This window comes from Anser brachyrhynchus (assembly GCF_964034855.1).
Source record: "Anser brachyrhynchus genome assembly, chromosome: 26".
NCBI classification, from domain to species: domain Eukaryota; kingdom Metazoa; phylum Chordata; class Aves; order Anseriformes; family Anatidae; genus Anser; species Anser brachyrhynchus.
Window position 1 is genome coordinate 1,836,840 of NC_137719.1, and position 144,179 is coordinate 1,981,018.

At 46.3% G+C, this 144,179-nt stretch overlaps 3 protein-coding genes across 17 annotated transcripts in view; all 3 read right to left on the bottom strand.

Moving 5' to 3' along the window:
• The window catches only part of GFPT1 (glutamine--fructose-6-phosphate transaminase 1), a 43,448-nt gene extending 37,628 nt beyond the window's left edge, over positions 1–5,820 (bottom strand). For all 4 annotated transcript variants that reach the window (XM_080568387.1, XM_080568385.1, XM_080568386.1 and 1 more), the window contains exon 1: positions 5,716–5,820. In XM_080568387.1, the coding sequence (XP_080424513.1) occupies positions 5,716–5,722 (7 nt within the window). In that variant the 5' untranslated portion in view covers positions 5,723–5,820. The remainder of the gene's footprint in view (positions 1–5,715) is intronic.
• A 3,832-nt stretch (positions 5,821–9,652) lies between these two features.
• On the bottom strand, positions 9,653–24,872 carry NFU1 (NFU1 iron-sulfur cluster scaffold). Of its 3 annotated transcripts, XM_080568543.1 has the most exons (9): positions 24,722–24,872; positions 22,410–22,516; positions 19,258–19,393; positions 16,591–16,657; positions 15,657–15,771; positions 14,455–14,518; positions 12,167–12,341; positions 11,256–11,344; positions 9,653–10,512 (listed from the first exon to the last, which is right to left on the bottom strand). In XM_080568543.1, exons 1-8 carry the CDS (start codon positions 24,766–24,768, stop codon positions 11,297–11,299), a joined length of 759 nt encoding a protein of 252 aa, XP_080424669.1. In that variant the 5' UTR covers positions 24,769–24,872; the 3' UTR covers positions 9,653–10,512; positions 11,256–11,296. The 3 variants fall into 3 exon arrangements, with proteins under 3 accessions (XP_080424669.1, XP_080424668.1, XP_080424670.1); XM_080568542.1 differs by having other exon boundaries at positions 9,653–11,344; XM_080568544.1 differs by lacking the exon at positions 24,722–24,872 and adding an exon at positions 22,877–23,036 and having other exon boundaries at positions 9,653–11,344.
• A 1,105-nt stretch (positions 24,873–25,977) lies between these two features.
• Positions 25,978–116,050, bottom strand: AAK1 (AP2 associated kinase 1). 10 transcript variants are annotated; one of them, XM_080568532.1, is made up of 22 exons: positions 115,833–116,050; positions 115,387–115,715; positions 88,145–88,263; positions 86,060–86,168; positions 80,337–80,479; positions 74,569–74,690; positions 73,054–73,135; positions 70,481–70,613; positions 69,388–69,491; positions 68,418–68,497; positions 66,775–66,929; positions 66,404–66,678; positions 65,339–65,554; positions 63,122–63,351; positions 62,329–62,486; positions 61,834–61,953; positions 60,204–60,299; positions 48,204–48,305; positions 46,471–46,572; positions 45,576–45,686; positions 41,992–42,096; positions 25,978–32,216 (listed from the first exon to the last, which is right to left on the bottom strand). In XM_080568532.1, exons 2-22 carry the CDS (start codon positions 115,547–115,549, stop codon positions 31,063–31,065), a joined length of 3,879 nt encoding a protein of 1,292 aa, XP_080424658.1. In that variant the 5' UTR covers positions 115,550–115,715; positions 115,833–116,050; the 3' UTR covers positions 25,978–31,062. The 10 variants fall into 10 exon arrangements, with proteins under 10 accessions (XP_080424658.1, XP_080424662.1, XP_080424660.1 ...); XM_080568536.1 differs by lacking the exon at positions 115,833–116,050 and adding an exon at positions 93,858–102,879 and having other exon boundaries at positions 115,387–115,506; XM_080568541.1 differs by lacking the exon at positions 25,978–32,216 and adding an exon at positions 33,377–40,481 and having other exon boundaries at positions 115,833–116,049.
• Positions 116,051–144,179: the final 28,129 nt, after the last annotated feature.

Here is a 144,179-nt window from a genome sequence, read left to right on the forward strand (position 1 = left end):
TTTTACAAATGAGAAGGCAAGTAAGATAAGCAGGTTTAAAACTCACAGAAAACATTTTTAAAAATGAACTAAAATAAACAGAATAATATCTAAAATGATACATAACTAATGTAAAAAAAAAGGGACAATAGGCAAGTGAAAATAAATGCAAGACTGACTAATCAGCAAGTTGAAACATTTGAAGGCTTATCACCCATTTATGACATGATGAATTATGCATAAATAACAGTTTCATATACTGGAAATATTTTCAAATGCATTTCATTTTCACCTTCTCAAACATCCCACAATGAGATGATCCTCAGTCCTCCTAACGAGCTGGAGAAAGCTTCGATAATCTACATTTTAAGAACAGCGTTTTCACTGGCTCTACTCTCAATATTGGATTATTCAGGAATATGAGCAATCACATCTTGAAATCACTTCCATTTTTAAACACAATTCCACTGCCCTTGACAGATGAGAAAAAAGACCCAAGGCATTAAATGCTTGCCATGCTCCACTGAGTTAAGAGTACTCTTGAAAAACGTCCACTTCTCTTGGCAGCCAGCAAGAGGCGTTCTGCAGACAAGGTTTTGCTCCTGAGTTGCACCCCAAGCTGTCGATCACATCTGTGTGAGCCAAAGGGTGCTCAGGTGATGCTGATGTCCCAGCATGACGCAAAGCGCTGGCTGCTCAGAAAAGAACCTCTTTTTACTTGCAAGCTGAACAAAGATGACTTTATCCAGCTACAAAATGCAGCCTTCTCCGAGGTGGGACGTGGCAGATGCAGGACGGCACAGAGCAACCCTACCTTGTGCTTTATAGACTATAAAAGACATTCCTCGCCATGCAATACAGGGATGTTTTCCTCCAAATCACAACGCCTTATTAAATCTTTGCTCTCTCCCTCTTCATGCTTATATTCAAATCAACACACGTGACTCAAAAGATGAAAAGATAAGAACTGCACAGATCTTCGTAGCTGCTTGAAGGCTTCCGGCAGAGCACTCTGCCACAAAGTGCCAATTTTTCTGTCAAAGTGACAACTCATTTAAGTTACAACAGCCAATAGAAACGTGTTGGTTTTGATGAAATTACAGTGCAGTCCAAATCCAGCAAATTTCCATCGTGGTCTCACCATCAGCCTCTCCCCACCTTGCCAGCCTACATCCCAGGTGCTGAACATGAAGAATTTGGGAAATGCAAGCAGAACCTTCTGAAACCAACCCACCATAATTTCAGGTCTCTAGCAGACCTGAAAACAGGAGTTTCACTTCCAGCTCAACTTACATACTTAGCCCCAAATCAACACAACTACTTTTTAGTAACAATGCCACACCTGCACTCTAGCTTGGGCTCTGGAACAAGCCAGAAGGAGGAAGTATTACAGAAAATCAGGCAATATGAACGGCATTTAATTACACTACTTTGACAAGTCTTGAGTTGCCATTATATAAGGAGAAATACATGTCACATGAACCTCCCAAGCCCCCCTGTGAACTTCATTCTAGCCTAGAACTGTATATAATTGTGGATTCCCAGCTAGAAGAAGACTAGCAGCAAACGTCCTACAGAAATTTGTACCTGATAGGCTCAGAAAACACAATAGCTTTGTCTGGAATACACTAATATACCTCAAGTCTTGACATTAATATACTTCAGGATTAGAACAGCAGTCACTCTTTACGACAGAATAAAACATTTCAACTTGTAACTTGACACGGGACTTCACACATAGGGACTGAAAAGACTTGTTCACAATAAGACCTGCCATAGCGAGAAGTCCCATATGTACTTCTCAAGTGAAATACATTGAACAACATAGTTTTGAACATAAAACATTGTCTCTTATGGATGTGCTTTAACATCCCCAGCAGAACAGGTATTCAGGTGCTTGTGGAATTCATCTCTCTCTTAGATCCAATTTTTAATAATCAAACACTAAAACTAAGCATTCTCAATGATCAATGACAGCTACATAAAGATTGAAGGTGAGATTGGATGGGGGGTTGGAACTAGATGATCTTTAAGGTCCCTTCCAAACCAAACCATTCTATGATTCCCCTAAAAACGGTTGACAGTTTTTGTCAAATTCATTATTTCTATTGTTGACAGTCACTAAACAACTCTTCCTGAGAACATTATTTTCCTGTGACCTTTCTGGTTTTCATGTTCCTTTATTTCATGATAAGCACACAGGAAAATGAAATGAATCACCACTTCCAGGTAAGAATAAATTATCTTCTCCAGCATCTTGAATACATGAAGTTACTCAGGAATAGCTTCTCCTAATCCTTTTCTCAATCCCTTCTGAAAGCAGAAAAGCCTTCAGGCTAGATTTACTGTCAGATTTACAAATATCTTTATACCGTACTGTATACTGTTAAAATAACTTCAATAGATGATATTATCAGTACATCCACTTGGCAATTCTGAAGAATCCTTTGTCCTGGTGATGATTATCAGGCCTCTGGTCTTCAATAAATTAGATGCAGGTTGCTAAATATCACATGCATAATGTGCGTGACAGACTGGGAAAAAGGAAGAAAAAATCTTTCTTCAAATTATAGTAGGGGAGAAACAAAGCCGTAACAAGTACTAACACAGATATACGAGCAGCCCAGAACAAAATACCAGAACCACATGGCTTTTGGCCCTCTCGCTTTCTGTGTTCCCTAAGACGATGCTCAAAGGCTGCTGGAGCAGGCTCCTGTTATTTGCTGCTCGGTGGGTCGGCAAGGGGAACGCCATGCCAGCTGCCGCATGGAGGAAAAACGCTAACTCCACGTGACTTGAATGAGCGCAAGGTCAGAAACAAGCAGACTATGTTACCATGTTTGCTAGCTGTAGGTGGGAGACTTCATGTTCAATTCACCAAATCTGTGCTGGAAAGAAAGCAAAGCAGAAAAAAAATCCACTGGATGAAGAACCATATTTGTCCACTGGATACTTTTACCACCTGCGCACACACCTCTTTCTTCAGATAAAAAAAGACAGATTTCTCCCACCTAGAGCGACCAACCAGAGCACCAACTCTAAGGACACATTCCGGGCAAGAGCCACCGCTCTGCGCTTCACAGCAAGGCATGGACCTAGGCGTACAAACAGTATTGTGGAATGTGGGAGGGCAATTCCCACTGACATGCAACCCTAAAGCTTGGAACTCAAGTCTTTCTTAAGCCCATTCTTATCTCCAGTTATCACAGCACCGGACCTAAATTCTTAAATCCCTTTTTGTTGTTTGTTTTAAAGCAGTTGTGGCAGATGATAGGTTTACTTATTTACAGAACAGTCCATCAGGCCTGGCTACCTTGAAAAACCTGTTTTCCAAACTATTTCATAGATGCCATTGAACTGGTTTAGTGCATTCAGACCAAAGCACAACCAATTTATACCTCATTAAGTCTTTAAACAAGTAAAGCATACTAAGAACAAAATCTATCCTCCTGCAACACTGTTAAAACCAAAGAGAACAGCACATCTACGCACCAAACCTGTCACTTATTTTAGACACCAAAGAAGCAAACTTTGAGGATGCTTTACCTGTCAAGTGGTACAAGCACATCAGTTCAGAGGACTTCATGAGGTCACACGCACGCACGTAAACCTGAACATCAGGTTATCAACGCACTGAAAACATTGTGTTGGTATCCTGTCTTGAGCCGTCATACGGACAACTCAGATAACAATAGCAGCATTCTCACTTTCTCTTTTTAAGCTCAGTAACTAACCTTCTATCTGAGTCAAATCAGATAAAAATCTGAATGTGGACTGTGTACCCTATGGACAGCACTGTAAGATAAAGCAGCATGTATCCTGACACAGCTATATGCCATAAACACTGCCAAGGGTTCTTACAGCCAACCTGCAGGAGGAATCAGGAGGAAGCCTCTACCTCAAGATAAGGACTTCTGTCACTTCAGCTAAGAGACCATCGGGACGTCAGTATATGGTCGGAGGAGCTCCCAGCCATTCTGTCTGTTTATATTTACAAGACGGAGAAGGCATCACCTCCATTTGATTGCCTTGTTCCTTTGCTGGAGGGTACTGCTGCTGTGCAAAAGGAAGCCCAAACCACCACCACAATTAACATTTCATAACGTGAGCCCAGACCACAGTCAACTTCGTCTTGTACTCACCAGCTGTGCTGCGAATGGCGGCAGCAGAGACTGCGCCCCTTCATCTCTGCCTGCGGGGCTGAGCCCCCATCCACAAGAGCTCATGTGGCAGCACCCTCAGACCCCAAACAGTTCTCCTCTCGTTCCCTACGAAAACCTTAGCTGTCTTCGCACGCTTCCTGCATTGAGAAGCTCTTTGGCTTCCAAGACTTTTTCTTATTCCATAAGTCTCTTCAGAGAAACATGCTCAGTCAATGCTCTCTTCTCATTTTTCACTGCAGGATGTATCTATCTCTGGCTCCCAGAAAAAGACTCAACAACATAACCAATAATCCTTGTTGCTCTCCTTACTGTTCCATAATACAGCTCAATATCTAAGAACAACCTTGCTTATATCAAAAGGGGAAGAAATATGTCAGATCTTGAGTGCAACTGAATAACTACCCACAGATTTTTCAGTGCTTATCACAGTTAAGATGATGAAGACCAGAACGTTAACAGTACACGTTTCAAAGGTTGGACCTCAAAAAAGGCAAGCACAAGGCACAAAAACCATGCCTGTTCTCGCAGCCAACTATTTATAATAATAATTATCCCTTCTATTCTTAGCTTTGCTCTACTTTGTACTTCTAACACAAATTAACATAGTGATAAATGTAAGCTGAAGTATGAATTTCTGAGTGCCTCCAAGTCCACAGACTTGACAGTTTGAAGGTGATAGCGTTTCACCCCGGCTCAATCTCACAGAATCGACGAAAGAAATGGCAACTTGCAAATCAAACATATAAAACAAAATCTTGCTCAGAGCAACAATTCTAATCTTACGTGTAAAAATGGGGGGGGGGGGAGAAGCAAAGAAGAAAACATTGAAAGAAGACCATTTTCATGGAAGAACACAAAGCCAATGTGATAAAAAGGGGAGAGGAAGAGGATGGATAAGCGTTATTTCTATGTCCAAAAGTTAAGGTGGAAGAACTCTACTAGATAGGCAAAGAGGAGCGTAAGGAGGCCCCTGGAAAGCCCCCCAGCCTCGCTGGCTCCTGCTCTTGCCCATCAGAGGAGTGTGCTTGGCACGAGCGGGCCGAGACAAGCTGGCGTCGTGACCCCCGCCATGGATGCTTCTCCTCCACGCCTCGGCCAGCTGAGCTGCCTCGCCTCACGGCCCCACGCCGAGCACAGCGTGACAGCCCCCTCGTCACGAGTTGCAACGCCTCAAACAACGGCAAGGCGCCGGGCTTCCCACCTGGAGATGGGAGCGGCCAGCGCGACACGGCCCGGAGCGCGCTCCCAGCGCCGCCACCGAGAGCCGCCGCCTCTTCCCGCGCCGCGCGTCCGCTGACAGGGGCTGGGGCTGCCCCGGGGCCCCGGCACGGCGGGCTCCGTGCTGCCGCCGGCCCTTTGTGCGCCCCGCCGGCACCGGCCGGTAATTCCGCGAATAAAGCCGTCCTTTCGGGCTAACCGGCCGGGAGCCGCCTCCCCGGGAGGCCCGCGCGGCGCGGTGACACCTCGCCGTGACGGGGCCAGGGCTCCTTCCCGTCCCCGGCGCCCGGCTCGGGGGCTGCAGCCGGGGCCGGCTCCCCCGGCTCGCCCCGCCGCCGCCGCCGGCCGCCCTTACCGCACATGCTGCTCCCCCGCCGCCGGCCGCGCTGCCTCTGCCAGCCGGAGCCGCCCCGCCCGGCCCCCCCGCCGCGGGAGCCCAGGGCGCAGGCCCGCCGCCCGCCCCGCCATTGGGCTCCGCGCCCGCCCCGCCCCGGCCCCGGCCCGGCCCCCGGGACGTGGCGACCGGAGCCGCGGCCGTCGCCGCCCGCAGGCGGGGCGCTGCCCCCCGGGACGTGGCAGCCGGAGCTGGAGGCGCGGGCAGGCGGGCGGGAGGGGGCGCGGCCCGGGAAGGTCCAGCTCGGGGGCGGGTGCTGCCCCCCGAGCCCGGGGGAGGGTACCGGCACCGCCGGGCGGGCGCGCGCAGAGGACCGGCGGCGGCCAGTTGCGGGTCCTGGCCCTCAGAGCGCTCCCGGAGGCCCGTGGAGGAAGGGAGCGGCGCCGGCAGCTGTGCGAGAGGCACCCCGTGTGCCCGGCGCCCAGCCCCGCGTGGCCTGGCTTCTGGTTTCCTGCCCTACCAGCCCCATAATGGCACCTATTCAGAAGCGAGATAAAGAAACCATTAAGCTGGATCCGCAAAGCGAAGCGGGATGGGCGTGACCGCCGGCGGAGGGAGAGGCTTGTTCGTACAGCCGGGTTACACCATCTACGTGCAACTGCCGCTGTCAAGTTCTGTTTGGAAAAAAATAAATTAAAAGCCTGAGGATACAAAACGATAGCAAAATCCCTCCTTAGGAAAAATGGTCACTTTATCTTGACACTGAAGAAGTCAATACAGTAAGATTTCCTTACAAAGTCGAGAGAGAAACCAAAAACATCAGTATACATAAAACAGGACAGTGAGGGGTTTTGACCCTTCTGCTAGAAAAAACCTGGCAAAACACAAACAGAAGGAGGTCACCAATCTAAGAAATGTTAAAAGTGAGCAGCCAGCACACACAGCCATCTCTGTGCTTTTGTTCAGCAGCAAAGGCATTACAGTAATAAACTGAAGCAATGAGACAGTTCCTATGACTTGATCGTGTAGGGCAGTAATTGGGAATCAAGCTGCTTAGCCCTCTATTTTCCCTTTGACCATTGTGAAGGTGGAGAAAGGCTGACTTAAAATTCTGATCTTTCCTCACTTGTGCTTGCACAGAGAGTCCACGTCCACATCTTCCAGGGTGTGGAAGCTCCAACTCATAGAAGCCGTGGAGCGTGTCCAGAAAAGGGCTACAAAGCTGGTGAAGGGCCTGGAACACAAGTCCTATGCGGAGAGGCTGAGTGAATGGGAATTGTTTGGTCTGGAGATGAGGAGGCTCAGGGGAGACCTTAATGCTCTCTACAAATACCTGAAAGGAAGGTGTGGGGACCTGGGGGTCGGCCTCTTTTTGCAGATAACTCATGATAATACTAGAGGGAATGGCCTCAAGTTGCAGCAGGGGAGGTTCAGGTTGCAAATGAGGAGACATTTCTTCTCAGAGAGTGGTCAGGCATTGGGATGGGTTGCCCAGGGAGGTGGTGGCATCACCATCCCTGGGGGTGTTCAAGGAAAGCTTGGACGTGGTGCTTAGGGACATGGTTTAGTGGGTGACAGTGGTGGTAGGGAGATGGTTGGACAGATGATCTTGGAGGTCTCTTCCAACCTTAATGATTCTGTAATGATTCTTTCACTAGGAAGATGGATACCTTGCAACAGTGGACACAGATTTCCTAGATGAGAAAGGAACTACTAACCCACTCTAACTGTGACCAACAGAAATATGCACAATATATGTTCAAATACTGCTCTCACCAGGTTCATCCACTATTCAAACTACCTTTTTTACTGACCTACTAGAGATACTGGTTTGTCTGCTGCTTTATTTCTATGTTATGGGTTTCTGTGCTGTCCTGTAGTAGGTCCTGCTTCACAACTTCACTGGCGGAATTTCTCCATAGATTCACTACAAATCTAAAATGTACATACAGCATTATGTGAAGAGAAATTGAAGGATATGACCCTACTTATAACGAAGGATCCACCAGACCTGAAAAAGCATGGACAGGCCTTACAAACACTCCAAAAATACATAGTTCATGTCTGCAGCACAACAAATCCTGAACCTTATGACTTAAATCTATGCAATACTTGACAATGCTATAAAAATACTTCAGACTAAGGCTATATGTACTAATAATCCTGATGCAAATTCCTCAGAATTTTACACAGAGAGAAATCTAGCTCCATGTGTTTATTCTCGAAGTGGCTATTTCATATTTTCCCCATAAAAAACTAGATTTATCCCCTACGTAACTTGCTAAGTTATTCTGAGTCTTGCTGAATGTGGCTTTACACCATAAAATAATTCATACCAATGCAGATGTGCAACTTAGTACCAAAGGAAGAAATGTGATGACAGTTTCCCAAACTATCTCTCTCACACAACCCTTTTAAGATAAACAGTGTGGGCCACAGTCAGGAAGAAGTACCCTCTTTCCTCCCGCAGCCTCAATGTACTTCAATTGAAATAGAAGTTCTGGCCACAGTCCTGAATTCTGGATGGACTGCATCTATCACCTCCTGGAAAAATGCGTATTTTGTGATTACTAATATGACGCATATTGAATATTAACATCAGGTAATGTCAGCTGTTTCTTCCTGGTATGTTGACAGCACCTGCTCCATAAATCCTGTCAGCGAAGGCTGTGGCTGTTGATAGCCTCATACCATATAAAATAGTGTTATCAGAAGACTGCCTAAAAGACAAACAGGCTACTTTCTCCTTGAAGCATGGAATGAATCACATCCTGATCAAAAGCACATCTCCACCTGTAAACAGTTTCAAGACAGAAAGAGTATAGATGGCTATAATCAACTTCTATAACAGAGAGCACTAGAGTAGCTTGGGAAACATGAATGATTTTTTGTTTTCTCTACCTGAAAGTGGTGAAAAAAATCACTGAATGACAGACTAATTTTACACAGCAAAGATACCAACATACTTTTTCTCTTCTTTAAAAAAAAATAACAGAATATGAAGTCATTTCTATTTTAAATGTAATGACTGGCTGCAATTTTTAGAAAAACTGAACAGTCAAAACCAACTTGCTGACCTGAATGTTACAGCACAGTAGTTTCCCAGCTCCCCTAACTAAAGAGCCCTCTTTAAAAAAAGAAAAAAAAAAGAAAAAAAAAAGCACTGACAGAACACCATACACTGTACTGCCACAGAGGACACTGGCCACCTCATTAACTCGTAGGCTGAGCATTGAACAGCCATTGCTATATTCCCCTTTCTTCCTCTGTCTGTGAATGCAAAAGGTTTTTGGGTGGGTGGAGGAGGCGGGACACCCCTCACCATCGGGGCTTCTTTCCATTAACTAAGCTTTTCCATTGAGATTGGAAGGTTCGCACGATCTCCTAACAATATGATGTTTTTACCCTATTGGGCTGTCATAATAGCAGAATTTATGGTTATTGCTAATGCTGTAGATAGAGTTGAACTTTGTCTCATCCCCCTGAACCAGTCCTCTCCCGTGTCACTGAGAAATGGATCTCAGCGGTTACAGCAGTACTGAACGCAAGGGCTGGTCCTACAAAGTACAAACTGGCACTCAGCCCCCTCCCTCTTTATGCAGAGCTAGAGAGCCCCTCCATCACTTCATGCAGGACAACCACTGATCTAGAAAGCTTACTTTGCTGTGGGACAGAACAGATAGAGGGGGATGGGGTGCAGGCCTTAACCTCTCCCCACAACAGCTTGAAAAACGTGGTTGAGGACACACAGGGCATGTGCTGGACATGCAGTCTTTTCAGTCACAAGATCACAAGGTGCTTAATCTTCATCCTCAGTACATGCAGGCTTAATTTGGTCCTATTTGTACAAATCTAAACCCCATTAAAAACAAGACCAGAAACAGACAACAGCAGAACTGGATCCTTACTGTACCTGAAAGAAATTAGTACTGCTTAATTGAAGAATAAAGACCACATCTGAAGAGAGATGTTTTTATTTAAACACACAGATCAGCTACTTTGCGCTCACGTTCTGACATATACAATGCATTGAATTGACAAATTAGACCTAAAAAAGCTCTGTTTTTTGAGAAACGAGAAACATTACTTGCCGTTCTGTGCTTTGCTGATGAACATGGTGATAAAGTTTGCATAAGCTCTCTTGGATAGTATGAGCCTACCTCAAGGGGAATTTTGTCACCGATATAACTTGTAAGATCAGGCACTGTGTACTTTGTAGTGGAGTTGAAGAAAACATGGTAATTTCAAACAAATTTCTAAATCCGGAGTGGGTAATTTAAATGACAGTAGGTCATTACTCTACATGAAAGCTAAAGAAATATTTTGCTAAAATATTTATTTTCAAATTTCCAACAAGTAATATGAAGTTTATTGTTACCACATGCTGATCTGGCTTGCTATATAAGATTCTCCACTGACTTAATTGATCCCATTTAAGGGACTCAGTGGAATTACACTGGCAAGGAGGGGAACAGGAAATATACCAGAGGCTGTCAAATCCTTGCACGCAGGGAACACTACTACAACCATAAGCCAAATAATGACCGCAAACTCAGCTCAACTGTGGCAGCACAAAGAAGAAATACTATCTCCATTAGGCAAGCCATCTGCTAACGCTAGGCACCAGGAAGAAATTAAGTCCTACACGCACAAGAAATAAACAGAAGTACTTGCAAAGCCTGATTTACGTATTTCAATTTCAGAACAATAAATATTTCTCTTCCCATAGTCTCTAAACTGGAGCGTGTTCTGCTCTGCCACGTCCTCCCCGCACTCAGCCAGGGCAGCCAAGTTACACATAAGCTGCACTCTTTGGCACTGTAGAAGGAACAGGATATTGCATAGGTAAACACATTCATTTTCTTTGCTATCCTGCAAATGTAATTTGTGCCCTTAAGCATTGCACATTCATCTTGATGTAGGAGTATTATGTAGAGAGATCATCTTTTGCAAGTTTAAACAGACCACTAATGGTGGCTGAACAATTTTACTTCTAAGTAAGCTAATTAGTCTTGCTACTTACTGAAGTTGATAAGGATCATTTTTTAACATTTATTTAAAAATATATGTTTTTTAAAACAAACAATTCACTTTGTTTCTGTTGCTATTACTTGTGCAGTGGTAGCAAACAAGTAGATAACTTTCACAAATGATGGCAATATTGCACCCTCTAAAATTAACAGTTGAAGTTATGGGTTACTTTTCACACAAAACTGACATAAATAAAAAGCATTTTATTAAGACTTGATAAAATTAACATTCCTGAATCTCCCATTTATACAGCAGTGGAAAAAAAAAAATGTAATATTTCTATTGCATAAAAAAAGTCAAGAAACTTTACTTCTGCCCCCTCTTTTTTTTAATCTTGAATTTTTTGTACGGAAGAACAATGAAGAGACATCACCAATTTTAGAAGCCTGCCATTTCAATGCAGGGCATTTAATAAATTAGTGGATAAGCTGCTTAAACTGAGGAGACATTTTCACAGACAGAAGTACAACGATTTTTCTGGCAAGAAAGTCAAATCTGGTTGTTTCTCAGCACAAGGCTGATTTACATACCACGAGAAATAAATACTTATTTGGCCATAGATGATGCTAGTTTAAGTAGAATTTGCTTCTTTCTCCGCGTCATCATCATCATCAACAACCTGAAATCAAATCCAGAAGTAGCTTAGGTAAACAATGTAAACTCTCACTCCTGTGCCATTGCCTAGAGAATTTATTGCATTAAATCCTTGCTGGACTCAAGGGGAAGAGTAGCTGTTCTACGTCACTGAATGACAACGGTGACATGAAAAACGTAAAAAAAACTTTCAACCAAAAATACCATCTGGAAATACGGCTGAAATAACAGGAGCTGGTCACATTACTACAGAGGCCACTAGAATCACTGCAGCATATCAAATTTTTAATGAAAAAGCAAAAGAATCTACATTGGAAGGGACAAGAGCTTGTCCTTTACTACCACAAAAAATCACTAAAGCACAAAGGTAGCAATCACTGGCTAACACAGTTCTGGGCTCCTCAACAAAGAAGGAGATTCACATGCTGGAGAGAACCCAATGAGGGATCACCTCCTTCAGCCTGCTGGCACCGCTCGGGGACACTGTTGGTCGTCTTTGCACATCGCTGGCTTATGCTCAACTTGGTGTCCACCAGAAGCCCCGAGTCCTTTGCAGCCACGCTGCTTCCCAGACAGGCAGCCCCCAGCACATCCTGGTGCGAGGGGCTGTCCTTCCCCACGTGCAGGACTTCACTAAGTGCCAAATCTTTTGCTAAAGCACAGCTCCTGGCTTACAAAAACTGCACCTATATATCCCGTACTTTTGCTTAAACTGCCAGCCTGGCATGCTGGAAAGGCAGAAAGACCCCGCCTTTTTTTTTTTCTTTTCTTTTTTTTCTTAACACCCCCTCCCCTCTCCCTCCCCCCCAATTTAAACAAAAGCAGCTATTATCTCACACCAACCCACCTGTTCCACGCCTTCTACTTCGGGGATGTAGAACTGGAGCATGTTCTGTATCCCATTCTTGAGGGTGATGATGGAACTGGGACAGCTGGTGCACGAACCCTGCAACTTCAGCTGCACAATCCCATCTTCAAAGCCTTTATAAATAACATCGCCACCATCTTCTTGCACTGTTGGCCTGATGGAACACGATACTCAATTTAAAATAAGTGTAGCTTTCTTCTAGGAATCTTAAGAAGAGTTCAATTTAACATACACGAAGAACTGGCATGCTAGAGTAACTAGAGCAACCCTCTTTCTCTACAACCACCTGATTAAAATTTCCAACAATTCATAATTTGCTGGACTCTCACATTCATGGCTACTGTCTTTTTATTGGATATTAAGCAAAACATATTTGCAATGAATGCAGTAACATGCAAAGAAATAGTTGAAATTCTAGGGGTAAGCACCTTAGAGCAGAGTTTGATCCAGCCTGCAAAGCCCTCTCCACATGTGATGATGCTTGCCTCAATTATGCACCAAAATCCAGGCAACGTCCATCATATAATAGGTGTATGTCCACCATATGATGCACGTGCATCTGTTACATGACTAGGGACAGGGATAAACAGCCCTTACATCCTTCCATAAATAAATACACAGTTTACTGTAGTTTACATAGAACACTAAAAAACACCAACTATATAAAAGCTTAATTCTGCAAGTGGTTGAAGAAACCAGCATCTGTTAAGATTATATCCCAGTACTCATGGCATTTCTGCAGCCTGGTCTCCTTTTGCAAACAACAAATGACCAGCCTTGTAACTGCATCCCCATAGCAACGTTTTTCCAGACCAAACTAAAACCATCCCATTACTCTAAAAGAAGCTTTTATACTGATTTCCAAAATAACTCTTTTTAAGAGCTACACTCCTAACAGAATAACCTATGAATCTGACACATTTATTAACAGCTCACCATAGCTAATTATCTCCATTCCAGAAAGTCAAAGAACATGAATAAAAATTCCTTTTTTTTTTTTAAACTTTAAATTAACTTTTTAAAACACCCTGCAGAAACTTTCAGATCCCCATTCCTTCCGTCCTGCACCTTCTTACAACATTTTTGCACATATTTTTGATTCACCAAACAATAAGGCTCTGTATGTACCACTGGCTTGTATATAGTTTCCATCAGCTATCCTGCTGTATAATGAAGTAAGATGTACTGCTGCTGATATTCTCATCAACAGCTTCTTGCTCCACCAGGGAGGAGAAGAAAGAAAGAAAAAGGCGGAAAGAACCAGTGATTTTGACAGAAATCCTGTGAATTTTAAGAAGGGCTGCTGGTAACTCAAGGACAAAAATACCATACAGATTTTAAATGACCACATGCCGAGCCCAGCCAGACTTACTGAATGCTACTTTCTGTCATGGTTTTACGCAAAAGTGTATTTCAGTAACGTTTCAACACTTACTGCACACATCAATACACTTTGGAAAAAACGTTCCATCTTATTTCTGCTTTTCTCCCTCTTTCCTTCCAGAGAAACCAACCAGTGTTAGACTAAACACTGCACCTAAAATGTCAAGTTGCTTATTCCTTTCAGGTCCCTTCAGTAAGCAATTAATGAACATAAAAATATTCTCCAGGTAAACAACACAATCCGAAGCCACTCTTGAGACTTCATTAGTTACAACCAGACTCTAAATTCAAACCATGCTAAAATACCGATAAAACTGCAGCAGAATATATAAAAAAAATAAAAATAATAAAAATAATAATATAAAAATAATATAAAAATCCAATGAAGACCAGACAGCAAGGGAATTCTGCTAGTAAATTTTTCTTACAGTATGACACAGGAAAGAATATAGCCTACTTTGGAATACTTGGAAGGGAAGGACCAGTATAAGACAGAGATGAATGTAACAAGAGGAAAAATGAAAGATGTCACTGTAAAAATGAAGATTATTTGTGTTGTTTTCATTATTTAGAAATAACCAGGTTAAACACAATGCTTAAAAGCTGCTTAAATGCACTCCAGAGGGTAAAACTCTACACTATTCTGAAATCACTCAGTAATATGGACTCTGTTCAGTACATAGTTTGCTTTAACAGGAAAACTAGATAGAAAGTTTTCAGTTAGAGGAAACTGCATTCACAACTCTGGCCAGTTCTGCATTTAAACCCCCACGCTAGATACTGAACTGTGAAATCACATATACCCAGAGAAAAATGGACCATTCTCTAAATAAATCCAAACCAAGCCTATCTCAATCCATCTAGCAGCAACGTTCCTGGTTTACCTTATTCTTGTATCCAGCAGTTCTTTAATCATTAATACTACTTCATCATCTTCTTCTGATGGAGCTTTGGAAAAGAAAAAAATGCAAATCAGAACATGGCGAGAAGTTTGTTATGATTACTAACACTGCATAACTATAACAGCAGAGTGAAATAGCATAAAACCATTGCTGAGATGACTGAAACCAAAGGTGGACATCTAATTCAGTGTATGTATCTTTATCCGCATCATCCACATTCACATTCCAGGCAGTGACTGACATAAAACAACGTTGGCTCATAAGCACCAAGCGAAGGCCTTAACAGCAGTGCCACCTTTTATAACAGCGAAGACAGCACACAAAAAGAAGAGAAAGAAAAGGAAGCAACAACTACCATTCATGGGTTGGAAGTGTGGGTTAAGGCAAGGTCCTCAGAAGATTCATTCTTTCTGCTAAGGCCGGCACAATTTCGGGCTCCATGTTAGTCTCACAAAAGCATTTTTGAAATAACTTTTTCAACTAAAATAAAGCCTATCTTAATATTGAAATGAAATCCAGACAGAGAAGAGCAGAGGGGAATTATAGTCATCATCTGCCTTAAAACACTAGGGGAGGAAAAACTGTACAAGCTGGTAAGTTGCAAACATAAAAATACAAGACAAAATACCGTCCTTGCCTCAAAATATAAGTTAGTCTCAATTATTTTCTATTACAGCTTGGAAAGGACTTCTAAGCACTTCTTGTTCATGTAAGACCATAAATCTATCATTAACAAACGGACGTTAAGCCAGGACACTCCCTTCTGATTTAAGAGGGGAAATGAAAACCCTTGTAGGTGCCCACGTGGAAAGGATGTGCAGCAACACCCAATAGCTTTCTAAACACAGCCTCAACACTTGCATAAATATTTCATGCACACAAAGTACAGCAGAACGTGGGCCATGCTGCCAAAACACATAGCTCAGCATAGCTCCTGTGAAGGCACACTCATACTCCAGCAGATAAAAATCAGGCTTCATACTTAGAGTTAAGCAACTCTTTTAGACAGTTCAGCATTTCTTCTGCTAGGACATGTGTGTTCTGAAAATTTTTTCCTGTGTTAAGCTTTAGCAGCTCTCACTTTAAATTCTGTTGCATGCTTTTCTGAGGGATAAATGGAAGCTCAGATATTGCACAGACTAAACCCAGCAGCTGTTGGCCGCTTCCTTAAGCATTTGAGTTACCTGTATCTGTCCTAGGCGCCTCTTCAGTAACTACAGGTAAACCAGAGGCAAAGAAATCCATTATAGTTGCATAAATATCTGGTTTCAGCAAGTTCCAATCCAGGTCCTCACTCTCCTATGAGAATCAGAAGAAAAGCGATTAAACAGAAAATCTGCTTCCTAAAAATAATAAAATTAGATAGGGATTCCTCTTATGTTAACATCATAAAGGTTCTCAGGTTTCATGCACAAGTCCAGCTTTGCCAAAAATGTTTAAGACTCAAAATAATCAACAGAAAGTTTTCCTTGCTTGCAAGCCAAGTGCTGTTAGAATATTAGCTAAAAAGTGAAAAATAAAGTTTCCTAAATACATTACTTGCCACTTCTTTTTTTTTTAACCTAACCAAACCATACCAAAGACTCAAGTTTGTTATGGTTCCATTTGATTTTGAGCCAAAGTATAATTCACTGAATTGTCCGGGGCTCCCCATGCAGCAGGAGTGTAACTGCGCAGTTACTACACATCACCTTATCTCTGCTGACACTGAGTGCCACACCTTCAGTAAACACAACGCTGCCCGCAGCGCACCTCGTTCCGGTCACGCAGTCGCCTCACGGGAGGTGTTCTCGGGAGGTCACCAAACCCAACCGCCCGTTCGAAGCAGAGCCAGCTTCCAACCTGACCAGGCTGCTCAAAGCTTCCTCCAGCCCAACGCTGACCATTTCCAAGGACAAGATACCTACAGCTTCTCCAGGAAACCTATTCCAGTGCTTATCCACATGGTGAATTTTATTTTATTTTTAAATATTACCTGCATTTCCCTTAACGCCCTTGTGACTATTGCCTCTGGTACTTTTGTTACTTATCACCCAACAAGAGTCTGACTGTGGCCATTGACTTGGCAGGTGAATCTCAGGTCGTGTTTCAGCACATGTGAACCTACGTTGTGCTTACCTTGGTGATTGTGATGAAGTCTGGCCCAAAGAAAACACTTTTAACTCCTTCAATTCTGAATAACTGCCTGTTAAGAAAACAAACAAAAAATACAAACGTTTCAGCCAAACTCCTAACAATTTATTTATTTATTCACAGAAAAAAAAAAAAGAAGTTCTAGAATACATTTCCAGACAGAAACAAGCACAAAGAGTGGAAACATTATGAGAAACTGGCATCTAATTCACCTACAGCACAGCCAGGAGCTCCTGCTGTGAAACAGCGTGGGTAGTCAAAGTGCACATCTTTCAGGACTTTTCCACAAGCTATGTGAAGAGAGTTACTCTCTCTCCAAATCTTATTTGGAGGCAAAATGATATTCTATGTATAAAAATATATTTGATCAGCATCAAAACCACTTGGTACCTATGGTTTCAGGTAGGATGAGTGCAGATACACGGAAAAGTTCCTTAGATTAAAGCAAGCTATTTAAAGTAATTGAGCTCAATATAAACTGCCTTCAATTTCACTGGAAAAAATGACAACCATTGCCATTCACTAAAAAGATTAGTGCCAAATGGTCCGCAAGGCTTTAACACACCAATTCGCATTGTGAGCAATCTTGTATATTTTAGCCATTTTTACAGTATATAAAAAACTTGGACATTTAACATTCATTCTGAATTGCTTGAGATGGCCCCATGCAGCACCCAGCACCAGGTGGTACACTAGCACACATCCAAACCAACACAAAAAATGTAGATGATAGGAAAGAGCACCCTTCTGAAAATATTTTAAGTATAAAAAGCAGAATGAGTCTAAAGACCCTTTTCCACAAACACTTCATTAAAACCCAACAAATTAATCTACAGAGTAAGTGTATAATGCTACTTGTGAGAGTTTAACAAAAAAATCAAAAAAACACGTTCTAAATAAGAAGCATTGAGAGTTAAACCTGTCAAAAGGCTGTAAGCTTTTTTTATTTTTTTTTTGCATAGTTGAGAGAAGAAAAGGTACTCTCTCAAAAGACTGGAAAACATCAAAAACCACAATGAATGCAGGAAACAGAAATCTTATCACAAAGGTATTTGCAATGAAAAAAATGACAGAAGAGATTTCATAATACCCGTCTGAATTTCCACATGCAAAAGTTATGCATGCAGTGTGTTTTTACAACATTAAATCAACTGGATTTTAAAGTTACTGAAACAACAAAATTAAAAGTGCACCAAAATATCTAAGATCAATGAAATACTTTCACTCCTCTCTCACCTTCTAAAAACTTTTATTACTTCTTTGGAAAATATTTCATTTTAAAATAAATGATTACTCTGTTTACAAAAAATGTGGTTCATCAATACATACAGACTTTTTTTCCATTAACCCCCACAACACACATAAGCTGCCCTGCCACAGTCCACACTCTAGCACATACATCGTCTTTGATGAAAATGTCTGTTTGCAGATGTATGACAACACAAAGGCACTTTCCGGCAGCCGTTTGCGCTCTGCAACCTGATGTACTTTAGCATAATCAGATCCTACTGTTTCAGCATTGTAGTAACGCATTGTGATGTCCTGGAAAACATTTCACATTGTATTTGTTACTTTAAGTCACAGAGCTTTCCTTGTAAAGATCCTGTTTGCTCTCAAACAATGCTACCAGAGACCTTTGGCAGCACTGAGCTGTGCATCTGATAACCCTACACCTCCTGGACAGATCACATCAAGTAGCTTCTACTTGCATACAGTTCTTCCGGTATACACAAAGACGACTTAATTTAGGACCTCTGGACGGAACTTATTGCAGCCTTTCTGGACCTTATTCTCCAAGTGCAGCCTTTACACCCATGTAACAGATAAAGGAAAGTTTATATTCAGAGGCTAATGGCAAAGAAGAAAAAATAGATGCTTCCAAATACTTACAGAGAGACTTGTGACGATGCTCCAAGCCCCTTCTACACCACGATGATATGAATGGATTACCTGCTTAGTGATTCTTACTTCAGGTTATGTATTTTGGTACTGAAAGCTGCAACTCCCAAGACTTGTTATAAACTCAGCCTGAGAGAGTTGGCCAAATTTGGCCACATTCCTTTGAATGAAATATTATAAACCTTTTGGGAAGGAAAAGGTTTATAATACCAGTTTTGAAATTCAGGTTAACACTAACAACTGCCAAAGCAACCTACTACATTTAATTCATAGCATTTGGGGAGTATTCACTTCCTTATGTTGTGTATTTCCCAATTCTGAAAAGTTGCATGATTTCTGAGTAACTCCTGGAATTAGGAATCTTCCGATTGGAGCAGTTTTGCAAAATCAGGGCCAGAGGTATTACTTATGATGCAGCAACTGTTCAAGAATCCGGGACTTACAATACCACTCAATCCAACTGCATAAACCAGACCATGATGCATTCTGCTTTGACAGAGCCACAGGGAGCACAAACACACAGAAAGACTACTTCGATAACAACAATCTGCCCAGCTTCCATTTTATGCTCAAGAAAAGAAGCACCAAAAACTGAAACGTAACCAATCTGCTCCTGAGTACACTGAAGTGCAGGACAATCAGAAGCTGCATCTAAAACATCAGTTGTAAACACACAGCCCACATTGGTGTGTCCTGTCCTGTCCCATCTGCCCCCACCCCCCCCCCCCCAAATTATGATGTGTTTAATAATACCTTGCTAAAGGTGAGCAAAATGCTGCAGCAGGTGTGGAAAACTCCATAGTCCTTGACTCCAGTACTTCTTTGCCTGGAATAAACTTCAAACTATTTGGATTTGGTGTGTCCTGAGTTTGAATAAACATGCATCTTACTGGAAAATTAAAAAAAAAAAAAAAAAGGACAAAAAAAGAAGAAAGTTAATGTAATCAAACCTAAATAGCTTAAATGGAAGTCAAGGATCCCAATTTCCTGATTACTTGGCAAGCCAAGACTGAAGACTCACTGTGCTATAACCAACAGCAGCCTGAGCACCAATGATAAACAGGAATACATGAAAGGATCCAGGCTAACAAATACAGTAACATTATCCTATAGGAAACAAGATAAGTGGAATCTTGTCTTTGCTTCTTTTGCTAACTTGTATTTACTTAAAGGCAACTGACTACAACAGTATCAAACCGTGGGAGGCTTGCGCCATCCTCACTTTCTACAGAGACCAAGAGATGCAACCTTCATTCCTTTGCTGTGCTCAGTTTATTTTTTTTATTTTTAGATCTTCAAATGCTGTGAGATCCCTGTCCAGCATTATCACTTCCTGTTCAAAGTAAAGGCTCAGCGTAAGTTTTACTAGCCCTCTCCTGAAGAAACACAATATGGAAATATATTTCCACATATATATTACAATATATATTACATGTATATTACATGGAAATAGTCTCAAGCTGCACCAGGGGAAGTTTAGACTGGATATCAGGAAAAATTTCCTGAAGGAATGAGTGGTTAGGCCTCGGAACACACTGCCCAGGGAAGCGGTAGAGTCACCGTCCCTGCAGGTATCTGAGGTGTGTGGACAGGGCACTAAGGGACACGGGACGGTGACAGGACTTGGCAGGTCAGGCTGATGCTTGCACCTGGTGATCTTGAAGGTCTTTTCCAACCTAGATGATTCTATCATTTAGGACTTTTTTTTTTCAGTCTTTCAACATTACAGTTAGAGTAACCATGCCTTCTTTTAATATTTATCTGAGGGTGAATTACTATAAGAATCACCTGTGTTGTAGAAATTGAACCAACCCAAAAATTTAAAATTAAATGGTAAGACCGGTAAAGATAAATTTTTACTAATATTCCTTTTGAGTTGTAGGTGTTTCTTTCATTATAAGAGTCTAAAAAAAAGAAAAAAAGCCAAAACTGATTTTGAATAAAAATTAAATATTCTGCATCTAATGGTGTATGTTTAACAGCGTATTTTCCTGTAAACATGTCCATGCACCATATGCTTGATGTTCTACTAAAGCCCAACATCAGGTAGGGACAGTCCCACTCCTTCTAATTCTTTCTAGTTCTCCTTCTAACTCTTCCTACACATGAAATAATTCAATGACACATGCACAGACAGCAAAGAAAAAATGCATTTTAAACCCCAAAATACCTAGTAAATAATATTTATAAAGAAATTATTCTGGAGAAACTGGCTCACATTGCTTCAAAAAGGAGGATTTAAATCAACAGAACGAGCTGACACATTTCCTAAACTGCCATTTTGCTCTTGACTCCCTAGCATTAGATGACAAATCACACTATTTATAAATCACCAGATTGTTACTGCATGTGTCTCTCATCACAACAATCCATTTGACTCCAACATACACAATGGCCAAGTACACAGATACTACTTCTTTTATAAACAGAAAACAGGCTTAGCATGGAAGTACTTAGTTTCAACATGAAAGGAACAGTCCTGATAGAACAAGTGACTTGTCAGCTCTCTCTGTGGGGACGGAAGAACTGCTCATCTTCCAGGTCCTGTTGGCATCCAAAATCACATCCAGCACAACAGTATAATTGCAAGTAGCTTGCAGCAGGGGATGTGGATGGTGTAAATAAAATACATTCTGCCAGCTTTTTGAAAGCCACGGGTCACTAAAAGCTATGCAGTGTTCACATTAGCATCTCAAACACCCTACACCACAAATGGCTGTATCAGCTCCCAGAAGAGGTGCCTGGGTGAGTAGACACTGTATTTTGCACATCTCTTCAGCAGCTGAAGATCCACCTTACCAAGGCCAGGTTTTTTAATCATTAATCCACCTGGAGTTCTTTGCACAATGGTGAATAACCCATTCAGAATTTATTGTTGGTAACTGGCTGTATTTACAGCTAACATCTGCATTGTTTCTTTTAACCCTCCAAGGAAGGCTGTATGCTTTCTTGTTATCCTGATCTGCAAGCTGCTCGAGGTTAAGAAAATACCAGATAGAGGCAGACTTTGGTAGGACACTTGCAGAAGCAGGTAAAACACCAAGTCAGAGTGCACCTGTTGCAACTACATGGCTAGAACTGAAATAAAAACCATGGTGCTGGACCAGGTAGGATTAGACTTGCTCTGAAATCAAGAGTAAAAATAAACGTATTTTTTTGTTTGTTTGTTTTGTTTTGCTTTCCCTTAAACTCTTTTTGCTACAGCATTAGAAAGCAGCTGCTAAATGGTAAATCCCCCAGGCAGCTGCAAAAGCGCAATGTTTTTCTGCACTGCAAGTTTCAGACTTTTGTTTCTTTTTGCTGAGCATACAGCCTTCCAAAAAGCTGTTAGGAACAACAAACTCAATCTTAACCACTGCTTTTTCTGAGTAATACCAAGTTACCCTTGCAGGTGATATTAATGGAGAATGACATTAATGCACCATACATGGGTGCAGATTCAAGGGGAGGAAAATTAAAAGAAAGCATCATAGGTCTAAATATGGAAGGCTCTGCCTTCATCCTTGCTGGGATAGGCAGCAGCTTAATCTTGCTGAGCTAAGGAGCTGACACAGGACAGAGTGTTACAGGAAGTCTCTCATGAGGGATACAACTACACTAAGGCAAAATTCAAATTAAGAAATGCAGCAAAGCACGAGTATTATTTAACGCCAAAATCCCTCGTACATCTTGGCAGATGAATGCCATAAAGAACGCACATCTAATCAAGCAGAAAATGAGCCATGCATGTCTTCTCCCCAAGCTTCAAATGTCCAATTGTGCTAGTACTTCATTAAAAACCACCTAGGAAATCACCCAGGAAATTTTATCACACTCACATTTTAAAAAAGAGTGGGCTTTCATTATTAACACAAGACATAAAATCCCACAATGCATTAATCTACTTATTTTTAGCTTTTATTTACCTGTATTATGCAATACTGCAGATGGAAGAAATGACTTCTTCTGTGCAAGTTGGTGGAAAGGCTGCTTAGTTGCCAAATTACGATCTTTTAATACTGTACGACAAAACCTAGAGAAAAATCATAGTTTTGTTAAGAATTTCCAAATTATAAGTTTGTACGTCCCCAATACCCCAAAGAAAGTTTTTCCACATGCTCCAAGAAATCCCCAGAACCCAGCAAGACACCCATCAACCTTGATTCAAAGTAGCAAGCCAATAGGTCAGACTATGAAATGCCCCTTGCTTTTCCCCCTCTTCAATGCTCCCTCTTGCTCAGCAGACCTAAAATTGGAATCTAGACTCCTTCACAGTCACTAGAGACAGACAAATTGCCTCACATATCTGTAACAGAAAAAGGAAGGTCACCCGAGAGGAACCCACTGAAGAAGTGCTGACCAAGAACCTGGACATCTAGCTTGGACAAATTACCTCATTTTCTGAACATTTCAGACAGCTGAGATGAGCTCCAAGCACCTAAGGCTAAATAAAGTCCAGATTTACTGCTTTACTCTGGCTGGTTTGGCTGGTCAAAGTCTTTCCCATGTGCCTCCAGAAGCCTTGGTGTTTCAGAGCAAAGTAAAAACTGGAAAATGGAACCAAAACCCCCTCGTGTCAAAAGTAGCTCAGATAAATACTAATATGCAAATAATTAGTTATCATCCGGTTTCTCTCCTTCTCATCAGATATAAAAGGGGGAAACAGGCAGATGAAATAAATCACATCTGCAGGGGGTCTTACTGGGGAAGAAATTCTCTCTGGGGGGTCAGAAACCAGAACAGAGGCGCTACACCCAGGTGCAGATTCCTCAAGCACAGGAACAGGCAGAAAGTCTCTCCTCACAAAACTGACCTTCCAGCTGTGGGTGGGGGAGACAAATAAAGAAAAGGTCTAAAAGGTCTATTTCCAACCTAAATGATTCTATGATACTTTTGTGGTCTTGGTAACAGGTACAGAGACCACAAAGGGATGCCTGTCCCCCAGTTCTCCTTCCTCCCTTTAGCTTTAGGGAATGAAAGGAGATGAACAGTTCTAACCCCACATCCGTGCTACACAGAGCCCACAGCCCGTGCTCCAGTTGTAAAACAAAGCAGATGGAAGAAAAGGGATTTTTTTCATCTGCATACCCCCATTATCTGTGTACAGAAAGAGAAAACTACAATCGATCCTCTCCCCTGTTTGCTTCTTCCTTACGAAACACTAAGGAATGAGAAAGTCCACAAGAAACTAAAGTGTAAGTGTACAATTGCAGGTATTTCTTTAACATTCTGAAATATGAAACATTCTGAAATGTTCTGAAATATTAACATTCTGAGTACAAACATACATACAAATACAGTATATAAGCTGCTCACTGACAAGAAGGGCTCGCATACCTCTGGGCAAGGCAAAAGGAAAAGGAAAGAACTAATCCCCCATTACTAAAAGCTCAGTCAATGGTCCCAGTACCCACGATTGGGAAATTACCTCTCCTTTCAGTCCCCAGCAGGGGCTTTGCCTATCACTACGTGGTCCATCGTGTGCTGGGGCTTTGAATTTCCCCTTCCTGTGCAGACCCGAGCAACTGTGAGAGAAATTTCCCCTCGCTGCATGACCCCAAGCAAGTGTGGGGGAGAACATCACCCCTCAGTGCCCGCTCCTGACCAGAACGTGGGGGCAATCACCCCTCAGTGCCCACTCCTGAGCGGAATTCGGGGGCAAACACCCCTCGGTGCCTGCTCCTAAGCACGCTTTGGGCAACCACCCCTCAGGGCATGCTCCTGAGCAGAACTTGGGGGCAATCACCCCTCAGGGCACGCTCCTGAGCGGAATTTGGGGGCAATCACCCCTCAGGGCACGCTCCTGAGCGGAATTTGGGGGCAAACACCCCTCAGGGCACGCTCCTGAGCACGCTTTGGGCAATCACCCCCCGTTACTCCCACGTGTGGGCGCAGGGGTCGAGCAGCCCCTCAGGGAAGGGCCCTCAGCACATCCGCGCTGGGCAGAAATTAACGCCCGGCCGCTGTAATGGAGCTGAGAGGAAGAAACAGCTTTTCGCCGCCTCTCCGTAACGACGAGGAGGAAGGGGAAGAAATAACTTCACCCGCGGCCTCCCTGCTGCGGCGGGGAAGGGAAGGGGAAGGCCGAGGCGAGCCCGGCGCGGCCCGGGAGGTCGCGGTACCGCTCGCTGCCACACGGCGGGGAAGAGACGGGGCGGGAGCGAACCCCCCGGGAAGCGCCGGGCTCCCTCCTCGGGGCCGGGGCAGCGCGGAGCCGACGGGCCCCGCAGTCACCTACCGGCCGCCCAGCCCCGCAGCCGCGCCGAGCCACCGCGCGGCCGCCATCTTGGCGCTCCTCCGCCCCGCCCCAGGCGCTGCCGCGGCCCCTGGCGGCAGCGAGGCCGCTGCGCTCCCCGCCTGCGGCCTTTCCTTGCGTCAGCATTTTTGCTAAAAACATCAATTTTTCTTTTTATTTTTTCCTTTTTTTTTCCCCCTACCCTTTCAGGCCGTTCCTGCCACCAGGGTGACGAGGTCCCGCTGTGCGTGCCCAAGCTCCTGGCACCCACCCGGGAGGAGCAGCAGCGGTTCCCCGAGCGGTTTTTGGAAGCACGGAGCAGGCCGGGTGTCACTCCCAGCCCGCGGCGAGGAAGCCCATGACACACAAAACGCCTTTCTTTTTCGACGTTACAAGAAATTGTGAATCCAGCCCGCTTCTGAATGCCCTTCCTGAGATGGGGCCTGCAGAAGTTAGAGGTCGTGTACTTGGTTTGATCGCGTGATTTTTGGGGTGGGAAGCTCTTGATTTTGCAGATTGCAGCCACTGTGGACCCCAGGGCTGTTGCCTAAGGAAGGAGAGGAAGAAGAGTTTCCCTTGGGAGGAAGGAGACTTTTGCACTTTCAGAAAAACAGATGCCAGTTTGTGTGGCTGCAATTATATTCCTGCCAGTTTTGGACCAGAAAGCCACTTACATTAGGCCAACTATGCCTGCTTATTCCATTACAATTAAGTAATACAACCTAAAGTCCCACCAACGTTCCTTGAACAAACTTTCAGCTCTTCATTTCAGCGATTCCTTGCTGCATTGGCTGGATTCACTGTGCCTTGGCACGCTGCAGAGCTCACAGCAAGCACGCTTTCCCTGTGCTTTGCCAAAACCCATTTCCAGCCCCCCCACACCTCCCACAGCACACACGTGCAGCTCGGGACGACCCGTGCAGCACGTCAGCCACGGCTCACCGACCCCTCCACTCGTGTGCAGCGCGTCCTCTTTGGGCATGGGTTCGTTGCGCATCCTCCCTTGCAGCAGCTCCTGTGTCTGCAGGGGGCTCGACAGCTCTGTGCCACCACAGCGTTGCCCTGGCCATGAAGGCCCCCATTAAGCTGGAATATCCTCAGCTTAAAAGATCAGTTTGACTTTGCAACTGCCGAATAAAATAGTAGAGCCAGGACAGAGTTCAGTACCTTAGCAGGAAGAACTCATTAAAAATAAGTCTTTGTATCTAGCAAAAATATTTTGCACGGAGGGAGGAGAAGAAGGCACAGGAGAGACAAGGTATTGTAATCAGGTACAGTTTTAATAGAATGTACATAAGTTTACAACTTGAACATTTCTTCATAGTGATTACCAGAAACAGACGATCACACCTAGAGTGCAACACTCAACTCCACCAATCTGCAAGTCAGAGGTATTTCCAAGACCGCTACGAATCACTTTAATAACAACGTGGTTCAAGCAGAACACTGCTCTTGCAACATAAATCACAGAGATTGCTCATCACAGTCAGCAGAGGCCACGAACACCTGCAGCTCCAGCTTTCCGCTCCACGCGGAGACAATGCTCCTCCACTGACAGTAGGAGTTGCTTTCACTGCTGGATGTGGTGTGCGGAGATGCTCAACCAGTTGCAACCCCTAGTGTTTTCCTGCATCAAGCTCCCAGCCCCGACCACAGAGACACAGAAAGCCCCCTGCCCTCCCTGTGCTCGCAAGCAGCTCACTCTCCCTTGCTGCGGAAGAGAGAGTAGGGTCAGGATAGGGGACCAGCAGATTGCCGGGTCACCACCATCCTTCCCACTTCTCAGGGGGGCTTTTCTAGCCGTGTGTGACAACCTTCACCCTATGCACAACGGAAACTACAGGCCGGGGCTTATTTTTGGAAACTCTAACAGAGCTGATCAGGTTTCAGGAATGCATTTCAAAGACTGGAACAAGATTTCACTGTCAAGATACCTGCTCTAAAAATGCTTTGGAGTCTTTTGGTGTACTGAAAGGCCTTAACACCGTGAAAAAAAAAAAAAAAATTCAACTCCCCAACACAAGAGTCTTTGGTGGAAGCTGAGTTAAAGTAACCGATTACCACTTTGGAGTGATTGAGAGTTCAGCAATTAAACAGATCGCGCTCTGTCTTGCCTGATTAAGTCACTCTGAAGATGCGCTCCAGGCAGCGCGCATCATGATTGCTCACGCGGGTTTGCTGTCACGAGCTTAACATCACCGACGTGCTGCATGCATACCGTGCAGTACGGATTGAGTGTGTGCTGGCTTCAAGAGACTAAGATTGTAAACTGAACGCCACACATGACTAGTGCTGAGATGAGAGATGGGGAGAAGTCCCAAAAATACTGCAGCAGGCTGCAGCAGGCGAACCCTGGGGCGGCTGGTCCCAGTATGTGCACTTGTGCAAATGTTTCAGCAAGGAGACACAGAGAGCAAAGCCTGTTGCCTTTTCTTTTCTTTTTTTCTCCCCCCCCCCTTTTTTTTTTCATGCAGAAACTCTGCTTACTTGCTTTGAAGCGCTATGTTTCTAAGTGCATTCAAGTTAAGTTGGCAATGGATAAGAACCATGTCTAAGATTGTCACAGGACTGAAGTGGTAACTGCGTCCCTCTGGCCATGAGGTCTCCTAGGAGACCCAGGGCAGCTGGCAGAATTTACTACAGCTTTAAAAAAGGTGAAACCAGTGGTTCTGTTCAGAAAATTGACTTTAAAATGCTGAATTGAGGCCATACCAGTCTTACTGCATTAACATCAGCTAGGTGGCAAAGCAAGCTATAGGCACTATTACTCCATGAGCATTAGAAACTGTAGCTTCATAAAATAAGGAAATGAAATTTCCACTTACAATACATCATGCTGAAGCTGCAGTACTGGCCATGCAGGATTAGGAGGAATACAGGCTGGAAACTAGAATGGTATCAGACTAACTGGTATTGAAATTCAATTTTCTGACTGCAACCCGAAGTCCCATTCCTTCATAGCTCACACACAGAGATTCAAACAAGCTCTCCCCCCATCACCCCCCACATATTTTTAAACCATTTAAGCACTAGATGCATGCTGGCAGGATCATTAGTTTCTGGGGCATGGTTAGCTTGCTCTGCATAAAGTGCTTGAGGAACATAAGCTGCCAAAATGCTAGCTGGAAATTCAGCCTGACCCAACGGGAGCCCGTGCTGCCGGTGAGCCCTCGCACCCAGCTGCACCTCTGCGTGCTCCCCGTCCTCCCATGGCTGGCAGCGCAGGACAGCGAGGTCTGAACGATACAGGGCTCACCTCCGCCTCACTGATGTGAGCACACGTGTGTTGTTTTTTTTTTGTTATGTGAGACCTGGATGTGGCATTGTAAAAAGTTTCACAGAATTATCCAAAAGCCACTTTTCAAGTAAAAAAAAAAGAAAGAAAGTAAGGAGAACATGAATCCAGTTAGCAGAGGTAATACCTTGAGCCCACATCTTATTTATATGTGGTACCTGCTTACTCCAGCAAAGCATATCCTGAGTGCACAGATCCATCCCTACACCGCCAAGCCCTGACCGTCCTTCCGATGGCTTCCCAAGTGAATTTAACAGATTAAGGCCAAATTCAGCCTGCTGGCCACATGCACAGCCACGGCACAGCCGTGTGCTGAAACAAATCTACACCCTCATGCTTAGCCTTCTTGGTATCCCCTGCATTTCACAGTTTGATATCACGGTCCTCCTTGGCATCTCTCACTGATCCAATCCAGCAACAACCTGCACGGTCAATCACTCTCGGGTATGTATTTGAACAGAAAACTCAACGACAACAAAATGCAATGAACTACAGCTTTGGCTTCACTGAAGGTCTTAAGGGAAACCCAGAAATTTCTTTGCAGCACTTTATCTCCCAGAGGCGGTGAGGAGCACGGGAAGAACACACCTGCAGCAGCAGCACACCGGTGCTATGCAGCAGAGCAGGGCAGGAGGTCCAGCTGCACACAGCCTCCATGCCTCCGAGAGCTGTCCCTCCCCTCCGCAGGGCTTTCAACACCTCAGTTCCACTTTCTCTCTCTGTCTTCCAGGCAAACCCAATGCTGAGTGCTCCCTGCAGTAACATTTGGCTTATCGCTTGCAACTGCAGGTTTTGGAAGGGAACTGAGACTGGGGAGGGGATGGGGAACGCAGAGCAGTCGGTAACTCCTATCTGCACATGCTTTGCTTGTCATCTCCTGGTGCTCCGGACTTTTCCATCCACCCTCCCCTTACTGCAGGGCTGAAAATTCAGCAGAGACCTGAATTGTGTTCCCGTTCACGTGCACTGCTCTGTTTTGTTTGAGAAGTCTTCATGTGCATCTGTAACAAGCTCGCTGAGTTCCTTTGATGTTTATTATCTGGACATTAGTCAAAGCTATGGATGGAGGTGGTGTCTGTTTTTTTTTTCCCCAAAAAACTAGACTGAATTTGGCTGCAGCAGCTTTCACTGGTGTGACTCCAGCACATTACAAGGAGATACATCAGCCCTTCCCTCCCCTAGTGGGACAGTAGTCCCGAATCTTCTGAGTACAAGCACATCGGTAAGAGGGCAGGACAGAAACCTCCTCCATTCGCAGCAGGTCCTGACCACAGCAACCTACCTCAGCAACCAGCTCCAACAACTCCCCCACAAAAGCTCAAAGCCACTTGTGAGAGAGCCCCAAAGGCAAAATCTGTCCTTTATCCTTTGCGCAAGGCTCCAGCTTACAGGATAAGGATCAAATTCACTTGGGAAATGGTCACTGCAAGGCTTTTGAGGGGCTTGGCAGAAACTCCTGGAGTCAATGGGGAAGCCCTTGCAAACAAAACAACTGGAGATTGTTCTTGGGAGACCTTCTGCAGCATCAGCACCTGTTAGGACGGAGGACCACTGCACTACAGAGGCATGAGTGACTGCGAGCCTAAAGAGCCCTGCACCTGCATGCTTTGAAACCAGACAACACTTACAAATACATAGCTGCCACTGGCCAGAAATAGCAGGACCAAGACAAGCAATGCAACAGGCACTTTGCAGAAACAAAGGCAGGAGGTTTCACTCTTATCTCTGCCTCGTATTATTGTGAAGAGAGGGGAGCAAAGTCTACTTTATTTCTGCCTAGCGGCCAGCAGGTGACAAACAGCTGGAGTAAACCTTCCAGACTATTTTCCCACCAAACACTATATTGGGATTCACTACGTCAATGGCAGAACAAACAGGAAGAAGATGTCTTTCTCTTTGGGAATACGGTAGGAAGCACAAGATTTCTGAAGTAGGGCAAATGTTACCAGAGAAGACTGAGTAGATTTTGTTTGGGTTCATCTTGATTGATAAGAATACAAAAGGCAGAACTGATGAATCTAGAGTCAAGTTCTCTGCTAGCATATATCAGTCTAACCGGATTGCACCCAATGCAGAATTACACCAAATGAGGTATGCAGATCAGGACATCTGTCAGGTTGTTTCCATAATAAACTTTTCCATCAGGCATATTTTTAATACTGTAATAATGCACGGCTCTCTCCTTCACAACAACAACAGCAAATTTCTGGGTCCTACGCTTTGGCATAAACCAGACAAGATACATGCATGTCAAAGTTTTGCTTGATCTTTTGATTTTCCTAGTAACAGCAGTGGTAGCAGCCTGACAGATTGCTACGCTGAAGTTTCAATTCTCGAGCGTCTGAAAGACAAGCAGTGGAAGTCACCGAGTCCTCCTACCGACTGCTCCGGGCGCTGACACACTGCGCTCTGCACATGGCAGCGAGCTAAGAGGTGCTGCACGCGCACTGCCACGGTTCTGCTCACCTCTGCACTGCATAGACCTGGTGCTAGGCATTGCGTATTGTGCATAAAAACCCACAAACACGCACTGTACGTGAGAGAATGACCCTGGAGCCTCAGCTGCCAAGCTTGCCAGTGCTACCAGCAGCAGAACATGTCACCTTGTTGTCCTCCAGAAACCCCCGCTGCTGGGAATGGAGTCCCAATAACCCTTCAACGTGCGAAATCACTTCTTTGCCAGAGCATGAGCCAGTCCCGCTTGACTTGCTCTGTAATGAATAAGCCTTCTAATTCATCTTATAACGCCTTTCCCCAGCCAGAAAGTATGGAATATTACTGTTTTGGAAAAGCATCTAAAAATAACTGAGGGTGGCGTGGAAGGCAGTGAGAGGAGGAAGGTAAGAAGCAATTGAAAAGGATATGAAGATCCTGAGAGCCAGGCATTCAGATTAGCTAACATAACTTAAAATGGTTCAACTATGTATCACTGCAAATAGAGTTCTGACCAAATAATAATAATATATATATATTGCTATGTCATTCAATTCAACTAAGAGGTCCCGAGAGAGGTGTTCTACAGGAAGCACACCTCCCAGCTCACAGCAGATTAAGGCTTTTGCTTTCCTGCTTTGGAAGGAAAGGGTGCTGAAGCAAAAGGATCCCCGTCGGGCAGTTCCGTAGTCCTGGAAGACAGAGGGGCAACAGAGACAGATCCTGCTATTGCCTGTCTGTTGGTCTGAGAAACCACTTTGTAAGCAGCTATGGGTTTGACTTCAAGACCTTGCCCATCTTCTGGACTGTAGTGACGGGAGTATTTCGACAAGGATTGTGGACGGAAAGGCTTGTTAACCATGGAGCCCAGGATGGCTTCTTGTGGAAGCACCTGTCCTTGGTTCCTCTCACTGGGCATGCTGCTGTGGTCGGGCTGCACACCTTTAGAAGCGATGTTCTCCTGGGCCTCCATCGCTCTTACAGAAGAAGGAGGAAGATTGGTCGGCTGAGTAAAGCCTGCAGAGGGATACTGAGGTCTTGCCGAGGCCGTGGACCCACGAAATGCTGTATCCAGGCTTTGGAACAGAGGGCTGGCTCTGTGTTGGACATCGCCTGCTTGACTTACGAAAACAGGAGGTGTGAACTGTTCCTTAGGCACGCTATGAGAAGTCAACTCTTCCATGCTTTTCTTTTTTGTGAAAGGGGCTCTCAGAAACACATCTGCTTCTTCTGGATGTCTGTGAGCCATATTGCCCTTGGAGATGAAAGGAGCTTTGGTAAAGACATCCACCTCATCAGGCACTTTTCTCGAGCTTCGGAAAGGAGCCGTGGCAAAAACATCTGGTTCATTAAAAACCTCCCCAGAGTGCGACTGGAAGGCAGGGAATGGCATCTCCCCTGCTCTGACCTGGGAAGATTGGGAGTGGGCATCTTTGGAAGCCTCCCGTCTTTCCCTGGGCCCAGCTTGCAGGAACCCTGGGCCCAGCTTGCAGGTTTCTTCCTCCTCTTCTGAATCCATCAGTAAAGGCCTGGACCCACTACAATCCAAAATATCTCCTTCATGGTCTGTCCCCTCTCCTTCACTGCTGTAGAAGGAGCTGTTGCTTGAAGGACCATCTCTTGCTAAGTAGTCTGCCTCTGAGTTGTGCTGGGTTTTCACCTCTAGCATCTCAGACTGACCTTTGTACAAAGCAAGTCCATCACTGCCAGAAGGTCCTTTACAGAGATCAAGAGCTACAACTGGAAATAGGGCTGGATCCCTCTGCACACCTAAAAATGCAAAAGAAAAGTGTTACTCAACAACCTATATCTCTTCAGTCATAAGAACGAATGTAAGTTCTTATTACACAAGCAATGTCATGAAGTTCAGATTTAAACCACCACCACACATGGAAAATGAGACGGAGAGGGAGGGCAAATAAAAGAAAGTAAAAATGCCAGGGAGGGTATTTACTGCACGCAAGCTGACACAACTCAGCACAGTCTCACGACTCAGGGACACCACAAGTATAAGTTTTCAGGAGATGGATGATGTTTGACAGACGAATGGGCACACTCAGCACCACTCACAGAGGTTTCTGTGCCACCCACAACCATGACCATCAGAGAGGTTTGCACTTTGTAGCCCTGCTGCCTGGGGTGAAGCTTCAGTAAACTGTTCTTGTCATTTTATTCTGCACTGTTGCTTATCGCCTCAGGAGTGCCCTATAAACAGATGTATGGCTTGGCATAGCCTCTCTTTCTGTGAGCCATCCCACAGATACATGGAATCACACTCGGGCATGTAAAATACGCAGGGATGCCTTACAATCTGCTAAATGTCAGCCTGTAGCTTTTAATGAATTCTGGTAACTATAGCAGCGTTATTTTAAACCACTGCAAGACAAGTGATTTTAAACAATCCATACCATGATTTCAAATGAAGTGTCTAACATAACTATAGCAATCTGGCTTGCTTTTGCATTGGTTTAACAGGGCAATGCAGGGTGAGGCTCGCAGAACTGCTCTTTTCCAGTTACAAGAGCCCAAGATTGGGTTGGTTTTGCCTTACGACTCACAACAGACAGAACAGAAGATATCTTACCTTCAGAGAACTATTGGCAGGTTAGGAGTATGTCATTGGACTCATGTTAGCAAAAGGATAGGAAAAAGGCACATGAGAACTAAGCAGTACGAATTGCAGGAAGAACGGGTGGGGTGGCGTGGGGGGCAAGGTGGTTTGGTGTCCACTGACCGATGGACAAGCAAGGTACTATCCAACCACCCCTGTGGTGACAAAATAGCTTTACCATGTCCAAACTCTGCCCAGATTAATGGTTTGAACTTACACAGCCATCACAGGCTGCAAGGCACTTTTTCTTGACAGTCTGTAGACGTACGCAAGTTAACCCATTCTCAGCCATTTCTTAATTAAAGACAGTACTCATTCATTAGGCATCAAAATTGTTATTTATTGGGAAACTATTCACTGCAATACATTACACTGCTAAATAAAGACAGTGTAGATATGTGAACACTTTATGTTGCTCTACAAAAATACTATCTATCTTTCCTGAAACCCATGTTGTCAGCAATGATTTAACCTTAGATACTAATCTGTTAGATTACAGGAATGATGTGTGCATGGTTGTGTTTTCTTCCAGGAGGCTGGTTATGTATTTTACCAGGTATTATTGTGAGATTCCGAGAATACACGTGGAAGCAGACCAAGACCAGTTGCCATACCGCGCAAACACCTCTGAATTACCCAGTCCTCATTGAGATAGAACACAGAGGAAAACAGGAAAAGCAAAAACGCATTTATCATAGTGAGTATTATGCCAACGCAAACCAATTCAGTTTTCACAAGAACAGCACAAACAAGTCATTTGAAGAATTTTCTTTTTAAAGAGTTACGTGCCTGAGTTGTATCTGTGTTCATGCAAGTGATGACATTTGGGACAGAGTTAAGAGAAAGGCTGACAGGATATAAGCCCCAGTTGGTGGAGAGGTTTTTTTTTTTTTTTTTTTTTCTTTTTTTGAAGCAATTTTTTCCTTTGCTAAGGCTAGTACAGGAGTTACAAATTACTCTGGGGAAAAAATGAAGTGATGTTTAAGTAGGAACTCGTTCTGGCCTTCAATTAGGAGCTGGTTTCACTTGAAGTTGCTAGACAACACAACAAAGAGACTAGGGTACATGGTAATTTAAAACCAATGAAAATTGGTACAGCAATGTTAAAATCTAGTAGGTTACCAGAGAAGCTGTGCAACTTACTGATGGAGAGGAGCACCATCTACACCCTGACATTGCATTTTTCTGACACTGAAGAAGGCAGACCTGGTTTCCGGACACCACCTCAAGGTAACTCATCTCAGGCAGCTTCCCCCCATGTCCATGTTCTCGCTTTCCTTCATTTTGCTTCACCAAGAGAAGCAAAAGGCAAAGTTACAGTCTCAGGAGGAGCTACGGCAGCATCACTACGGAGAAGACAACATCATGGAGCATTTCACTGCAGCTGGGTGCGTGACTGACCAGACCACGGCTTAGACCTCTTGCAGTCAATAATCTTGTATGTTAAAAGGCCTGAGCTATGCTCAGGCACAAAAATGTCCAATCAGACAAAAAAAACACAAAACATAAACCCTTTGTTAGTGCTAACCCGACATTTAGACAAGAAAAAGTCAGGGGATTCCCATAAGCAGCCATAGCTACAGCCTGTGCAGCTGAACTCTTGGAGGCTCGCAGAGCACAGCCTTTAGGATGACAGAATTTACGTCGGCCAGCACCGATGGATGGGTGCGCAGGTCTGCGATCACAGATGATCGAGAACAAAGCACTTGAGGGGCTGCTCCACATTAAAAGGTTTGGCAGTTTTGTTTGGTGTTACAGCAAAGGAGAGAAAGGGTTGCCCCACGAGGCGTTAACAGTATGACTGTAAAGGGCAAATCTCATAAATTTCATAAAGTGCTTTTCTGGTTGAAGCTCTGGCCCTTCTCTGCAACAACTGGGCTCCCATTCGCACCACAGGCACGCTCTGCAAGAGGCCTGGAACAATACAGGCAGATGGCTGCTGGAACCAACCCACACAGCACCCACAACCCCTCGTGCTAAAGGGACGCAGCTCCTGCAGAGGCAGTGATTGCTGACGGCCTCCTGCGCCACGCCGGACGCTGTCACTGGGCAGCAGCCGCATCTTTTGTCCCCTCCTCCCCAGGACTCCCGGGATCCGCAAGGTACTTTGCTGGGAAGCAGCCCTTATTTCATCAATTAAGGCTTCAGTTTTATAGCACATACTTTACTCCATGAAGTCTTTACAGAAGCTCGTGCTTACAGATGACGTTTCTTTCTACCCCTGAACATCTGTATGTAATTGCTTTTATTCCAGGGTCAGATACAAAGCAATTATCTGAATGAATGAATAAATAAATAAATAAAATCCTCAATTATACTCAGGCTCCCTTTCTAAGGAAGTTTTTGTTACTAAGGGAGAATTTAAGTAATAAAAGCGCCTCTGGCTCAGTGCACCAGGAACACACCCTGCCTTTTGAGGTGGGGGCCACAGAGCAGCTCCGGCTTCCAGATTACCACTGCTTGCAAAACACCACAAAAAAAGGGTTGTAATTTTACATGCAGGTAACAACCTGCAGACACTGTTTACCCTTGAGATACAGCACTGACATACAGGGGTCCTGTCTTTCATAGAAAACACCACACAGACGTGGCAAGGTACTGAAATAACTGATGGGAATTACTCTCCCTTTTACAGGGCCTGCAAGGAAGCAGAGCAGTCACCGAGATTATCTCATTTCTGGATCAGAACCCAAAACAGGAACACATCAGAGGAATACTGAGGCATTCTGGGGTCTAAAGCTGCTTCTTGACCAGCTCTCCTCATTTTATCTAGCTGAAGTCAGGAAGGTCTCAACACATTAACAGGCAGCTAAAAATCATCAGTTACTAGTAAGCAAGATTACTGGTTTGGCATTTTAAAAGGGTGAAAAGACTTCTCATTCCTCCATTCTTGAAACGGTGGTTCTTTTCCGCATATTCCAATTTCTAGATGCATCGTCACTGAACATCACCACAGGGCCACCCCACACAGGGCTTTCAGTTAGCAGACATCAAAGCAGGACACTGAAGGTCGGCATCCCCCTTCCCGTGTCGCTGGCCAATTCAGGCAGCAAAATGGTTTTGCCCCAAGTCACTGCATAGCGGGACCATCTTCAGGGTGCTTAATTTCCAGAAGATGAGGAATTTAATGCTCTAGTTTTGGCACACTTGCACAGTCGTTTGCACTGTGCAAAATGAGATAGAGCAGGTGTTGAAGGCACAAACTGCACACGCTATTCCATCAGTTCATGAACTAGACCAACCAACTGGAAACTAACAGCAGCTGTTGGGTTTTCACCCTCCTTTGTACAAGCCAAGCATTACATATTCAAGTCATTTTTAAGATGCAGATGAGTTTTTAGAGGTTAAACTCCCTCCTGTGGACGGCACAAGCCTTGCAGATCACTGATGTCCTTACACCCACCCAGCAAAGCAGCCCACCCAAGGAGCAACGAGGAGGTTTGGTACCGTGCATGGAGTCTGCATTCCTGTGCGTAGGCACAGCTCTCCCCAGAGCAGAACTTCCCTTGGGTACAGAAGTCTACTACACCACTAAAATCAACCCACCACTCCCTCCCCATCTGCCCCCACCTCCCAAGTCCGTATTTCCTGCTGTAGTTAATGTGCAGTGCCCACATCTCAAAGGAGTCACAGGGGAAATTCTCACCCGACTACTGGTAGCTGAGTGGACTGATAAGCCTCATGCGTTGGAGCACTCCCCCATGGTACATTCACTCTTCCCCCACACCTGTGCCAGGTCCTACCAGCTCTGACTGGTACCTATACAAGTTATTGAACCACAAACTGTATTGGCCAACAAGAAGATTAACTTATTTTATACAGACACGTGCATGTGCATGTTCACACTTCAAACGCTCATGCAGCACGCTGCTCGATGACATTTTCTGTAGTCAGAGGCCTATACGCTCCATTTCTTGCATTTGCTTCAGTACCCCTGAAACTTGCTCAACTGTCTTTGGCCTGGATCACATTTGAGCTTCCATTTTAATAACATAATTTAAAAAAAAAAAAACAAAACACTTTTCAGATAAGGTGGTTTTGGAAAGTCACATGAGGCAATACCCTGTGAGGTTTCAGACTGAAGAATACACTGGGGACAGGACCTCTTGAGATCTTCCAAACAGGAATATAGACATCATCATGCTCTTAAGAAAAGTGTCCCTCTAAAAACAATTTTTAGATGCAGATCTGCCACAAAGCCACCCATGCCACAGGTTTTCCACACATCTCTCAGCCTTTGCCAGCATGCCCAAGTTTTCAGGTCACACAGCTCCTGCGGCACGTGCCAATCCTTCAGTAACCCCATACTTGACCAAGTTCCAAGGAACCCAGTGAAGACTTGGACAGCCAGAATTCAGGAAGCCATAGCCACCTGGCTATGGGACGGCTGCAGCTGACAGTGGATCATCAGACATAACACGAATTTGCTGATCTCTGAATTGTGGGTGACACACTTGTCCTAATCCAGTTAAATAACTGGGGAAGAGTTTGAAAGGCGGGGCAGTTTGAGACTCAAGACCACTCAGAGTCAGCAAGAACTGACATCTAAGTTCCAGCTATTGCTTTTAACACCTCACCACCCCAAAAGCAGAATTTATTCTTGCAACCAGAGCACAGCCTTGAGTTGAAACAAAGTTGCTTTGTGTACCGTGGTTGCATCTGAAGTACCAGGATACATCAAAACAATCAATGCCCAAAACAATACAAGCTCAAGCCTACTAGGGCAAAAGTGCTCCTCTGTAATCCTGGCATATATAAACAGCACATACCAGGCAGGGAGGAAAATCACTCTGCTGCAAGTTTGCTGTCTGCATGTATATATTATGTTACTTAACAACATCTGACCCTTAAAAGGAGACAGGAAACACCTCTCATGGCTTCAAACGAGGTTGCAACCATAGCTGTATGAGAACCATTCTGACACAATTTCAGGAACGCTGGGTACCAGACTTCTTCCATGTGGACACCGGCTGAAAGTTCAATTTGTTCCTTCACAATAGCAGCTTTCACACAAACTCCTCAACTTCTGAGCAGCACACAAATACTAACCTACTGCCTCTAGGACAATCACATTTTTTGGAGAGCTTCAAATTAACCCCACGTATCCACCCATTTCACATTCCTTGCATTTTTCATTCACTTAGCAAGTAAGCGGAGAGTCTTCTCTGATGAAGCACGTCTAGGTAACAGACATCTCTAAAAATGTATGCTTCCATTGTATTGCGTTTCCCACCCAGATCCATGAATGGCTACTTGAAAAAGCAATAAAATGAACATTCACATCTGCTTATTTAATAGCATTATTAACAACCCAGTGCATTTATAATTTTTCCAGAACCCTTGAACAAGTGCCATTTAAAATCTTAAACATTCTTTAAAAGTACTTTAATTCACAGAAATCTTTGTTTCTAATATACAGTAGATGGTTACTTTTTAAAATCCATTCTCTTTTCATATATTCTCAGTATCTGACTATACAATAGCTTTCTATCTATAGCGTCTTCATGTTTCCAGTCCAGCTTGCCTGTGCTTTAGGAATATAAAACAAAAAAATAATAAAGTTCTATCCACAATTTTACTAAGGTCATTTCCATAGTTCTCATGTAAAGCTTCTCTTGGAAAGTGCAGTATACACATGTAATGATACAACACACTTAAGCAATACTTTTATTATTAAGTGTAGGTTTTAAAAGAAGAGTAATGTAGAGCAGACACGATTGATGGTAATTCTATTTACAGAATTTGTTAACCTAAGCGTTGGGGTGGGGGAATAGTGGAGAGACTGGAGATAGGAAAGGAGTAGTCATGAACTTTGATTTCTTTCCGTCTTAGCGAGGTCAGTACATACATATTTCAGTCGTTCATACTTTCGCACATGGGAAACTGCACTTTTACTAATACAGCTACATACACATACACAAGGTTAGCAGTGTAAGCTATTAATTATTCCACTACAGAGGAAGAGTCCTTCTGTTCAGAAAGAGCTTTCAAATACAAGATAGAAATTCCGGACTTCATGACCATAAACCAATGAAAACAAGTTTAGCGTATCCAGCTAGCTGACAAACTAAGCATGTAAAGGGAAAAAGAAAAGGTAAAACCCATCAAATTGTAGCAGCACTTATTTCAAACCACCTGAACCAAGTGCATGCTTGATCCACAAAGACTGAAGAGTGGAATAAAGTCCACAGTAATCTTTATCTACTGAAAGAAAAAGGTTCCATACTTAACTGGTTTGCACTATATGCAGTTACAAGAGAAAACAGGGAACCCAGAACAGATACCAGATGCTTGACTAAAACCAGGATTGAAGAAGACAGACAACTGTAGGACAATTTGTTTCGTACACAATTTACAGTAGGTTGGGGGGGGATTTTTTTTTCCAGTCAAACACAGAAATAGTCACAGAAAATGCATCTGCTGCTGCCACAATGCCCTTTTCAGCCTAAAAAAGGTCAACAAAAAGCTAATCACAGCCATACTCACACATATTTGGTTCAAAATCTTGTTATATTTCACTTAGGGTCATTTTTGCAGCATTAACAATCTGGTGGCCTTTTTTTTTTTTTTTTTGAGCTCCCCCCCACCCCCATCCCACGGAAGCACAGTTCATTCATAAGCAGGATTGTTAAACAGCGAACAATTAGCTGGGGGCAGTCCAGAAAACTCTCTTCATATGCACCATCACCAGAGGTACTAGGCATGACTACTTCAGGAGAATTCAGTGCTTTTTCCTCCTCTGAAGCATACACTGGCAATTTAGAAACATCAGCTCTCCTAACCTGTATTCTGCAGGAGAGGGACGTCCCTACCAGTTTCACTCATCCCCTTCCTCCTGCCCATTCATCAGAAAATTAGGAACAAAACAAGAAACAAACCCAGAAACACAAACTCAAAAGATTGAAACAGTTGTTTACACGCTACTATATGGAGAAAGGAGTCTGTTGTATGCAGGGATCGTACATCAGCTATGATTATCTAAATCATTTACAGTTAGGCTTTCCATGACGCTATGTGTACATCTCAGCAGGGTGGCTAATGACGGTGCTCTCTTTAGACATGGGCTAGCAGAAACAGGTGCAGAAGGAACCACAGCAGGTTTTCACCAGCTTTAGAGAGGACTACCTGGAGAACTGAGACAGAATCTTTTGTGGGGCATGGGAAGACAGGGAGAAAGGTGGGTGACTGTCTCCTGTTGGCAGATTTGTTTTTCTTTTAATTAAGGAAAAGAACAAAAAACAAAAGAACCACAACTGAAGGTAACTCCTCTGGAAATGAAAACGGAGGATTAGGTACGTTACAGAAACTGCGTCTGCTACTGTGTCACTGCTACAGGTCTATGAGCTGATCCACCAGCAGTAAAGACCTGGCTATGTTGGGAAGACTGGACTCAGAGCTTCCACTGTTGTTTCTAGAATGCCCACCTGAAAGTGTGAGAGATAGGAATTCAGTATTGAACAGGACACACACACACACGACAGTTTCAGATGTTCAAGAGCAAGCAAGAAAAAAAGTCAAAGCAAAACAGAAAACCTGCTCAAGCTCTTCTCGTTACTTGCATCATGACAGCAACATTCCCTTTGCTCGCTCTTCCACCCTCTCCCTCCCCTCCAAACCCAGCTTGCTAGACTCGCATGGAAAAACATCGCAGCAGCTTCTGTGCCAACAGAAATCTCTACATCCAAGCTGCAGAATCAGTCCTTACTAAAGGATCTATAAAACAATTTTAAGTACTCCCACAACCAATGGAAAGGACTGTTCAAAGTTTAACACGTTAAAAATTAGTTGCTGTTTTAAAAGCATCTTTGAGTTTCCATCCACTGTAGGGAGAGTTGAGCTTTCTCAAGAGAGAGATGCTGCTCTTTATTCAAAGTAGCCTATCTTGGCCCAACTTTGGTAGAAATCTCCTTTCTCTGCAGGAGCAGAGTTTAGTATCACAGAACTTTTTCTGATAAGCACCAGTTTTTGGAAGCTAGCATTAGATGCAGAGCAGGTGTACAGTATGCTCATGCTGTAAATGAAAATGGTAGTTAGGGAAGTCAAAAAAGTTCTACCAAACTAAAAACCAAAACCAGATAAAGGGAGCTCTGTAATACATTTTTAGGCCTATGCTAGCATACTAAAAGCTGTAATCAAAGCCCTTTGATGGCTTGACTACACAGAGAAGATCCATTTGATTGGCCATACTGAAAAATCCTGTCTACAAGAGCTATAAAATTCAGCAGTATCATTTGTTTTAGGGAAACAGTACTGCTCCTTAGACTCAACCTTGCATAAGGCTGAAATTGTTTGCAAAGACGACATTAATGTGATGCAGGTGACAGGAATACTGTAAAAGGAGAAACTTTCCAGTCTGTGTCCTAAAGGTGAAAAACACTCAAAGCTGTTCAAAGGAGGTGGGTACCACCTACCAGGCTTCTCACACAGTTCCCACAAGCACCTTTGAAAATCATTAGTCAGAAATAAAAATACTCGCTTCTGGCAGGAGTCTCAGAGTTATAAATGATTATTATCACCTCCCTTTCTTGTACCTCATGTCAAGTTCACTTAAAAGTCAAAGGACCTCCTTCCATTGGCTTAAACAGTAAATAAGAACCCCAGAGAATAAGAATTTGCTACTGTACTTTAGGCATAGAGCTATTAGTGTACCCTGCCTGGCAGACTGGTAGAAATTACTTCATGGGACCTAAAGATGCTTGCATGTCTATTCTATCTCTTTGGACATGCAACCTTCTCATAAACAGAAAATCTAGAGACACTGCAGGGCCAATATAAACCAGAGAAAGACTGAGCTCACTAAACACTACAACAATAATATCTTACAATTTATGATTTGCATTACTTCACATGTACTGTAGTACCACTACCCCAGAACTAATATATGTTCGTTGTTTCTTTTCTCCTTCCCTTTTCCACACCCAAATCCTGGCTTACCTTGTGAATTTTTGGATATCAACACTGGAATTGGGTCAAACTCATCTTCTGTCACTTTTTCAGAGCCCTCAGGAGCATCAAAGCCTGCTATCAGGTTAGTATCTTCTGCAGTGTAAAGGAGAAACAGAGGTAAAGAAGCAAAGATAGCAGAGAAAGCTGGTTAAAATTGCCAAAAAGTGTTAGAACATCTTAATGTTTTCAGAGACAGAGTTTAGAAGAAGGAGTTTCATTTAAAAGGTGAAATAAAGTCAGTAAGCCTTTAGTAAAGAAGGTAAGAAATAAAAGAAGCAATTAAATACCAAAGTAGAGGGGGAAAAAAAAGAAAAAAAACCACAACCAAAACCCAAATCAAAAGGCAAGCCAAGTGACAAGAACCAAAATAAAGTTTGGTCAATCTGAGGGCTTAACAAGTGGCAGAGCTCAATGATGTGGTGAAAGCCTAGGGCATAAACTGATGAGGACTGAAGGTATTCTAAGTCATCATCCAGGCGCCATCAGATATTAGCGCAGTTTGACAGAGCAATCTGTCTCTCCAGTTACCAGCTCTCATGTACAGGGAGAAGAAAAGGGCTGGGAAAAATGCAGAAGAAATTCCAGCCATCTACAGTGGATGAAACCCCTGAGCTATTTTTACCCACAGCGATAAAACAGAAAATGCAATATAAAGGCAGATTTCCAAGGTGTCCAAGATATAACTAAACACACAGAGAGATATTAAAGGCAACTAGAGCAGTTCTGGCACATAATTCCATTGATTTTAAACCATGTCAACAGGAATTAGACACTTGGTGGGAGGCACTTTCAACTACTTCCACAGTAGCTCAAACATTTATCTGCCTTATCAAGCAATTACATACCTTTAGGGACTTTCACACTCTAACCGTGCATCACTACTACTTACTTTAGACATCTAAAATACCTTCCAAAATCTGGTTCTCAAATACTACATGAAATATGTCAGAAAGCATAGCAAGGACATGTAAAAGTCGATGTTTTCCAAGGAACGGTAACATTCCTGTTAGGCTTGGATCAAAAATAAAAGCTCTTTACCTAAAGCTGACAGATACACTAATAGGTTTTGGGTAAGATGATGCAAGAACCAGCTTGTGAAAATACCTTGTCCTCTGGAAGATCAGATTCAGGAAAAAAAAAAAGATAAACTAAAAACAAACAAACAAACACCAAGTTTTATGGAAGACTAGGCTGAAAAGCATCAAAACCAAATACATTTGGTCTTGACAGAAAGTCTCATCCTGTCATCAATGTCTCTGGAGTTATTTGTGTTTCCTCTCAACATTGCTGGGAGCCTCTGAAAGCATCCTATTTCCATTTGACTTCATTTATAATTACAATTGCTCATACCCCCTGAGTTTGCTGTACAAGAAGCTAGTCAAGGAGCACAGCTCAGTTGGGGACTATCTTTCCTGAGGAGAGGGAAAGGCTGGCGAGTGTCCCAGTTTGGGCAGAACTCCTTGGAAGAAGTAGCTATTCACAAAAGCATTTGAGCTTGCCTTAATAACTATACATCACTATAACTGGAAAAAAAAACTCTTTTCTCTCACACACATGCAGCTTAGCGCTGTGTTCAGCAAACACGGGTTAAGAAATCCTGAAAGCCGAACAAAAACTCAGCAGCCACAAAGCGCAACACAGCCTAGTAAAGCACAAAGGAAAGGATGCTATGCCTTGGCTGAAGCACTAAGCCATGTTCAAAACACAGCTGCTTTTTCTTGTCCTCTTGGTCCCACTGAGAACTTGCAGCACTGCAGTTCCATGGGCTGATTACACCTATGGATATCACTATCTGGCTCATAGGTGCTTTACAACACCAAAGCCGGGACTGGATAAACAAACCAAAAAAAGAATGGGACAGATGTATACTTAATGGCCACATCCAGAGCTATAAAAGCAGTGTTTGAAGAGAAGTCACAAATTAATTTTGGAAGAGTATATTTATATTTTGCTCCCTTCCCTCTCCCCCTGCCCCTACTCCTGCTAATTAAAATCTCACTGTCCCTGTCAAATGCGAGCCTTTCTCATTCCAGAGGGAACAGCAGGGCAGCCGGGGAGAAGTCATGCAGAAGTCCGTTAATTTGTTTTCTCATTAAGTCACACCAACAATGTTTTGGCTTTGCTATGTTCCAGACATGGAGTAATAATTGCTTGACATATATTTCAAGCCATTTACTCAAAATAAAGTGGCACGAAAGTGCATTATAGCAAAGAGCAATTAGAACAACTGCTTGTTTAAACCCAAAAGCTCTATGAAAAACAGTCTCATTTTGAAGTGCCATCAAGTGTAAAAATTGATTGCAGACTGTTTTACAGCAATTCCTCTGAGGACAGATCATTTTCTGTTGCTATAGGGATACTTACCAAACGAACTAAGCAAAACCCACTGTCAAGGGGCACCAAATGGTTAGCATTCAAGCCTCTGAGCCTGTCTTTACATGGCAATAAATAGTACAAAAGTCCTGGTCCTCCCTCCCACTCAGGTGGAGGTGTACTACCCAATATTCACTGCAAGCTTGGCTTATACAAATCATCTGCTAACATTTGCCTTGTCCTCAAGGGAGGCACTGTTCACAACTGCCTTAGCCCATAGCAGGAATGTGCCAGAACAGAGCCAAAAGAATTCACCGTGAAAGTCACACGTCAGCTGATAGCTCTTCAAACTATTCCACTGCCACTACTCCAGCTACAGTGCATGAGAAGGCCCAAATTTTAGCTGGATGCTCTGCAGCCTGGAAAAAAAAAGTCATCTGATTCAGGATCCAGTTTCCCAGGGTCCTCCGTTCTTGATTTTTAGTGGAACAGAGAACAGAACTCAGACCACTGCACTGTATTTTCATAATTCCCCTCAAGCTCAAATAATAAAGGGCGGATCTGCAACTCTTAGGAATTATCACACATGGTCTACTTCTTTGCAGCTCTGCTGTTTTGTGTTACTGTAAAACTATTCCACTTTTCAATTGGATATTGTACTTAGACTCTCATTCATTTTTGCTGCAGTTTGACTCAAGAGCCTTCTCCTGATAACCTCTGAAAATGAAATCAGCCTCCAGATCTGAAAGAGCTCAGTCACATGCTACAGACATGAATGTCGACAGACAAAAAAAACAACGTTCAGAAACATGTGACACCAGTATAGATCATTATCAGGCTCCCTTCCAGACTCAATAATACAGCATAAAAGCAAGTCTTACATCATATGTGCAAAAGGCAAAACAAGAGCGCATTCACGCACCATCCTGAAGAAGGGTTGCATACAAAAATCTACCTGTCCTTTACGCTCACTATGTCATTCTGTCTTGTGGAAGGTATCACCTGTCTTTATTTACAATCAGGCTGAATACATTAACCTGTATTTTCCCCTTAGTGCTTCAATTCCCATTACAAGTTTCACTAGCTTGGGAAAAAAACAAAGCAATGGCCGGGGGGGGGGGGGGGGGGGGGAGAAAAAAAAAACACCACTAGACATGGAGCATAGCATCTGCTTGTGTAAACTGGTATTAGCTTCACTTCATGTCAGAAGACCGACTTCTGGGATTGATTAGGCATTAGAGATAGGAGGGACAGTTTACCTTTGTGAGGTTGAGCCGTGAAAGCTACAGGAGCAAACTCATCCAAGAGGTCAGCAGCAGGGTTAGAAAGCAGAGAACAGTCAAGCAGAGAGTCTTCCCCAGTGAGAGAGTCTGAATCCAGGTTAACATCCCAAGGCCGCAAGGTAGCATTAAACAGGACACAAACACCGTTAAGCTCATATTCGCACATTCCTGTTCCCGTCCGCTTAGTGCACAAAGAGAGCATTGATGCAAAGCCAGCAAAAAAACTGTCCTTTTTTGTAGTGAAAAATATTTCTCACTTCTCTGCAGTGAGGGCAGAGGGATTTCCAACACCTTTATCAATATATAACACAGTTTCGCTGGTGCTAACTGCCCTCTGAAGTAGAGTATACAACAGTGAAATCCCATACAAGCAATACATAAAATTAGATAGGGGGGATGGAGGGGAAAGAGTTGCAGGGACTCCCTGGCAAAACTAAGTACACTGGCTGTTTCACAGCAGACCTCTGAAAAGATGTCAAGTACATCTGCAGCAGAAGATGCCAGATCAACACCTTCATAATTAGAAAGGAACATGACTGGCTCATTACCATTACAGAACAAACGGAGATCTGCAAGTGCTCCAGATTTCAAAATATTCATCACGGCATTACTCTGGCACCTACAGATTTGTAATAGTGGGCTGAAGGAATACTGTACCATTCAAACAACGAACAGCTTTGACTTTTAAGGAACCGTGCAGCACCCACTTATAAAAACACACCAGCAAGTGCAGTTTACACTGGTGGGGAAAGCAGCGAGAGAAGAGATGCTTATGTCCATGCAGATACTCTGATTTTTTATAGCAAGGTTACACAGCCCATCCCAGTGCAATGCACCCATGCGCTGCCACAGACCCTCCCACCTCACCAACCTGTTCTGTTGGAAGCAACCGACTCAGTCTGCGACACAAGGCGTTGGGGCAATGGAGCCTCGAGGCCCGGTATGAGACTCTCAACAGCTACGTCAGGTTTTCCTTTCCAAATGTGCAAAATGCCAGAGCAGAGGAGAATCCAGAGGTTAGTTTGCAAGACACCACAGAAGTTAGAACTAAGAAGGCAGTTGTCTGAACCCTTTAGTGACTCACTGATCTCATTGACACCTGTCAGTTACATTGGCAGTGAGATGCTGAAGTTAGACTGATAGCAATTTAACCGTGAGAAAAGATTATGACACTAGTGTTTGTTGGCTTTGAGCTTTTCTGTTTTGTTTTGGTGTGTGTGTGTGCAATTTGAAATATCCAAAGGCTGAAATTGAAGGCTACTAATGCCTGCCCTGCAGCTAAGCACAGGGCCTGGAGCTGGGCAAATAACCGCAGGCTTTTGCAAGGACCTTTTCCAGGAAAAAACAAACAAACACACCACCAAACAACCAAACAAAAAAAACCCACTGACCTTTGAGGAGTCTCCTTGCAATAGAGGTAACAGATCATTAACAAACCCACTGTGAAGCCCTTAGCATGTTCCCAGCTAAGCTTGTAAAAAGCCAAGACTGTGAGATCTTTTTTTCATTTTGCAGTGCTCAGCAAAGCAAAGTTTGTAGTCCCCAGTGAGAGGTGATATATTTTTAGAACTTAACATCTTACTGAAAACACTGGTCCCTAGTATTGTCGAACACTGGCATCCATTATGGATGGAGATGCTTACACAGGCTGGACCGAAAGATTTGTTTTTATATAATCCTTAAAGGGAAGGGGGACAGACAGGATGGCTGTCAACACAGTCACAACAGCCAGGTATAATGCTTGTCTGGGTCTCTTCCTCAAGGACCAAAATTAAGGTAACGAGCCAAGAAGTGAAATTGAAGAACAAGGATGCATTCAAGTGCTAGGATCAGAAATGGTCTAGCTGACCAACGCAAGAGAGATCCATGAATACTTTTGTTTGCGTAGCAGTCAGTCTCTTCGTGACTCGTAGGATCTTTATCTAAGAGTATTCAGACAACTGCCAGGAACTACAAGAGGAAGAAACGTCTTACAGTTAGGTGACTCATTTCCTACCTTTGCATTCAAAGCTACAAGGTTGCAGCCAGCCAGCCAAGAAACCCTGGCTTGGACCCAAAACCAAAAGAGCAGCTGATTGCAAGTTACCGCAGTCTGCAATCATTAGTTTTTAGTACATTTGGCAAGCGGGTCAAAATATGGTTCTACAACACTGAAACCTTCACACTGCCTTGGAGCCTGTTGCATTTGGGCTCATCACAGCCCAGCACGTTTATTCTCACAATATGCCCCAGAGCAAACGCTCACTTCCTCCTCCTGCTGAGGGCCGATGACAGACAGGCTGAGTGCCCAGACCACAGTCATACACACAGTCTTTAGAAGAATTGGAGAGATTATTTTTTTGCATCTTCTTCAGTCAACAATTAACTCTCTTCTACCTATGACCAGAAGAATACACAAAGCCCAACCATGCCTTACTATCGTGATTCTCACAGTTTCCCAAATAAGGCAGATTTGTCTCTGTATAATCTGTAGCTGCCTACCACATTTTGCCAACATCAGCAGCTGTTTTCAAAGCCCAACAGGGTAAACACGCAGAGTTATCATGCAGGACAAGGCATGCCGTGTCAGACAAAGGGAAGGAGGTACCCTGAGTTTATTGTTACCATTCACAGCATCTGACGTGCTACCGAAGGGGTCAGCGAGAGGCAGGATATCAGGGAGCAGAAGCGCAGTCTCAGGAGATTTGAGCCCCTCAATCAGTTTTTCTGGGTTAAGCAGGAAAAGGAGGAAGGAATGCAAAGAAAAAAAAACAACAACAACAACAAAAACATTAATTTGGTACTCAGTTCAGTGGCTTATCACCTACTAAGTCAGCTCCTGAAAAATATCTGCATAATCTTGTGTGCAAATAACACTATTCCCTAAAGAACATATTTTCACTAAAGATCAAATAATTTCAAGACAGGGTCCGCTATTCACCAGCTGGCTATGGTCATCTAGACAGCTGAGATACACTAGACAATCTAGACACACTTAAATACCTTAAGTGTGGGAGACAGAGGGATTTGGCCAACTTCTTTTCAGTGGTTTGTGGGGACAGGACAAGGGGCAATGGCCAAAAAATGGATCACAGGAAGTTCTGCACCAACATGCAAAAGAACTTCTTCACGGTGAGGATGACAGAGCACTGGAACAGGCTGCCCAGGGAGGTTGTGGAGTCCTCTTCTCTGGAGATATTCAAGGCCCATCTGGATGCCTACCTGGGCAACCTGCTCTAGGGAACCTGCTTTGGCAGGGGGGTTGGACCCGATGATCTCTGGAGGTCCCTTCTAACCCCTACAATTCTGTGGTTCTGTGAGGACATCCACAACCACTATGCACTGCTCTCCCTAAGAAGCCACTGTAAAATAGCATACAGTTCCTTCACTTCTATGTGAAGCACAACGGTTTAACATGACCCCCTGAAAACCTAATAAAAAACCCTATTCCTTCTCACCCTCATGTACTCGGGAGCTCTTCATTTGTGTTAGTCTTCATCTAATGAGAAGAGGGACAGATGATCAGAACCTAGAGCTAGGTTTACAACTCCTATTAATTTTCTCAAAAATGAAATACTTAAGCACTTTAAGAGCTCAAGCAAAATCAGAAAACACTGAGACACTACAGTACCAGGCATCAGAACCTGCCCTCAGGTTAAAGAGCTGTCTAGTTACCAATTACTTATTTCAAATATCAGGTTTCAAAATCAGGTATGTCATTGTCAGCTACATGACTCCCATGGTTTCCATTATCCATCATGCAAAGAAATTTAGATTGCATGTGTAAAAAAAATTAATCTCAATTATTAATCTGGTGGATGAGTGACTTTGCAATCAAAGTAACCAGGTTTTCAATACTGAGCTTAATTATTTAGCTTTTACAAAGGTTTTCTCACCAAACAAGAAGATGAGGGATATTTTCAGAATTTGTTAGAACTAATCACCTTCAGTAGAGCAGCACTGATAAAACTTGCTCCATATGGACAAATCTGGTCACTTCAACTTGTTAAAATGACTACATTTATAATCTAACATTAGAACAAGCTATCATATGCCACAGCTACGCCTTTAAAACATTTTTACATCTATATTTATGTTTTGAGGATCTGGATAGGCTGGACCAATGGGCAGAGGCCAATACTACGAGGTTCAACAAAGTTAACTGCTAGGTCCTGCACTTCGGGAACAACAACACCATGCAAAGCTACAGGCTGGGGAAGAGTGGCTGGAAAGCTTCCCAGTGGAAAGGGACCTGGGGGTACTGGTTGATAGCCGGCCGAATATAAGCCAGCAGCGTGCTAGGGTGACTAAGAAGGCCAACAGCATCCTGGCTTGTCACAGAATCATGGAATCATTAAGGTTGGAAAAGACCTCCAAGATCATCTGGTCCAACCATCACCCTACCACCACTGTCACCCACTAAACCATGTCCCTAAGCGCCAGGTCCAACCTTTCCTTGAACACCCCCAGGGACGGTGACTCCACCACTTCCCTGGGCAACCCGTTCCAATGCCCGACTGCTCTCTCTGAGAAAAAATGTCTCCTAATTTCCAACCTAAACCTCCCCTGGCACAACTTGAGGTCATTCCCTCTAGTCCTATCACTAGTTATCTGCGAGAAGAGGCCAACCCCCAGCTCCCCACAGCTTCCTTTCAGGTACCTGGAGAGAGCAATAAGGTCTCCCCTGAGCCTCTTCTTCCCCACTTCCCTCAGACGCTCCTCAATGGACTTGTGTTCCAGACCCTTTACCAGCTTTATTGCACTTCTTTGGACACGCTTCAACACCTCAATGTCTTTCTTGTAATGAGGGGCCCAAAACTGAACACAGTACTCGAGGTGCAGCCTCACCAGAGCTGAGTACAGGAATAAGGAGCTGTATCAGGAAGAGTGTGGCCAGCAGTACTAGGGAAGTGACTGTCCCCATGTACTCAGCTCTGGTGAGGCCGCACCTCGATTACTGTGTTCAGCTTTGGGCCCCTCAGTATAAGAAGGACATCGAGGCCCTGGAGCATGTCCAGAGAAGGGCTACGAAGGTGGTGAAGGGCCTGGAACACAAGTCCTGTGAGGAGCGGCTGAGGGAGCTAAGGTTGTGTGGCACTGGAACAGGCTGCCCAGGGCAGTGGCTGAAGTCACCATCCCTGGAGGTCTTCAAGAAACGTGGAGATGTAGAACTTACTCGTGTGGTTTAGTGGTGGACTTGTCAGTGCTAGGTGAAAGGTTGAACTAGAAGATTGTAGGGGTCATTTCCAACCTGCATGATTCTATGATTTTAAGAACTGATTGTAAGATGCTAGGAAAAGACAACACAGGAAAGAAATGTGGGGACAAGATTACAGGGAACATGCTCAAGTCTTTTTCCCAAAAGGAAAATGGAAAGATAACAGGTATTCATCCAGAGTACAATCGACTTAAAGAGTGCTTTACATTAAGTAATCCAGAGAGCAAGGCACAGGACACAACTGCGGGAAAAACATGGACTGTCTCAGAGTTGTGCAATTACAGATTGGGTTTAGCTCCTGTTTTAAGATGAAGTTTCTAAGCTATGAAGTGATACGTATGTATGCAGCAAATGTACTTACATTTTAGAAATTTACACCTATGATACTCCCTTCAGAAGCAGGCTCTTACAGAAGGCCCATTTCCAAATGCCCAGGTTGATGCAAATGCCCTGAAAAGCTGCGTCTTCAAAACCACGTATACACTGCCTGAAATCATTCCTTTTATGATCCCATTTCCAAATGTCTTGCTCCTTGAAGTCTCCCTCCTTCAATCTTACCTTTCCAAATACAGTTTCCTTCTTTTTCCCAATAGTGTAAATTGAAACCGTCTCTTGGTCAGATAAATAGGAAGTAACATATTGAGCTCAAACATTTTTTAAACAAGTAGAAATTACACGAATAAACATGTTATTCTTCTCCCTCCTATCCCCTGGGCTCAACTGACTTTATGCAAAGCTTTAGACTGACAGTGGTTCTTTGTCTTGTTCTGTTAGTTGTCTCATTCTTGTTTCCTTCATTGTTGGTTCTAATCTGTCAACACTTCTACAGGTAGTTACTTGACCTCTTAGTGCATGATTAAAAGAAACTTTATCCCTCTTGAGTAAGGCTGAGAAGTTCAACAAAAACAAAAGGCATCAGGATTATTGGGAAAGGAGACACCAAAAGTAACAAAAAAATCATATGCTTCTGTCTATTTTGAGGTTTAGCAGTTTGTTTCCTGGGTTTCTGTTTTGTCTATCATCTTGTGCCAATCCGTAGGGTTCAGACACAATAGAGGAACAGCAAAGTCACTTGAAGCAGTGGGAAAACGATGTTTAACTAGAAATTAAGGGATAGTTAGTGATGGCCCAGGGAAAACCATGGTTCCGCATGAGGTAATAGGAATACCTTCCTACAGCAGTTAGGTTTGGTCTCTTTAGCACAGCACACTTATTAAAAAACACACGTGCACTAAATGAAGTTTTTCAGAATCCACATCAGACATTCCTAAGCCCAAGAACAGCACATGCCTTTGCAGTGACATATAAATTCCACTCTTAAGTCTCTACCCTGCAAGAGCTCCAATGATAAAAGCAGTAACTTAAGGCAGGTATACTCTGCACATATGACTGTTTCCCTCTGCATGAAAATTAGGCAACTTCAGTTTAATTATATACAGCTCTTGAGAGAAAAACTAGGTTCTTTCACGATACTGAACAGCATAGGGGGTCCTGCTACCAAAGGAATTATCTAGCAGAAGTTTAAGAGAGAAAAGAGAAAACCTGCTTCATCTTCAAGTGAAGTAATGGTTGAGATGGAGAGAAGCCAACAGTGCTAAGTAATTTGAATAAGAAATTCAGCAGTGCAAGAAGGAAAAATGGGGATTAGTGATCTCCTTTCTATTATCTGTACAAATGCACAGTTCCAAGTCATGCATATATGAAACGATCATCAATCGCTGAACAGATTCCACCAATAAAGCAAACAGCATGCTATGTGTATCTGCCATTTGTAGAAAGGATGAATGATACAGCCTTGGGTCCACGTACAACCTGAAGAACATCCTCTCCCATCTGCCATCCCCTTAGCACAGATTTTCTACTGCAGTAAAACCAAGAGATGTTTTATCACTACGGTACCAGTTTCTTGTGACTCTCAGGACATGCAGGAACACAATCACAGGATGTGATTTGGAAACAGTCACGATGCCAAAGGAGGTCAGTTATACAGCAAACAGTAACATAACAAGAAATTAAAAAATAGCCTCTTCTATGCTGCAGTTTCAGGATCCATTGCAACTAATTTTGTGCATGTATAGAGCTATCACTGGAGCTTAAATGGACAAAGCACATTCTGAACCAGTCACCATGCTGTTAAATTCAGGTTTTGTAGTATCAGAGATCCTCCTGCCTCGTATAAGCATATCCAGACAATTAATATGTAAGCATATGAATAAGTCCAAGGATAAACAAGGTTAAGAAAATGTAACCCGTTTAAAACAATCACACAGCTCCTGAAGGGCTCTCAAAAAGGGCTTTTATCAAACTCCAGCTAGGAAATGTGATTTATTTGATAACTGTGCACCCACATGAGGTTTTCTGTTGGAGGTACCCTCATCCCCAGTTGGCCTACCAAAAGTCTGCCAGAAGCTTCCCAGGTCACAGGGAAAGTAAGCTTGATTCAGGTACAGGATCAATCTGACCTTTGGTACTTCATTTTCTATTGTTGTTTTTTTTTTTTTTGCCTGTTTTCACTCATGACAGGATGGCAGCAAGTTTGCTACAGCTTTGCATCAGCTAGTGAGGATGCTGGCTGTGTAAACAAGATTCTTTAACAAATCTTAAGGAGGTATCTCTGTTTAAAAGAATGCAGAAAGCATTAAAAAGAGTTCTCTGTCAGCTGTTCCAAGAGCTGAAGCCTAGCCATATTTACCTAAAAGCCCGCAGTATGTCTCACTTCATTCTTAAGTTCCCAGTTCCACACAAGTAAGAAATTACTGCCTTTTTCCCTAGCACAATCAAAATGAGCAAAATACACACTGCAGAAAAAGCAAAGCAAGAGTATAACCTACAACTAATAGCTCTCAGAGGCATCTCCAAAAGTAGACATTGGTAGCTTCTCAAACTTGAAAACCAAACCACTTCCTTGGGGAATGAACACAAGAACTTTTCCTCTGATTTGCACCAATATAAGAAGGATGCAATACCATTTAGCATCAGCAGAATTAACTCTGAATTTATATCACAGGACAAGAAAGCAAGATCAGACCCCACACATAGATTAAGGAATAAGGTCTTGGACAATTTATTAAAAAACATTTTGATCTTTTTCTTCATTCTTTTCCAAATCATGCACAATTTAATTTGTGAGGTTTACAATTAGTCAGTTTGCACAGACTTTGCACCTGCAACACCACCACTGCCAAAGACTAAGTTGGCATGCTGCATTTATACTTGGTGATATATCTTTAAGCAAAGTATATGCAGAAAGCCTTTTAAGAAGAACTACAGTGATGAAAAAAATAATCAAGAGATAGCGGAGGCAAATAGGTTTTTAGTTAGAGCAGGCTATTAGAAAGAACAAAGATTCCCGAGAGACTTGCAAGTTAAAATGGAAACGGAGGGCAAAAGCCTGTCATACTTGGGTAAAATGCCAAACAATCAAGATGCAACATCTCAAAGCCAAAAGATGTCCACCAGCCAGGCACCGCACACAGTAAGAATGTTACTCACTCGTGTACTGCAGAGGAATAGCAAAAAGAAAGACAATTCAATAGAGCACACAGCAGAGTTCTTTTCTTCGGATGGCAACTGAGAAAGAAAGACAAGGTTGTAAAAAATGCTGCCAAGTCAACTGTGCTGTGAGTGGGAGGGCAACTTACCAAGGAAGGTATAGATTAGTAACTCAGGAAGATTTGTGCCTATTGATTAACCAAGTATTAAAGATTAAAGGAAGCCTTGCACATTATCCAGCCACAGAGAACTTTGACTAATCAAGGGAAAGCACTGGACTTCCATTTTCCTAATAGATTTTCTGCCAAATGGAATTGTTTCTTATATAGCACAAATAGAGAAGAAAAAATAAGTAACATGCGTTTAAAATACACATATATATATGTTTATGGACACACATGATTTTGTAAATACCATAGAGAATAGTCAGACAACATTTAAGTGTTTCCTTAAGAGATCAAAAGTGAACAATTTTATTGTTTCAAGTTAATAATATTCAAGTTCTATAATATTTGTCAAATGTCCCCTCCCACCCCGATTAAATTAAAACCCAGACAGAAACAACACTAGAGACTATTTACACTCATTTAGTTGGGGTTCCTGTGGTCCACTGGCTTTATTGCTCCAAATCATCAAACCACCATACTGTACTGTCAGTTAATAATACAGCAATTAATTCACCAGGAAACTACCTGAGTAGCACCCACTTTGCATCTTCCAAATCCAAAATGTAAACTCAAATTGTTAGTACCCAACAACATGCTCATGCATGCCTGCAGTAACCTGAAGCCCAGTCAATGTGTCATTTTGGAACAGAACTTCTCATTAGAATTCAAGTTACTACTATTTTTTTTTTTTAAAGCCACTGCAAACAGCCTGACATCGATTGGTAGAGTTACCTTCTCAGAATTTGTGGGCTTGGGGTAGAGGGGGTTATTATGCTGGTTAAAAACATCAGATATTTTTTGCCAAACAAGAGCCCTACTGCACTGGCAATACTGGTCCCGTTAAAGCAGCTGAACTTGTGTGTTTTGACAAGGACGTCAGTGATATGAGTCCTAACTCATGCTCCCAAATGCTAGAAACTGAGAGCTTTGGCAACCTATCTCAACATTCCATGATTCTTTACATGTTTCTAGTTCTTCAGTCATTGCAGTAGCCTGAAACTCACCTCCAGCTTGCAACCTAGAGGAAAAAAAAAGCTTAAGAGAACCTGTTCCTGAAGGTCTTACATTAGAAGACAACGAGGAAAATAAATATTCCTGTTTTGCTTAAAACACCTATTTTTGAAGCCAACTGTACATTTAGCAGGAATGGACAACAGGCCCATACATTTCTGTTAGGTAGGGCTAGGAAACAGGCCAAAGGTGTGGACATAAACATTTTGTTTTGAAGATGCACTGCAAGCTATGTACTTCCTCAGCTCTGAGAAATATCCTTTTCTAAAACGCACACAAGTCCACGGGCATTTGAAAGAAATAAAAAGGCAAAAATAATCCTCAAAGTGCTTTTTAAAAGCCTCAAAGATCCAACGTGATGATGATTCTTTAATAAGCAACACTATTTGTCTTTTCATCAAAAGCACGAATATCCAGTCGTGCCCAGACGGCACAGGCATGCTTTCTTGGCCTGTGTTTCCCTCCCCAGCTATATTTGCATGTTTATTTAACTGTGCCGGACAGGGAATTTCTCTTATCTCACTTTCTGTTATGGCCAAAAAAGCACTGTGGAGGCTGCTTCATGTTGCCTTTCTTCAAACAAATAACTAACTACACTTGTCTCTCAGCTGCAGTTAAGATATTGAATTGTTGCAGCGAGTGAATGGTTGTGTAAACATGCAAAGAATGACCTATTTTAAAGAGAAAGGGGTGTTTTGGTAGGTAACACCCCAGAAAGACCACCAGCAGCACCCTGCTTGCACGGTCTCAGCCTGCACGTGAATCAGCATGGCGCAGCCAGAGCACAGGCGGGTTTGTTCTCCGGCCAGCAGCAGGGAGGAGCTGAGCTCTTTCTCTCTGCTCTCACACCGCAGTGCTCCTGCTCGACAGCTGCTCCTTGCTTGCTCTGCCAAGGACCCACACCCACCACCTCAGCTCTCTCTGCTCCTGCAGAGAAGAGAGAATAAGCCAGGCCTGATAGCACAGGGTACCTGGAGAAGAACATTGCTCTGGGACTGGAAAAGCAGACCCCCCCACCCCAAACAAAACCTCAACCAATTGGAAAGGAATGTTTTTGGCAATATCTCAGAGGGCATTCCACTGGCTCCACCCTTCACTTAGTCAAAAACTTTTTTATCTGAGCAGATGTTTCTAGATAAAGAACGTCAGGAAAGGCTCTAGATGTATCCTAACAGATGACTTAAGGGTGCAGATAATGATGGCAAGACAGCAAGCACATCAGCGTGTTCAGTTTCAGCAGTTAATAATGAATATATGCTAAAACAGAAGCATTCGCATGCTCTGGGTCAAACCTCATTAACTATTTCTGGAGCCCATCCATACCAGCAGAAATAAAGTCAAAAGAAACAAAACAACTACACATAAAAAATAGACCTGAGACTATTCACAGAGTGGAGTCCCAATGACGCAGAGAACAATCTGTCGTTAAGCTTCATAACCCTCTTTAATTTCAGGTCTCCAGAATACCTGGTGCATAATTTACCCTCCCATGCTCGCACAAGCTAAATGCATATTGATAGGTATTAAGTAGCGACATGAAGCAGAAAAATTACCATTCTGATCAAATACTCCGTTATGATTAACCAGCAGTGAAGCCTGCAATAAGCTTATTAAGACGGACTTGGCTCACTTTCCTACATGCAAAGGGAAAAATGTTTTCAGCATGAATATTTGAGTCTTCCTTATTTTAACAGATGTTTTGCTGTACTCACACTCTTGCCACCGCCTCTTATGAGTTACAATTCCATTAAGAATTGTAGCCATTACACAATGGAGAAGGAGAAATATACTGAAAAACATTCTACTACCACTTGATTGTTGCCCAGAGCTGGTATTTCTGCCCTCTGTAGGGTGCTACATTTCCTCCTCTCTAGGAACACTTTTACTGAAAAAGCCCATTAGCTGTAACAAATTAAAACCAACCTCCTCTAGGATTCTGTGTATCTCCTACACCACGATCCACAGAAACAGCACTGCCTGCTAGAACCTGCTGTCCAAGGTTTGTCTTTGCTGTGTGTTTAACTGACTCCACAGAACCAGAAATGTGATCTTGCTGAACACCGACGACATCTGAGCAGTCATACTTAAAGCTGTGTCTGTTGCCTGTGGCTCAATACTGACGTTCTTCTCCATTTGAACATATTTAGGCTGTCTGGGGATGGATCCTATGGCTATTCACAATGCGTTAAGCACTGTTTACTTATTTCTCAGGAATCTGTTATAGATAGGCTTGTCTTTCCATCTGTGCATACTGAGGAAAGGTAGGAAAGCACAAGGAGGTAGGTCTCCAGCCAACATTCGAGCAATGCCACCTGCATCCTCAGGTGCCAGCAAAGGGAGCAAGTTTGTGGCAAAAAAAGAAGCTGAGCTCTCAGCCAGACATCAGCTGTGACAGGCTTAGAGCACATAGAGCTGATGTAGCTGGCTCTGTACGGCAAATAGGGAAAATACCAAATCAAAGCCTCACTTATGCCTGTACTGAAAGCCTTACTGAACAACACTGCTCTTGTGACCAAGAGGTACAAGCTCACGCTTTTACTTCCAAAAGGGCTATCCACACCCACAGTCAAAAAAAAAAAAAGATGTAAAATGTTGTCAGAGCAATGGGATTTGTAATCAATGTTTTCTCAGAAATAAAAATACTCTGAAGAGAAAGCAAATACTTAGCAAGCATTTAAACATAACTCCGCTGCTTTTGTGCAAAACTAAGGCAGCTTAGTAACATGCAATAGGAGATGCTGGCATACTAAGAGCCATAAGTCAGTCCCAACCCTACTGACCCACGGGGCACAACTAAAAGAATGCCTTTCACATCCACTCTGCTCGCTGTGGGGATGTTCTGCACAAGGCACACAGTACAGGTAATGCAGGCACACAAGCACAAAGGTCACTCTGTTTCTGCATGATAGATTGAAAACCTGAGTCCAAAACGAGGAATTTTTTATTTTTATTGTTTAATCTTTTCTGTTTCATCTACAAGCTCAGACAAACCCTCTCAGTTTTCAAGACTAAGGATAAGTCTGCAGCTCTGACCCTTGAAAACATTCGAAACTTTCACAAGCTTCTGGCCTCATCAAATTTGATGTTCAATAAAGTAAAAAAACTAAAAATCAGATGTCTTCACAGCAATTTGCAGGGAGCCAACAAAAACAGATCTCTCACACACTTTTGCCCCTACGGAAGCAGACCAACATAACTCAGTAGCACTGACACGGGCAGGCAAAGAGATTTGCCAAAGGTTTAGCACCTGCCTGCAAAGATATGCAACCAGTCTGGGACAAATCCGTGGGACAAGCAACCTGGCACTACAAAAACTGCCGACAACTGCTCCTCCCATTATTCACACCCAAGGGCAGGGCTGAAAGACAATTTCTTTGCGGTGGTTTCTGTACCACAAATAATCTCAGAGCTCCCGCAGCTCAGGCTGCGACTGCTGCTTTGTATGGTTGCACTGTATCAAAATGCAGTAGGCAATAAAGGAAAACCACCAGCTTGGTGCTTAACTGTTTACGTTGAGCACATCAGCAGAGAACTAAACAGTAGCCTGGGCTGTCAGTCTTCAAGTCATGAAAACCAGCACTTCCACTAGCATTCGGGGAAAAATTAAAAAAAAGAAAAGAGCGTACAACCTGCACAAAATCTTCTATAGGTTCTTTTCAAATTAGTGCCAGGCAGGTCAGCTCCCAACAAGCACTCACATAGGAGAGAGAGGCTGTCCGTAAGTTCTGCTTCATTTATTCAAATGCTGAACTTTGAGAAAACTCCTTTTCAGCTGTAATGCATTTCTCATACTCTTTGAGCATCATCAGAATGAAACAAGCCCAACAAAACTACAGAAAAAATAGATTTTTCTCCTGAATCGCTTAACTTTCCATGGAGAGGTGTGATCTTTACAAATACATCTGTTTGAAGCTTGGGTTCTCCACAGTCCAACTACCAACTACTCGGAGCTTGAGCTGAGGACAAGGGTGAGGGCTGTAACAAGCACTTGTCCTCTGGGGATGGCTGACAAGAAGGGACCTGTCGCGCACATTCAAGCGAGGGCTTAGAGAAACTTCAAGATAAGAACATTGCCATATTCCAAATCGTACTGATTTGCAAATAAGCTCCTAAGCACTTACATAATCTTGTGCTAAAAAGTGTTGGCTGCTGCAGTCAGAAATAACCACACAGGAAAGACTTTCAAGTAGAACTGCAAAGTAAATGGAAATAGCTACCAACTGCACTAGAGAATTTTGCCAAATCAGAAAAGGTTACATGTTAACTTGTGCTTCAAATGAATCAAGCATTTGCAATAGGCTTTGAAAGCCAAAGAAACACTGACTCTTACAGAACAGAAATATTAACAATAATGAAAACTGCAATTTCAAAGTTAGAGACTAATTTGAAAATGGTTTAGGTGAGCACTGGTAATTTTGACTCAATGATTATTTTTGGTTTTGAATACTGAACCTTTAGAAACAGCAACATAGTTGGTGTTAGAAGCAATCTGATAGCCCTTGGGGCTGCCATGAAAACCAAAGGCTCTCGTGCACTGCTCACCACCATGCAGATGCGTAGCACATTCTGGCACTGAACATCATCACTACCACTGAGTTCAGCAGAACTTGTCAGTGCCCAGCACTACTGACAAAAGCCCAGGGTTTCGGGTGCGCCTAGAAACAGAACTGTAAGATTAAGAATACAAAACTAGCGACAACAATCTCCCCCCAACTCCATAAATTCAGTTCTGGTTACCTGGTGTGTCGGATAATGGGAGAGGAATGAAAGGATCAGGCACAGTCAGAAGAGGAGGGCTAGTGTCCAAATTCAGAATGTCTTTCGTTTTTTCAGCTGGTAGTCATGAAGAGAAAAGGCAGAGTGAAACAGGGAAGAGAGAAAAGCAGAAAGCATCAAGCAAAATCTAAACGCTGAGACACAGCTCAGTAGTACAGAGTCCAAGCTATGGCCTGGCAACACACTCGGAACAAGTTTATGTTGCTAGGGAAAAGGAAAAAAACGACAAAAAAATATTAACATATAGATCTCCAACACAGTTTAACCAACAGATCTCAAAATATTCCTGGAAAGGGAAGTACCATTATCTTGATTTACAGGAGAACAGAAAGTGAAATACCTTGACAAAAGACCAGCCCCCTTGTTGGGCCTCTTTTGTCTGAAACGAGATACAGCATCTAGCATCAGAGAGGCTTAGACAGGCTCATATTTAAGAGGAAAGAAAATGAAAAGGGCTAGAAGTGTCCATCTTAGTGCCAGCACTGAATTTCCAAAGCACCTTTCTATATCAGACTACAGGACAGGAGAGTCCAGGGGCAAATTTTAAAGATAACTACTAAAAGAACTGAATATGCTGCAAGATCCAGAAAGCCCAGAATGTGTGGGTACTTCTCAAACTTTGCAGAAAGCATGTTACAGCTGAATCCAGGGCTGCTGTTACTCAGCATCACTCTAAGAAGGTTGATGAAACATCATGAACTGTTCACAGGGCAGTGAACAACTGGAAAAAACTCAGAGCAACTGCCTAGAGCCCTCTTGCATCATGGACTTCAACTACTAAATTCTCAGGTAAGAGCCAATACTACCAAGCTCAGTTATAAGCTCCTCTAAATCTCTCATCATGAACAGAAGCAAGTGTAAATGGATTTGTGTCTTCTTGTCCCTTGAAGAAGACTTCAATGATTCTTCAGTCTCTTCCCAGGGCTTCATTTGCCAACAGTTGGTCTGCTTTGGTGAGGAAGTATCAAACAGTTGCATTTTTCACTGGTGAAAATGGCTGCATGAGACGGGAGAGCACTTAGGGCTGCTGTAAGCAGCTTGCCACTACTGCGCTTCCCAGGTCATTATTGCATTCAGTGAGAACTCCTGGAGCTGAAGAACTAGAAATGAGCAGCAGCCCTCACTGAGTTTTCCCAGCACAGAAGGGGCTGCTCAGGGCAGAACCCAGGCACCAAAGTACCAAAGGAGATACCAGACAGGGCCCCACAGAGAGGCCTCCACACAAAAGCTCCTTAGACATCTGAGTCCAAACCCCTTATTGCACACTGCATATTTTACTCCCAGTAGTGAGCCATGTGGTACTTCAACATAAGTAGCTTTCTTGTGAACTTCAAAGGTTCGCTAAGTCTCTTACCTCATCAAAAGCTCCACTTCTGCCTATAGATGGTGCATCCCTACTCTACTACTGAACTGTGACAAGTCTATGTGCCCTTCTCTGCTGAGGAGCCAACCCTATCCTGGAGTTCTCAGTTCTCCAAGACCCAGCTCACTTTGTATCAGTTTTACCTCCTTTCAAAGAAGATATGACAGAGTTGCCACTTTTCAGCAGTGCTGTCCAAGGCATTGCCCTATAGAACATACTCCAACTCACCTGTTCCAGCAGTGAAGGAAGAAGAGCCACCAAATGCATCTGGCTGAGTTGCAGAAGAAGCTGGCTGGAAACCCAGAATCAAGTTCTCTGTGGAACTGCCCATCTTTTCTGGAGCTTTTCCTGAAATGCCAGACACAGTTTTAGGGGAAAAACTTCCATTCCGAAGGTTGTTTACTTACCTATACTTCTAAGAAGCTATTTCAGTAACTGACTTTAGGCCTTTCCTGCAAACCGTTACTTGCAGATGAAGCAGAATTTATACTGTAGCTTCTACAACCAACTGATCCACAGTAAGAGCAGTTAGTAGCTCTCCCTTTGAGGATCATGCTTAACAGAGAACAGGGGTTGAGACAGGACATTGGAAGGATTTAGCTTGTACAGGTACAGCAGACAGTGACAACATGGGAGCACCCCAGCAGCATCTGACAAAGCATCATTCCATGCTACTTTCCATTTCGAGAGCAGGCTAGTATTAAACTACCTCCACGAACTTACCATCGCCCAACTTTGCAAAGTCCTTGTTCAGCAGCTCCTCAGCTGTGAGTTTGGAGAAGTTATCATCATCAAATGGATTCCATGTGGAGACATCAGGTGGGTTATAGACATTCTGCTGTGAGGTCCTTGGGGAACCCGAGGGCGTAGTGGAAGCAGATCTGGATGTGATCATCCCAACCAAACAGTCATTAATAATCCATCTGAAATTCTCTGGCCAGCGCTATGAGCCTAGTCCAAGCTACTGCATTATAATTATTTCCTACTTAAAGCACTCAGTGTAAGGTATCGTACTCGCATACCCAGAACACTAGGACCAGCAAGCCTTACCTATTTGTAATCTGTTTCAGCATGCTGATGTCAAAGATTAAAACGAGCATCATAAGCACTCCATGCGAAACAATTTTCTGCAATGTCCATGTGGAGGCTTCCTGCCTGTAGATACTATAGGAACAAGTATCAAGTGCTCCTGCTGAAGGTCTGGTGCTATGCAGCATGCATGAAGCATGCACCAGGGCTACTGGTGGAACAGCTGAAGCGTGAACTTTTGTAATCCACTGGAATGCCCCACTTGCTTATGCCTTTTGTGAGAGCAGAAACACTCAGGAGGACTTCTGCCCTTGAGGAAGACTTTCTGTGACTTTCTGCCAAGCCCTGCACTGTGGTCTTGGGAACGCGAAGACTTGTACCACAGAGTTTGCTACCTTCACCTCAGAGCTGAGCCCAGGAAGTCCCCAAAGAGCCTCATGTACCCCCACCTTCCATACCCTTTGATACCAGCTGAGCAGCCACCTACTTGGACTTGTTGAGACTGGCTTCAGCAGCAGCTGCCTGCAGGAGCTGGGTAGACTTGCTGGCTGGAACCCCAAAAACAGCACTGTGGGTCACATCACTCAGAATCCTCCTGTGTCCTGCACGCTGTGTCTTGGGGGAGGATGGAGGGGTGAGAGAACCCAGCTTCTGCCCCTGAACTGCTGTAGGTGGTGTGGTTTGAGGTTTTTGTTGTTGCCTTATTTGTGCCTGCATCTAGGACAGAAAGTAAAATGGTTATGATCTTTGTGAACAACTGCAATGATGGAAAAAAGGCTATCTTCTGGAGGATCTGACCTCCAAGTCATAGATCAGGAATAGTCTGGAGGGAAATTAAGCAAACAACAACAACAAAAAACAATACCACCACAACAACAAAAAACAATACCACACCAAAACAACAATTAAGAAGCATCTAGGGAGGTGGAGTGCTGGCAATAGCTGGTCTATAGTATTTCAGCATTACTACAGTTGCACAAGAAGAAACTCTCCCCCCTATGGTTATTAAAGGTCAACTGCCCTCAGAAACTTGATCAAGGGTAAAGAGGCCAAAGTCCAGTGTAGACCATAGAAATCAGATCATAGCGTGCAGAAATTTTGCTATGCAGACACATAGAATGGAACAAAGTGAAGAGTAGATAGTGTGTGGTTGGGTTCAATTCCTAAAGGAGTAGAGGATTTCTGTAAAAAATTTCGTGCAAGAAGCTTAGTTTTCTACCCAAGCAAGAAAAAGCAAGGACACAAGGACCCTGGGAGCAACATTTGCCATTTTCATGTGCAGAAAAAAAAAAACAAGCATGTTTGGCTTAGGTGTAAACCAGAAGTCCAACTACAAAGCCTTTGAAAACTTCAAGACGTTTCTCAAACCAATTTTATATTTTCATTACTTCAGACTTGTTTGTATTAAAATCACAAACCCATAAATGCTTTCAATACTCTTTTGTAGTTATAAACAACATCACTTCAGATGCAATTTAAAAAAATAAAATTAGCGTCAGTGAGATAGCATGATCCAGCCATTGGGGGGATTTAAAGAGGGGAAACCTGGATGCAAAGAGCAGAAAGCTATGCGTGTCACCTCTACTGCCTAGATACTAGAGCTCCCTATTCCCCATTCAGTATCATCGCAGGACATTTTCAACCATGGAAGATGGATGCAAAACTTGGAAATACCTAAGAGGGCAATGAGAAAAGAGTTACATTTCCAATGTGATGCTTAACTACAGTAGGGCAAGGCAAACAAGTGGTTAGCTGCCTTGCTTTTTATCTGGCATTTTCAGGCAGACTAATTCAGTGTGGCTGAGAAGCAAGCTGACCTGACTGCTTCTGATGCACCCACCTTATATCTTGATATATAGGTCACTGCAGAACAGTACATTTGGTGCTGAGAAATAAAAGGGCAGTGCCAAAATCTCCACAGAAATGAATGCAGAGCTTATTAAGCTGAAGTCCTGCAGCATGAAAAGGTTTTGACAGGTAGCTTGGTATCTTCTGCTCAGAGAGTCTGCTCTTTTAGAGATGATATCCTACTATTTTTTTAAAATGACCCATCCACCACTCTTCTTACTGCTACAGGAGTAGAAGTCTCCAGATGCACCTATTATGATGAGTCTTCTGGGGGTGGAGGGGATGAGGCTAATTTCAGTCCAGCTGATTTAATAAAATAAGGAATATTTTTGTGCTAGTGAATCAGAGCAAAATTCTTTAGAGATGTGCTTCAGTACTACATGTCAGGCATTTCTCCCTTAAAAGGAACAGGGCAATAACGGGCTTCATCCAAAATCTGTCCAGAGTTACTGACAACTCACACAGATTTTAATAGACTGACTTGCCGCAGGTCATTCAGCAAATCAGTAAGAAGACCAGGAACACAACAACTCCTATCTCATCAGCTGCTAACAAGCAGCTCAGTGCTGAAAGTTAATATTAAAGTGCATGTGTGAATATGACGGAGCCTTAAGACAACACAGAAAGAGCGAGACGAGGAAGGTTTCCCCAGCTTTGCTCAGGTCACTTGCTTAGAGTTTTACTAGTCAAATTAATTCATGATGTCACTTCAAAAAAGCATACCCAAGAGATGAACTGGGTCCTGAATGACTGGCAACTCAGGAAGCAAGCAAGCAAACACTGATCCTTAGTTTGGACTCAAATATTGCAGAGCTGAAGGTCATCAGATACTGTTTCCTTCCTGCCAGGCTCTTACCACTTGTTCCTGCTGTGGCGTTGGCTGGGCCGCACTTTGCTGGGTCTGTGGAGGTGCTGGAGTCTGTTGCTTTTGCTGAACTGCTGCTACTGCTGTCTTCTGCTGCATTGCTGCCTGCTGGGCCATCATCTGCTGCTGCTGTTGTTGCTGCTGCTGCTGGTAGTAGTTCTGCATCAGCTGCTGCTGTGCTGGCGCTCCTTGCTGCATCACTGGGAACTGGGAAACAACCAGTTGAGACACTTGTTGCTAAGCTGGGAACTGGGGTGCCATCACCAGAACTCAGGGGCCAGCCATAGGACTGGGTAAAGCTACTGCAAGTGGCAAAGCAGTAAAAGGTTGTGATGGATTGAAGACCACCTGCAGAGGAGTGGTGGAAAATAGCCTTCTTGTCTAATGGTAGATCCTTTCTGTGTTACACCTGTCTGTAGTGGGCTCCCATGGCACACTGTTCTGAGGTGTTCTTTTCCCATTTTTGTTTATTCCAAACCTTTCTCCAGGACAGCAAGATTCACCACCCCTTTGCTTCCATTGTTAAATATGCTTTAGCAGTGACCTGTGCTGCTATAAACACTTCAGATAAGCACTCAACTCTTACCTAGACAAATCCTACACAATGGGATTTGTCTAACACACAATGTTTTCACAGGCCTCCCTAACACCACCATCTACCACACAAACAGACCTGACCATTGAAAAGGAATGCCAGGTTTCTTATATCACAAAGAGCAGAAAAGAAATTGTACACCTTTGCTCATCAGTTAAGTGCTGACCTCAAGACTTTGAAATACTTTGAGCTATAAAAGAAGCAGTGCTGGCTAAGGTTTTATATATGACAAAAATATCTCAAGGCCTTCTACACTAACAATTAAAAATGCCAGCCTTGTTTAAGCAAGGAAAATCTAGCTGGAGAACTGGAGATGCATTGGAAAACACCTAAAAACTATGTATAAAACTACTCCCCAAAACACAAAACGAAAGTAGAGGACCTGATATAAATGCAAGGATGTGGTCCTGCAGGCCTTTAGCATAGGAATAATGCAACAAACATGGTCATATGTTTTTCACCTGCTGAGCTTGCATCATCTGCTGCTGCTGGTAATATGCAGCCTGTTGCTGCTGCTGCTGCAGTAGCTGCTGCTTCAAGAAAAGCTGCTGTTGGTGTTGAGGTGTGGCTTGTGGCTGAGCAGAAGGGACCTGGGGCTGTGCCTGTGATGCCTGCTGGGGAGCTGGAGCTTGTTTGGCTTGTGGCTGTGCCGGAGTCTGTTGAGGTGCTGCTTTTTGCTGGGGAACACTTGCAGGGAGGGAAGGCTGACCACTGCCCAAGGCAGCAGGCCCTGCAACTGAAAGAAGAAAACAGATCCATCAGAGATATCAGCACCACATCGCAGCCATACACAGTGCCTGTCAGGAAGGTATTGCACATACAAGAGTCTCACCTTGTGGCTGAATTGCTGCTTGGCTTGTGGGTCTCTTTCTAGGCGTGAGGGCTGGCTGAATGGGTAAAATTCCAGGGTTGGGTTGTGTCTGTCCTGCTTTAGGTCTCTGGCGGGGTGCTATGGACGTCTCTGTTGTAGGAATGGGATCTGTCAACCTAGAAAACAATGTAACAATTAAAATGAGAAAAACAGCAGCTGGAGCAGTAAAAGCAGTCCTTGTTAGCCTGAGAGCTGTTACAAGCAGCACACAGTATGGGATAAAAACTCATCCATACTTCAGCTGTAAAGGTGATAAAATGATAAAGGTGAAACTCTTACATGCATCCAGATACACCGGTCAACCCCTTCCACAAAACTGGAAGCACAGTAAAACTTAATGTATGCATTCACAACAATTAATCCAACACAATCATTTTAATGATTTTGCCCATTGCGGTATCTTCTCCCAGTGGACAGTGGGAACTTGTCAAAATCACTCAACTCAAATATTTGCTACTACGTACTGTTTAAAGCCACTTAGAGTTACAGATGAGCAGATGATGGTTATAATAAGTAAGCTTAAGAGCAGCTGGTACCTTTGGGCAGAGTTGTCTGAATTGGCATCTTTAGAAATACCTTAACTTTAGTACATCTATCCCAGAATCAGGTCACTGGACCTCCTCTGATCATTGCTCAACATTTATTGTCCTCCAACAATAGACTGTAACAGAGCCAAGAAGCCAGGTATTATTGTCCCCTTCTGTGTCTATGTTTCTTTGTTAGATAACAAGTTGTTCTATCAACGTGAGGGTAGCCATGTTCTATTTTAAAAAGAAACAAAGCAAACTCCTGGGCCTGACAGACAGGAGAAGAGATGCCCTATTTCAGAGAGTGAAGAAAAACACCATTTTTGGAGTGCCCACTACTGTCATGCTTTGCAGTAAAATAAGGTGTAAGTTTTGTCCAACAAAATTTATGTGTCTCATTACAATATCATAAGCAGAACAAGCAGCAGCAGGAGAGAAGAACCACCACAGCAGTACAGTGGTTTCCCCACTAATTAGGCTCTTCAGATGGAGGTTGCCTGGGCTCCCCCTGTAACCACTGAAGAAATTATATGGCTCGTGCAGAAATCACAGCAATTGCACACAGTAATTACTGGGTCAGGTTATCATCTGCTGAGGGTCAAACTCAAGCAGCAGTAGTCCCTGATGCGGTTTCTCATAAAACTTGCATTCTTTGGGCCAGTTCCAGGCCCACTGCAGGATAGCTGCAGTCTTTCTCCTGACTTTGCTCTTAGGTACTCTGGGTACTTACTGCCTTAAACGAATCTGTTGTGTCATCCATCCTAAGTGCCTGATGGCAGCACTTGAAGTTCATGCAATGCCTTCGGTACAAAAAGTCTAGCTGTTGAGTCATGCTGAGTATCGCCCAAATCCCCTGTCCTCAGGCACGCAAATTTCCAGTATCTGCATTTTCTGTCTTTCAGATCAATGGATATTTACATCATTGAAGCAGAAGCCTCGGGACTGCAGTGTTTGTCTCAACGTAAAAATGTAAACTCACAAGGAAGCAGCTAAATATACCAAGTGTCTTTTCTAATAAAAGGCAAAAGACAGCATATAGTAAAAAGAGAACACTGCGCGTAATAAAGATGCAGTTACCTGGCCTTGGGTTGACTCTTCTTTGCAGCAGCTTCACTTGCTTTGACTGGGTCTGGGAGCTTAGCAGGGATTGGAGAGTTCTGCAGATCCCAAAAATACTAGGTTTAGCGCTTTGAGGGCAAAAAAACAGTCAGAAATCATTTGCGAAATCACTACTATGAAGCATGGAGATTGCAGGATCCCCATAGCAGCTATTCCTCATGCTGGACGTAAGACAAACCCTTGCTGTTTGGGAGAGGGAAAAATTCAGTTCCGCTTTTTGACAATCTACTATCCGTGGAATCTGAACACAAAGCTTTGTAGTATGTCCTGGGTGTTTTACAAGACAACCTGGGAACAATGGCAGCAATAGTTATTAATACAGCTATAAAAACAAGCATAATTACAATGCTTTGTTCATAAAGATCATAAATAACCAACTGGACACGTGGAAAAAAAAATAGGTTTCTTCTCATCTGGAAAGAACAAAATAAGATCTCATGTCACAGATACACATAACACTGAAAAAAAACTTGTCATTTTTCAATTGAAGTCTGTAAAGATAGGTGAAGAAGAAGCAGATGGTTGTGTAAGGTCTGATGTGGTTCAAATGCAAGTTGACTATTCTCAGCCAGACAGCAGACAAAATCACTATGTTTAAAACCAACTGCAGTGCAAATTACACACGCTATGATGAGTTTGCCTGGAAATCAAATTGGTTTCACAAGCATGGCCTAATTTTCCATGTTCACATGCAAAAGGTCTCTTGGTTGGCCTCACGCTGTTAACTGGGCAAGGAAGCAAATCGGAGACAGACAGAAATAAGAAACAACAACAACAACACAACAGCACTGCTAATCACAAAAAATGAAATAGAGTCTCCTGACTAGAGACCAGGGGGATAATATGGCAATATCCCCGATATTTAGCAACTGTCATCCCCAGCCTCCCTACACAATGCCCTACATCAGTCTACTCCTTTGCTACTCACCTGGACGTTCTGGACTGGGCATTCCTTCTTTGCCAATTTGAATGCAAAGTAGGAGACCTGATAAATATCAGGTCTCTTATCAGGGTCTGGTTCAAGCATATACCCTTTAAAAGACAAAGATGTTAACATCAGAGCAGTAGAACAGATTCGCAGTCAGAGCTACAGCTGTAGCATAAGCAGATGCTAACAGGGTGCCTTGCCTCTTTCAAAGCACCCATTCAGTGGTCAGCAGGACCGAGCTGATCATCAGGATCAGCTGAGAAAGGGGCTAGATGGCCAGCCAGGATGGACCAAGAAATATTTTCCAACACTGCTATGCATAACTTCATAGCTGCTATTGAAAGCTCAAAGCAAGGAGGGGGAAAAGCAGCCCTGCTTGGTCAGGGAATAGTGTTGGTTTTGACCTCTGCATTTCCAAGTGAACACACAGGAAAAGAGCTTGATCCAACCCTGGTGTGTCAGTGGGGCATACCGTTGCCTTTGCATAAGGCAAAAAAATACCAGGCTGCTTTGAAAACACATCCATTTCTGTTACTCAAGATTATAGCTAAAAAAAATAATAATAAAAAAAACAAACGCTGTACTAAAAACAAGAGAGCTGCCCCAGCTTTGCCAAGAGTAATGCATTGTACCCTTAATTACACATTCACTCTAGGCAGTAGGTTATTTATAAATCAGTTCTGTTTCTCAATTCACAGAAGACGAATTCTTATCGCTAGTCTAAGTCACTGTGGTTCTTTTCAGTTCCTTATCCAAATAGATTTATTACTGGAGAAATACGTTTCTGCATAAATAGGCTTATTGTGCAAGTTTCTGTAGACTCTTAAACCAAGTGGTTGCCTGTTTTCCTTCCTTTTCAAGGTTCACTACAGCCCAGCCAAACAGAAATCTTTGTTGTAACTGTCTTTTGAAGAGTCATCTCCCAAGCTACTAGAAGATGATTTTATCCATCCCTGTGTGCAAGCAAGCCTCTTACAAGATGAGCAAAACAGCAACTGTTTTGCTGTGGGAGCAGGGAATATAAAAACAAAATGCTATTTTTTTTTCAAAGCTCCGTAGAAGTAGATTAAGCCACTGTCAGAGACACACTCACGGATGAGGCAGTGCATGTCTTGCGAATGCCGAGAATTATCTGGAATGGTGAAATTGCCATCACAGATTGCCACCTGACTCTCCCCAAACGGCAAGGTGAAGTAACACAACTTATACAGCAAACAACCGAGTGCCTAAAGAGAGAGAACAGAGCAGGTGATTTAACAAACTGAAGCAAAGCAGGGAATCACACAACTCAAATACCATTGAAGATAACAGGGAAAAAGTACTCTAGCTTGTTCGATCACAGTGGTCCTGCATGACCTCAAGCCTACATTTTAACATCCCTTTGGTTGACTGAAAACGTAGTTATATGAGAAGATACATACATGAAGAGCTCTCCCTCACTAAGCTGAGATACCACAGGCAGTGGGGATCAGATGAGTAGCGCCACACACAACCCACAGTTCCACATAGCACTGTGCGTAGTGCAACCCTTCTCCTTAAACTGGCAAAGCCTGAGGCGTACTAAGAACAGGACAGAAGCAGGTATAAAGCAAGATCTCCAAATCTACACAGACCTTACACTGGTATATGTTACTACACATAGGTACACAGAAGAATTTTTTTCTATTCTCAACATATCAAGAGTAAAAAAGCAAAGTTAATAGCAAAAATAAATGTCATCTATCATCCTTAATACTTTTATTCTGACAAAAAAAAAAACAAAAACTGGTTACCAAGTGAAGGGATGAAAGACACGGACTCCTGATGGTTCTTGAATGGGAGACCTTTATCGCCCTTTTTCACTACTACATATACTTTCCCCGTAGCCCCATGCGCTGTCCATGCACCCAAATCTGTCATACAATTGGTTAGAGACCCTCGGACACGCGCCTCGAGCCAGCCAGCAATTGGCCACTGCCCAAAGCTCATCTTTAACACTGTAGCCAATTTATTTTATCTCGACCTTGCTCAAGTTTTTGGTTCTACCGCTGTTTTCCTCATTATCTCTAACTCAGGGACGTGTGAAACAGCACAAAGCTCCCTGCAAATTCTTTTCCCACAACCAAGCTTAAGCTGTACCAGTTCACACAACCTTTCAACCATTATAATTGTGTACCAGAGAGGTATACAGATATGTCTGCAGGCTGCTAGGTTCTATCATTGTTCCATCTATTTTCAGGCTGCTTTTGACAGCAAGGAGAACCACCTATCTGAAAATAAAATGGAAAATTTGTACAAATGGCTAATTATGAAACACTGCCACCATCCCAAAGAGGAGAGGGGGAACACGTTTCCTAATCCTAAGCAACTCATCATCTGCTTGTATTTTTTGTCATAGGATTTCACAATTAAATTGCACTCGTTTAAAATAACCTCAATGAAATTTGAGGAAAGAGAGATTACAAGCAGGACAGCCACTGCAATAGGCCCTAAAGTTGAGGCCCCACTGTGCGCAACACTGCGTGCTTGTTTGGAAACACTCAGCAGGTCACTTGAAGAGAATTCCTTCCACATCAGGAAGAGGAGGACAGTTTGAGCATCTGCATCTCTACCCCTCCCCATTATCACAAGGAGCGCAAACCTTGGGTTCTCCTCTAGCTGCCTCGGAGGCCCTGACAATCTTTTCACAGTGTTACAGCTGTGACCTCCCCTCTCTAGGTCTCAGCAAGGCAAGTGACCTGACACTGGTACAGGGCCCAGTTCCACAAACCTCCTGCTGAACTCAGCAGTGCAAGAGCCCCATAGGAGCTGCTACATTCCTGACTCTTGGCTGATCTCACAGATAGGATGGAGGACTCTTCCCAGCAGATGCCATGCCAGCAATTTTGCCTCTTGCATATGCAGACACACAACTATTGAGGACACATTAAACCTCTCCTTATACTGCTTCCGCTTTGTTATTTCCCAGCTCAGGGCTTTAGAAACTATACAAACACACTCTGAAATAGCATTTTAAACAAAAAACTCTTTTGCTGACTTGCCACTACACTAGAGACAGCACAGGCTTTTTTCCACCTCCATCACAACTAAAAGCAAGCCTACCTTCCTTGACTAGGTTATCCAGTAATTTAACCAGTAATCCAGGTGCACTTTGCTTTCAACATGAACACCACAGCAAGGCTGCACTAATCATTAGAAACAGCAGTGCAAAAGCTTGGTCTTTGGCCAGGTTTGACAACGCTGAGCTGCATTACACTGTCCAGGAGAAGCATACTGTTATTTCTTGGGGACGGTCTATTTTCTCCATTTTCTATCTTCTGATGACCAGTGACTTTAATTTCACGTGACTGTCCAACCAAGGCACAAGAAGTCACAAGACCCTGAATTTTCTGTTTTATCTGTTTTATGACATGAAATCAGGTTTGCATTGTTCAACCCTGACATTTCATACATCTCTATATTAAAACCACATGCAAGACAGCATGCAAAGAACCAATCGTGTTTTATCCACATACCAGCCCGTTTAGCAGTAACTTATCAGAAGTGTCAAGCAGAGGAACTCTTTATTCAGGAACTGTCCAGTCTTTTATGAAAACTAGGTTAGTCCAAGCCAGAAAGTTACTCTGTCATTATGATAAGGAAATCAAGCTGCAGCCTGATTTTATGTTAACTGGGTTTTATACATACCCATATGTCTGCTTTTGTAGTAATAAGTTTGCCACTATACAGGTTGACCATTTCTGGTGCTCTGTAGGATAACGTAGTGTACCTGTAGAAAAAAGATCCATCAGTGAGTTCAAAATTGATAGCAGAAGCATTTCCACCACCCCACATTTTAAAATAGTTCAGAATTCATTCTTTCCCTATTTGTTTTAGGGCAAATACTAAACATAAATGATTTATTTTTTTTTAATCAATAACAGCTTCTGCTGCATGCCTCTAACTAGAAAATATTGACCACTGCAAACCACCCTGGGAAACCAAAGCAATAGCCAAGGTCCTTTCAATAGCAAGAAATTTACTCACAAAACAGGACAGTCATTTTAAGAACTAAAACAGAAACTTTCAAGTATTCAGAATATTAACAAAGTCAGTAGTCAAATGTCCTCTGCAATGTCCTTACTGCTGGGGCTTTGGCCAACCTACAAATATTGTAACTGGATACATGGCTCCTAATAAGTAGACTTCCATACCAGGATTCCTAATTGGAGTCATTATGGACACAGGAAAGGTTATTTTGGAGCTCAAACTGGAAATAGAGTCTGCCACATTTTAGCAAGTTACTAGAGCTATAGAAGATAGAAACAGAGACAGTTTGAGATTCTTACAGACCTACTGGTAGGAAGAAACCTTGTAATTTCTGCAGTAGCACCTTCCATGCTATTTGTCTTGATCACAAGAAAGCATTGCTAAGGGCAAAGTTTCTGTAGGCTTGTTAATAAGCATACAAATATGGCATTCCAAAGGGACTGCAAAGCAAGACTAAGAGAGCTCTGAAAATTTCAGTCAAGCACGTCTAGGAAATCCATGCACTTATAATTGAATCCTAACAAAAAGGAAGCATTTGCACACATTTGTAACACACTGCTTTCCAGCCAGAGCATTGCACTAACAGTGCTGGAAAGTACGCAGTAGAGATGCTCTTAAAACTAAAGCAAGAGCAAGGACATGGCATCGGGTCCATCCCTGATCTAGGCCCTACTGGACTATGAGTTGAGTTCCCCTTTTAAAAGCATATCTAGGCACACCTCACTGTAACCACTCTATCTGAGCCAAATTAAACACCTCAAGATCCATCCACTTTCTACAGAGAGTTGAGAAACTGGGCCATGTCACTGCGGGGTTTTAACATGAGCAGCCCATGGAGGACAGGCATTTTTGTCATTTGCTATGTTTGCAGCTCAAAGAAACCACAATAGATGAGGGACAGAGCCAGACTGATTTCACACATAACCAAGCACTACCTTATCAAGGTGGGCAACTTCCCTGCATTGTTACACTCAGCCCTTCAGGTCTAGGGCAATTACATCAAGCTCAGGGCTTTATTGTTTCACCTTTCCCCAGCCCTTATTTACCTCTAGCAGGTCCCTCTATGCAGCAGCATCCAACCTGCTGCAACAGGCACGTGTAAAATCTAGTCCCAGTACACGGAAAAATTACCCTTCAAATTATGTCCACTCTGAAAAAAAAAAAAGCACTTACTTTTTGATCTCCTCCTCTACCGCATTCACCCCTTCTGTTTGAGGGTTCTGGAATTTGTTAGTGGCACTTCCAAAGTCACACAGGACATAGTGGCCACGATCATGCAGCAGGATATTTTCAACCTATAAGCATTGCAGACACATACAAAAAACACTCCATTAGACAAAAAACAAAAACAAAAAAACCCCCACTTGTTTTCTTTAGATGACCCAGGCTTTTTAGTGCCTGAAAACATATCAGACATGTCAGACAAACGCATAACATGACAGCAAAGAAAATATGCATCAAAACTATCACACCTCCTAAAATAGAAGTCAAATCACAGAAGCATAGTTGTAACGCTGCCTTCCATTCTGCCACATTTCCTTTCTCCTTCTCTTTCATTCTCTTTCTGCAAACACATCACCCTGCCTCTTTTAAGACTACTGCGTGCTTCAGGATAAGAGCTGCATGTTTCAGTGTCTTCAGTGCCCAACTTCCTTCAGCCAATACAGTGCACAGTCTGCAATCTCAATTTGGGACAGCTAATACAAGCTCTCCACAGCTTTATAATGAACTACACCCCTCGCTGTCTAGTGGAGAAGAAAGGATAGTAATGGATGACAACACACACTTCCATACTTCATGAAATTAGCATACAACTCCATTTTTTTCCCTGCAGTTCACTTGTCACTTAGGGATTTATTTATAACAAACTTAACCTTATGCTCACACTTCAGCTGCTTTTTATCGCATTGTATACCCCACGGTCCCTAAACAGTGACTGCATCAACAGAGGTTCCTCCAGGATGCTGAAAATATGACCCCGTTCTTTGAAATATTATTTGCCAGTTTGAATCAAGCAGCAGTATACTGAAACAAGTACCTGTGGTAGCTGAAAATCAGTGGAGTCATTGCCTTTCTCCTAAATACTTCCCCTTAATCATGCATTAACAAAAATCTGCCGTGTATCCACCTAAGAAAGCAATCCAAATGTTATGATACTGACACAAGGCATGGAAAACCTGGGTTCAGTTCTTTGCTTTGGCAAATCATCCCTACATTCCAGTTTCTCATCTATACAGTGGATAGGATTAACATCATGTTCTCTCAGGGGAATATTGAAAAAAAAACTTTAAAAATTGTCTAAGTCAAAGCCAAATGCTGAGATACAACAAGAAAACATACCGATTGTATATTAAAAACAAAAAACACTACCACCAACAAAAAGCATCACATAAGTAGTCACTAAAAATCTTTTTGAAATAGACTTCCCCATCAAGGACCATTTTTACAAAAAGGAAAGAGAATGAAGGAGTCAGCCTTTTAAGCACCAGAAAACCCAGCCAAATTAGAGCAGCTGAGGGGAAAAATGCTGGCTCGAAACCAAGGGTTAAACAAAACCCCTTCCCCTCTCTGCCATCCATCTGCTTTGAACAAACCACTGCGCACAGATGTTCTCCCTACCAGATCAACACTGACAGCGTTATTCCCCATTCCCTTCAAACACGCTGCAAACATTTCCAGAAGATTCCTTCCGCTTTATCTGACTGAAAAGTCTGACGTGACTTCTCATTGCAAGTTTTATTAAAAAGTTTGCACTGGAATACTCAGCAAGCAGGCTTGATCAGTAACTAACAGAGAAGAAAACAACAAAAACCAAGAACCACTAAACCAGCAGAGCAGAGTACCTGAATTACTGCTACAGGCTGCCAGGCCCGAGGAGCCTGTCTGTTACAAACAAGACGGAGGTGCCTCTTTCCAGTCAAAGACCCAGAAAGCTGTCCAATTTTCAGCACTTCTGAGTGCCTACAACTCCAGCTGTGGTCTTGAATGTTTCTGACACATACAAAATCAGATTTGGACTCCAGATAAAAATCGACAAGGGAAAGCTATGAGTCGCCTTAAGTTCTGTTAGCTACAAAACGTAATTAGTTTTCGTCATCACTCTCTGAAACAAATGCTAACCTGTGCTAAAACTAAGTGGTAAAAGACACTGCATAGCCACAGACTGGCAAGGGATAAGACTTTCTTCAACTAGCAAAATCAACACACTTCATCCTCTCATAACCACAACTTCTAAGATGGGTATGTCTAAGGGCAGGTAGTGATTTGGGAAGGTTTCATGATTGAGGCGCCCTTGCCCTTTCTGACTGCTTCCCAGCACCTACAGGTTTGTCTAAAGATGTTTCAGTTTCTCTTCCTCCCCAGCACTATTCACTACTTACTTCCAAAAGCTTATTTAGTATTTCAGAGCAAAAAGATGAATGCAACATGACACCTGTGAGCACTAACTGACTTTGGCCTGCGCTGTGTTTTTAAACATGGTCAATACAAGGGTGTGCCATCAGAGGACCGAGTAATTTTACAGGTCACACGGAACAGCGCTGTCCAAACAAATTCCAAGCAAAGGTTTGTTGGTGGCATCAGGGCAAGACTTGACATTACAAAGGTGCATAATAAAGAAGGCAAAGAGATGAGAGCAGCACAGCATAACTGTCTTATCATACCACAGAGAAGTGCAACACTGGCAAGATTCCTGATAAAATGAAAACAGAAGAAACTAAATCCTCAGCATAATAGTGCAGCATTCTAGTTATTTCAGAAAGTAGAGAAAGCAAAGGAGAAGGGTGTTTTGATCAACCTCCTCTGTGCTGATTGACATAGGATTTTGCTGTATCTCACTGTCTTTTACAAGAAAAGTCAGCCAGTTATCTACTCCTGGAACCAGACGGTTTCAAACTAGTAGAAGTATCACAGGTAGAAGTGGGAGACCACTCGCCGCAGAAAGCTCAGAGATGTAAAAATTAAGCTGAGCTCTAAGCTGCTGCTTTAAAACAAAGTGAGCTATTGCATATGAGACAGGAAAGACAAGGTTAAATGTGAAACGAGTTATGCAGACAACTGCCACCAGATACGGGGTACTCGTTTAAATCATTATCATTGCCACTAGATAAATTCTTCCACCCCTTCCACCTCACTAAATGCAATTCCCTCCAGGGTCTGACAGTTTTCTCTAGACAGATTCCAACACAGAAGCAAAGACTGCACAGCCAGGGAAATACAACAGACAGTCAGAAGGTTTGGTCATTTGTTCTTTGCTGTTAAAAGGCCCAAACTAGAGGCACAGGAAGCATTCTTACTCCAGTGAGAGAGGAACAAAAATAAACTTTAGGTAATGCCCTGCAGCATCAATGGCCTACTAACCCTGAGGCTGAGGAAAATAGCTGCAAGAACAAGCAAAGGTCAATACATGATGCAAGCCTACTGCCTTGTTTACACGGCCTGTACAAGGGTCTAACTACAGTAGAGGCACCTGAGAATCTTCCAAATTTTATATTTTTTTCAGGAAAATGCAGCATCAGTGTACACCTGTGTTTGTGGCAATCAAAGCACATGAAACTAATCAGCACATCCTGTACAGGACATCATGCAGCTGTAAGCAGACAGGGGCACACCGACACACCTCCTGATAGTTAACAGGTCACGAATGAAAACCATGAACACAGGGGCCAGGTACCATCTTTTTCATGACAACAGGTCATTCTGCTTCAGGAAAAGCCTGCTGGGTTAACTCGAAATCAAGGTCACAAAGTAATAGAGCTGAATTTGTCTGAAAGGGCTTAAAGACTATTCATGAATCCCTTCTGCTGGCAGATCCCTCAGGGCAAGAACCTCCACTGTTAAGAGTAAAATCAAAGAGCTGGAAGGCAGAAAAAGTATGTCTACAAAGTCAACATTTGCCTGTTCTTCGACAGGGTTACATTCACTCGTAAACCACTTACCCAGCAGATGCCTTTCCTTACACTCTGATCATTCACAAACCTTTTCTGGCCCTTAATCTCTCTTGGATTTCTGCAGCTCCGCCTTTGTATTCAATTTCAACTCAAAGTCAACACGTATCTAAATCATCAATTCCGTATTAATACTTAGATCCCCAGTTACAACTGGAGCTCCAGAGGTCATCATGAGGAGTGGCCAGCAGGTGGAAGGAAGTGATTGCCCCCTCTGCTCTGCCCCTGTGAGGCCTCCCTTGGAGTGCCGCGTTCAGGTCTGGGGCCCCCATCACAGGAAGGATGTGGAGCTGTTAGAGCAGGTCCAGAGGAGGACCAAAAAGTTGATCAGAGGGCTGGAGCACCTCTCCTATAGAGAAAGGCTGAGAGAGCTGGGGTTGTTCAGCCTGAAGAGAAGAAAGCTTCAGGGAGACCTCATTGCAGCTTTTCAGTACTTAAAGGGGGCTTATAAAAAAAAAAAAAAGAAAAAAAAGAGCAACTTTTTGCTCGGGCAGGCAATGATGGAATGAGGGGGAGTGGTTTTAAACTGAAAGAGGGGAGACCTAGATTAGAGGTTAAGAGGAATTTCTTCACTCAGACGGTGGCGAGGCACTAGAACAGGTTGTCCCGAGAAACTGTGGATGCCCCAATCCCTGGAGGTATTCAAGACCAGGTTAGACGAGGCCCTGGGCAACCTGATCTAATGGGGTGCATCGTTGCCCATGGCAGTAGGGTTGGAACTAGGTGATCTTTAAGGTCCCTTCCAACCCAAGCCATTCTATAAAAACATGTCTTAAAACAGAGAAAAGCCAGGTCTCTAACCTCAGGCACAAATTACCAACCAAGAGAACCAGAACTTGAGAGTTCATTTCAATATAGAGAGTAATACTAAAGATTAACTTACTAATCCATTACAGATGTGAATGAAATCATTCACTTACCACACACAGAGTTTGTTTTTTTTACAAAAAAAAAAAAAAGAAGGATTTGAAGCCAAAACCATAATAGCAGGGGTTAATGTCAACTGAAGAGGTTCTTGCTCCTAAGCCTTATTCTCTCACCCCAACTTTCCTTGCCTGTTCAAACTCCTGGGAGATGTCCATAGGCTTAAATTCAGTCCTCAAATCCATAGGACTCCACCCATTTCACAGCACTCTAGAAAAACAGATGTCAGACTTGTTTCATATATTTAAACTAACTGAGCAGTGGGGTCATGATCATTTGAAACACACTAAAGCGTACCAGACCCTGAGAATTTTTTTCCCCTGCGCTGCCTGGTTGTTCTTAGCACACGAGTTATCTTTTGCTCCTATAAAACAATAGCCAGCAGCATGAAACAAGCATCTGTTGAGGGCTCTGAAAGCAGACTGACCCACAAACCACATCTGAATTTCAAATGTACAGCCAAGAAGGCGGCTTGTGTGAATATATTATTCATGCATTTTATGATCTAGTTGAGAAGAAAAGGGAACGTCTTTTTGTGTGTGTTTGATTATAGGTGTGGGATTTTTCAAAAGCTCTCCCTGCTGGCCTTGCTCTGCTCCCATCTGAGCGCACAGAGCCTTAGAATTCACTTGCACAGTCAACAGCTAGAGACCAGTTTCAAAAGCCTCTAACAACTCCTGACCCAAGGCCAACATCTCTGGGGTGATCCTTTTAATGTGGGTCCAGGAAACGGATTTACTGCGCACTTTCTGTGAACTACCTTATAATATCAGCAGTGTTTCAGGTGGTAGAAAGTCACTGTGAATAATTCATCAGATACATTCTGGCACATCTGTGCAAAACAGAATTATTCAAACATTTGTGTTTATAAAGTAGATCTATAGGTGGTAAACATATAGTAAGCGGCAATGAGAGACATTTTTTCCCCAAAAATCTTCCAAGAGAGAGAGGCATTTGTACCCAACTTTCCCTTGTTACAAAGGACAGAAACACAGGACCAGCTTTCAAAGCCTGTCTGCCATGGTGTAAGCATGCACACGCTCTCCTGTATTACTGGAGTCCACAACTCACCTTCAGATCCCTGTGGATTATTGGTGTTTTACACTGATGCAGCCTCGCTACGGCTTCACAGGTGTCACAAAAGATCTGCAGGACCTCATTCTCAGTGAAACCTGTCTGCAGGCGTTGGTTCATGAGGTTCACCACCTGCCCTCCTGAGGAGAAAAATGCCAAGAATGAGAGCAAGTGTGCCAAAGCAGATCCAGTCTTGTCCAAGCCCCAGTCCTACCAGACCTACTTTGTCTTAGACTGCTCCCTAAACTGTGGCTGCACAGTCAGCACACAAGATTCATGAGTTCAAATTCAAAGTTTGTAACAAGCTTCCCCCCCCACAGGTTTTTGGGAACTTGCTTTGTCATCTTGTTCAATTTTCTTCCCTCTTTGCCTAAATCCAAGGGGATTTTTCATATCTGCCGGCAGACATCGCATCTTATCTTGTCTTTGGACTACGCTTCAGCAGCAGCAAGTTACCTTCTAAGGCCCTCATCACCTCACTGTGTTAACACTGAAATATAATTCTAACTAAGCAGTGTTTTTTCTTTCGTCCTCAAAAGTAAATGTTTTTGTCAGACTAGATGAATAGAGTGCTGAATGCGGGGCACCCACAGTCCACAAAACAGTCTGCAAGAGGGAGGAAGAAGACTCCATAAAACATACATTACTAGATGGTTTGGCCAAAATCATAGACTGGCAAAATCTGTCTGTACAAGTGGAACCTTCCACATTTGTTACTCTTTGAATGAGTCCTGGATTTGCCTCAACTTCGAGATTCTCTTGCTGCCAAGGACTTTTCAAAAAAAAAAAAAATCCACAGAGAAGTTCTTCCCCCTCTAAACATCTTCGACACGCAGAGGGGAAAAAAAACAATACATTTTTGAACTGTTGGCAAAGGGAACTGTATCATTTAACATACGTGTTGGAAAACTTCATAACCAAGGTACAAAAGCTCTAAAGAAAAGCTGAGCCCGATAAGTAAGTAGTTCAGCTGTGAATATTTTGCACTCAAAATGAGTGCAGTTGTGCACATAAAGATGCATTAACTTGGTTTAAGCAGCTGTTTATCACAAACTGAGGGTAATGAGGGGAAATTCAATGTATCACAGAATCACAGAATGCTAGGGATCCTAGGGATCGGAAGGGACCGTGAAAGACGATCTAGTCCAATCCCCCTGCTGGAGCAGGAACACCTAGATCACATCACACAGGAACATGTCCAGGCGGGTTTTGAATGTCTCCAGAGGAGACTCCACAGCCCCCTGGGCAGCCTATTCCAGAGTTCTGTCACCCTCACCATAAAAAAGATTTGTCTCATATGTAAGCAGAACCTCCTATGTTCCAGCTTGCACCCACTGCCCCTTGTCCTATGACTGGATGTCACCCAGCAGAGCCTGGCTCCGTCCTCCTGACACTCGCCCTTTACAGATTTATAAACATGAATAAGGTCACCCCTCAGTCTCCTCTTCTCCAAGCTAAAGAGACCCAGCTCCCTCAGCCTTTCCTCATAAGGGAGATGCTCCACTCCCTTAATCATCCTCGTAGCTCTGTGCTGGGCTCTCTCAAGCAGTTCCCTGTCCTTCTTGAACTGAGGGGCCCAGAACTGGACACAATATTCTAGATGTGGTCTCACCAGGGCAGAGTAGAGGGGGAGGAGAACCTCTCTTGACCTACTAATCACACCCCTGCTGATACACCCCAGAATGCCATCGGCCTTTTTGGGCACAAGGGCACAGTGCTGGCTCACGGTCATCCGACTGTCCACCAGGAACCCCAGGTGCCTCTCCCCTTCACTGCTTTTCAGCAGGGCAGTCGCCAACTTTTCCTGGTGTCTGGCGTTGTTCTTGCCCAGATGCAGGACTCTACACTTGACCTCGTTACATTTCACTAAATTTCTCCCCACCCAATTCTCCAACCTGTTGAGGTCCCACTGGACGGCAGCACAGCCTTCTGGCATGTCAGCCACTCCTCCCTGTTCAGTGTCATCAGCAAACTTGTTGATGGCGCACTCTGTTTCCTCATCCAAGTTGTTGATGAATATATTGAACAACAGTGGTGTTAGTACTGACCCCTGAGGGTCCACTAGCTACAGGCCTCCAGCTCGACTCCATCCCATTGACCACAACCCTCTGGCTTCTTTCCTTCAGGCAGTTCACAGTCCACCTCACTACCTGATTGTCCAGACCACACTTCCTCAGTTTAGCTGCGAGGATGCTGTGGGAGACGGTACCAAAGGCTTTACTGAAATCAAGATAGACACATCCACTGCTTTACGATCATCTATCCATCTGGTTATGTCTTCGTAAAAGGCTATCAGGTTGATTAAGCATGACTTCCCCTTGGTGAAGCCATATTGACTGCCCCTAATGACCCTCTTATCCTTGATATGACTAGAGACAGAGCCAAGGACAAGTTGTTCCATCACCTTACCAGGGATGGAGGTGAGGCTGACCAGTCTATAGTTACCCGGGTCCTCCTTCTTGCCCTTTTTGAAGACTGGAGTGACATTTGCTTTCCTCCAGTCCTCAGGCACCTCTCCTGACGCCCACGACTTACCAAAGATGATGGAGAGTGGCCTAGCAATGACTTCCGCCAGCTCCCTCAGCACCCATTGGCGCATCCCATCAGGACCCATGGACTTTTGGATGTACAAATTGCTTAATTGGTCGTTAACCCAGTCCTCATCAACTGAGGCAAATTCCTCCTTTATCCTGACTTCCTCTGGGGCCTCAGAGATACAGTGCTCCTCAGGACAGCCTCCGGCATTATAGACAGAGACAAAGAAAGCATTCAGTAACTCTGCCTTCTCTTTATCTTCTGTCACCAGGGCACCCACCTCATTCATCAGGGGGCCTACATTGCCTCTAGTGTTAGTTTTATCTGCAATGTATTTGAAGAAGCCCTTTCTGTTGTCCTTGAGCCCTCTTGCAAGGTTTAATTCTGAGGAGGTGTGGTGGTTTTACTTGGGTGGGCTGCCAAGCTCCACCACAGCTGCTCTCTCACTCCCCTTCCTCAAATGGAAAGGGGGAGAAAATATGCAAAGGGCTCAAGGGTTGATATATGGACGGGGAGAACACTGAACAATTATCATGACGGGCAAAACAGACTCAGAGTAGGGAGATGGTAAGATTTACTGCCTATTTACTACTATCAAGCTAGAAAAATGAGAAACAAAGGAAAGAAATCGAAAACACCTTCCCCCCATCCACACTCTTCCACCCCCTTTCACCAAGTGGAACATGGGAATGGGGGAGTGGAGGTTGCGGTCAGTCTATGGCACTTTGCTGTTCCTTCTCGGTCACTCTCTTCCCCTGCTCCAAACTGGGGTCCCTCCCACAGGATACAATCCTTCCCAAACTGATCCTGTGTGGGCTTCCCACAGGCAGCAGCTCTTCAAGAACTGATCCAAACAGGGGTCCATGCCACGGAATCCATCCATCAGGAGCACACTGCTCCAACCTGGGTCCCCCATGGGCATCAGCTCCTGCCAGGTCCCCTGCTCCTGCGTGGGCTCCTCTCCACGGGCTGCAGCTTAAGCCCGGAGTCTGCTCTGGTGGGGGTCCTCCACAGGCCACAGCCTCCTTCAGGGCAGATCCACCTGCTCCGCTGTGGGCTCCTCCACAGGCTGCAGCGTGGAAATCTGCTCCGCCGTGGGACCCATGGGCTGTGCGGGCACAGCCTGCTCCACCAGGGGCCTCTCCACACGCTGCAGGGGAACTTCAGCTCCAGCGCTCAGAGCACCTCCTGCCCTCCTTCTGCATGGACCCTGGTGGCTGCAGAGAGCTTTCTCACTCCTCTCTCGCTCCCAGCTGCTGTTTCCCAGCATTTTTTCCCCTTCGTTAAATATGCTTTCACACAGGGGCAAACAACATCGCTTAGTGGCCCAGCTCTGGCCATTATCTAACATGGGGCAGCTTCTGGATTCTTCTTGCAGAAGCCACCCCTATGGGCCCCCGCCACCAAAACCTTGCCACATAAACCCACTACAGGAGGCCTTAACTTTCTCAGTTGCCTCCCCACATCCTCTGACAACAGCCTTATATTCCTCTGAAGTGGCCAGCCCTTCCTTCAATAATCTGTAGACTCTCCTCTTCCATTTGAGTGCAGGGTTGCGATTCTGCTCGGTATTATGTTCCTGCCACATGAGATCCTGAACTCCACCATCCCATGGTCGCTGCAACTGAGGCTGCCCTCAACCTTCACTGCTTCACCCAGCCCCTCTTTGTTAGTGAGGACAAGATCCAGCAGTGCTCCTCTCCTAGTTGGCACGTCCACCATTTGCATCAATACACTGAAGGAACCTCCTGGACTGCGGATGGCTGGCTGAGTAGGCCTTCCAGCAAGTGTCAGGGTAGTTGAAATCCCCCACGATAACCAGGGCCTATGATTGCGAGGCTGCTATCAGCTGCCTGTAGAAGGCCTCGTCAACTTCCTCATCCTGATCTGGTGAAGCTGAATTGAATTGAAACGTAAAATTTCAATTCCCATGCTTCAGCCTCAGTGTTGGACACAGAGAGAGGCATGCGTCAAGGATGGTATCTGCAAGCTTGCAGCTCTTCTCCTTTCAAATGGACAGAAAGGCCTTAGAAAGACAGAGCTTACTTCATAAGCCCAAAATCTGGCACAGAGTGGAGAAGCTAATGAAGCTGGCAGGAAAAGATTCTGAATTGTCATGGTTTATACTTCCCTCCAGTGGGCTCTGCAACATAGAGCTGGGTATGAATTTACTGGCCTTGCCAGGACCCTTTCTTGCAACATTTCCTGTGCTGTTTAGGACTAAACTTCTAAAGGAATCGTAACAGAAGTTCTTTGCAAAAACCATGCATAACATTCCTTTTGCAAGCAAATAAACCTAACACAAGCCAGTCAAGATTCCTGCACCAAAACGAACCAAAGATGGCGTGGCAGGACAGAAATATGTACAGTACATGTTTAAAGGCATTTCAGAATCAAAACGTTCTTGCTATGATGCACCTGGCTTCAGTTAAAAATCTGAACAGTCTTGAGAATACATATTTCCATGAGTTGCCACCATCGAAAACAGCCAGACTCCTGAAGTCGCCTGGCCAAAATATTCTTTTTGCTTAACACTCTACTCCTGCAAGAGGCATTTGAGTACAGCATATGCGTCATTTTCCAAACACCAAGTTCTAGCCATAAGAGATCAAAGCTTTGGGACAGCTGAAAAAAAAGTGGAAGAGTCTGTCTGGCTAGAGACAGACGAACACAAAGGTCAGAGGTAAAAGTAATGCTTTTTGGCTTCACATTACCCATTTCAAGCTTCTTCAAGAACAATCCTAAGTCAAACTGAAACAGAAAAAGCTTGCAGTATGACATACTGTGAAGAACAATTTCATTCCACAGCCTAGCCGCTATAGAAGAGCAACTTTTTGTGTGGCCAGCCTACGGAAAACAGCAACATATACTTACGGGTTCCTTTCACAACAGAAAGGATCTAGAGCCATCCTGGGCAGCGGCAAAGGTGGTAACAGTCCTATCAGAGCCTCACATATCATCCACTTCTCTACATTTAGTTTAGCTTTGCATTGTTCAAAACAGTTCTTTGGTATTCAAGGATGGACCAGGCCTAGGAATAAGGTTGCTCCATCCTTCCATTTAAAAAACAAACAAAAAAGACAACCAAAACCAACAAACAAAAACCCACTTGACTTGTGCAAGTTCCCTGTAAGCACTGGAAAGGGCCTATCTACCAACGAGGAACGCTGTGAGCCCACACTCACCTCGGCAGAAGTCCATTAGTATCAGCACTTCCCACACATCGCCACTGCTTACTGAGTTTATACTGGAATCAATGTATCCAACAATGTTCTTATGGCCAGATAGATCCCGCTGCAAGGTAAATATATTCAAAGCATAAGACAGCCATATAGAATGAGTAGCACTTTAATCTACAATGCACAGCTTTCCTAGTTCTTTCCCTGCCTAAGCACAAGCTTTTGCCAGTTTGGATTAATCATTGCATACAACTCGATCAAATCGAAGGTCTGTCTCTACCTGTTTTGCTTCCAGAAGGACCTGAGACAAACAACTGAGAACCAACAACCTACTGAACTAACTCATTCGGGGGTCAGTGAGTCCAGATTTTTGGATGTTCCCTTGGATGGCCAAGGCCAAGCTCACTGCAGCTGCTCCTCCTTTATGTAGGGGGGAGAACAAGGCAGCTGTTTTGCAGTGGCTGTGCACAATTCATGTTCTGCTTACTTTTCTCCTCTCCTTCCTCTCTCTTCCACTAACAAACAGTCTCTCAAATCTTTGCATGCTTAAAAACCACTCAGGAAATAAAAAAAAAAAGTTGTTAGCTTGGTTTTAGAAGTACCTTATTTTACATGCCTTGATGGATTAAAGCACAAGTTCTCATACCGATGACTTATCTATGACATGCTGAACCTGCAGGGAAGTCGTTTTTGTGACTGCCAGAGTTACACACGTTTCCAGGTGTGACAGCCACTCCCATGCTGTGCTCAGCTTTACCAGTAAAAGAAATCTAGATTTTGCTGGTAACATTTTGCTCTCTTCAGTAATTCTGTAGTGCTGCAGAAAGCTAAGTTTAAAATGCTTCTTTATTGCACAAAAGCTAGGAAATAAGATTTCCTTTTACTGATGTACTTGTTTTTCACAAAGATTAGTGCTTATGATAAGATTCAATATGAGAGTGAGCACGTCAGAAGGACACTTCTTGCATTCGCTTCCCAGGTTAGCCACACATTTCAGAGACACCAAAAAGACAGAGACAATGGAAAGCACTGGCAATTAAAATCCAAGTAAACAAGCTTTGTGAGCACAGTTAAAACCTTTGATGTAAGATCTAATCTCAACCTTTCCCATGTAGCATTAGCTATGGTGATGACAAAGTATGCCCCAAAACCTCACCGCACTATCTCACAAAATCCAGAAGTTAACTTTGAAGGTATTAACCTAATTAAAAGCTACTTTAAAAAACACTCTGAATTGCTACAGGTAAGAGCTTCTGATAAGAAGATAGTCTATCCCAAACAAATACTTCACATTATGAATTAGCAGAATGCATATTTTCTGTTTTCTTCTCCACTTCAGTTACTCAAAACGTTCATTGATACCTTGCAAATACAATTTCAAAAGTGGCACTTCCCACATTCACTAGGATCCAAGCAAGACTAACCAAATCCATTTAGATCATCTCAATGTTTTATTTGTTCAGAGATTAATAATTGTTTAAAACAACTACTAAAATAGCTATCCTATTACCTAATGCCTTGCATCCAATAATCTACAGAAACAAGCCAAGGCAGTAACTACCCCACACATACTGGTTTCAACCCACCAGCCTCACCAATACTGATATAGCCCTCATCCTAAACCAAAAGATTAGAAGCTGTTGTGACAAATTCATCTTGGCATGGAAGTCTTCCATTCATGTACTGATTTGTGTTCAGAAACTGCTGAATCAGAATTATTAGCCTTCGAGATGAAATCTCGAAGAGAAACACCCCAAACCGCACACACCTCTTCAGCTCTTCCCTTTCCCATCAAGTCTGGCATTGACATAGAAGATTTTTCGTCCCCTCCTTTTCCCGAGATTCCCTCTGCCTTTTCAGCTGCTGTGTTTCTCTTGACCACTAAAACAATTTAGGTTTTAAACAATTCAATCCAAGATTTTTTTTTACATAGCTGTGCAACTCTAAGAGCTAGGTGTTTCTAGAAGAATGACAATTTTACTAAGAACACAGTTTGTGATGCAACACTACACAGCTCGAAGGCAGAAGGTGACCGAGCTCTCATGACGTTCCCCTCCTAGTCAGGGTCCCCACTACAAAGCGTTGACTTACCATGATTTGGATTTCTCTTTTGCAGACTTGCAAGTCGTACTCGTTATTGACGTACATCCGCTTCAGGGCACATTTCATCCCATTGTTAGTTCTCACAAGAAACACTATTGCAAATCCACCTGCAGAAAACACAAAGTTATCCCATTCAGTACAAAACAAAAACTTCCCAGTTCTTGCTTCCAACCCTTGTCCCTGCCTCCACCTGCCTTCTGAGTACAGGCAGAAGAGGGAGGGCACTCGGCAGCTGCTAACAGCACCATGGTGGGAGCACCCCTTACATCTCCTTAGCTCCAGAGACTCCAGCTCTGCCTAGACATTTAACATCTCAGTTATAACAAGCAATTACCCTGGTTCTTGTCCTGTCAGACAGTCCTTCATTGCTCCATCAATTTCCATTACGACGCAGAAAGATGAAGTATAAACAGCAACACCGCCTTGGACAGAAATCAGAGCTACAGAGCATCTACTGAATTACTGAAGGCCTGAATTTAAAAGGCTTCCCAACTTTTGAAGCATCTAAGTTGCACAAACCAGCTTTGTAATGTAAGAAACAGAAGAAATCCATCTCCCACACATAGTTTGATATTAGTGCTTTTAAAAGAAGGACAGAACAAGAAAAAAATAATCCATTTTGCGGTCCACCAAGAAATCACCAAGAGTGGTGATTCTATAAAAACTCAGTCACATCCCAAAGAGCTCCCATTTACAGGGTTTGAGCCTTTAAGTGATTGTTACCATATCCCATTCTTTAAAAGCTGCCAGAAACCACCTGATCAACAATAAATACATGATTATATTTGATATGTTTGTACATAATTATTACTAGTGGTTATTTGGCACTCACATAAGCTCCATCCTATCATATAAAATTCAACAAGCAAAACAAACCCCATTTCTGTAAGACTTAGTGTTAAAATATATTGCATTTGACAACACCAGTCTTGCAACAACTGGTGCTTACAAGCTGTTCACAAATCAAAAACAGCCAAAAAGGCCCATTGAAGCTTTTACTAGAATTGGAATTTGTTTTTTACTACGAAAAGACTGAAAAGGAACGAATGAACAGACAACGCTGCTACGTTCGAAGTACAGCCCTCCTCACTGACCAACAAACGGGTTGGGCACTCCAAAGCCCATCTTCCAGAACAAGCATAGAAGAGTTGTGTGCAGATAACGTACGTCCACGCCAGGGCTGCTAAACAGCGATCTCTTAGCCAAGCACTTCATTTTGTACATCATAATTTGTCATGGGAACCAGACCCGCTGGGTTTTCCAGGGAAGCCCCACTGACTTTTTGGAGCAGAGGTAATGCAGAGCTGCCCCAGAGAAACTGCAAAAAGATGTCACTGGTGTGTGGGGAGAGGGAAGTGGGAAGATCTCTATTCAGGTTCTTAAAGAACTGTAACCAGGCTGCAAAATGGATATTCAAATTCAGAAAAATGGGACATGGCCCTGGGACACAGCAAGCCATACACATGCTGCTCAGTCCTGCTAGAGAGGCTTGAAAACCCTTGTAGTTCTGGAGGGCCTAATTTCTTTCCTCAAATTCAGACACAAAAATAACCCTGTCTCTCTCCCTTAAGCTGCTTCAAGTTGAGCATCTCAAATTACACATCATTTTTAAGAACTCCTAAACCCGCAGCCTTATTGTCCTATCCTGGCCACATTTGCCTCATTCCTGGGGAACAAATCTGCACATCGCACTGGGCTATCTTTAGCCCAATGGATGTCTATGCTGAAGAAAGCAAGACAGCACGCAACTGATTCCACACACACACACACACACCTTACAGCCTGTAATGGAGCTGTAAGAAATAAGGAACCCATAATCAGCACCACTTTCCCACCTTCTTAAAATATCACACTTTTTAAAATCATCGGAGAGATCAGGTTTGGGCTTATTTTTTTCTGTATAATACTTCTATGGATCACAGAAATCCCAGAGAAAACACTTTTTTAAAAAATTTTTTATTATAGAGTCTCAGTCATCATCAAAATGTTCTGGGAACCACAAGACTTGCGTTTATTTTAAAATGAGAAACTCCGAAGTTGTCCACCAGAAGCTTCCCCTCCTCTCCAAGGGCTCATTTCTCGCAGCTCCTCCTGCCAGGCCCGGAGGCCAGCAGGACACCCTCTCTCTGCTCCCTGTACCACGCTCAGCAGACAGGAACACATGCTGAGCAGCAGCAAAAATAGATCAATTGACACTTTTTTTCTTTTTTTAAAAAACAAAAACCACAGATCCACTAAATTCAAGGACCATCTTGTTCTAAATATTTGCTTCAGCTGAAGTGGGGCTGGCAACTCTTCACACCAACCAAAGATCTCATTAGCAGAGTGTTGTGCAAGGTACCTTTCCTCTACTCTGGATCCTGTACTAATTAACCACTGCACTCCTAGAGCACCCTTACTAGGATATGTACATCATGCAGGTTTTCTTACAAGCAACCAGGGCCAGCTGGCAAAGGAAACCACAGCCTCTGCAACAGAGATAAACCACCCCAACAGCTCAAAGAAAAGAGAAATTAAGAATTAAAAAATGCTTGCTGATACAGGCCTGCAACACCGGCATATTGGGACCTGACAGAAATATGGCCTGGAGCATCTTCCAAGTGGAGCAGCGAGAGCTGCATAGCTCAGGTGGAACTGCTCCCAAGGAGGATGGCTGCAAAGTTTGCCGAGAAGTTGGCGTGCATCTGATGTTCCTACACAAGTCAAAGGAAAATTACCTTCTTGTGTCCTTCTCTTCCTTATCTTCAACTCCTGCAAACTTCAGCTGACACCACCACAAATGGAAGCTGTGCAAAATCATTTAACTTATTTTGCCTGCAAACACACCTACCAATTTGGTTACTTTATTATTAAACTCCCACTGACAGCTGATTAAAGCATGACAATTTTGCTACTAGTAAAAGCAGCACGCTTCTCTCCAGAGAAAACAAGTATTGATTTAATCGGGCTACATACAGCAATTTTTATACAGGAAGCTACAGTAAGTGTCTGTGCTATCTGAGATGCAAGACTTGATGATCCACATCCATTCACGAGAGGATGCCTATGTTTTACTTTCTAAGCAACTATTATGTCCTCTGCTCCAATTGCCTTAGTTAAAATAGGCCATAATATTCCTTCCAAATAACAGTTAACAGCCCAGTGTTTCACTGTACCCGGGATGTAGTCCAGAAAGGCACAGCAACATCAAGAACATCTAACTTCCCTCAGGTAGCCACTGCACATTTTAAAATCTGAGAAGGTGTGAAAAACGCCACCTCAATTTGAATTCCTCAGCATTTATTACACCTTCTGCTGCTAATTGGCTTCAGCACCGCCAGCCTTGCATGCAGAGAGCAGGGCTGCAAAGCACTCAGTAAAACAGCAGGAGGACGAAGGAAGCAGAAAGGGAGAGAGAAGAAGTTCAAACAACAGCAACTGCTTGCTGCATTGCTCAGACACAAACAGCTTCAAGGAAAACAAGACTGAAGTCCGTCTGCAGGACACTTGGAATAATTTTGTGAAGGTCGAGCACCTCCAAACTGGCTTCTGTACTCCCACAGCAACAACTTCCTTGGTAAGCAGCAGGCACAAAAAGCAGCTCACCCCTCAGCAAACTATGACAGAGAGCAGGAGGACCCAGCAGACGGCTGAAATCTTCACCTGGCAGCGTCAGAGAGCCCCGGGCAGCGTGGCTGCTCAGCACAGCCCAGGAAGGCACCAAGCGATCAAGCACCCGGACCACAGCCCACACTGCCTTGGGAAGACTTTGAATGGACTTCAGAGTTTTCTCTCACCTACCACACACTCTGTGGAAGAGGGAATTGTTCGCAGAGGCTGATGGGCATCCTCTCCTGCGGGTTGCAGCGGTGAGGCCAGGCGCTGCCCAGCTCCTGCTGGCTGCCGGGGAGACCTGCTCACTGCTGCGCTGAACACGCACGTTTTGCTTACGCCACTCACGCAGCACGTAACTGAACTCCGATGTTTTTCAGAACAATTAAAACTAGTACATTTGAGCTACTATCTTGTGAACTCCCCACTGTTTATCCCTTCCCTTTGCACGCTACCTAGCTGCACCACCACCACCCCAGCTGCCTCAGCTCCCAGAGCCTCAGACCACAACCAGCTTCTTCCTGGTTTATCCCAGTCCAACCCCCAATTTTGCTAAATCTGGACAAAGATGAAAGGAAATAGATCAGAGGCAAATTGACAAGCACTTATTATGAAGCACCACCAGATGCACATTACAGGAACATTAAACTTCTATTCTCAGTGACCAGCAAGCAAGACAACCCCTTCAACAGGCAGAAATTGCCAGCTGTAATGCAACGCGCCAGCTCCAGTACAACACAGACACGCCAGGATTTGTGTCCAAGCTAGACAAGGTCAGCTCAGCTGCCAAGGTCACCTCTGCTGCCTCAGGTGAAGCCAAAGAGCTGTGCTGCACATGGCCATGGTCACACAACAGCACAGCTTGGAAGCAAAGTAACCCAGGCACTAGGAACATCCCCACGTCTTCCCAGGTAGAGCCATTTTCCAGTACAGGTATGGAAAAGGAAAGGCAAGGGTCTAATTTGCACTTTGGATGCAATACAGCAAATAAATTCAGAGAGAAGAACAAAAAAATAAGCCTGAGAGTCAGTTCAGAGGACAGTTTTCCATCACATTCCCAAACAAGTGCCTGTGACTAAGAGTTATAAAGGAAATGAAACTTTTCCTGCAGAAGGCAGCAGAAGCTAAAATAAAGCACTCATTCTAAGAGACAAAAAGTTATTTACGTGCCCCTCTTAAGGCGTGCTAACACTGTTGGGCAGGCAGTACACAGTCAGTATTGCAATCACTGTCAGCTCAGAGCCGGCAACAGCCGCAGGTACCTTGGGAAACATCGCTGCCGGCCGCGCTTCAGCCCGCACCTGCCACCACAGCAGCACGGGCACGCGGCTGTCTCACCATGCGTTCCTCGCCTGACTGTTGCTACTAACTGGTTCTAGGATAAGCTGAAAAAAAAAGGGGAAGCTCCAATTATCCCCGGTCAATACAGATGCCAGAGCATTTTTCCATGCAGGCTTGTGTCAGCGTACTGGCTGGTTTCCAGCACCGGCTGTCATATTTTCTGCCCTTCTGTAATTTCAGCAGGATGCAGAACTCTTCACAGCTAGGCAAGCACTTCTAAACTAGGTAAAACCAGCTGCAAAAGCTGCACGTGATCCCCTCTCTTAGCTCCTCACGGGAGTGGAGCGAGGTAACAAGATAGCATTGCTGCATTTAAGTAATTCAAGCATACTGGACTAAAAGCTCCCGCAACCAGCGAGCCACAGCAGCCAGCAACGCCTATCTGAAAACAAGCGCAAGATGTTACTTCCAAGCAAGCTGCACAAACTAATCCTATGGTGAGGAAAACCAGAGAAATTCGTTGCTCTCTCCATCACCCTTTTGTGATAGGCTTTTCCAGACCTGCCTTTCACTGGTGGACACAGATCAGCCAAGCTCAGTGAGTGCTGCTGGAGCGGACAGCTGTAGCACTGGACACTGCCCCACTTACCCTGATGAACACGACTGCCCTCTGGCACAGCCTGCGTCTGCTGGACAAACAGATTCACCTTGTCCTTGTCTGTCTGGAACAACACTGCTGGTGATGGTGGGGAAAGCCATCAGAAATGGTTTGTCCCCAGGGCCCCCTCCTACCAGCACCGTTACTGTATCTCCACACACAACTGCTTACCCAGCTGTTGGAGCTCCATTAAGTTCTGCTGCTCCGCCGTCTCTCGCACCCCTTCAGGTAACTACCTCAACAGCAGAGGAGGAACAAGGCAGTACCGCTGCTAGATTTTGTGCCTGTCAGACAACAGGCCCCCACAGTAAACCTCATCGCATTCATGCTGAGCCAAAAGACAGCACCTGTAACCGAGAGGAACCCTCTCCAGCTGACAGCGTTGGAAGCACCAATTCAACAGATCTCTTCACCGGGGTTAATCGGAGCCCAGGAGACTGGTCGGACTCTGCCCCGGACACATGAAGTGAAAGCAGGTGAGATTTCACAGAGCACACAGGACCAAAGCCCCTTTCACTAGTCACTGGTGAAGCACACGGCATTTTCCACGTTGCCCTGCTATGCTGATCCACCACCAGGAGCCATCAGATAGCTGCAAAACCAGAAATAGCTTCCCCCAAACACAATCAGGCAGGACACCTTTTTACAATCCACGCTGAATGTGCCTCCCAAAGACGTGAAGACAGCAACACGACATGTAGCATGATGATCTCCTACATGCACGTTTGAGCTCTGCAATAACAGCTAAAAACATCTCCATGGCACAGATAAGCATTCCCTGCACAAACAGCTCAAAGTTTTGTCTTAGATCACCACCTTTATCTCTTTCCAAGGCCATGCTCGATAATCCCAAAGCAGAAAGGTTTGAGAAGGAAGAATTACCCCTCTTTTCAGTTAAGGCAGGCAAGTCAGCAGGCCTGAAGGAGCCAACTATCACACCATTAATTCCACCTCTAAAAATCACTGCTTCATTTTGAATATTCTCCACTGCCCTTCTACAAACAAATTAACAATATCAGGAACTGTGGGAGTTCCAGATAAACGTCCTGGTTGCCACTAAAAACTTTACTCTTCAAGGGTGGAATTCTTTTCTGAGCAGGACAAACAGTGCATGTGGTTTTCCACCAAACTGTTTCCAGTGTTTTAGCTCTATCTCATCCACCTCAAAGCTCTGTGTTCAGGACTGCCCACGGTGCTTTAGTATTGAAGATAAAGGGACAGCCAAGTGCTTTGCAGATGTCCCCAACAACTGTCCCAGGAAAATTTCATCTCCAGGGACGGCCAGCAAGGCACTTTAAGCCCTGATTATGCTAGCAGACACTTCATTTTAAGTGCTTTGCCGAACCAGGCACAAAGTCACTCCTTATTTGCACAATCCAAATACTTATCGATTCTAACCAATCAAGAATTATGTCATATTTTGCCTTATCTCACAAACCAGAAGAACTTCCTTGGCATTTACTTTTCTAAGTACAAGAGGCAGGCTCAATATCCCCCTGCCCCCCGGTCAGGATGCTGTGATCCGGTTACAGGAAAACCGTACTGACTCCCTTTGATTAGGGTGTTTCCAACCTCACCATTCCCAAAGAATTACTAAAATACAGTTCCCAGCACTTCTTTTTCCATGGTTGCAGCCACAACACACAGATACAGCGTTACCCATCACTGGACATCATCACTTGGCAACCCCAGAGCCATTTTCTCTTTGCTGCTGTACTGAGAAAGCCACCCTGCACGCCTCCAACACCTCTCTTCACCTGGGATAGCATGCTGCTGTTTAACACAGCAGATGTTTTTCTCCATTTGTATATACACAGCAGTCATTCTTGATTACAAAGCACCAAAATACCAGGGCATCATTTCCATGGACAAAGACAGCTTCAGCAAACCTTCACTTTGGAATCACTTATCCTTCACTATAAACAAAAAAGGCCAAGAAAAATAGTTTGGACAAAGTTAGGCAATACCACCATCTGTAATTATTTTAAGACAACAGCCAAGTTCAGCCAACACTAGCATCAAGCTCTGCAAGCACATCAGGGAAAAGCACTCCAAGGTACCAGTACTTCTCTCCTGCAGCTCTCAGGGCTAGTTTTCAAGAATGAAAGGTCTCGGTTCTCCCCACCTATAAAACAAGGATAAAGACGGACAAGTGACTCGTCTGTATGACAAGATGAAAAAAACACAAGGTCCCCTAGAATACTCTCCTGAGACACACATTAGGGGTGCTGAGCTGCAGAGACAGTCAGAGAAACCTCCCATTACTTCTAGAAAGAATCAAATCTGTGTGACAAGCTCCGCTGTCAAAAGGAGACTCACCCAGCACCGCCTGTAGAAGGCACCACACTCGATCCCAAGAACACGGCGATAACGGGGAGGAAAGCCTAGGAAACAGTCCCTTACTGATCATGTCTTGTGTGATCTTGCATTATCCTCCACACGTATTTGCAAATTTATCTTTACACAGGCTTTTAATTTTAACTGTAGTTCCACTACTCAACTGTGTTAGGCACTACTTTTGTCAGTATTAATCTGCACTACTATATGTTCCGCTATCTTTTATTCCACTCTTTCATTGCCCAGCAGAAGGGTATTAAAATAGGTATCATCTCAAATACCATTTTTCCCCTTCTGATGCAACTTCTCCATCAGTTCTGAGTTCTTTGTTTCCAGGACAGGATACTTCACCCCAAAATAAGTTTTGTGTTCCAATATTACCTGTTTTTATTTTAAAATCCTCCCATGAACTGGGATCAGTATTGTAAAGTGTTCTGCCCTTGATACATAAAAGGGAATCGGAACAGTCGGGGTACACTGCACATTATTCTCCTGCTTTATAAATCATCTACAATGCCCTTAGAGTTACAGAGAGATGCCAGCATTAACACCTTTAAATAAATAATAAAAAACAAAAAAACAACAACAACAACAAACACATAACCACCCCCTCAGGACTTGTTTTTAAAGTCTTTCAAGGTTTAGTTAAGAAGCCACAGTGATGAGGCAGGCTTTGTGCTGGGGCAGTAATACTCAAGATCACTGCTGTATCACTGGGCAAAGAAAGTCCAGAAGACACTCATAAATCCCACATTCGCTGAGTTCAACCTGGAACGTTCTCTCTGCTCCCACTTCCCTGAGACGGAGACCGTCAGAAACACAAGCAATTTGCAAATAAGTCTTCTTTGCCTTACGTCACGGCCTTTTACAGTACTAATGTAGGAGAGCCTAGGATTAACAAAAAAGGTAAAAAAAATTAGTACCTGGGCAAAGAACACATAAGTCAGTATAAGAACACACGGGTTATGGCAGCAGTAGAAAGCAAAGGCGTGCTTACACAGCTCCCATCACACATCTGCCTTGCAGACAAGAGCCCTGGGGGCCATCTCCAGCAAGCAGATTCGTGCTGTAAGATTTGTTTTGGCCCCTCCAGGTGTCCAACCACAGAAAGGGCAGAAAAGACCCCGCAGACTACAGCCACTTGTGGTAAGGCAGTGACATTGGCCTGCTCACCATCTCCTCCCAGCCGCCGCTGGGAAACCACTGCCGGCACACGCAGCAGCACCCCGGGGTGCTCCTTTGGTTTTCCTTCCTCAGACAGCTGAGGCCTTTGACCTCGCCTGGCTTCTAGGAGCAGATTCGGATACCAGCAGAGTTGGCAACATCAATCCTTTCAGATACAGGCCTTCCAGGGCACACCCTCAAACCTACACTCCCTTCTTCTCTGCAAACAATGCACTTCAGCAGGGTTTTCGCAGGAGAGCTGCATACCTGCTAAACAGACCTACGCTGCCTACAAGACAGAACAACCCCCTGATATCCGATACACAGCTCAAGTCAATTGGCTCAGCAGGTCCTACAACACCCCCAGTGTTGTTCTCACCGTCATCCTAGCGGGACTGGACTGAAGTTCACCCAGAAACCCCTCTCAATACCCCTTGGGTATGGCACAACATGTTACTAACAGGAAGACACGTTTGCAGAGGTTTCCTGGTTCTGCCACAAATCCCAAAGGGCCCTGACTCTAGACAAGAATCCAGTCTTAAAAGTGAACATTAAATCTGTTACTCACAAGCTTTCTTCAGTCTGGTTTAAGATTAACCACTGATACAGTCCAACGGTGTTTCCTACACCCTCTGCTTTTCCAGGAGACAGTAGGAGTTAATTTGCTACTATAAGTCTGCAGGCAAAGGGCATTTCAGTTTTCCCTGCGCAAGGACTTCAGACTTGCTGCAGTTAAGCAGATAACCGCAGGATCACTAGGGTGGCCCCAAATATTCTCTTTTTTTATGGTCATCTCCACCTAAGCAGCATCCAAAACAGTGAGCACTTGAGGCCGTCAAACTTCTTTCTAGCGGTTTCACGGCTTTACGACTAACATAAGTTTGCATAAAAAGAGGATTTTATTCTTGCCCCAGTGAGAACCAGAGAAGTTGAATGCAGGTAGGCCAACAATTACAAGATTAATGGACAAGGTAGGCTGCCGCCAACATTCATTTCACCGTCTCCAAATTGCAATAGGATCAGAGAATGGGTGGAAGGAACCTTAAAGATCATTTAACTCCAACCCCCCTGCCATGGGCAGGGACACCTCCCACTAGATCAGGTTGCCCAAAGCCCCCTCCAGCCTGGCCTTGAGCAATTCCAGGGATGGGACATCCACAGCTTCTCTGTTACAGCACCACAACCCTCAGAGGAAATAATTTCTTCCTTATATCTAATCTAAACCCGCTTTCTTTTAGTTTAAAGCCATTACTCCTTCTGCTGTCACCACAGTCCCTGACAAGAGTCCCTCCCCAGCCTTCCTGCAGCCCCCTTTAGGCACTGGCAGGCCGCTCTAAGGTCTCCCCAGAGCCTTCTCTTCTCCAGGCTGGACAACCCCATCTCCCTCAGCCTGTCTCCATCGGAGGTGCTGCAGCCCCTTGATCATCCTTGTGGCCTCCTCCGGACTCCTTCTAATACTTCCATGTCCTTCTTGTGCTGGGGGCCCCAGAGCTGAGCACAGGGCTCCAGGTGGGATCTCACGAGAGCAACACAGAGAGGGACAATCCCCTTCCTCCCTCCCCTGCTGCCCACACTGCTTTTGGTGCAGCCCAGGACATGGTTGGCTTTCTGGGCTGCAAGCACACATTTCTGGTTCACGTAAAGCTTCTCATCAACCAGCACACCCAGGTCCTTCTCCTCAGGGCTGCTCTCAATCCATTCTCCGCCCAGCCTGTGCTTGTACTTGGGAATGTACAGGTCCAGATGCAGGACCTTGCACTTGGCCTTGTTGGACCTCATGAGATTCGCACAGGCCCACCTCGAGGCCTGTCCAGGTCCCTCTGGATGACATCCCTTCCCTCCAGCATGTCGACCACACCACCCAGCTTGGTGTCATTGGCAGACTTGCTGAGGGTGCGCTTAATTTCACTGTCCACATCACTGACAAAGATGTTAAACAGCACCGGTCCCAGTACTGACCCCTGAGGAACACCACTCGTTACTGAGCTCCACCTGGACGTTGAGCTGTTGACCACAACCCTTGGAGTGCGACCCTCCAGCCAATTCCTTACCCACCAAGTAGTCCATCCGTTGAATCCATGCCTCTCCAATTTAGAGACAAGGATATCATGGGGGACAGTGTCAAACGCTTTGCGCAAGTCCAGGTAGATGATGTCAGTTGTTCCTCCTCTATCTACCAATGCTGTAACCCCGCCATGGAAGACCACCAGATTTGTCAGGCACGATGTGCCCTTAGTGAAGCCATGCTGGCTGTCACCAATCACCTCCTTATTTTCCATGTGCCTTAGCAGAGTTTCCAGGAGGATCTGCTCCATGATCTTGCCAGGCACAGAGGTGAGACTGGCTGGCCTGTAGTTCCCTGGCCTTCCTTTCTTCCTTTTTTAAAATGGGCATTATGTTTCCCCTTGAAAGTCAGCAGGAACTTCACCAGACTCCCACGACTTCTCAAATATGATGGATGGTGGCTTAGCAACTACATCCACCAGTTCCCTCAGGACCCACGGATGTATCTCATCAGGCCCAACTGATGTCTGCACCTTCAGGTTCCTTGGATGGTCTTGATCCTGATCTTCCCCTACACCGCACAGTTCATCATTCTCCCAGTCCCTGCCCTTGCCTTCTGGGGCCTGGGCCATGTGGCTGGAGCTCTTGCTGGTAAAGACTGAGGCAAAAAAGTCAGTCTTCACGGACTTGTAATTTTTTCCACTTACCAAGAAGCTGGTAAGCAACATAGGCCTGCCCCAGCAGAACAAGAAGGCCCTAGGTCACCGCACCACACCGGCACGGGATCGCACCCGACTCAGCCTCCTGCTCGGAGGCAGGGCTGGCAATGCCAGCAGCCACTCCTGACCGCCCGTCTAACCCCCTCTTTAACCACTCTATTTACACATTCTCCGCATGCTTCTGAGCAGTTTATTCCCGGGGTGCTGTTACCATCACCACCAAGAAGTCTCACCAAGCTCTCCACTGACTTGATTTCAACCCCAGCTTCTTACCCGACACTCCACAGACATTAACAACCTACTGCCAGCCTTTTCTCCAGGACACCTGCGAAGCTGGAGGTATGGTACCCAGCAGGTCTCTTCTGGATTACCTAGCACGAAGACTAAAGACATGAAGCAGTGCTGGTTGTACTAACGCTCTCCTTTGTGTTTGTATTTCGATGGTTTATTACTACACGTTGAAGTGTCATTCCTCGTAACACTTGGGGTTTGGGATTTAATTAATACCCATGACTCACTCTCCCACCCAGTTCCACAATCCTTTGGTTGCATTAGGGTGTTTACATGATATTTTACATCCGTATAAGTGAAGATCCTTCACCCTCAGGTTGCGCACACAGAAAACACATAGCCTATCCTAGAGTCACAGGCTTGCATCATGTCTCAGGAGTACATGAATGTAATTGGTGTTTGTTTCCCATGATCCAGGCTACAAAATTAGGATTCTCTTTACCTAGGCTAAGCTGCATCAACCAATTGCAAGCTCAAGCACAAAGTAGTGATATGGTGTGCTCAGTTACCAGCTGAAACAGAACAGGCTGGCAGAGAAAAATCCACAGCCCTACATTTGACTTAAACAATTTTCTTAAGGTGGCCGTGAAAACAGAGGGGTGAAACACGGGACACCGCACAGAAAACAGAACAAGCAGTAAGTAGTCTCTGTAGAACCAGGAAGGCCAGGCTCCTTTAACTCCAAGCAGCATGCGTGTGCCTGTGTTTTAAACACAAGAGTTCAGTTCTGAACAAAAACAAAACAAAAACCCTTATCCACTGCCAACAGACTCCCCAGCTGAGAAAAGCAGATAATGCTAAACTAAACAGGTCTATTCTCAGCTGAGATTTGCTACCCCAAAGGAAATAACAAGCTTTAGGGTTTTTTGTTTGTTTGTTTATTAAAACAAAACAAAACAAAGAAAGTCACTTGACTTATGCAAAAGCACAACCATGCTAAGTTTAAGGGACTACTTCAACCTAAAAGGCCTGCCCCTGCATCTCCTAGTTGCTTTTGGCTGGTGAGAATAGCATTTGGAACAAGCTATTAAGGTGACCTCTGTGTATTAGGAATATGGACCACTCGTCTCTGCATACTACTGTTGGGGTTCTCCTTCATCTCAAGGCCTCTAAAACACAGAGAACCAAGGCCCATCATCTGTGCAGGCCTAGTAGCTATGAAGCAAATGAGATGGTGGAAAAAGTAATGCAGTACCTTTCACACAGGAGCAGAGCCTGTGAAGCTCCCCATGCTCCTTTCCGAGAGGAAGGATACAGCTCTGGGAGTTTAACCTTAGGATATTCATCTACACAGGAAAGCAGTCCTGGGACATCAAGGTAAATTCCCAGTTCACCTGGTTTATATTTATATCAACACCAGTTCTGAGCAGAGCAGGTCCCGAACTCACATTCAGCCTTGTGTTTCACACAACCTGTGGCAGGCAGGAGAACTGCACATGCCAGTGCTGGAGCTCCGGGTCTCAAGGCTCAGGCATCAGGCTCTGCACTCTCCCACCACTGATAAGCATTTCAAGCAGCAAGAAATACTCCACAAAGCTCACATTCCAGCTAGAGACAATTTGGTCTCTGCAAAGTAATGGTGTGCATATGAGCAATACAGTCTGCATGTTTTATCCAAACATTCAAAACAAGAGGAGCTTCCGCTGCTGGCCAGAGAGAATCTCTTCAGCAGCTTCATGCTAAGCAAATTCACTGGACTCGGAGAGCCCAGCATCTGCATCAGCTTCGTGTCAGGTACAAAATGGAACTGCTGCACGGCTGATGCAGTGGGTGGGGGAAAGGGGGAAAAAAAGCAGCGAGGATCCCTCCAGTGTCACGCACATCCATTAGGCAACAGGCACCAGCAAGGCAAAGAACTGCAAAGCCCGAGGTGTGCAGCCAGAGCCCCGTGATTTAAAGACTCCTCTCATTGCCCAGGACAGCAGTTCTCTCAGCTCCAGCTGCAGCATTACTTAACATCTAGTCTTTAAATACCACCAGACAAACTTTAATAGAGCATCTAACATATTTAACGTAGCAAAGGACTTCTCCCAAGGTAAAACAAAGGCTTAAGCTCACGTAGAGCTGATGGGCCGGATTCTCAGCAAGAGTAAAGCAGAGACTTAGTTAGCCCTACATAGACTTACCATAGCTGAGAATCCTAATGTGATTATCTAATATTACCAACATAATTATAGGGCTCTCGCTTAGATATTATTGCTGCAATAACTAGGCCATGACAAGACAGATTTAGATGTACAGGCTCCACCCTCCTTCTGGGTGCTTTTTACGTGGAATGTCATAGTTAATGTTAGCGTGGCGGTCATGGCCAGCAGTGTCTACACTAAATTGTGCAGAACGATACAACCAGAAACGTTACCCAATGCAGAACAGAAACACAGTATTTACCTCTCCTAAGTTTAGGAAAACATGACTGGTTCTCTAGGGCTTGTTGGGAATTTTAGGGTGAACTTTAACACAAACAGCCACAAAACATTTAAATTGCAGGCATTTTCAGTGCATTGATGACATGGCAAAAACTTAAGCGCCTCTCCCTCACTTCTCTGGGGTTTATTTTGATGGGCCTGATTTAAAACAGTTGAGCTTCATCTCTCCATATTTTCAGGGCCTTATCTCACGACAGGTCTTCAAGATCCACCCCTCTCCCCAAGATGACACTCCCTCGGCTCCTGGCAGCTCTATGGAGAAGGTGAGAAAAGGAACCTGTAAGTCACAAGGCAGCAGAGAAAGGAGGGAAGGGGATGGTGGGAAATAGGAAAGGAAATTAATCTCTGTCAAGCCTGAAATAATCACTGGGCAAGAATCATCCTGTACGTTAAGTGCATTCCCTTTTAAAAAGTTCTAGTCCAAGGCCTACAATAGCTTCTCACACTACTCATCCTCCAAGAATACAGCTCTCAGCCTGAACACCTTGATTTAGGGGTATTAAATATTATGAAATTGCTATTACAAATATTGTAACAAATAGCTCACTAAAGGAATTAGAATTGCATTAGGCTTCAAAACAGGAAGCAAGTTCAGATATTCATACGGATAGATTTGCTAGGCATGTGTGCTGCTTTACAGTCTTGTACTTTCGTTTGATTTCCTCCCTGACAGGCAGGCTTGGAAACGAAGCTGATGGAGCAGGGTTTTATTACTGTGCAGCAAGGTACACTGCCTCCAAGTAGGTTACTCAGCAAGACGGATTCAGCTCCCACTATTGCAACAACTTCAGTTGGTGAACCTCCACTGTAAGACTTAAAATAGATAAATAAAAATTAACTGGTCTTGAATAACTCACAGCTTAAAAAAGCAACAACATTTTTTATCAGTCAGCTCTCTAAAAAACACGTTTCAGCTGCTATTATTCCAAGCAGCTACTAACAACATCTGAGACCTCGTTCAGCTCCAAGTGAAATTAGCAATGGCATAAACATGCAGCAGAACATGACTTTTTGAGTAAACGTGACCGGAAACACATAAACCAGCGAGAGGCTGCTGCAACTGCATGCAATTGAAAAACTGCACTGGAAGAGGCAAGGAAGTAGAGAATTGCACTGACAGGGCAGGAGAGAAGAACAACGCTAGCTGAGCAGAGAGCGGGTCTGTAGCCGGAGAGGAATGAGAAACCAAGACTGGCCAGGGCAGGGACTTTTATTTTTTTTTTTTTTTAAAAACTGGATTTGCTTGCAGGGGCCAACCCGATTGGGCTTACTGGAGCCCTTAAGTGCTATGGAAACAGCAAGTGCCATTTGAGAAGCAATTATGCAAGGATCCAAAGAGAGCTCATGGCAACAGACAAGTTAGACATTTAGGAATTTTGATTACTATGGTAGCACGCAGACATCTCTACTGAGCAAAGCAGCATTAAAAGACAAGAGATAGCCTAACGCATACATTCTAGGAAATGCTCAAGCTTACAGCCCACGTGATACTACAAGGCCTCCACAGCAGCATACGCAGGTTTGTTTTAAACAAGTTTCTTCCGCTTAAACCCAGGAATCCAGACTTCAACCTTTCTAGTTCTCCAGTATGACTGCAGGTATACTCATGAGCCACAGAAGTGCCACCTCACTGCATAACACGAAACCACCAGTTAAGGACTACTAACGTTCATCTGCAAGAGAGTATGCTAATCAAACACCCTGAAGACAGCACTGAACTTTTCAACTCCTCAATATGTGCCAAGGATGGAGAGAAGTATCTGCTACCAGGCCAGACAGCTCTCAGGGAATTCAAACCACCAGTTAGTCAGGAGCATACCGTATTTATCATTCAGCCCAGGGAGAGGAGGAAAAAAACAAGCAAACAAAAAAAAACACATTTAAAAAATCACCCCTACATGCAGCAGGGCTTCGATTTTTTTCACGTATACATAGGTGAGGAAGGAAAGATATGAATAGGCATATGCCTGGCTGTTCATTTGTCAGATGTCCAGAACAGGAAAGGGTTGCAGGGGTCCAAAACTGCAGTCTTGTGACTGTTACTCATAAATCCCATAATATTAGGGATTGAATTCATCAGCTCTAATGAAATTACATAACTGCTTGAGAAGCCCAACTTACATATTACATACTGACATAGACATTTCTAGCCTGCTCAGTGACAAAAAAGCTTCAAAGGTACAAAGTAAGCGCTTCTTATGTTGTTAATTTTTAAAACAAAAGCAAAAGGTAGAAAATCACCATCTGTCCCACTCCAAAAATAGCATCATTTTAATTTTAAAAAATCCAATACATGTTTAATCCTGTCACATGTTCTGTTGAATGCTATGTGAGCAAGGTTGAGTTTGTGCACTTCACGCGGTCTCTGAATAACAACAGATCATTAGAAGATACTGTGCATTAATTATCATGTCATGATCTGCTGTAAGATTACTGCTGCTGGCCCCTAGAGATGCCGCTTTCTGAATACGACTCCTAAAAGGTGGCACACAAGCTTGTTTCTGTACCGAACGAAAACGCAGAGCCTCAGCAGGCACAAGCAAGGGCAGCCTAGCACCTCCCAGGAGCACGGACGGTCTTTGTTCTGTGTTTGCAGTATGTGACACCGGGCCTTAGTCCATGATAAAAATTCCTCAATTCCACACAGCCATGAATATTAACGACACTGTGGTTAAAGCACCAGACAAGGAGTTACATTTGCATTTAATACAAGGCTTTGTCACTGCTTGCCTATGTAGCCCTTATCAAATCAATACGTCTTCACGGGCTTCAGTTTCTCATTTGTAAAATAATTTGTTAAATCTTTCTTCTACCATCTGTTTGTCTACTTTGCAGAGAAGGGGAACAACCACGCACAGCACCAGAGGCTGAATGATACCCGGTACGCGGGGCCCTTACGTTCTCTGAAGAGCAGAGAGAGCACAACAGTTCAAACCACAACTGGTAATCAGGTAGAGAAATGGAAAGGTAAACTCATGTATTAATCATCTACTTGTAAGAACATCTCCTATGGTAAAAGCCACAGGTAAAGGCCAAAAGAAGGCGCTGACTTTCAGGTAAATGCACTCAAGGCACCCTAGTAGCAAGTCTGACCCACGTCTGTACTGTCCCTTCCCTTTCTCTCTGCCGTACTGCCCCTCCTTTACCCTTCGCTATTCCACACACCAGTGCTCTGTGATGCATTTTTATTCCCCTCACAAGCACAACCAATGAAGAGAGCAGGATCACACCAGCTGACAACTGGGTCTGGCTTCTTGTGTCATCTTACACGTGTCTGAATTCACTTACTCGTAAAAGGGCTCTCATGAACACGCAGCCACTAATGAGCGCGGGTCACACCATCCAGCTTTGCAAGAGCTTGCTGAAATTCCTGGCAGTATTCAGTGCACATCAGCTGGTGTCTGCCTCACCTGCTCCCCAACACAGTTATGAGCATCCTGCTGACACTACCTGCAGCACAAGGTGGGAACTAAGGCATCAGATGAGTATGGCAGACTCCTCTCAAGCATGTAAGTTACCTAATGGGACATTCGCAGAACTCTAGTCAAGGCAACAGGGATCCTACACGGAAAGAATCTTTCTCTCTCAGCCACCGAACCATCCTGTATCTCTGCCCTTAACCCAAATCTCTCCCCAGAGACATCCCACTGCCTCTTCCCTCCACCCAACAGCTCTTGTCTATTTGTGCTGAATCTCACAGTGCTGGTTGTTGTTCACTCTCTGCATGCCACGTGTATGCCTGTCTAACTAGATGTGCTACAATATCCAGCTGAAAAAGAAAGGCGGGGTGTCAGCGTGCAAGTGTATACACACATATTGGGTTTACATGGACAGGTTCTGGTAGCGGGGGGCTGCAGGGGTGTCCTCTGCGAGGAGAATGCAGCAGCTGCCCCATGTTAGATAAGGGCCGGTTCCAGGAGGCTCCAGAGGGACCCGCTGCTGCCCAGAGCCGAGCCAAAAAGCGACGGTGGTGGCGCCTGCGTGAGAGCCTATGTGAGAAAGGGAAAAACACCTGCCGAACAAGAGCAGCTGGGACAGGGAGGAGTGAGAAAGCTCTCTGCAGCCACCAAGGTCCGTGCAGAAGGAGGGCAGGAGGTGCTCCGGGCGCTGGAGCTGAAGTTCCCCTGCAGCGTGTGGAAAGGCCCCTGGTGGAGCAAGCTGTCCCCCTGCAGCCCATGGGTCCCACGGCGGAGCAGATTTCTACACTGCAGCCCATGGAGGAGCCCACGGCAGAGCAGGTGGATCTGCCCTGAAGGAGGCTGTGGCCTGTGGAAAGCCCCCACAGGAGCAGGCCCTGGGCTGGAGCTGCAGCCCATGGAGAGGAGCCCATGCAGGAGCTGCTGCCCGTGTGGGACCCATGGTGGAGTTGTTTGCTCCTGACGGATGGACCCTGTGGCACAGACCCAGTTCTTGAAGAGCTGCTGCTTGCGGGAAGCCCACGCAGGATCAGTTTGGGAAGGACTGTAACCTGTGGGAGGGACCCCAGTTTGGAGCAGGGGAAGAGAGTGACCAAGAAGGAGAGGCAGAGATGAAGCGTTAGGGACTGACCACAGCCCCCAGTCCCTGTTCCCCTGCACTGCTCATGGGGAGGAAGGTGTTCTTAGTTTGCTTGTAGTTTCTCACTGCTGTAGCTTGTTAGTAATAAGTAATAAATTTTATTCATCTTCCTATGCTGTGTTTGTTTTGCCCTTGAGGATAATTCTGGAGTGATCTCCCCATCCTTACCTCAACCCTTGAGCCCTCTCCAACATATTTTCTCCCCGTCTGTTAGAGGATGGGTATTGAAAGAGAGGTTGTGGTGCAAAGCAGGTAAAACCTCCACAGCACACATACGTGCTTTCACATAGGCTTCTCATAACTTAAAAGGATATTGAATTCTTAAAAATGTAACTGTGTGAAAGATACAGTGACTTACAGATTCCCTGGTATTAAATACTTCTTGCTAAAGATCACGAGGAGAGTTATCAGGCCACAGCCCAAGGGTCAACAGCAGCCACAAGAGCCTTCACACATAAAGGCACTGCAGTCATAAGGCAGCAATTTCCTATCAATTCCCCCCACTCCTTCAAAGCAGCAACGGAACTGTGTGTAAGGTCTTTATTTCTGAACTACTTTACAAGCCAGAGGCAATTAATCCTTCAGAGGCTCATGACAGGTAACTAAAGCATCACTGACTTTGCAGGTAGGCCACGCAGAGAAGGCACGGGAAGCAACAGGCCTGTACCTTCATGCTCTTCTCAGAACCACAGAATGGCCAAGGTTGGAAGGGACCTCTGAAGATCACCTAGTCCAACCGCCCTGCTGCAGGATCACCTAGAGCACATTGCACAAGACGGCATCCAGGTGGGTTTTGAACGGCTCCAGAGAAGGAGACTCCACAACCTCTCTGGGCAGCCTGTCCCAGAGCACCCTCCCAGTAAAGAAGTGCCCTCTCACATTGAGCTGGAACCTCCTGTGCTTCAGTTTGTGGCCGGTGCCTCTCGTCCTGTCGCTGGGCACAGCTGAAAAGAGACCAGTTCCATCTTCTTGACACCCTCCCCTCAGATATTTATATACATTGATGAGGTCTCCCCGCAGTCTCCTCTTTTCCAGGCTAAACAGGCCCAGTTCTCTCAGCCTGTCCTCGTACAACAGGTGCTCCGGTCCTCTCATCATCTTAGTAGCCCTCCTCTGGACAAGCCCTTATTCTCACAAGCCCTCATTACTTCTGTTCATTTTTAATTATTACACTTCAAAAGTCTGAGTTTGATATCACTCTCGTTCCCACATCTTAGCAGCTTCCATGTACAAGCCAGGATGGCAATAAAGCCACCAAAATGGGTATACCGCATCAAACCGAAGGTTCATTTTGCTCATCCTGACGCTTTGAACACCAACTGACATTCAGGAAACACCTGCACACACCATGCCATGTCACACGGGGCACTCTGCACTTCTTTAAGGGACAAGCTTTGACTTTATTTTACTGTCGTCATTTGAGTTGTGCAGCAAAGCACACGTCAACTTTGCAAGCATCGCTTATCTTACAGAAGTAAAGCAGACAAGCTGAAGTTTCAGGGTCTGAATAACAGCTGTGCATTTAGATACCTTCCTAAGACCATGTATTTTACTATCACACCTTCCAGAGTAGCATGCTAGATGGCATTTTTAAATGCACACAGGCAGATTTGGGTCTCTCTTCCTTTTTGCAGCCCTATGAATGTCAAATAGGAGATGAAATCTGCATGTTCCTAACAGCAAACAGATCAAAATCAGATCCACCTGTCCTCTTCATAGCACCAGCTCCTGGCTCAACACTGGGGTGGATATATAGGCATGCAAAGCCTCTCTCTGCTCGGGGAACCCAGCTGCTGATGGCTTCTTTTTGTTTGTTTTAATCTATGAGATCACCCATCACCGGTACGTAATTTGTTTCTGCAAAGTCATGAAGCAAACCAGATGCTACAAGACTCTGTTCCAAAGAAGTTTTTAATCGAATCCTGTGACACACAGCCTGCGGTCCTGATGTCAGCATGGGTTCTGCCACAGAGCAAGCATAAATGTATGCCCAAATCACGTGTGCCAAGAGCACACCCATTTAAAACACACAGAGGCAGCACTTGAGAGAAAACACGGACTGCAATTAAAGCACTCAATCTGGAAGGCCAGGGATCAGTTCCTGACTTGGCCACGCATACTCTGCATTGCTTCACCTTCATATCTCAGTGTAATACTTCCCAGCAGTCCTGGAAGGAATGGAAGGACATTTTTGTAGGCTGTGCCAGAGCTCAGATACTTTGGCAACAGGGCGGCAAGAGACCCTAATATTAGAGGAGCTGTAGCAGCTCTCCTCCGCTTTCATTTTTGCTTGGGCAGACATTGACAGGAGAAGGGGGAATGGATTTAAACTAAAAGAGGGGAGATCTTGATCAGACATTAGGAAGAAACTCTTCACTCAGAAGGCGGTGAAGCACTGGAACAGGTTGCCCAGAGGAGCTGTGAATGCCCCATCCCTGGAGGTGTTGCAGGCCAGGCTGCACAAGGCCTTGGGCAACCTGATCTAGTGGGTGGTGTCCCTGCCCATGGCCAGGGGGGTGGAACGAGATGGTTTGCAAGGTCCCTTCCAATCCGAGTCCTTCTACGTGATTCTACGATTCATTCTACTGCATCGTACTATAGCCAGCTATCAGTAACCTTCACTTCACTAAGCAGCAATTCCTGTACCTCCCACATGAGGAAAAAAGGAAAGTTGCCATAATGACAAATCCACAAATGAGAGAAAATACCGTGCAACTGTGTTGCAGTTAGGCCTTTCCACCTCTTTTCCTTGTGCTTATAAATTGCTGGCAGCATTGTTCCTACCATCAAAAAAGTACAGCAGCCAGGATTTGATTTAATATCTTATTGCCACAGAGACATCCCTCTCTTACCCCCGTCCAAGAATGGAGGCACCCTTTCCCAGGAAACTTATTTATTCAGTTACCTCTCACCATCAAAAGAGAATTCTTCTATAAACCCAGCTTGCTTATGGCATGTTTCTCAGAGACTTCCTGTTCCCTTCCACATGGGAAACACAAGTAAACAGTACAAACCCAGCCAAATCAGTTGTGGCTTTCCAGAAGAGCAGCAGCAAGTCCTGCAGCTGGCAAGCTGCTGTTCCAATGGGTACAATTTCTCTGATTCCCCATTTTCACTGAAAATAAAAAAAATCTTCAAAGGAAGCAGCTTCCATTCTTAACACAAGCATGCAGCACCCAATCAGTTCTGCATCCTATTAGCTATGATTAATGCAGGTGTGTGAGCTTGAACGGCAGCAAGTGCTAAACCCAAAGTGGATTCCCACTTGTCTTCAGCACATTTATAACCTACCACCTGCTCTCTTCAACTATCGACGGCTCCAGGACAAAGGGGAGAAAGCCTGTACGCAATAAAAACATTATGGGAGTATCTGTTCTTCTTGGATCCAAACTATCGTTGCTGGTGTTGCAAGCAGAGGTTGGTAGCCTCTTCAGACACAGCTACTAGAACTCTTCTGCAAGATCCCAGTTGCATAGTTTAAGCTTTTATTTTCACCCCACCAGAATCCCAAATCTAAGCTGTCTTGTATTTGACAATCTCATAAGGCTGTTGCAGGAAGCCTTCGATTAGAAACTCTTGTGTTTTTCCATGGAAGACCTCCCAGAGAAGGAGACCGAAGGAAACTTGCACTCCCCTAACAGTGCTGGGCTAACACAGCCAGTATACGTGATTTTAGCTAACAGAGCTGCTATCTAAGACACTAGCCATCCCTGTGTATAATCCCAGACCCTTTCACAGATGTGTTGCATAAAACCTAGAAATGAGCACAGACAACACAAGTTTCTGGGCTGTACAACTTTTTACACAGTTAAATCCACTCACACTTTCCTCTTCTTCCGGATTAAAGCTAAGGACATAGCACACACTCCGCCCCTAGCAAAAGCTGTGCTGATAAAGCACCAAAGCACTTGGGATACCTTGATATTTACCCAGCAACTCACTGCGGATTCTTCAGTTTGCCTCGCTTGTACTCAAAAAAAAAAAAAAAAGATTACTAGGAGACAGCAGGACCAGCACCGTATCTACCAGTGCAGAGCACAGCATACATGCCCTGCTTTATAAGGTATGCAGGAAGAGCAAGGGAAAACAAATAAATAAATCACATGCCCCATTCCAAGAGAATAATATGAATAGAATAGTTAATTCCTAATCCAAATGTCAGTGGTCAGCTGACAGTAGTTGGCACTTGGCAGGAAACAGAAGGCAGTAACTGACAGAATACACTTCGCGAGTGATGCCTTGAACCCAACCACAGAGGAATTGGGCTGAGGCTCACATAAATTTGCAGAATTTATCTCGGATGGAGCTTGTTTGAAAGTCAGAGTTATTTCAGAAGAAGCCCACATGTAATTTTAAAGGATGACAGTGACTTCACGTTATGATGCACGCCACAAGAAGTTCAGGAAAAGGGTGTACTGGGCGTAAGGCAGGCAGCAGCCAGCAAAAGTCTTCTGCAGTTAGCCCAAGCACACAATATAGGCAGCTCAGGGGGTCACCTTCCCCCATCAGACACAGCTCATGCATTCACAGCTGTACCAAGCTCTTCATGCACACTTTGGTCTCCAGACCTGCTAAATCACACCGCAATGAAACCTTCATAATTTCTTTAAAACACCGTAAAAAAATACAGCTGACAAGTTTATTTTACGTTGGTTTGTAGTATCTGTCACTGAATGCTTTGAAACATACATTAGCTAGCAGCACACACTTGCAAGTATCTGAAAAAAAAAATCTGTCAATGCTTACATACCTTGGATCAATTCAGCACCCTGCTACAATCTCACAGGTATGCAAAGTAATGCAAAAACACAGACCCCCAAAACAGGACACTCAGTCAATCTCCGCTGTACTTGTTTTTAGCTCAGAGAAGCATACATGGCTTGTGGTACTCCTGCCACACAAGCACATCCCACAAACTCCTATGTTTCTGATTTCTGACATCCTTTTAAAGGTTTCCGCTGCCCTGGTCCCCACTCATCACAGCCACCCTCCTCCTCCTAGCTCCAGTGTGATGTTTTTTGTTTTGTTTTTTAAACACAGGCAGAAACAAAAAGCAGGAACCAATGTGATCACACTGCTTTGGATTCTTTTCATAAAGAAAACAGCAAGATGGTAGCCTGATGCACCCGCATACTCAAATGCCTCCTGGGCATTCACCTCAGGGCTGGGTGAAACACAAGTCACATTAAAATCAGTGATAACCCCTTCAGCTCCTCTGCAGCACCATGGTTATGTCGCCTGTCGCCTTTAACCGTGGCCTTGCAGATCCCCAAGGCCAGCAGTACTGACCTCCCACAGCAGTTAATCCTCATAAAAACTTTGGCAGTAATTTCTCAAGAGATTATTCGTACTATTATGTGGATTAAAGGAAGACAACTACAGAGACTCAACCAAGAATCACCTACTGCAATGCACTGCAAGATTATTTATATATATATATATAAATATAGTATTATAACACAACAGACAAACAATTGCTCAAGTTCCTTCTATATTATTCCCATCTGATTCCTTCCAGAAGGAAGGTCCTTGTCTTGTTCCTCACCACCCAGGAAAGCAAGCATCCAGACACAACTATTTTAAGGGGGTGGGGTGGGTGCACCCAACTGCATTGGATATTTTGGGGGATCTACGCAAGAGACTACGAGCACATGGAGACATCTGTCATCTGGCACACGTCACAGTGCCTGCATTAAGAACTCCCATCCTGGGCCTGGGAGCAGTCATCTTCAGCAGGGTTGCTCAGCACAATTGAGGGTGACCGGTCACAGCTTTGACACATCGAGGTAAATCCCAACACTTTAATTCCAAAAGTTCTCGTTCAACCAGTTCCTCAGCTTGTTACTTGCTCTCCCCCACACCATCCATCATTATTTCACAGAATCCTTCTTTCAATCCACTTCTACATCTCATTTACTCTCTATACTTCACACACTGCACCAGAACACAGGCCCATCCTCTCCCTTCTAAAGCACCAGTGATGAGAGATGTGTCTTCCCCAGGTAGGATACTCCTCCTCGGAAGTGCTTCCCAGGAGACTTTTCCCTTTAGCAGAAATAGCCAAGACTTCACAAGTTGCCTGTTCAGTACTGCTGAACCATCAGAATTCACTGCACGTACAAAACCGTTTTCCAACCACGGATACAGGCCTCAACAGCCCAGGGGCCTGGTTGCCAGAGAGATCCCCAGATCTCTAGCTGAGTCAATGAAAGTTATTTTTTTTCTTTTCTTTTTTAACAAGCACTTGGGGAACACAGACGGTTATACCATAAGGCAAGAGGTATGCAAAGCTACAGCACTTACGACCCGTGCTGACTCCTGAGATGACCTATGGAGGAAATGGAACTTGCCCCTCTTCCTTCAAAAGGTGACAACCTGCAAACCTACCAGGCACCTTGCTCTTGTCTCCTTGGAGACTTCATTCACCACTCAGAGGGATTTTGGACTGCCTGTACCAGGAGTCTCACTGCGAGGAAAATAACTGCTTAGCGCACTTCACAAAGTCTTTTGCCTTATAGCACGGTCAGGAAAGGAGAACCTAACATCCATTTTACAGGACTGCTGCTCCTCGTTCGGCGTGCACAAGCAGATCTAGTCGCTGTAGCCAATGCTAGGCCATGCTCTGTCCCAGAGGCCAGGCAGGGACACAGGAGTCACAGGGAGAAGCCCTCACAGGCACGGAGGGCAGGCACGTCTCCACCGCAGCCCTTTGCCCACACAATCTGTGCCGCCCCTCCTGCACCTCTGCTGGCTGTGGCTTGGGCGTGACAGGCAGGAGAGAGCCCGGTGACACACAGGCGCACCTCCTGGTGCCGTCAGCACCAGGGCAGAACCTGCCAACAGATTATTCATCAGCAAAAAAAAAAAAAAAGTCTCCACTTTCCCATGTTACCAGGATGAGGCCAGACTGACTTAAAAACAAACAAACAAACAAACAAAAAAACACAGCCTGAGAGCATCTCAGGTTTAGCTTGTCCAGCTCCTAAACTCCTAGGGCCAAAAAGGCCTTACAAGTATCAGCCAAAGTAAATCCATATTGCAAATTTCAAGTCAGGAAAAAAAATAATCACTATAATTATTCATTGAAGGGCTGGTTTTGGTGCCCCCCTCAGCTCAGCATGCACCAAAACCTATCTGAAAGCCAGTTAGAGATCTATTTTCTTTTACACCGAGGTGACTTTTTCACAAACCTGAACACATACAGCATACATAGAGTTCCTTTTCCATTTTAGGGTTCTTTCTGTAAAAGCCAACGCAGGTCCTCCCACTCAGCTCTCATAGAGCAGCTACCCTCTCCTTCACAATTACAAGATCAAAACAAAACAGTGGTTTTGACTGAAATTGCAAAGGATGCTGTGCAATAGATGGACCAGGGGCAGTTCTATGGAGGCCAACATTTTTCTGAAGGTCGAGGCTAAGGTTACCAGCCAGAGACATTAATAAGATTCCCTATAGTTCAAACAAATTAAATGTAAAATGACAGTTAAAGCAGCAGCGCTGATTACAAATCAACAAATATTAATAATACCACCAGCTTGCTGCACAGCAAGGATTGTACACGTAAGAGTTTTATAATCCAGTTTGTCCTCAGTTCTGTACTTTTTTTTTAAATGCAGTTGGGATTACCATTTCCCCCACAGAAACCCCCCACAAACAGCAATCCCTCATCCCAGATCACAGCTAGCTCTACTCAACATATGTGCTTGCCAAATATATACAAGAAATTTACTCCAGGGTATTCTTCCTACCTGCTCAAGGCAGGCATGAAGGGCCTTGGGTGAAGAAAGTAAGAGGGAAGACCATCGCTTTATTTACAGTACCTTGTCCTCCACCAAAGCATATGACTTGGGGGGGGGGGGGGGGGGGGAAGCCTCCCAGTTTCAAGGTGGGAAACCGTTGACTCCTGAAGTCCCTGCAGTTCCTAAAGCATTAAAAAAAAAAAAAAACACAAAAAAACCGCAAAAACAACTAAACCAAATCCAGCAAACGCACACAGGACTCATGCATGGGAGGACCAGAAACGTCAGCTGCGGATGCCCCCGGCCCGCACGCCTGTCAAGGACAAGGAAATACGAGGGGAGACGGGGACAGAGGGGGAGGTGGGGTGCCGGGAAAGGCCGAAGCCTTCCCGGCTCTGCGAGGCAGAGAGGGAGGGCCGAGAAGCCGCGGCAGGGCGCTCGGCAGAGGGCACCGGGCTCCTACCTTCGGCCAGCACCTCGTCCACCGTCACCTGGTGGCGGCCGATGCTGAACACCCTGCCGATGTACCCGCTGCCGGGGCCTCCGCTGCCGCCGCCGCCGCCGCTGGTGCCCGACCCGGGGCCAGAGGCACCCTGCTCCCGACGCGAGTCGAAAAACTTCTTCATCTCTCAGGAGGCAGCAGCCGCCTGGGAAGGGGGGTGATGCTCTCCTCAGGGGCCCGCGCCCCCTCCTTCTTTTTTTTTTTTTTTTTTGGCTCCTGGAGCCCGGCCGAGGGGCTCCGCGGGCCGCTGGCCTTGCGGGGCCGAGCGCCGTCCTCCGGAGGAGTCACACCTGCAAAACCAGGGGGTGGGGGGGCGGGACACGGGCGTTAACCCCGCGGCACGGCCCGGCCCGGCCCGGCCCGGCCCTGCCCGCCGCCCCCGGCTGCCCGGGCCCCCCCCGCGGTACCTCTCTGCGGGCGGGGGGCGCCCCCATGCACCCCGCAGCGCCGGCCGGCCGGCCTGCCGCTAGCCCCAGCGGCTCCCCGCGGGGCGGCTCACGGCGGGGGCCGCCTGCCGGCAGGGCCCGGGACCCGCATCGCTGCCTGACGGAGCTCCCGGCGGCCACCGAGCCCGTCAGGGACCGAGCCCGCCGCCGCCACCGCCCCCCGCCGGCCCCATCCGCGCAGGAAATGGGCCGTCACAGGAAGTGCCGGCCGCCGGCGGGAGCACCGCCCCCGCCAGCACGGTGAGCACGGCCCGGCACGGCCCGGCACGGCCCGGCTCGACGCGGCCCGGCACGGCCCCGCCGCCCGACAGCGCGGCCTCCGCCCCCGGCCCCGCAGCGCGGCGCAGGGCGAGGGGCCCTTCGGCCGAGGAGGGGGGAGCTGTAATGGCCGCGGCCCGCGCCGCCGCGCGGCATCCTGGGAGTCGTAGTTCCGGCGGGAGCCTCGTCGTCCCTACCCGCCGCGGCGGGGACTACAACTCCCGACAGGCTCTGGCTGGGGGGGAGGTTGTCATGGTTTGGTGGGTCCGTGAGGGAGCCGCCAAGGGTTTGGCGGGTCTGCCGGTTACTCGCCACTATTTACATTTATTTTCGAAATACTGCGCTTAAACTCGACATCTTAATGTCAGAATAACAAAAGCTTCCTGCTGGCACGTCTCCTAAAGCGCAAGGCTGGTCTTCGTGCAGGCCCTGCTAGCACCTAATTGGCAAACCTTAAATAGAATGTTAAAATAAAAAACACATCCCTTGCCCCAGACTGTAACCTGCCTGGGAACAAAGATTTTCCAAAGAAAGAAAGGAAGGAAGGAAGAAAGAAAAAAAGGGATGCTTCATCTGTACACAGAAAGCTCAAAGCTTAGCCAAGGTTTTAAACTCAGTGGTTGATTTTGTGAAGCCTGACTTGAAGCTGCTTCAGCACTTTGCCCATACCAGGTGTTTGCCCAGTCCCTCCTTTCCTCTCAGTCTGGGAGTTTGACAGAGACCCTATTCCTCGCAGGGTTCTGGGTTCCTTTCAGGACACTGTGCAAAACACCTTGCATGCACCCAAAACTTGCTGGCTTTAGCTGGTCAACATGCACGCTTTAGGACTTGGCTTTGGATTTAGTGTTAGATTACACCTTTCTCCCCCTTCCTGCTCCAGCACCTTGAACAGTTTACAGGCTTGCAGCAAAATGTTCATAAGCAGCAAAGCAGCTGTTCTGAAGACCCCAAAACCTTGAGTAAGGCTTCAGAAAATGGCGAGTTTATCTTGAATCTTGTGAAGCTTTCTGTAAGCATAGTTTGGGTTCTTTCTCTCAGAAATCAAGAGAGGTGTAGGTTTTGCAGCCTATGGCATCTGCAGCAGCCATCTCCTCTGCTTTTCATGTGTTAGCTAGAAAGGCCAGAGCTGGGATTTCAAACGTCCAAGGGAAATATGAAAATAGCAAAAACTGCTTTTACCAGCCTGCAACATGGAATACAAAAACCTGAGGAACACGTGGCTGTGAAAAGAATGTTTTTGTGAAAGCAAGGCTCTCATTCCTCCCCTCTGGCTGGGGCAAAAGGTGTGGGACGGAAAAGGAAACCAAAACACATTTGCATTTTCCTAATGACACTTATTTCCTGTATTATGGTAATAACTACAGCCATCCTGCTGACAAGCTCCTGTCCCAAGGGGATAGGCTAGGCAGGTGCTGGTTACTGTGGAAGGGCAAAATGTTTACCCTGTATTTTGTTTTAAATAAGAGAGCTTAATGGAAACAACTGCATAACTGAAAGACCCTGGAGAATATGTTGGGAAGCAATATGCATGTGAGAATAATTACAGGCTTTGCACAGTCCTTTTTCCTGCATTGCTACCTTGCATGAATGAGCAGACCTTTGGGCACAAGCCTCCAGAAGCAGTGACAAGACTGGATCTACATGTTGTAAATGGACCAAATTGTTTTCCCCACAGTGTATGAAGATTTTTAAGATGCTATTATTGTGCAAGTGGCCATCAAAATAAGCAAGGAAAATTGCTGGTGATAGTATTTAGCATGTCTGATGCACAGATCTAAAAATGCATCACTATACAGTTGCTTCTCTGCTGAGCCAACATGCCTCTTCATTGTGGTTAATTCTACACCTCTCCTGTCATCTTTACTTTCAGGTGTTCTTGTGTGCAATGCTCTACAAGCTGACTACAGACCCCAAAGGCTTCCTTGACTATTGTCATTCACCCATAGTTTGTAGGGTGCTGTCTAGTGCCTCCTATCTATACATGATTCCCAGGTGTCATTTAAAAGATGCTCTAGGCCCACATGGTTGGAACTGCAGTCATTTCAGCCAGTCAGCTAACACAGGTATGAAAACAGTCCTTTTTTATTTAATAGGCTTTAATCTTCATTAAACTATGTTCGGCTGTGATTTGAAGCTATTTGATGAGTTGCCAGTGGTCAATACAGAAGATTCACTTGCCCTTTCCTTCAGATGAAATATGATTAATATGATTTTTTTGAATTACTCTAACCTGTGAAACATTCCCAGACATCTATTAAGATTGAAGTAAAATATCCAATGCAAAATGACTGTTACAATTAGTGATTTCTGGGAACTCTGCAGAACTAAAAAATTACCCCCCACCCCCACCCCAAGTGGACATTTCTGAATAGCACAGGGAAATAAGTCATTTCAAGATAAAACCTACTGCCATGCAAAAAGCCTGCAGATGCACTGCTGACTATGGGGCCCTGATGTTCTCACAGGCACACCAACCTTGCTGACCGTTTGGGAGCAAGAGTACAGTAGAAGGCAATCCTCAGTTGCAGATGCTGATAACATTCTTTACTCCAGAAATCAGGAGGCTCAGCTGCACTGCTGCAATTCCAGTGACCTTCATAGGGATCAGAGAGAGCTGTGCTCGAAAGCTTTAAGTTGAAAAGCTAATCACTGATTGCCAGCAGAGATGTGGTCTAGCACTTCTCCTGTGTATGCCTGGAGCTACTCCAGTGTCCTCATAGCTTTGCTCTACTGTCTGCAGAAAACAATCTCAGCCTAATACTGTCAATTCTAAAACCAAAATTTAGCTAAAATCCCATAACGTTGGTTTTGAAATATTTGAGTCCTGATGATGTGGTCAGCAGTTATTTGCCTGCATATTGTCTCTCTGATCCCTGGTTCCCCTTATACTGCTAACAAAATGCATTCAAATCCCCAGGAAGAAGCACATTAATACTGCTGCTTCCTTTCTGATGAAACTTTCCAGGCAGCTCAGCATTTTCTAAATAAAAACATACGTTTGAAAACGTTTCATGTGAGTAACCTGAAAGCTAGGGAACATTGACCTCTTCTGGATATCTCTAGAAATGACAACAAGGCAGGAAAGCATGCTCATGTTTATGTGCTTAGTTATATACAACAATCCCCACCAGAGTTGTAAACCTCACTGAAATCTACGTTATTTTGGTTTACAGCAGTGGCATATGACAAAAAGACAAGTAGCAATTTACAGAAGGTAATGATTTTTAATAATTTCACCTTTCTTCTTGCCTTAATGCTTAAGTTATGGGGTTCTCCTATGTTATATGCTCGTGTAATGCCTCTGAGTGGCAATTTTGCTGCATACAGCAAAGCTCACAGCAAGAGGCTTTTGGCAAACTCAGGTCTGCATGAAGAGAGGCAGAAAGAAAAGATTTACAAGGTAATGGACTTTTTTTTTTTTTCCTAATCAATGCATAATAACTAAATTTTCCCATTCTATGACTTTCTCACATTTACTACAAAACCTTTCTGTTGAGATTCCCACCAGTTAAAAAGTATCAGACCCACTCTTCTATCTGTCTCTTTCTGTCTTTTTGTCTGTATTTTCTAGAATCCAAAGGTTTTCTTTAGTGGTCCACAAACACTGCCAGGATGACCAAGCATTATTTATTTATTAAGCCAACTTTTATTTACCATCCCCAGGAAAAGGTCAACTCTCAAGAATCATCTAGGTAGTTGGCTAAGGTCAGAGTTCTCTAGAAGAACAAAAAAGGTGAGAAGGAAGACTTTGGAGATTACATCTATACATTACCTCTTTGAGAAGTTTGTTTGTTTGTTTGTTTTTTATGCTCCTGCTTACTACTGCAAGATATATTCACCAAGGCTAGTGACAGTTATACTTCCTACCACTAGACATCAACATCTTCCACCACTGTTAATAGCAGTAATGGCCTATATAAAGTAGGAACACATGGAAATAATTAAACTAATTGACATCTCAAGGCTCATGCATGTTTGGTGCAATACTATACATAGTGTGGATTGATACTGCTTACATCAATCAATACAATTGACCACCAGGTCAAAAAAGAGCTATGTTTCTCAAGGAGTGTGACTCTGCACTACAAATAAATGCTATTGATTAGAACAGGTATCATTACATCAAGACAAAGTTGCAGATTAAGCTCTCGCTGAAAAGGGGTTTACCTGCTGGGTTTCAAGAGTCAGGGTCCTGAGTGTCCTCAGGCCTTCATTGCCCCAGCCAATCTTACCTGGCCCTCTACCCAACACCTTTTGCTCATCAACTATGACCTCCATTTCAGCACAGGCCTAGGAGGCTCATTCTTTTGAGGTGGTTGTGGGTAGTCATGGCTCTGGGTCTCTCTTTCAACTTTGCAGGGTGAGCTTTGGGCTCATGTTATAAGTAGGGCTGTCTCTCAGGATGTCTGCTTGGTCTTGCTTTCTCTGATGATCACTGGGTGGTTGATGAAGCTGGTTGCTGCCGTTGTTGTGTAGGTGCTGTAGGATTGGGTCCTGTTTGTGTGCTTACCTATAGTGCAGCCATCATCCTTTATTCTACCTTGTTTTCTCTCGTGGAGCAGCTCTACTCTTGCTGCTGTAAAGCACTAAATCGTTCTTTCTCCACTCTAAGCTTTGCATCAGCCAGTGAGTTTCTATCTTCATTCCCTAAAGGGCAATGTATGTTTTAGAAGTCCCCCTTAGCTGGGCAGTCTATGACTATCTTTTCTATGATCTGTTTCTTTTCCCTGGAACTGGGGTATAGCCAAGTTACAAAGCGGCTAAGTAAGGTAAAGCCTTATAGGGGCAGATACTATTTAAGGGGAATTAAAAAAAAAAAAAAAGCTATTAATTTCCTCTTCAGGACAGTACGTATGCTAATTGAAGTAAACATTCATTAAATCCATTAGATGAGATTTAGGTTTGATAATGCATTTAAGGCTGCTGGAAGCAATGTTTTCTTAGTTTATAGCTTGGAGCTCTAGGGACCTTCCCAGAGGTTGCCCGAAAATAATCTACAGCTACCACACTGGCATTAAGGGTTTCCGTGACTGAATGTCTCTCCATGGAGCTCACAAAGGTCTTAAGGCCTGGAACATAAATGTTATCACTTAGTCTTGATAGTGGGCGTTTGTTCAAGGCAAAATACTTGTATTTGTACCACCTGCAATGTGGGTGCAATTATAGTGGTCTAGTATATCTTTTGTATTTAATGTAACTAGGCTGTATCACAACAAGCAGTTTAATTTTGACTGAACTGTGTCCACACAAGGTGATTTCTTCCCAGCAAGTAATGGGAATGGCTTATCAAAGCCGGGCAGCCCTAGATGATGTGAAGACTCCTGCATGTCTTCTGTCACAGCTGTGCCTTCTACGCTAGTGGGGAAGTTAAAACAGACTTGTTTTCCCCAGTCCAGCTGGAATGGTGGACAGTGAGAAAACAGGAGCAGCTACGATCAAGAGCAAGGGACTGCTTGCGTGACTACAAGGGGCTCTTTTGAAGGTTAAAGTGCCAGCCCACTAAGGCCTCATCATCTTCACACCCCGACTATAGAGGTGCTTGCTGACTGCAGTCCACTCCTGGATCGCATTCATTAACGCAGGCAGCTGATGAAGCTGTCAGACAACAATGACCCACGCCTGGCACTTTATTCCAGAGCAACACAGATCAGCGGTACCAAGAGCGCTATGATGAATCTGGCGAAGATGTAGATAGATGGTTCTTGCAGGTATTACCAGGAAATAAACAGGTGTCTGCACTTCTCTCTAGCTACCTTAGTAAAAGATCGGAAGGGTAGAGCACTAATTAACAGTAGCATTATAAGAGGCACTACTGTGGCAGTGAAAATACCAGCAGGACATCGGCGTCTCCCATTGCACCATGCAGACCTCCATGCCTTGAGTGCCACCAGCAGTACTCCATGCGAGCTGGACGCTCAGGGCACTTATGGCCACCCACCTTTGTGAGGTCAAAGGCTGACAGTGACTCTCTGCTGACCTCACACGGCTCTCGGGCACCCCGATGGCAGCACTGACGGCGCTAAGCTGACTGCCATGAGCAAAGGCTGACATGAAATGGCTGCTGCGCAACGCCAGGAGCAATGTCTGCCGGGCCGGGGGTTCGGATGGGAGCTCGGCCTTCGGCCTGGGAACTGCGCCTGGGAGCCAGGGACGTCCTCGATGTGCAGCTGGACACCTGGGCCTGAGAAAGCAAGGTTTCTTGAAAGAAAATTGGAAACATCGTCACCTAGTGGCTGTCTCAGGGGGACGGATCGAAACGCACAGCATCTCTTGGTTACCTGAAGTGCTGGTGTCCTACGCCCTCGTATGTCTCAATGACATAAAAAGGGACAGATTTTTACCCCAAATGCAGCTCCTTTCTGTGGGAAGCTTCCCGTGCTGCGCATCCTCCTCTCTTTCTAGTATGTGGCTTCGACTTTAGGCGTGTTGTTTTTTCTCCTTGTGAGAAACAAAGTTGTGTTTTTGCAATAGAAGGTGTTTTTGCAGTGGAAAAATCCACTAACCTTGCATATGCAAAAGTGGCATTGTGTGGCATAGCAGTGGGGAATCCGTTAAGCAGATAAGGGGAAGGTCCCACTGTCCCAAAATAACGAGGATAGCTAAGAAAAACAGGATGAGCAGTGCGAGATCAGTAAAAGCAAAGATCACGGGCCCTCTAGTCACAAGAGAAGAAGGAAAAAATAAAAGGTTAAGGAGAAATTAACGGTTGGTCAAATAAAATTGTACGTATATGGTATAGTAGTGCGTCGAGTAGGCTGTGAACCCGTAGTACTCAGCCAATGAAGAAACAGGGGAGAAATCAGGTGTCGGGTAATAGGGAATACACGGTTATGATAAACTTTTACTGCGCGCTCCTGCTTGCAGGATGCCCGCCATTGCAATCGCGAATAAAAAAGCTCCACAGAAGATCCTGTCTGAAGAAAATTATTGAGATTTTTCTCAGGGTTTAGGGGCTCGTCCCGGATCTTGTTGCCTACCAGAGAGTTCTTGCTACCACAGACAGGAAGGTGCACCCTCTGATTTCAGCGGTCCCGTCGGGGGTGGTGGCTTGTCTCGGGATGGCTGACAAAGGACTGAGACTGTTCATCTGAAGACAGGCTCTGAGAAGAACTGGGGAGAAAGGAGGCCAATACAGACAGACCACAGAGCACAGCCCAGACACAGCCCAGCCAGAGCACGTACCCAGCACAGAGAGCACAGACACAGCCCGGACACAGCACAGACACAGCCCGGACACAGCACAGACACAGCCCAGCCAGAGCCCAGACACAGCACGGACAGAGCCCAGCCAGAGCCCAGACACAGCACAGGCACAGCACAGACGGAGCACAGACAGAGCAGAGAGAGCACACACACAGCACAGAGCCCAGACACAGCACGGACAGAGCCCAGACACAGCTGAGACACAGCCCAGACACAGCCCGGACAGAGCACGGACAGAGCACAGACACAGCACAGACACAGCACAGAGAGCACAGGCCCAGCACAGAGCACAGGCACAGCACAGACACAGCACAGAGAGCACAGACACAGCGCAGATGGAGACCAGACAGAGCACGGACAGAGCCCAGACAGAGCACGGACAGAGCCCAGACACAGCCCAGACACAGCCCGGACACAGCCCGGACAGAGCACAGAGAGCACAGGCCCAGCACAGAGCACAGGCACAGCACAGACACAGCCCGGACACCGGAGCCGTTATCCCAGCATGGCAGCAGCAAGGTGACAATGTGCTCGCCTGGAGGACAGCTGAAATCTTTCCGCATGTCTCACAGCTCACCCAGAGATCGGGATCACCTGGTTACTGCTGCTTTTAGATGGTGGTCTTCAGCCTGCTGTTCCCTAGGACGGCCCTCCACTGGGGTAGTCTGCTTCGCCTTCCTATTGCTCCTTCCCCTTCTCAGTAGGACTCTCTTCCCTTACTAAACGAGATGACTTGTGCATCCACTCTTTCATCTTGTGTGTATCGGTGACTGGGAATGCCACAGGGCAGTCCCCGGAGCCAGCTGTAGGGTCCGTCAGAGGGTTGGAGTGGCTGCAGGGCCTGTCAGCGGGGCTGGAGAGGCCGCAGGGCCCGTCAAAGGGGTTGGAGTGGCTGCGGGTAACATCCCAGGGCTCGGAAGGGCCTCAGAGCCCATCCCAGGGCTTGGAGGGCCTTCAGGGTGCGTCACAGGCTTGCATCAGATCAAGACGCATTTTCATAGACCCACACAATTTCTCTTGAAGGTGCTGAATTGGACTGAATAGTCTTCAAAACACATAGAGCAGACCCAGCAAACAAGCCGCTGGTGCTAGGAACTGGGTTTTGTTTTTGTTTGTTTGTTTGTTTTTCGTTAACTTTGTTTCATGAGAACAGATACCAAATGGGTATTTTCAGGCAAGGGCAAAGATGACCCTGGAGTTGAAGCTATCTAAAGGATGAATAACTAGGAATCTATTTACTCGAGAAGACCCTTTTGTAAGGAAAAATCCTACACACGTGCACTGGAGTTTGATACTAATCCATTTGTTGGAAACCACTGGAAAACAATGGAAAGCTATTCTAATACGAAGTACCCTCATTCTAATGCAAAAAATCACAGCCCTAGAGTGAGAGACCCCAGCCCAACAGGAGACCCTTCCCCTCTGAGGATGCGCAGAATCATTTTGTCATGTCAGCCGTAGGCTAATTCTGGAACCTGTGAGAAGTTAGGGGATTGTACTAGCATGGAAATGTAGTGATAAAAGATTGTATCAAGCGTGGCGTGGAAAATCTTTCCATGTGCTGGCTTTGTGGGAAACCACCTGGTACCCAGACTCGCGCAGTTCTGAAAGAAAACTGTGTCTCGACCTGGTGTCTGGATTGGCTTCTTGCGCATCGGGTAACAAATCCAAACTTTTCTCGGACAACTTGGCGAGCTGTAAATCTCTGGCACTGCCAGCATCGGGGCACACCTTTCTAAAACCTTTTAGCAGCGCCGTAGGATACCACATTTGTTCAGGGCTGAATTCCAAAGCCATCGGAGGTGGCAATCGTGATAAAAACCGGCCCACATCCCCCCCCAGCCCTTGCCACCTGTAGCCATCCTGCCTCAGGGCTGATCGCTGGCTGGAATTTTTAACTCCTTGTCTAACCACAGAGGTTGTCATTCGGGGACAAATACTGGGTTAAGTTCACCGTCGGTGCAAGAGGAGCACGTGCTACCTGCAAGTGGGCAAAACCATCAGCAAACATAGGCCAGCCCCCAGGGATCATAAACAACAAGAAAGGGATTAAGAAAAAGCACCTAAAAAGCACAGAAAAACAACACCAGAAAGGAAAAAATCAACATTGTGACCAGCAACTATCAATCTCAGAGAAAGCTTATAAGAAACACTCTTTTAAAACATTCCGGTCAGATGTGACGTTAGCTCAACCCTTTGTGCCCCAGCTTGGCTGCCAAAAAGTCTGTTGTGGTGTAACCCGGCAGGCCGCTCAGCACCACACATCTGTTCGCTCACGTCCCCCCATCCTGAGTGAACGTGCAGAGAATCGGAAGGAAAATAAAAGCTCATAGGCATTGATAAAGAGTTTAATAATAAAGGAATAGAAAATAATAATACAAATCATACAATACATTAAAAAGACAATCAATAAAATTTATTAATGTAAACAATTTTTTCCCAGCCTAATGCTCTCCTATCACCACCATGATCACAACATCACAAAATATCACAAAAAATCCACCATGATCACAATATCACAAAATCACCTAGCAATTTCCCATCATTTCACACTAATGAATCCCCATCACCGTCATGACTTCCCATCCCACTGATCATTTCCTATCCCAGCAACCTCCCATTGCTGATCCCAAGGCTCAGTTCCCAACTCCCATCCATCCATCCATCCATCCATCCATCCATCCATCCATCCATCCATCCACCCATTTTCTCCCGTCCGTGCTGGCCATGCCCACATCCATTCACGGACTGAGCATGGGCAGCGGGAGCGGGCTGCATTAAATCCCCTCGGCATCCCACTGCCAGAACAACTGCAGGCAGAGGCGTTGCTGAGTGAACACCTACACTAGAGGAATTTAAGAAAAAAGGCTATAAAGCAGAGAAAGGACCAGAAAGGAAGAAATAAGCTTTCAATCCCTGCCATTTTGTGTCCCAACAAGCAGTTCCCATGCCCAAACTTGCCCATGCCAGGTATTGCCCATCCCAACAGCTTCCATCGCAACACTCCCAACACTCATTCGTGACCCCCCCATCTCCCATCCCCCCCCGTTGCCCATCCCTGACAGTGAGAAACACTGACTAGCTACAGCACTAAAGAAGGGTAAGGGCAAGCGAGAGGGGAAAGGGCTGAAGAGTGCGGCTCAAGCTGGAGCAGGTGCCTGCAGAGGTCTCTGTGCCTGCGTGCTGAGCTCAGCGCCACTGGGTGCTGCAGGGGCCGTCGAGGAGCGCAGGGTCACGGGTAGCCGGCATACTTGGCTATGGCCCCGTCTTTCTGCCGCTGCGCGAAGAATTGCACAGGGCCGATCTTCATCTGGTGGGCCGCCCGCTGCCGCTCCTCCTGGGCCAGCTGCTTCAGGCGCTCCCGCTCGGGACGCTGCTGCAGCGTGATGGGCACCGGCTCCTCCTGCTCCTCCAGCGGCGTGGGCGCCGCGTCACCGCCTGCCCAGGGCCCCACGCAGGGCACGTAGTCCACGCGGGGCCGTGCCAGGGGCTGCAGCATGCGCGGCTGTGTGGGCAGAGCCCCCCGCTGCGCTTGGCCCCCCGCGGCTGGCAGGCACAGCGCTCTGGGCGCCTGCTCTAGGGCAGCGTCCCCTGTTCACGCCGTGCTGCCTGGTGGTGCTGGCACCACCTTCTCTTTGCCGCCAGCTGGGGATTGGGGGGCAGCGGGCACAGCTGGCACTGTCTGCGCGGCGCTGGGCATCGTGCTGGGGCTGCTGGAGGTGGGCTGCAGCTGCACACAGGGCAGCTGGCGCCCTGGCCCCAGCGCCTTCGCCCTGGCCCCCAGCGGCTGCAAAGTCTCGCTGGGGGTCTTTGTGTCCCGGCGCTGGCGCTGCAGCGTCTTGGCCCTGACGCCTTGGGGACAGAGGCTGTCCTGGGGCCGCACGGCACCGGGCTCCGCGCTCGGAGTCTCCGGCAGCAGCCGCGCTCTGCGGGGAGGCGGCGACGCTGCTCCTTGCCCCCCAGCAGCCCCCGGGCTTCGGGCTCTCTTGCTGGGCGCCCGGCTGTTGTTGGTCGCTGGCTGCTGCCTGCCACTGCCGTCTTTCCTGCTGCTGCCACGGCGTCCTGGGGCCTTGGACATCCTGGCGTCCCTGGCACGGCGTCCCTGGCAAGGCGTCTCGGGGCCTTGGACACCCTGGCCCAGCAGCATCTTCCTGTCCTTGCCGGGGGGTTTCTCCGTTGCTGGCCTCTTGGGCTGGGAGCTCTCCGCTGTCCTGGGGGTGCTGGTGGGCGCGCGGCGCTTGGCCCCCCGCTTGGTGCCGGTGGACACAGGGGCAGCCAGGGGGCTCTTGAGGGGACCCAGGGGGCATGTGGGCAGGGGTGTCCTCTGCTCACTGAGGACTTGGGTGTCAGGGGACCTCTTGGGGGGACTCAGGGGGGGTTTGGGCAGGGGTCTACTAGGGGAACTGAGGACCTGGGTGTCAGGGGACCTCCTGGGGGGACTCAGGGGTGGACTGGGTAGGGGTCTACTAAGGGCACCGGGCAGGGGACTGGCTGCAGGGCTGAGCGGGGGGCTCAATGCCAGCACAATAGGGGACTGCACCAACAGCCCACCCCCAACCTTCTCGGGGTACACCCCAGGGGTTGAGGGTACCTCACCGAGGGCTCCTGTGGCTTCCAGTCCCTGCGTGCTCGGCTCCTCGATGTCCTCGGAGAGGTCGGGCAGCTGGGAGAGGAGGCGGCTGAGGGCAGGACTGCTGGGCGAATCGGGGAAGGCGTCCTGGGGCTCCACGGCCTCGAGCCAGCTGAACAGCTCCTCCGTGCCGGGGATGTCCAGGTCGGCCAGGAGCTGGTCCTGCAGGTGCTGCAGCAGCTGGCTGTCCCCTGCCAGCTCTGGAAAGGCCTCGGCGAAGGCATCAGGGCCCAGCTCGGGCAGCTGCGGGGGCTCCTCAGGCACCTGCGGGGCTGTCGCTGCTGAGGACGAAGCAAGAAAATCCCCCAAGACGGGCGATGTCAGCTTTCCCATGGCTCATGGGTGTGGGGCGACAACGGGGCGGCTGTGCCAGCGCCAAACTCACCGTCGGGCGTCGCCGTCTGGGTGCTGCGGGTCGATGGAGCCAGGAAAGGCTCGGGGGGAGTGGGGTCAGGCAGCGGGGGCCCCTGGTCCTCGCTGAGCCCCACGGCGTGGTCGCAGGGCTCCGGCAGCTGCCCCTGGCTGCTGGTCACGGTGCGGGGCGTGGGGAGCGCCTGCCCCCGGAGCCGAGGCCCCGGGACGAGGGGTGGCGGGGGCCTGCGGTGGGCGGGGGCCTGCAACAGGCAGGTGCCTGCGGGGTGCAGGGGCTCCCCGTGGAGCACGGCCCTGGGCCCCAGCCCCAGCGCATGGTGGGGCACCAGTGTCCCCGTCACCATGGGCTGTCCGCACTGGCAGACAGGGGCACAGGGAAGAGCGGTGTGGGGGAGCTGCCCCACGGGGGGGAGCTGCACCACCTGCAGGTTATGCCCCACGGGGGGGAGCTGCACCGGCTGCAGGTTATGCCCCACGGGGGGGAGCTGCACCGGCTGCAGGTTATGCTCCTCGGGTGGGAGGTGCACCACCTGCAGGTTATGCCCCACGGGGGAGAGCTGCACCGGCTGCAGGATATGCTCCTCGGGTGGGAGGTGCACCACCTGCAGGTTATGCCCCACGGGGGAGAGCTGCACCGGCTGCAGGATATGCCCCACAGGGGGGAGCTGCACCAGCTGCAGGTGGTGCCCCTCGGGTGGGAGGTGCCCCCCAGGTGGCAGCTGCGCCACGGGTGGGAGCTGCAGCACCTGCCCCTGGACCTCCGGCACCACGTGCCAGACGGTGGCCTGGGGCAGCGCGTAGGAGAGGGTGGGTACCTGGGGGGGCTGCAAGGGCACCGCCATCGCTCCGGGGAAGGAGGGCAGCAGCCAGGCAGCCACCGTTGGCGGCTCAGCTGGGACAACGAAGGGGGAGTTGGGCGTCTGCGGCACCGGCGGCAGCCGTCTGGGGAATCTCTCTGTGAGGAAAAAGGGCGCTGGGCTGAGCTCTCGGGCGCTGGGCTCGCCGGCAGGGCCGCAGCCCCGGGAGGAGCGGGAGCCCGCTGCTGTACCTGCCATGGTCGCTGGAGAGTGGGGCGGTTCGTTGGGGAACCCGGGCAACGGGGGCTCCGCCCCAACGGCTGACCAGCCCCTCACCGCCATCTTGGTGAGGACTGCAGTTTCTCTACCCAAGCAGGCTTCCCAGCGCCATCAGTTTCCATCCCCATGAGCCTTTCCCGTCCCAGTCCTCATTTGCCAGGCCCAGGGGGGTTTCGCACTCCAACACTTTCCCCTCCCAAGGATTTTCCATCCCAAGACTTTTCCATCCCAAGACTTTTCATCCTCCCGGCGATTTCCCATCCCGACAGTTTCACAGCCCAACAGATTCCCATGCAAACTATTTCCCATCAGCACGAAGCGTTTCTTAATCCCATGAGATCTCATCCCAAAGACTTCCCATCCCTTGCATTTCTTTTCCAACTATTTCCTACCGCAACGAATCGTACCCACCCCATTCAAGATTTCCCATCCCAATAATTTCCCATCCCAAGAGAGATTTCCCTACCCCAATGCTTTTCCTTTCCAATGATTTCCTCCCCAAGGAAGATTTCCCATCCCAATGCCTTTCCTTAAGGATGCCTTCCTCCCCAAGGAAGGTATCTCATCCCAATGCTTTTCCTTCCCAAGGAAGCTTTCCCATCCCAAGGAAGATTTCCCATCTCTTTCATTTCCTAGCCCCATGGCTTTCCAGCCCAAGGAAGTCTTCCCATCCCAGCAATCATTTCTCATCCCACTCATCATTTCCCATCCCCACGATTTCCCATTTTCACCATCCAAAAGACAGCTTAGCCAGCCCACAGCTAGACAGAGATCCCAACAGGGATTTGCACGATTCTGGTAGATGCAAGGGCATGGACACTTGGCGTGCTAACGATTGCACTTTATTCCAGAGCAACACAGATCAGCGGTACCAAGAGCGCTATGATGAATCTGGCGAAGATGTAGATAGATGGTTCTTGCAGGTATTACCAGGAAATAAACAGGTGTCTGCACTTCTCTCTAGCTACCTTAGTAAAAGATCGGAAGGGTAGAGCACTAATTAACAGTAGCATTATAAGAGGCACTACTGTGGCAGTGAAAATACCAGCAGGACATCGGCGTCTCCCATTGCACCATGCAGACCTCCATGCCTTGAGTGCCACCAGCAGTACTCCATGCGAGCTGGACGCTCAGGGCACTTATGGCCACCCACCTTTGTGAGGTCAAAGGCTGACAGTGACTCTCTGCTGACCTCACGCGGCTCTCGGGCACCCCGATGGCAGCACTGACGGCGCTAAGCTGACTGCCATGAGCAAAGGCTGACATGAAATGGCTGCTGCGCAACGCCAGGAGCAATGTCTGCCGGGCCGGGGGTTCGGATGGGAGCTCGGCCTTCGGCCTGGGAACTGCGCCTGGGAGCCAGGGACGTCCTCGATGTGCAGCTGGACACCTGGGCCTGAGAAAGCAAGGTTTCTTGAAAGAAAATTGGAAACATCGTCACCTAGTGGCTGTCTCAGGGGGACGGATCGAAACGCACAGCATCTCTTGGTTACCTGAAGTGCTGGTGTCCTACGCCCTCGTATGTCTCAATGACATAAAAAGGGACAGATTTTTACCCCAAATGCAGCTCCTTTCTGTGGGAAGCTTCCCGTGCTGCGCATCCTCCTCTCTTTCTAGTATGTGGCTTCGACTTTAGGCGTGTTGTTTTTTCTCCTTGTGAGAAACAAAGTTGTGTTTTTGCAATAGAAGGTGTTTTTGCAGTGGAAAAATCCACTAACCTTGCATATGCAAAAGTGGCATTGTGTGGCATAGCAGTGGGGAATCCGTTAAGCAGATAAGGGGAAGGTCCCACTGTCCCAAAATAACGAGGATAGCTAAGAAAAACAGGATGAGCAGTGCGAGATCAGTAAAAGCAAAGATCACGGGCCCTCTAGTCACAAGAGAAGAAGGAAAAAATAAAAGGTTAAGGAGAAATTAACGGTTGGTCAAATAAAATTGTACGTATATGGTATAGTAGTGCGTCGAGTAGGCTGTGAACCCGTAGTACTCAGCCAATGAAGAAACAGGGGAGAAATCAGGTGTCGGGTAATAGGGAATACACGGTTATGATAAACTTTTACTGCGCGCTCCTGCTTGCAGGATGCCCGCCATTGCAATCGCGAATAAAAAAGCTCCACAGAAGATCCTGTCTGAAGAAAATTATTGAGATTTTTCTCAGGGTTTAGGGGCTCGTCCCGGATCTTGTTGCCTACCAGAGAGTTCTTGCTACCACAGACAGGAAGGTGCACCCTCTGATTTCAGCGGTCCCGTCGGGGGTGGTGGCTTGTCTCGGGATGGCTGACAAAGGACTGAGACTGTTCATCTGAAGACAGGCTCTGAGAAGAACTGGGGAGAAAGGAGGCCAATACAGACAGACCACAGAGCACAGCCCAGACACAGCCCAGCCAGAGCACGTACCCAGCACAGAGAGCACAGACACAGCCCGGACACAGCACAGACACAGCCCGGACACAGCACAGACACAGCCCAGCCAGAGCCCAGACACAGCACGGACAGAGCCCAGCCAGAGCCCAGACACAGCACAGGCACAGCACAGACGGAGCACAGACAGAGCAGAGAGAGCACACACACAGCACAGAGCCCAGACACAGCACGGACAGAGCCCAGACACAGCTGAGACACAGCCCAGACACAGCCCGGACAGAGCACGGACAGAGCACAGACACAGCACAGACACAGCACAGAGAGCACAGACACAGCGCAGATGGAGACCAGACAGAGCACGGACAGAGCCCAGACAGAGCACGGACAGAGCCCAGACACAGCCCAGACACAGCCCGGACACAGCCCGGACAGAGCACAGAGAGCACAGGCCCAGCACAGAGCACAGGCACAGCACAGACACAGCCCGGACACCGGAGCCGTTATCCCAGCATGGCAGCAGCAAGGTGACAATGTGCTCGCCTGGAGGACAGCTGAAATCTTTCCGCATGTCTCACAGCTCACCCAGAGATCGGGATCACCTGGTTACTGCTGCTTTTAGATGGTGGTCTTCAGCCTGCTGTTCCCTAGGACGGCCCTCCACTGGGGTAGTCTGCTTCGCCTTCCTATTGCTCCTTCCCCTTCTCAGTAGGACTCTCTTCCCTTACTAAACGAGATGACTTGTGCATCCACTCTTTCATCTTGTGTGTATCGGTGACTGGGAATGCCACAGGGCAGTCCCCGGAGCCAGCTGTAGGGTCCGTCAGAGGGTTGGAGTGGCTGCAGGGCCTGTCAGCGGGGCTGGAGAGGCCGCAGGGCCCGTCAAAGGGGTTGGAGTGGCTGCGGGTAACATCCCAGGGCTCGGAAGGGCCTCAGAGCCCATCCCAGGGCTTGGAGGGCCTTCAGGGTGCGTCACAGGCTTGCATCAGATCAAGACGCATTTTCATAGACCCACACAATTTCTCTTGAAGGTGCTGAATTGTACTGAATAGTCTTCAAAACACATAGAGCAGACCCAGCAAACAAGCCGCTGGTGCTAGGAACTGGGTTTTGTTTTTGTTTGTTTGTTTGTTTTTCGTTAACTTTGTTTCATGAGAACAGATACCAAATGGGTATTTTCAGGCAAGGGCAAAGATGACCCTGGAGTTGAAGCTATCTAAAGGATGAATAACTAGGAATCTATTTACTCGAGAAGACCCTTTTGTAAGGAAAAATCCTACACACGTGCACTGGAGTTTGATACTAATCCATTTGTTGGAAACCACTGGAAAACAATGGAAAGCTATTCTAATACGAAGTACCCTCATTCTAATGCAAAAAATCACAGCCCTAGAGTGAGAGACCCCAGCCCAACAGGAGACCCTTCCCCTCTGAGGATGCGCAGAATCATTTTGTCATGTCAGCCGTAGGCTAATTCTGGAACCTGTGAGAAGTTAGGGGATTGTACTAGCATGGAAATGCAGTGATAAAAGATTGTATCAAGTGTGGCGTGGAAAATCTTTCCATGTGCTGGCTTTGTGGGAAACCACCTGGTACCCAGACTCGCGCAGTTCTGAAAGAAAACTGTGTCTCGACCTGGTGTCTGGATTGGCTTCTTGCGCATCGGGTAACAAATCCAAACTTTTCTCGGACAACTTGGCGAGCTGTAAATCTCTGGCACTGCCAGCATCGGGGCACACCTTTCTAAAACCTTTTAGCAGCGCCGTAGGATACCACATTTGTTCAGGGCTGAATTCCAAAGCCATCGGAGGTGGCAATCGTGATAAAAACCGGCCCACATCCCCCCCCAGCCCTTGCCACCTGTAGCCATCCTGCCTCAGGGCTGATCGCTGGCTGGAATTTTTAACTCCTTGTCTAACCACAGAGGTTGTCATTCGGGGACAAATACTGGGTTAAGTTCACCGTCGGTGCAAGAGGAGCACGTGCTACCTGCAAGTGGGCAAAACCATCAGCAAACATAGGCCAGCCCCCAGGGATCATAAACAACAAGAAAGGGATTAAGAAAAAGCACCTAAAAAGCACAGAAAAACAACACCAGAAAGGAAAAAATCAACATTGTGACCAGCAACTATCAATCTCAGAGAAAGCTTATAAGAAACACTCTTTTAAAACATTCCGGTCAGATGTGACGTTAGCTCAACCCTTTGTGCCCCAGCTTGGCTGCCAAAAAGTCTGTTGTGGTGTAACCCGGCAGGCCGCTCAGCACCACACATCTGTTCGCTCACGTCCCCCCATCCTGAGTGAACGTGCAGAGAATCGGAAGGAAAATAAAAGCTCATAGGCATTGATAAAGAGTTTAATAATAAAGGAATAGAAAATAATAATACAAATCATACAATACATTAAAAAGACAATCAATAAAATTTATTAATGTAAACAATTTTTTCCCAGCCTAATGCTCTCCTATCACCACCATGATCACAACATCACAAAATATCACAAAAAATCCACCATGATCACAATATCACAAAATCACCTAGCAATTTCCCATCATTTCACACTAATGAATCCCCATCACCGTCATGACTTCCCATCCCACTGATCATTTCCTATCCCAGCAACCTCCCATTGCTGATCCCAAGGCTCAGTTCCCAACTCCCATCCATCCATCCATCCATCCATCCATCCATCCATCCATCCATCCATCCATCCATCCATCCACCCATTTTCTCCCGTCCGTGCTGGCCATGCCCACATCCATTCACGGACTGAGCATGGGCAGCGGGAGCGGGCTGCATTAAATCCCCTCGGCATCCCACTGCCAGAACAACTGCAGGCAGAGGCGTTGCTGAGTGAACACCTACACTAGAGGAATTTAAGAAAAAAGGCTATAAAGCAGAGAAAGGACCAGAAAGGAAGAAATAAGCTTTCAATCCCTGCCATTTTGTGTCCCAACAAGCAGTTCCCATGCCCAAACTTGCCCATGCCAGGTATTGCCCATCCCAACAGCTTCCATCGCAACACTCCCAACACTCATTCGTGACCCCCCCATCTCCCATCCCCCCCCGTTGCCCATCCCTGACAGTGAGAAACACTGACTAGCTACAGCACTAAAGAAGGGTAAGGGCAAGCGAGAGGGGAAAGGGCTGAAGAGTGCGGCTCAAGCTGGAGCAGGTGCCTGCAGAGGTCTCTGTGCCTGCGTGCTGAGCTCAGCGCCACTGGGTGCTGCAGGGGCCGTCGAGGAGCGCAGGGTCACGGGTAGCCGGCATACTTGGCTATGGCCCCGTCTTTCTGCCGCTGCGCGAAGAATTGCACAGGGCCGATCTTCATCTGGTGGGCCGCCCGCTGCCGCTCCTCCTGGGCCAGCTGCTTCAGGCGCTCCCGCTCGGGACGCTGCTGCAGCGTGATGGGCACCGGCTCCTCCTGCTCCTCCAGCGGCGTGGGCGCCGCGTCACCGCCTGCCCAGGGCCCCACGCAGGGCACGTAGTCCACGCGGGGCCGTGCCAGGGACTGCAGCATGCGCGGCTGTGTGGGCAGAGCCCCCCGCTGCGCTTGGCCCCCCGCGGCTGGCAGGCACAGCGCTCTGGGCGCCTGCTCTAGGGCAGCGTCCCCTGTTCACGCCGTGCTGCCTGGTGGTGCTGGCACCACCTTCTCTTTGCCGCCAGCTGGGGATTGGGGGGCAGCGGGCACAGCTGGCACTGTCTGCGCGGCGCTGGGCATCGTGCTGGGGCTGCTGGAGGTGGGCTGCAGCTGCACACAGGGCAGCTGGCGCCCTGGCCCCAGCGCCTTCGCCCTGGCCCCCAGCGGCTGCAAAGTCTCGCTGGGGGTCTTTGTGTCCCGGCGCTGGCGCTGCAGCGTCTTGGCCCTGACGCCTTGGGGACAGAGGCTGTCCTGGGGCCGCACGGCACCGGGCTCCGCGCTCGGAGTCTCCGGCAGCAGCCGCGCTCTGCGGGGAGGCGGCGACGCTGCTCCTTGCCCCCCAGCAGCCCCCGGGCTTCGGGCTCTCTTGCTGGGCGCCCGGCTGTTGTTGGTCGCTGGCTGCTGCCTGCCACTGCCGTCTTTCCTGCTGCTGCCACGGCGTCCTGGGGCCTTGGACATCCTGGCGTCCCTGGCACGGCGTCCCTGGCAAGGCGTCTCGGGGCCTTGGACACCCTGGCCCAGCAGCATCTTCCTGTCCTTGCCGGGGGGTTTCTCCGTTGCTGGCCTCTTGGGCTGGGAGCTCTCCGCTGTCCTGGGGGTGCTGGTGGGCGCGCGGCGCTTGGCCCCCCGCTTGGTGCCGGTGGACACAGGGGCAGCCAGGGGGCTCTTGAGGGGACCCAGGGGGCATGTGGGCAGGGGTGTCCTCTGCTCACTGAGGACTTGGGTGTCAGGGGACCTCTTGGGGGGACTCAGGGGGGGTTTGGGCAGGGGTCTACTAGGGGAACTGAGGACCTGGGTGTCAGGGGACCTCCTGGGGGGACTCAGGGGTGGACTGGGTAGGGGTCTACTAAGGGCACCGGGCAGGGGACTGGCTGCAGGGCTGAGCGGGGGGCTCAATGCCAGCACAATAGGGGACTGCACCAACAGCCCACCCCCAACCTTCTCGGGGTACACCCCAGGGGTTGAGGGTACCTCACCGAGGGCTCCTGTGGCTTCCAGTCCCTGCGTGCTCGGCTCCTCGATGTCCTCGGAGAGGTCGGGCAGCTGGGAGAGGAGGCGGCTGAGGGCAGGACTGCTGGGCGAATCGGGGAAGGCGTCCTGGGGCTCCACGGCCTCGAGCCAGCTGAACAGCTCCTCCGTGCCGGGGATGTCCAGGTCGGCCAGGAGCTGGTCCTGCAGGTGCTGCAGCAGCTGGCTGTCCCCTGCCAGCTCTGGAAAGGCCTCGGCGAAGGCATCAGGGCCCAGCTCGGGCAGCTGCGGGGGCTCCTCAGGCACCTGCGGGGCTGTCGCCGCTGAGGACGAAGCAAGAAAATCCCCCAAGACGGGCGATGTCAGCTTTCCCATGGCTCATGGGTGTGGGGCGACAACGGGGCGGCTGTGCCAGCGCCAAACTCACCGTCGGGCGTCGCCGTCTGGGTGCTGCGGGTCGATGGAGCCAGGAAAGGCTCGGGGGGAGTGGGGTCAGGCAGCGGGGGCCCCTGGTCCTCGCTGAGCCCCACGGCGTGGTCGCAGGGCTCCGGCAGCTGCCCCTGGCTGCTGGTCACGGTGCGGGGCGTGGGGAGCGCCTGCCCCCGGAGCCGAGGCCCCGGGACGAGGGGTGGCGGGGGCCTGCGGTGGGCGGGGGCCTGCAACAGGCAGGTGCCTGCGGGGTGCAGGGGCTCCCCGTGGAGCACGGCCCTGGGCCCCAGCCCCAGCGCATGGTGGGGCACCAGTGTCCCCGTCACCATGGGCTGTCCGCACTGGCAGACAGGGGCACAGGGAAGAGCGGTGTGGGGGAGCTGCCCCACGGGGGGGAGCTGCACCACCTGCAGGTTATGCCCCATGGGGGGGAGCTGCACCGGCTGCAGGTTATGCCCCACGGGGGGGAGCTGCACCGGCTGCAGGTTATGCTCCTCGGGTGGGAGGTGCACCACCTGCAGGTTATGCCCCACGGGGGAGAGCTGCACCGGCTGCAGGATATGCTCCTCGGGTGGGAGGTGCACCACCTGCAGGTTATGCCCCACGGGGGAGAGCTGCACCGGCTGCAGGATATGCCCCACAGGGGGGAGCTGCACCAGCTGCAGGTGGTGCCCCTCGGGTGGGAGGTGCCCCCCAGGTGGCAGCTGCGCCACGGGTGGGAGCTGCAGCACCTGCCCCTGGACCTCCGGCACCACGTGCCAGACGGTGGCCTGGGGCAGCGCGTAGGAGAGGGTGGGTACCTGGGGGGGCTGCAAGGGCACCGCCATCGCTCCGGGGAAGGAGGGCAGCAGCCAGGCAGCCACCGTTGGCGGCTCAGCTGGGACAACGAAGGGGGAGTTGGGCGTCTGCGGCACCGGCGGCAGCCGTCTGGGGAATCTCTCTGTGAGGAAAAAGGGCGCTGGGCTGAGCTCTCGGGCGCTGGGCTCGCCGGCAGGGCCGCAGCCCCGGGAGGAGCGGGAGCCCGCTGCTGTACCTGCCATGGTCGCTGGAGAGTGGGGCGGTTCGTTGGGGAACCCGGGCAACGGGGGCTCCGCCCCAACGGCTGACCAGCCCCTCACCGCCATCTTGGTGAGGACTGCAGTTTCTCTACCCAAGCAGGCTTCCCAGCGCCATCAGTTTCCATCCCCATGAGCCTTTCCCGTCCCAGTCCTCATTTGCCAGGCCCAGGGGGGTTTCGCACTCCAACACTTTCCCCTCCCAAGGATTTTCCATCCCAAGACTTTTCCATCCCAAGACTTTTCATCCTGCCGGCGATTTCCCATCCCGACAGTTTCACAGCCCAACAGATTCCCATGCAAACTATTTCCCATCAGCACGAAGCGTTTCTTAATCCCATGAGATCTCATCCCAAAGACTTCCCATCCCTTGCATTTCTTTTCCAACTATTTCCTACCGCAACGAATCGTACCCACCCCATTCAAGATTTCCCATCCCAATAATTTCCCATCCCAAGAGAGATTTCCCTACCCCAATGCTTTTCCTTTCCAATGATTTCCTCCCCAAGGAAGATTTCCCATCCCAATGCCTTTCCTTAAGGATGCCTTCCTCCCCAAGGAAGGTATCTCATCCCAATGCTTTTCCTTCCCAAGGAAGCTTTCCCATCCCAAGGAAGATTTCCCATCTCTTTCATTTCCTAGCCCCATGGCTTTCCAGCCCAAGGAAGTCTTCCCATCCCAGCAATCATTTCTCATCCCACTCATCATTTCCCATCCCCACGATTTCCCATTTTCACCATCCAAAAGACAGCTTAGCCAGCCCACAGCTAGACAGAGATCCCAACAGGGATTTGCACGATTCTGGTAGATGCAAGGGCATGGACACTTGGCGTGCTAACGATTGCACTTTATTCCAGAGCAACACACATCACCGGTACCAAGAGCGCTATGATGAATCTGGCGAAGATGTAGATAGATGGTTCTTGCAGGTATTACCAGGAAATAAACAGGTGTCTGCACTTCTCTCTAGCTACCTTAGTAAAAGATCGGAAGGGTAGAGCACTAATTAACAGTAGCATTATAAGAGGCACTACTGTGGCAGTGAAAATACCAGCAGGACATCGGCGTCTCCCATTGCACCATGCAGACCTCCATGCCTTGAGTGCCACCAGCAGTACTCCATGCGAGCTGGACGCTCAGGGCACTTATGGCCACCCACCTTTGTGAGGTCAAAGGCTGACAGTGACTCTCTGCTGACCTCACGCGGCTCTCGGGCACCCCGATGGCAGCACTGACGGCGCTAAGCTGACTGCCATGAGCAAAGGCTGACATGAAATGGCTGCTGCGCAACGCCAGGAGCAATGTCTGCCGGGCCGGGGGTTCGGATGGGAGCTCGGCCTTCGGCCTGGGAACTGCGCCTGGGAGCCAGGGACGTCCTCGATGTGCAGCTGGACACCTGGGCCTGAGAAAGCAAGGTTTCTTGAAAGAAAATTGGAAACATCGTCACCTAGTGGCTGTCTCAGGGGGACGGATCGAAACGCACAGCATCTCTTGGTTACCTGAAGTGCTGGTGTCCTACGCCCTCGTATGTCTCAATGACATAAAAAGGGACAGATTTTTACCCCAAATGCAGCTCCTTTCTGTGGGAAGCTTCCCGTGCTGCGCATCCTCCTCTCTTTCTAGTATGTGGCTTCGACTTTAGGCGTGTTGTTTTTTCTCCTTGTGAGAAACAAAGTTGTGTTTTTGCAATAGAAGGTGTTTTTGCAGTGGAAAAATCCACTAACCTTGCATATGCAAAAGTGGCATTGTGTGGCATAGCAGTGGGGAATCCGTTAAGCAGATAAGGGGAAGGTCCCACTGTCCCAAAATAACGAGGATAGCTAAGAAAAACAGGATGAGCAGTGCGAGATCAGTAAAAGCAAAGATCACGGGCCCTCTAGTCACAAGAGAAGAAGGAAAAAATAAAAGGTTAAGGAGAAATTAACGGTTGGTCAAATAAAATTGTACGTATATGGTATAGTAGTGCGTCGAGTAGGCTGTGAACCCGTAGTACTCAGCCAATGAAGAAACAGGGGAGAAATCAGGTGTCGGGTAATAGGGAATACACGGTTATGATAAACTTTTACTGCGCGCTCCTGCTTGCAGGATGCCCGCCATTGCAATCGCGAATAAAAAAGCTCCACAGAAGATCCTGTCTGAAGAAAATTATTGAGATTTTTCTCAGGGTTTAGGGGCTCGTCCCGGATCTTGTTGCCTACCAGAGAGTTCTTGCTACCACAGACAGGAAGGTGCACCCTCTGATTTCAGCGGTCCCGTCGGGGGTGGTGGCTTGTCTCGGGATGGCTGACAAAGGACTGAGACTGTTCATCTGAAGACAGGCTCTGAGAAGAACTGGGGAGAAAGGAGGCCAATACAGACAGACCACAGAGCACAGCCCAGACACAGCCCAGCCAGAGCACGTACCCAGCACAGAGAGCACAGACACAGCCCGGACACAGCACAGACACAGCCCGGACACAGCACAGACACAGCCCAGCCAGAGCCCAGACACAGCACGGACAGAGCCCAGCCAGAGCCCAGACACAGCACAGGCACAGCACAGACGGAGCACAGACAGAGCAGAGAGAGCACACACACAGCACAGAGCCCAGACACAGCACGGACAGAGCCCAGACACAGCTGAGACACAGCCCAGACACAGCCCGGACAGAGCACGGACAGAGCACAGACACAGCACAGACACAGCACAGAGAGCACAGACACAGCGCAGATGGAGACCAGACAGAGCACGGACAGAGCCCAGACAGAGCACGGACAGAGCCCAGACACAGCCCAGACACAGCCCGGACACAGCCCGGACAGAGCACAGAGAGCACAGGCCCAGCACAGAGCACAGGCACAGCACAGACACAGCCCGGACACCGGAGCCGTTATCCCAGCATGGCAGCAGCAAGGTGACAATGTGCTCGCCTGGAGGACAGCTGAAATCTTTCCGCATGTCTCACAGCTCACCCAGAGATCGGGATCACCTGGTTACTGCTGCTTTTAGATGGTGGTCTTCAGCCTGCTGTTCCCTAGGACGGCCCTCCACTGGGGTAGTCTGCTTCGCCTTCCTATTGCTCCTTCCCCTTCTCAGTAGGACTCTCTTCCCTTACTAAACGAGATGACTTGTGCATCCACTCTTTCATCTTGTGTGTATCGGTGACTGGGAATGCCACAGGGCAGTCCCCGGAGCCAGCTGTAGGGTCCGTCAGAGGGTTGGAGTGGCTGCAGGGCCTGTCAGCGGGGCTGGAGAGGCCGCAGGGCCCGTCAAAGGGGTTGGAGTGGCTGCGGGTAACATCCCAGGGCTCGGAAGGGCCTCAGAGCCCATCCCAGGGCTTGGAGGGCCTTCAGGGTGCGTCACAGGCTTGCATCAGATCAAGACGCATTTTCATAGACCCACACAATTTCTCTTGAAGGTGCTGAATTGGACTGAATAGTCTTCAAAACACATAGAGCAGACCCAGCAAACAAGCCGCTGGTGCTAGGAACTGGGTTTTGTTTTTGTTTGTTTGTTTGTTTTTCGTTAACTTTGTTTCATGAGAACAGATACCAAATGGGTATTTTCAGGCAAGGGCAAAGATGACCCTGGAGTTGAAGCTATCTAAAGGATGAATAACTAGGAATCTATTTACTCGAGAAGACCCTTTTGTAAGGAAAAATCCTACACACGTGCACTGGAGTTTGATACTAATCCATTTGTTGGAAACCACTGGAAAACAATGGAAAGCTATTCTAATACGAAGTACCCTCATTCTAATGCAAAAAATCACAGCCCTAGAGTGAGAGACCCCAGCCCAACAGGAGACCTTTCCCCTCTGAGGATGCGCAGAATCATTTTGTCATGTCAGCCGTAGGCTAATTCTGGAACCTGTGAGAAGTTAGGGGATTGTACTAGCATGGAAATGTAGTGATAAAAGATTGTATCAAGCGTGGCGTGGAAAATCTTTCCATGTGCTGGCTTTGTGGGAAACCACCTGGTACCCAGACTCGCGCAGTTCTGAAAGAAAACTGTGTCTCGACCTGGTGTCTGGATTGGCTTCTTGCGCATCGGGTAACAAATCCAAACTTTTCTCGGACAACTTGGCGAGCTGTAAATCTCTGGCACTGCCAGCATCGGGGCACACCTTTCTAAAACCTTTTAGCAGCGCCGTAGGATACCACATTTGTTCAGGGCTGAATTCCAAAGCCATCGGAGGTGGCAATCGTGATAAAAACCGGCCCACATCCCCCCCCAGCCCTTGCCACCTGTAGCCATCCTGCCTCAGGGCTGATCGCTGGCTGGAATTTTTAACTCCTTGTCTAACCACAGAGGTTGTCGTTCGGGGACAAATACTGGGTTAAGTTCACCGTCGGTGCAAGAGGAGCACGTGCTACCTGCAAGTGGGCAAAACCATCAGCAAACATAGGCCAGCCCCCAGGGATCATAAACAACAAGAAAGGGATTAAGAAAAAGCACCTAAAAAGCACAGAAAAACAACACCAGAAAGGAAAAAATCAACATTGTGACCAGCAACTATCAATCTCAGAGAAAGCTTATAAGAAACACTCTTTTAAAACATTCCGGTCAGATGTGACGTTAGCTCAACCCTTTGTGCCCCAGCTTGGCTGCCAAAAAGTCTGTTGTGGTGTAACCCGGCAGGCCGCTCAGCACCACACATCTGTTCGCTCACGTCCCCCCATCCTGAGTGAACGTGCAGAGAATCGGAAGGAAAATAAAAGCTCATAGGCATTGATAAAGAGTTTAATAATAAAGGAATAGAAAATAATAATACAAATCATACAATACATTAAAAAGACAATCAATAAAATTTATTAATGTAAACAATTTTTTCCCAGCCTAATGCTCTCCTATCACCACCATGATCACAACATCACAAAATATCACAAAAAATCCACCATGATCACAATATCACAAAATCACCTAGCAATTTCCCATCATTTCACACTAATGAATCCCCATCACCGTCATGACTTCCCATCCCACTGATCATTTCCTATCCCAGCAACCTCCCATTGCTGATCCCAAGGCTCAGTTCCCAACTCCCATCCATCCATCCATCCATCCATCCATCCATCCATCCATCCATCCATCCATCCATCCATCCACCCCTTTTCTCCCGTCCGTGCTGGCCATGCCCACATCCATTCACGGACTGAGCATGGGCAGCGGGAGCGGGCTGCATTAAATCCCCTCGGCATCCCACTGCCAGAACAACTGCAGGCAGAGGCGTTGCTGAGTGAACACCTACACTAGAGGAATTTAAGAAAAAAGGCTATAAAGCAGAGAAAGGACCAGAAAGGAAGAAATAAGCTTTCAATCCCTGCCATTTTGTGTCCCAACAAGCAGTTCCCATGCCCAAACTTGCCCATGCCAGGTATTGCCCATCCCAACAGCTTCCATCGCAACACTCCCAACACTCATTCGTGACCCCCCCATCTCCCATCCCCCCCCGTTGCCCATCCCTGACAGTGAGAAACACTGACTAGCTACAGCACTAAAGAAGGGTAAGGGCAAGCGAGAGGGGAAAGGGCTGAAGAGTGCGGCTCAAGCTGGAGCAGGTGCCTGCAGAGGTCTCTGTGCCTGCGTGCTGAGCTCAGCGCCACTGGGTGCTGCAGGGGCCGTCGAGGAGCGCAGGGTCACGGGTAGCCGGCATACTTGGCTATGGCCCCGTCTTTCTGCCGCTGCGCGAAGAATTGCACAGGGCCGATCTTCATCTGGTGGGCCGCCCGCTGCCGCTCCTCCTGGGCCAGCTGCTTCAGGCGCTCCCGCTCGGGACGCTGCTGCAGCGTGATGGGCACCGGCTCCTCCTGCTCCTCCAGCGGCGTGGGCGCCGCGTCACCGCCTGCCCAGGGCCCCACGCAGGGCACGTAGTCCACGCGGGGCCGTGCCAGGGGCTGCAGCATGCGCGGCTGTGTGGGCAGAGCCCCCCGCTGCGCTTGGCCCCCCGCGGCTGGCAGGCACAGCGCTCTGGGCGCCTGCTCTAGGGCAGCGTCCCCTGTTCACGCCGTGCTGCCTGGTGGTGCTGGCACCACCTTCTCTTTGCCGCCAGCTGGGGATTGGGGGGCAGCGGGCACAGCTGGCACTGTCTGCGCGGCGCTGGGCATCGTGCTGGGGCTGCTGGAGGTGGGCTGCAGCTGCACACAGGGCAGCTGGCGCCCTGGCCCCAGCGCCTTCGCCCTGGCCCCCAGCGGCTGCAAAGTCTCGCTGGGGGTCTTTGTGTCCCGGCGCTGGCGCTGCAGCGTCTTGGCCCTGACGCCTTGGGGACAGAGGCTGTCCTGGGGCCGCACGGCACCGGGCTCCGCGCTCGGAGTCTCCGGCAGCAGCCGCGCTCTG

Excerpts from the sequence above, each read along its gene's own strand:
- NFU1 (XM_080568543.1), bottom strand. The coding sequence starts at position 24,768 with ATGGCGGCCGCGCGGTGGCTCGGCGCGGCTGCGGGGCTGGGCGGCCG. Across the intron at positions 16,658-19,257 it reads TTTTGCTCACCTTTAGCAAG|GCAGTTATTCAGAATTGAAG; the intron begins GTATTATTAAAC and ends TTTTCTTAACAG. Across the intron at positions 12,342-14,454 it reads CTGCTGGATACAAGAATAAG|GCCAACAGTGCAAGAAGATG; the intron begins GTAAACCAGGAA and ends GTGTTCCATCAG.
- AAK1 (XM_080568532.1), bottom strand. The coding sequence starts at position 115,549 with ATGAAGAAGTTTTTCGACTCGCGTCGGGAGCAGGGTGCCTCTGGCCCC. Across the intron at positions 70,614-73,053 it reads CTACAAAAGCAGACATATGG|GCACTCGGTTGTTTGCTGTA; the intron begins GTATGTATAAAA and ends CTCTCTCTTTAG. Across the intron at positions 65,555-66,403 it reads AGATGATGCAAGCTCAGCAG|TTCCCAGTGATGCAGCAAGG; the intron begins GTGAAAAACATA and ends GTTGTTTCCCAG.